Below are 144,179 nucleotides of genomic sequence, written 5' to 3'. Positions count from 1 at the left end.
TCTGTTGAAGGTAATGAGACTCGGCATATCAATAAGCCTGAAATTGCTTTTGATAGGTTATTTCAGCAGTTATTTCAACAGTAATGTAACGTATGTATTCTTTAGTAACGTTTCATATAATTATAAAAGTGGATTCTCTTGCAAGTTGAAAACAGTCACCAAGGGTATGGGAAATTGTATCACACATGTGGGATTACTCTTATCTCCCTCAGTAATGATTGTCTGTAGATAAGTCAAGTTTAGACCAAATAATAAACTATGTATTTCCTACTAAGGTTATGTATCAGTATAGCAAGTGTTGAGAATCACAACTTCTGCTACCTTATAATTCAAGATTTTTGTCCTTGAACCTGATGTTCTTCTTGATATAAGCTTCACTTTGTTGTGCCAAATACACTACTGGCCCTTAAGTCCAGAAGGTAACATTTTGTTTTAATCTGATCACAAAATATTTTTTACTTCAGATTAATTAAGATGCTGTAAATTTATGGCTGAAAAGTGAAGCTGTGATTAAGAAGAGATATTTGCCACTACCAGTGGGAATATGAAATCATGCAGGTGTCGTTGTTCTTTCAGTTATTGAAACAGCTCTTAATGTTAAAGCCAAGCTGTGTATTCTCAAATTAAGGTAAATTATGTTTTTGCCCATTAAAGTTCCCTGCTTGCCTCTCGGCACCAATTGCTTTAGATATTAATGACTGCATGAACTCAAATCCTAAGAGATACCTTCCCACACATTTCTTAATATATGTCACATCAAGTGAAAAAGTGTAATTAGGGCAAGTCATTCTTCTAAAATCAGGTTAATAAAATATGTTGAAAATATAGGAATGCATTGAGGACATGGAAGAAAAAAAACATTTTGAGATTACATTATAAATTACTGATATGTTCAGATTAAATTATTAGATAAAAGGATTAGGCTATTTAATAACTAATTAATTGGTTGCAATTCCAAAACTACTACACCTTTTTAAAATTAATGAATTGTGTTGAAGCTGTAATAAACCTTGTGTAGTCCATGCCTGACAAATTGAAGTTGTTCTGAGGGTAAAATGGGGGTGCAACTCAATATTAGGAAGGTGTTCCTAATGTTTTGTACATTCAGTGTGTGTGTGTGTATATATATATATATTTTTTTTATTTTAATTTTTTTACTCTTCTTTTGATTTCATATTTATATAATATGATCAATGCATACTACCAGTGGTCACGTATGGATGTGAAATCTGGTTACATAATGCAAAAATGAAAATGTTACAGAAACTGCGGATGACACAAAAAAGTATGGAAAGATATGCTTTGAATAATAATAAGTGAAAAAATTGCAATCCAGATCAAAGATGGACAAAGCAAGCTATTGAATGGATACCAAAAGATTAAAAGAATAGGGAGATTAAATCATACACTTTGCAGGCATGTCATGGAAAGGTGAAACTGTAATTCGGATCAAGTGGAAACATTGGTGAGGCCTTCATCCAACTGTGGATTGATATAAGCTGAGTGCAAAGGTTTTATTTATATATATATATATATATATATATATATATATATATATATATATATATATATATATAATTATAAATCCTTTAATATCCTTTTCAGAAAAAGGATTAGAAAATGACCAGTTTCTTCTCAAGCTTGGCCATTAGTCTGTAGCTGTACAGGGAATGGGAATAAGCCTTTTTGTCAAGTTGGCATGACAACCTCTGCAATCATACCACTTAGTTCAGCCCAGCCTGTTTTATTGCTGGCATACTCCAGAGTTTCTCAACAGTAGTGCTTTCTTTGCATACAGCTGCGGTGTGAGGTTTCTGTTTGACAATACGCTGTTGCCGTGTGCTTGCAGTATCACAGTCTCATTGGATCTGCAACCTTTTGTATGTTTTAATCTCTTAAGCAGACACAAGGACGCTCCCACTACTCCATTGGCCACAGCAGCTGAGTGAATCTGCAGCCTAGTTTCTCTTTCTAAAAAATAATACATTGTGGATAAAACATAATTTCATAATGTAAAAAAGAAAGCCCCCTTTTTCACTATAAATGTTTTATCAAGTTAGCATTCAAGTTGGTATGCATGGTAACCTTTAAAAGCCAGAAAAGTGATAATTTTAAAACAAAATTCCAGTGCTGTTGTTATTGGCCACAGACCATCAGGTAAAAAGCTTGGACTGTAAATAAATAGCTGTGAATCAAGAAGCACGAATCCTTCTGAACTTGCTGCATTCTGCTGGCACCTGCCACAGTGTCTTCATTTCACATCATTACATCTATAAAAGGATTGGCACATGCTCCGTCAATCGTTTTTATCATTTTTAAGCTTTTGAGTAGGTTTTGGGAACGGTAATTGATGATTCTTCCTCCGAATTTCAAACTGTGCTTCTCGATCCAGTTGACACAGATCCAAATCTTAGCAAATTGTCATGATTTTGAGTGGAGTTTTTTTTTTTTCTCTTATTATAGTTCATCCCTCCTAAATACTCATCAATCCTAAATACTTCAGATTTGCTGTACTACTTTTACTGCTTATGCTAATGTTTGTCACTAGGAACTGTGTGATAAGTGGTAGGATCTAAACCTACATAAAGGATTGTGATGGAAGAAAGTTTTGGAGTCCGGAGTTCTAGTCAGAATTTATTATGTGCATGGGAGGAACAGCGCAACACAGAACTCAAAGGATTTTAGGCCAGCATGACACTGTTCCCCAAAAGTTTTAAGATAGAAGAAAGCTTTTATACCCCCTCTGGGACATACGCCCAAGGGGCCTTAACATATTATAATCAGTGTCTGAATGGTCATTTCTAATAACTATAGCAGTGATTTCATTGGCATTCTAAACTATGCCTTCCCATCTTTATCAATATTATAATCATTACTCTTGAATAAAAATCATTAACCTCTACATTGCCAGTTGCAAGAATGGAATGTGAGCTGCTGATATCCAAGTTAGGAGTAACAGCACACCAAGGACAAAGGCAGGATAGGATGTTAATATTTTACCCCCACAGGATCAATTAATTTTATTTTTAAATTAACACATTTCCTTTATTATTATTATTATTATTTTTAAAGGGTTGACAAGTTGTGCCTTTTGAGGGACTGATGCAACCAATTAACCAGCTATGGTGAATTGCCAGTATGATTTTACATGCTGTATAGTTTCCCAGATCCAATATAAACTGAAATGCACTCTTCTTCTGAATCCAGTCTCTACAGTACATGCCATACTCCTGGACTTACTTAATGTAATCTATGCACATAGTCACAGTATACTTCATAAACAGACCTACTGAGTTCAAATGGAAAAATGTGGGCAAAACAGATCTAAATGAACGTAATAGTCTTTTATGATAGAAATGTCTGCTGGGACATTGAGATTATTAAAAATTGAAGATTTTTGACTATTGGAGTCTGGTGTAGGCAAGTATATACTTTCATGTAAGTGCACATTGAACCCACAACCAAGGATTTATTTTCATCAGATTCACGACAGCACACCCTTGGTTATTACTCAATGGAATCAATAAGGAATAATACATGGATGAGCAAACCTTGTCTGTTCCACTCAGCTCCTCAACGATTACTGCGATATTAATGGCCAGATTGAAGTATAAATGACATCAAAGGCTGTTTGCATCCTCCAATCATCAGACATTTTTCTATCTGACTGTGATCTCTGGCCAGTCTGCACTGATAAATAATGGTGGAGAGTTTTCTCCTGCATTTGGGGTCATGAGAGTTTTGCTTTCCTGCTTAAATATTATGAAACCTGCTGATAATGACTCTTCACCCTTTGTTTTCATGCACTTTTGTAAAGAGCACCATTGTGTCATTTGTGCATGTCATGAGTGTTTGCTCATACCACAATTTAAGCTTGAATGTAAATACCACCATAGTTTCTAGTTTAACTCACCTTTCAGAGGCTGTGCATGCCTTTTGAATGTCTTATTGTCTTATTGTTTCCTAGCATTGGTAAAGAGTAATATCTATATTATATCTGCTTTGGAAGTGTCTCTTGGTGAAATTAATAATTAGGACATTTCTAAACCAACTGCTTTATTGATTTTAGGTCCACCACAAGATATACAAGGAGTGAAGGAAAATACAAAGCAGATTATCCACAAGGCCCTATCATTTGTATTGAGAAATACAAACGCGATCAACTGACTCCCTCTCAAGGAGGGAATGAATGGAAAAAATTCAGCTTTCTTGCTTCATTACTGTGGCGTGAGTAATGAATCAATGAATTCCTGAGAGGCAATGTGACAATGGAAGAAATATAAGAATTTCTCAAGAGTCGCACAAGAACACTGGCATGTTTTATTTCTAAAAAAATAATTATAAATATGAAACTTCTACTAGGTCATTTATTAGCCTACTCTGGGTTATACTTTCTTTATATTCATGTAGGACACATCTGTCAAGTTTTGTCCATAACAAATATTAATAATCCTTAGAAAATATGAGAGGAAAAGATGACAAGGCCTGAAGACTTTACATTTAAAAAAAACATAAAGTAAGTATGCTGCTGAGTAGATTCAGATCTAGTTGAATATAGGGGATAGATATAGATGCAATAGAACTTTACATACTGCGAAGTATAAGCTCTTTGTAATGAGGTAAGATGCTAAATCATGGAAAGGACTACATTTCCAAGTATGCATTTATATACCAAGGGGGCTATTGTGATTGCTTTTACAACTATTAAATTGCCAGTACAGAGCCATGGTCCTACATTTAGATCAAGGAACTTTGTGGAAGAGATAGGTATCTGAATCATCATACTTCATATTATATAATGACGGTCTGTTAAAGTAACCTACGGTAATTTTACCATCTACAAATGATATATCCGTCTTCTGACATAAGAATTGATTGAAGATTACTTGGAACAAGTTTTGGTTTATTGGTTTGTTATTTGAATGGCTAATATTTTCTGACAGGTACATTACTGACTAGATTTGATATCCCATATTTGAATTTCAAAACAGTATTGAATTGTTTTGTATTGAAGACATTTTATCATTTTATTTTTCCAATATTCCTTCAATTATTTAGGCCTTTATATTTTGTTTGACTGTGCCCTTTTTAGACTTAAGTGTTTTTTCTGTATTCCCAATGACTTGTTCTGTAATGTTATTTAATGTCATAAATCTGAAATTGGCAATCCTAGCTCCCTGTATATGTATACTTATACGTATTAAAGAAATACTGCTAGTTTACTCTCATTCCATTCTTGCAGTTTTCCAGGAATACTGCAAATCTAGTAATGTTATGTACACAGTTGAATTGCAAAATGCAGGGAGCGTTTTCAATGGGGAAATTGTATGTCAGCTCAACTTACCTAGATCCAACAGAGGCTTCAAGGAGGAGGTGTGATATGCATTTTAATTTAATTGCTGTGCAGAAAACTTTCATATATTCACAGAGTGTGTGTGTGAATTAAAAAAGCTTAATTTGTACAGGATTTGTCTAATAATTGTGAAGTAGTATGCTTTAAATGAATTTTGTCACCTTGTATTTATAACTGCAGTGAGGGATGGGGAATACTAGTACTATGCACATCTGAGAAGGTTTCTGGTTTGCATCAATTATACAGAGGAAATGTACAAATCATAACGTTTTACTTCTTACAAGTAAACAAATCTTAATACAATACAAGAGCATGTTGAAACCCTTGGGGCATGTTCATAAAGGTTTAACATGTTAAGTTTACCTCACCTTTTTTCAAAGATTAAAAACATGGTACCCCATGGTACTATACTATTATTACATTTATTGAACTGTATATATTTTGAGAAGACTAAGTTGCCCAGTCTCAGGACATCAGTACATAAATATTACTGTACATAACTGCAGGACATTCTACCCCAAGATAGTGAACTTTCAGAATTGTGTAATCAGTCATCTTAGAACAGGTGAAAATAGGAGGAATGTATTGGCTGTGTAGCTTTCGCTTCTTGTTTACAAGAATAAACATTTATTTTATTTCAGCTATAGCCCTTCTGACATGGTATCTGCAACTGGTCTTTGCAGTTTCTTTATTTCAAAATTGTATACTTTTACAACAGACTAGGTATTTAATTAGGTTGCTCATTGCTCCTGGTATTCAGCTGACAGTTTGCTTGCATCAACAAAACTACAAATATACTCTTAAACAAGAAATGGATGACTTTCACTTTCCTAGAAGGACACAATCTTGCAAACAACACGTGTCACTAGAAACATTTATAATAGAATCTTTCCAAATTGTGACAAAAAAGACATTTCCACACAGAATACTGAATACAAGTATACATAGCCTACATATTTAGTGGAATGCATCTCTTTGCTGTGGTTATTATTAACAGCACTGCCAGTAAATTTACTTTGATGGATGTTTAGTAGTTGCAGCCAGGTGTTGAAATATGCTGTGTGCCTTTGTATCTCTGATGGATCTGTTTTTACTTAAGATTTTCTATCTAATGGTTTTCTTTGAAGTTATTTTCTTGGAATCTTCCTGAAATCCTTTTAAGTCTGTTCTAAGTGTATCAGTCATTGAAGATTCACAGAGGGCAATGGCGTGTCGTAGGGGACACAGTCGTGTCATTGGGCACATTGTGTGGTTGTGGTGTAGTTGTGACTGGAGACCCAGGCAAAATATAAAAGTTGCAATAGACAACCAAAATGATGGTATTAAAGTGCAGTTTACAATGAAGACACTAAACTTTATAAAGACTTTGTTTATACACATCAAGTCCTCAATTGTTTCACTCAAATAACCATGTACCTCAGTGACATTACTTTTCATGGGACTTGATCTAGACTTTTATTAAACTTTTGAATGCGGTTATGTATTAAAGTAATTTATCTTGCATTACTTGAGGCTTATCAATAGCTAATGATTGTATTCGGTTTGTTACTTCATATCAAAATTAAGACAATATAGTGGTTGGAGATGGAAGTATCTGTATTTTGTTAAAATCTCAGAAGACATGCCAAAGAAATAACTGTGTCACTGTAAATTCATACTCATCAAAAATAAGTCCTTCACAAGTCCTTCTAAGTCCTAGATCCTGCAGTCTTGCTTGGGGGCTCACGTGAAAGTGCTCTTATCCTAGTTTGTAGTGTTAATTGGTGTTGGTATGGAAATTGGCTAATATTGTTAGTTAGCGAAGAAGAGATTTAGTTCTAGGACTCTAATGCACACCTGGCTACATTAGAAAAGAGACCATGCCTCTTTACACTGAGAGTTGTGAGGGTCTCTAACAGACTTCCCAGCTGAATCTCTGGATTAACATATTAGAAAGTGAGTTTGGAAATTTGATTTAGTTCTTAAAAAAAAAAAAATCAATGCAAAGAGATCTAGCAATTACAATCAATGAGATAAGGATCTCATGAAGACCCCTATTACTTGTACCTGAACTAATCTATATTAAGTGAGCAACAGAAAATGTATATTAAACCTTGGTCTGTTTCACAATCATGGCATAGCTGTACTCTGAAATTCTGGATTTGGATTCAAACCTCAATTAGGCGATCATCAGAGATGTAGGGAAACATGCCTTAAATCACTACCCTTTGTCATTGGAGAGTTCTTGAGTTCAGAAGTGTTGCTATTACTTGCTACAGTATTTTCTTCAAACACAAATACTATAGTTACTGTATCATTTGTGTATCTTTTTGAGTTTAAATGATCTGACATGCTAGAACTTGGTGAAACAGTGACATTTCCCTTGAAAAAGCACTTGCCAGAAAAACTGACCCTTTGTGTTTTTCACGGACACACTAGCTATCTATCTCTCAGACAGTGATTACATTAGTTATTAAGAGCGAAGGTCTAATATCAGATTTCCCTGATATAAATGTCTGATGAACTCAATACACACACATTTTCCTTTCTCTTCAAAAAGGTTTTCCCCAAAATGATTGCATTTAGGTTTGTTTCAACAACACTGATAAAAAATGTTTTCAGGATTTCCAACCCATTGACTTTAATAGAAGATGTACAATAAAAAGGCCTTAGAGGGTAGCTACCAGAGCTATAGTGAAGAAGCATTCAACCTCATTCGGAATTGGCTCCAGTTGTGTATGTCCCAGAAAAAAAAAACAAAGGTGAGAAATAACAATAAAATATTTCAACTAATAATACTGCTAATATTACCATTACTAATTTAGATTGAATGATTCTACTGTGAAGTTTTTAGTTGTTTTTTTGTTGAACTAATTAATGAATTAACTGCTTGAAGTTCCACTCTTCTAAAAAATAAATAATATTTATTTGCCTTAAAAATCTTGTCTGCCTGCTAACTGGAAATCGGATCTAACCTTTGCAAGCTCTGAAAGTATAGATAATATTTGTGTGACAATCTTTAATAACATTCTCTGTCACACTGTTAGCAAGGATGTGTTTCCAAAGCTACACCCTCCTCCTACTCCCTGACTCCTTATTTTCTTATCCAGAGCTTTAATATCTCCTCCCTGAAGTACTTTTTAGGAAACTTACAGTATGGAAAATGTTTGCTCATACTTGTAAAAGTAGGACATTTTTTTCCTTGGATTTTGTTTGGGACAAAGAGAGATTGTGTATTTCAGGAAACTCTTTTCTTATGATCTATTATTAATGCAAAAAGTTTGTGATATTTATTGAAAGCAAATGTGTAAGTTAGTGTTTTAATAGCTCTTGTGCATTTGGCAAGCAGAGATTGTGTTGTCTAACAAGTGAATGAGGATCTCTCGTGTTTTTAAACAGTCCAGGATAATTAGTACATCATAATGAATTACATCTTCCAACCGTCTATCACTGTTGCCATAGTGATAAGGCGTCTGTTTTCTTGATCCTCATCTGTTTCCAATTGACTGCATTCACCACCTCCTTTGCCCCTCCTTTGTCATTGTGAAGGAACAGTCACTAGGAACATGTGCACATTGGAGTCAGGCAGATGGTAGTAGACCAAGCACATAATGCCCTTTCTCCATATTGCAAACAAACACTGGGCTACTTGTGAATAGCCATTAAGGAAATGCAATTATGGAACTTTATTGTAATTCTTCATCATTCTCTTTTAATTGGTTCTAAAAATCAGTATAAGTTATTACTTGGTGTAATTCTAGTGATAAGATATGGAATGAGAATGCAATGTGATTTAAATGACCTGTTTTCATATTCAATTCTTGTTGAGCTGCCGGTTTATACCGTTTTTTTTTCTGCTTCCTACTCCCCTAATTAACAAAAATCCTTCCAAAACAATCAAGATCAAATGCACTGATCAGTAGTGACTTCTATATATATATGTAGAAACTGAAAGAATAATTCTACAGTAATTTGGAGCAAGTTGTGCTATGTAATGGATGTATTTTTGTTTCTCTCAAGCAGCCATTTCCAAAAAGTCTGGCTGGTCAAGACAATGACACATTAGTGAAAACAGTTATATTTTTAACAAAGGAAAGAAATTTGAAGTTTTAAACATTGCTCCCCTAGCTAATGAAATGCCAGATTGAAGTTGACGTCAGCCTCAATTAAATGAACTTCCAGCCTGCTAGAGAATTGCTGCCCACAATTTTCTACCACTGTACAGTTAGAAAGGCTGGCAGCTGCTTTGAAAAACCTTGCTGACTCAGACACAAAGAGAATATTTAATATGCAGATTCCAGGAAATTCCAGTGACGGAGAACCACAGAGCACTTCAGCTCTGCACATCAAAATGACCGACGCAACTGAAGTATTTCCATAAAAGTCAGAATTCAATGTACAAACTCTGAAAAGGGAATTTTTAGTTATTATATTTAAGGTGATGAAGCAAGTTAAGGACTTATTTATTTCATCGGTGATCAGATCTCTCAAAATGGCAGTGCTGTTGATTCAAAATGATACAGTGAGAGATTGAAATTCTGGAAGGCAACCTGAACTTAGTCTCCAGCAGTATACACTGATCAGCCATAACATTATGACCACCTGCCTAATATTGTGTAGGTCCCAAAACAGCCCTGACCCATCATGGTATGGACTCCACTAGACCTCTGAAGGTGTGCTGTGGTCTGGCACCAAGACGTTAGCAGCAGATCCTTTAAGCCCTGTAAGTTGTGAGGTGGGGCCTCCATGGATCGGACTTGTTTGTCCAGCACATCCCACAGATGCTCGATTGGATTGAGATCCAGGGAATTTGGAGGCCAAGTCAACACCTTGAACTTGTGATTCATCAGACCAGGCCACCTTCTTCCATTGCTCCGTGGTCCAGTTCTGATGCTCACGTGCCCATTGTAGGCACTTTCGGCAGTGGACAGGGGTCAGCATGGGCACCCTGACTGGTCTGCGGCTACGCAGCCCCATACGCAACAAATTGCGATGCACTGTGTGTTCTGACACCTTTCTATCAGAACCAGCATTCACTTTTTCAGCAGTTTGAGCTACAGTAGCTCATCTGTTGGATTGGACCAACACGGGCCAGCCTTCGCTCCCCACATGCATCAATGAGCCTTGGCCGCCCATGTCACCGGTTCACAGCTTTTCCTTCCTTGGACCACTTTTGACTGACCACTGCAGACTGGGAACACCCCACAAGAGCTGCAGTTTTGGAGATGCTCTGACCCAGTCGTCTAGCCATCACAATTTGGCCCTTGACAAAGTCGCTCAGATCCTTACGCTGCCCATTTTTCCTGCCTCTAACGCATCAACTTTGAGGACAAAATGTTCACTTGCTGCCTAATATATCCCACCCACTGACAGGTGCCATGATAACGAGATTATCAGTGTTATTCACTTCACCAGTCAGTGGTCATAATGTTATGGCTGATCTGTGTATAGTGCGTATGTATAGTACAATGAGCCGACCTGTGTTTGAGGAAAACTCATTGGCATTGATGAGGCTGAGTAGGTTATGCGACAAAATTGAGACCTTGAGAACTAAAGAAACAGGGATATTTTTGTCACTTATGACTGTATTAACATAATGTTTAAATTCTGTATAGGGCCTATTTACAATACAGTTACATTGTGTGCATTATGTAAAAAAGATTGATTTTATTTTTTACTCTTTGTTTGCATAAGGTAACGTATTCCTTTGTTTCTTAGGGAAACGTAGATTCTAACCATAGTATGTAGTAGTAAGTATTGTCAAATCATAAATAGCTTGGCTTGTTGTTTGATACACACCTTCATGGCTGCTAACTTCAAGCCAAGGAACCCTTAGTGTATTCTCAGACAGCGGGGTGTAACTGACTCATCCTGCAGTCAGCTCATCCCGGTCACAGATACTGAAGGCTGTCATGATAAATAAACACAGCCACTTAATCACAATATTGAAACTACAGCTACTGTAATCATGATGATTCATTTTTGATGAGTGTTTTCCAAGCCCTTCTCTCTGGGTTATGCCATCTTTTTTTTCTGTGCAAACAGAAAGATAAGAACACATTTTCTTTTCATGGACCCATTTCCTTGTCTTGCCAGGGGCTCCTTGGAGACTGTGATGTCATCCAACTGTGTAACACATACTGAAGAATTTTTTTTGGATGAAAATGGTCAAATTCAGTTCTCAACCATTTTTATTTTGTTTTCTCCATGAGGCCTGGGAATTGCTTTACTAGTCATTACTGTACATTGTTTTCTGCAAATATAGATAATACACTTAGTGGAATTAAAGATTGTGTCAGGAAGGTTGTCCTGTTTCATTGCTCCCATGACATTAATATGACAGGTTATGTAAGCTTCAGGCTAAGTTAGACCCTTGGGACCATAGAATAGTGAAATAGCTCTGTTATGCGCTGTGCAGTGCTGGTCACGCTTTATCTGCAGTAAACCAAAACAACTTAAATTACATTTACATTTGGGTTATGCCATCTTTTTTTTCTGTGCAAACAGAAAGACAAGAACACATTTTCTTTTCATGGACCCATTTCCTTTTATTTCCTAACCCATTTCCTAAATATCTGGACAGTGACACAATTGTCATTATTTTGGCTCTGTATGCCACCACAATGGATTTGAAATGAAACAATCAAGTGTAGACTTTCATCTTTAATTTGAAGGTTGTTACATCCAAATTGGGTCCTTTACAAATAATGATTGAAAGTATGTGCTTGATTAAATGTGCAGCATCTTCAAAAAAACAGATGAGGCCCAGAGAGTATTGTAAAAGCTTAGAAATTAATGTTGTCAATGGACCATTAAAGGATTTGATTTTGAATCCTTGTGGAGTATTTTATTACATGCACACAGACTTCTTCAATGAGTCGAAAAGGTAACCTTCCTGTTCTGAGTCTCGCTGCAAATGCAAGTTTGTGATTAAGTGTTAGGTATGCTATGGTGATGATGGTATACCTTGCTGAAAGTTTTGAACCTGTATTGGTAATGTTTAGTTAAACAAATTGTGAACTCTGTCTCTCATTATTGATCGAAGCATAACATTCACAAACATTTATTTAGCAGTCCGTGAATATGCCTCAGTCAGATATACTGTTTCCAAGCAGTCAGTCAGCAAATCAATGGAGCTTAAACTCCACCCTACAGTCCTCAGGATGTTTTTTCCCCTCATGAATTACAGGATGGCCTGAATTGGCTGGATTTTCAACTCCCATGTTGTTGTCCATGTTATTATTTGACTATTGAATGATTTCCCCCCCCCTTTTTTGTCAATTAATACAAAACTGCATGTGTTTCTGTGGGGTCCAAGTCCGATACCAGAGTGTTTCTCACCTCTGATTCAGTCTTTGACTAGAAAAAGAAGCACATGAAGTCCATTGCAAAGATCCATGGATGCTTAAATAATTTCAAGTCAACGTTACAGATCAAAAATCAATGGGACTGATTTCTCACTGGCCTGCTCTGCGGTCAGTGTCTCCTTGCATTTACTTTTAATTTGTTTATTAATTTACTGCACTGCACACTGTTCCTAAGTTTATCAAACTCATGCAGGTAAACCTCCAGGATGTATATTATTTTGCTTGACACATTGCAGAACCAGGGCCCCTAAAGGAGAAGGCTCGGCCATTAACAGGGAGCAGGGATGGACAAAAACTCCAGTGCACCACAGAAACACCACATACACATTCTGTACATTCACAAGAACTGCAATAATTGGCACAGGATGCATAGACACGCAATACCCATACACTAGAGCAAATTATTACAGCAACACCTATTACAAGAGAAGCATAATTCCCCAGTCCCCAGCTCCTTTGTTGTATGATCGCTGAAAGAGAGGCTGAATTAGATGTGCCGTTTTCTTGGTAATCCAGGACAGCTGCTGGCAGTGAATATGACCCAGGCAGACTCCCTACATTATTGTGTATTACTACCCTCTCAACTGCAGCTGGCAAATATTGTAGGACATTTTATAAAGTGCTCCCAGGAGGTTGTTGGTACAATGCTGCAATTCAAAAAACTCTGTTGTAACATTATTATATGTAATATATTTAAGAGTGGACAATTTGAATGGATAATAGTCTAATCGATAAATATATTATATTCTTTTATTCTGGGATAATATTTATTGGAAATGGGATTTCTCATGTTAATTAATGCAGTGAGGTCTGAAATTGTAATCTACTGGATCTCAGTTGCAATATTATATAGTATAAACAGGTGATATGTGCCCACAAATGTGTATATTCTCTGGGGAAGTGGACAAAGCAGGGCACACTATTAAGGTGTAGTTAGCACAGCCAAGGAAACCAAACAACCGCAGTAAACACCGAAACATAGGCTGCCTAAAAATGGCATTCAGACAGAAAACCTCCATTGAGCTTCCACAGGCCTGACTGGGATACAAACCTTCACTCATTAAGCACACAGAAAACCTCTTCCTACATATTTTTCAATTTATTGTTACAAGTGAATAAAAATACATCAAAGAAACATTTATTTTATTCTAAAATAAAACCCAACAACCTGGTTTTCCTACCAGTACACTGACTTTTATTTCTCCACTCACAAATCTTATGTTGAAGCTTTTATACTGAGTCCAGCGAGGCACAGATGAAGCCGGGTCAATCCAATCACTCCAGTAACACCTCTCTGAACACACTGCAATCCAAATAAGACCAGAGGCATTACCCCCCAGCCAATTGTTTAGATGATTGTCATCAGGAGGCAGTCTCCCTTTCAGGAGTGTGTGTTTGTATGTATTATATATATACACTTGTATACAAAGTTTTGGGTCACTTAGAAATGTCCTTGTTTTCGAAAGAAAAGCAATTTTTTTATCCATTGAAATAACATAAAATTGATCAGAAATACAGTGTAGATCTGCTAATGTTGTAAATGACTATTGTAGCTGGAAACGGCTGATTTGTAATGGAATATCTACATAGGTGTACAGAGACAAGAGCAAGAGGACAAATACATTAGTGTCTAGTTTGAGAAACAGACGCCTCACAGGTCATTAAAAATACCGGCTAAACACCAGTATCAACATCAACAGTGAAGAGGCGACTCTGGGATGCTGTCCTTCTAGGCAGAGTTGCAAAGAAAAAGCCATCTCTCAGACTGGCCAATAAAAAGAAAATATTAAGCTGGGCAGAAGAACAGACACTGGACAGAGTAAGATTGGAAAAAGTGGTATGGAGAGACGAATCTAAGTTTGAGGTGTTTGGATCACAAAGAAGAACATTCATGAGACGCAGACCTAATGAAAAGATGCAGGAGGAGTGCTTGACACCATCTGTCAAGCATGGTGGAGGCAATATGATGGTCTGGGGGTGCTGTGGTGGTGGTGAAGTGGGAGATTTGTACAGGGTAAATGAAGAAGGAAGGCTATCAATCAATTTTTGCAACGTCATGCTCCCCGGACCGCACCTCTGCGGCTACCACCCCCCCCGCCCCTGGAACGCACTTCAGCTGGCTAACACCCCCCCCCACCCCCGGACCACACTTAACACAGGGTGAACACAGGGTGCCCTTTTTTTGGCTTAAGACCATGCCCCCCACAATGTTTGTGCACGCCACTGCCCAAAGCACAGCTCAAACTATGCAAGAACTATTTAGGGATGAAGCAGTCAGCTGGTATTCTGTCTATAATGGAGTGGCCAGCACAGTCACTGGATCTCAACCCTATCGAGCTGTTGTGGGAGCAGCTTGACAGTATGGTACGTAAGAAGTGCCCATCAAGCCAATCCAACTTGTGGGAGGTGCTTCAGGAAGCATGGGGTGAAATCTCTTCAGATTACCTCAACAAATGCCAGAGGTCTGCAAGGCTGTAATTGCTGCAAATGGAGTCTGAAGGACACAATTATTATTTCAATTAAAAAACATTATTTCTAACCTTGTCAATGACTGCATTTCCTATTCATTTTGCTATATTTCCTATTCAAACTCATTTCATGTATGTTTTCATGGAAAACAAGGAAATTTGTAAGTGACCCCAAACATTTGAATGGTAGTGTGTGTCTGTGTATATACACTCACCTAAAGGATTATTAGGAACACCTGTTCAATTTCTCATTAATGCAATTATCTAACCAACCAATCACATGGCAGTTGCTTCAATGCATTTAGGGGTGTGGTCCTGGTCAAGACAATCTCCTGAACTCCAAACTGAATGTCTGAATGGGAAAGAAAGGTGATTTAAGCAATTTTGAGCGTGGCATGGTTGTTGGTGCCAGACGGGCCGGTCTGAGTATTTCACAATCTGCTCAGTTACTGGGATTTTCACGCACAACCATTTCTAGGGTTTACAAAGAATGGTGTGAAAAGGGAAAAACATCCAGTATGCGGCAGTCCTGTGGGCGAAAATGCCTTGTTGATGCTAGAGGTCAGAGGAGAATGGGCCGACTGACTCAAGCTGATAGAAGAGCAACTTTGACTGAAATAACCACTCGTTACAACCGAGGTATGCAGCAAAGCATTTGTGAAGCCACAACACGTACAACCTTGAGGCGGATGGGCTACAACAGCAGAAGACCCCACCGGGTACCACTCATCTCCACTACAAATAGGAAAAAGAGGCTACAATTTGCACAAGCTCACCAAAATTGGACAGTTGAAGACTGGAAAAATGTTGCCTGGTCTGATGAGTCTCGATTTCTGTTGAGACATTCAGATGGTAGAGTCAGAATTTGGCGTAAACAGAATGAGAACATGGATCCATCATGCCTTGTTACCACTGTGCAGGCTGGTGGTGGTGGTGTAATGGTGTGGGGGATGTTTTCTTGGCACACTTTAGGCCCCTTAGTGCCAATTGGGCATCGTTTAAATGCCACGGCCTACCTGAGCATTGTTTCTGACCATGTCCATCCCTTTATGACCACCATGTACCCATCCTCTGATGGCTACTTCCAGCAGGATAATGCACCATGTCACAAAGGTCCAATCATTTCAAATTGGTTTCTTGAACATGACAATGAGTTCACTGTACTAAACTGGCCCCCACAGTCACCAGATCTCAACCCAATAGAGCATCTTTGGGATGTGCTGGAACGGGAGCTTCGTGCCCTGGATGTGCATCCCACAAATCTCCATCAACTGCAAGATGCTATCCTATCAATATGGGCCAACATTTCTAAAGAATGCTTTCAGCACCTTGTTGAATCAATGCCACGTAGAATTAAGGCAGTTCTGAAGGCGAACGGGGGTCAAACACAGTATTAGTATGGTGTTCCTAATAATCCTTTAGCTGAGTGTATATATATATATATATATATATATATATATATATATATATATATATATATATATATATATATATATATATATGTGTGTGTATATAGTGTGTATATTTACACAACACACGCATTACACCTTAAATACAATTGCCAACTGTGTCTGTATCACTGATACTAAACACTGACATACACATATCCACAACTTTATTGGCATTAAGATGTACTCTCTCTTGACTAATTTTCTCTGCTTTACCAATCATGTCCCGCAAATTGTGTTTCTGCTGGGTTTAACGGTAATAACAATGTTTAATTAGGCTTATCTGAAACTTGGCCAACCTTAAAGTGAAAAGAAAAAAACAAAATGAAAATGAGGACAGATGCCTTTCAGACTCCTTAACATTTCTGCATCACCGCACAATTTCTAATTGCAGCTGTGTTTCTTGTCAATGACAGTCAATCAGTAATGGCTGGGAGGAGGTCTGCTGTGACACATTTAATACAGACAGGACCCACTGCCCTGCTCAGTGAATGGGAATGTATCAGTGGATTTGTCAGTTACCAAATTAAACTCTGGAGATAAAAAAATAGCTATTTGTGAAGTCTGTCTTTAAACACTACCTAATGATCCTGAAAAATACATATGGGATGCTTTAAACAGTACTGTACACTGATATTTGTGTTATCAGTAGGAGGCAAGTAAAAATAAGATGTTCATGTTTAAACATTAAAATATAAACACAAATTGAATCAAGTATTTTTTAAATGTCATGAATGTTACTATTTTATTTAATTTTTTATATTTTTAAAGCAAGTCATTAAAGTATAATTTGGTATATAATTAACATTTTCATTTTTGTTTTGACATAGCTCAACAAACACATGTTTTCATGTAGGAAATGTGGCTACATATATACTCCGGGGTATTCAGTTACTATATTAGTATAGTATTAAATCTAATAAATACAATGTGGAACAAAGTATTTAATCATCATCATCATCAGACTTTTATTAAACTTTTTTCAGTCACTGCTTGTCCCATCCTACTAATATTAAGCTGTATGACAATTTGGCTTGCCATAGAGCCTCGCCTCTGTGCTGAGCCAGGGAGTCGGGGACTCTGCTGTGAATCTGGGGAAGAAGGCGTCTTTGACCTGTGTGTATCTGGAGCAGGTCAGGGTGAAGTGCGCCTCTACCTCCCCAGACCCACACGGGTCCATGACAATTCGTCCCTGTCAATTCACCCTCATCATTATATGTTCTCCACTTGAGCATTTGTAACCATGAGTGCATTCATTATTGTAGAGTCATAGAAAAACACATATGGGTATACACTCACCTAAAGGATTATTAGGAACACCATACTAATACTGTGTTTGACCCCCTTTCGCCTTCAGAACTGCCTTCATTCTACGTGGCATTGATTCAACAAGGTGCTGAAAGCATTCTTTAGAAATGTTGGCCCATATAGGATAGGATAGCATCTTGCAGTTGATGGAGATTTGTGGGATGCACATCCAGGGCACAAAGCTCCCGTTCCACCACATCCCAAAGATGCTCTATTGGGTTGAGATCTGGTGTCTGTGGGGGCCAGTTTAGTACAGTGAACTCATTGTCATGTTCAAGAAACCAATTTGAAATGATTCGACCTTTGTGACATGGTGCATTATCCTGCTGGAAGTAGCCATCAGAGGATGGGTACATGGTGGTCATAAAGGGATGGACATGGTCAGAAACAATGCTCAGGTAGGCCGTGGCATTTAAACGATGCCCAATTGGCACTAAGGGGCCTAAAGTGTGCCAAGAAAACATCCCCCACACCATTACACCACCACCACCAGCCTGCACAGTGGTAACAAGCCATGATGGATCCATGTTCTCATTCTGTTTACACCAAATTCTGACTCTACTATCTGAATGTCTCAACAGAAATCGAGACTCATCAGACCAGGCAACATTTTTCCAGTCTTCAACTGTCCAATTTTGGTGAGCTTGTGCAAATTGTAGCCTCTTTTTCCTATTTGTAGTGGAGATGAGTGGTACCCGGTGGGGTCTTCTGCTGTTGTAGCCCATCCGCCTCAAGGTTGTACGTGTTGTGGCTTCACAAATGCTTTGCTGCATACCTCGGTTGTAACGAGTGGTTATTTCAGTCAAAGTTGCTCTTCTATCAGCTTGAATCAGTCGGCCCATTCTCCTCTGACCTCTAGCATCAACAAGGCATTTTCGCCCACAGGACTGCTGCATACTGGATGTTTTTCCCTTTTCACACCATTCTTTGTAAACCCTAGAAATGGTTGTGCGTGAAAATCCCAGTAACTGAGCAGATTGTGAAATACTCAGACCGGCCCGTCTGGCACCAACAACCATGCCACGCTCAAAATTGCTTAAATCACCTTTCTTTCCCATTCAGACATTCAGTTTGGAGTTCAGGAGATTGTCTTGACCAGGACCACACCCCTAAATGCATTGAAGCAACTGCCATGTGATTGGTTGGTTAGATAATTGCATTAATGAGAAATTGAACAGGTGTTCCTACTAATCCTTTAGGTGAGTGTATATAGTAGGCAGGCTATATAAATATATACACTGCTCAAAAAAATTAAGGGAACATGTAATCATCATAGTATAACACCAAGTCAATTAAACTTCATGGATATCAATCTGTCCAGTTAGGAAGCCTAAGCGATTGTGAATCAATGTCACCTGTTTTGGTGCAATTGAATGTGACAACAGGTGCATTGGAGAGGCAAAAGCAAGACAAACACCAATAAGGGAATGGTTTTGCAGGTGGTGGCCACAGACAATTGCTCTCTCTATATCCTTCCTGACTGATTCTTCTCTAGTTTTACATTTTGCTAGTGTCCTTGTCACTACTGAGGCGGTACCTGCAGCCCATTCAGATTGCACAGGTAGTCCAGCTCCTCCAGGATGGCACATCCATATGTGCCGTTGCAAGAAGGTTTGCTGTGTCTCCCAGTACAGTCTCAAGAGCATGGAGGAGATACCAAGAGACGGGCCGTTACACGAGGAGAGCTGGACAGGGCCATAGAAGGGCATCAACCCAGCAGCAGGACCGGTCTCTGCTCCTTTGTGCGAGGAGGAACAGGAGGAGCACTGCCAGAGCCCTACAAAATGACCTCCAGCGGCTACTGGTGTGCATGTTTCTGACCAAACTGTCAAAAACAGACTCCATGAGGGTGGCATGAGGGCCCGACGTCCTCTAGTGGGACCTGTGCTCACAGCCCAGCACCATGCAGCTCGATTGGCATTCACCAGAGAACACCAGAATTGGCAGGTCCGCCATTGGTGCCCCGTTCTCTTCACAGATGGGAGCAGGTTCACACTGAGCACATGTGACAGACATGAAAGAGTCTGGAGACGCCGTGGTGAACATTATGCTGCCTGCAACATCATCCGGCATGACCAGTTTGGCGGTGGGTCAGTGATGGTCTGGAGAGGCATATCCTTGGAGGGTCGCACAGACCTCCACGTGCTAGCCAACGGTACCCTGACTGCTGTTAGGTACTGGGTGAAATCCTCAGACCCATCGTCAGACCTTACGCTGGTGCAGTGGGCCCTGGGTTCTTCCTGGTGCCAGACAATGCCCGGCCTCATGTGGCCAGAGTGTGTAGGCAGTTCCTGGATGACGAAGGCATTGACTGGCCCTCACGTTCCCCAGACCTGAATCCAATTGAGAACCTTTGGGACGTTATGTATCGGTGCATCCGACGTCGCCATGTAATGCCACAGACTGTCCAGGAGCTCACTGATTCCAGCATTGAATCCTCATTGAATCCAGCCCTCAATCGGTTGGTGATTTTGGTTTCCATTGACCGTTATTACATCATTTTGTTCTCAACTAATTACACAATGTACAGTAAAGATTTTGATCTTTAATATATTTCGTTCATCGAGATCCGATGTGTGATTTAAGTGTTCCCTTAATTTTTTTGAGCAGTATATATACACTCACCTAAAGGATTATTAGGAACACCTGTTCAATTTCTCATTAATGCAATTATCTAACCAACCAATCACATGGCAGTTGCTTCAATGCATTTAGGGGTGTGGTCCTGGTCAAGACAATCTCCTGAACTCCAAACTGAATGTCTGAATGGGAAAGAAAGGTGATTTAAGCAATTTTGAGCGTGGCATGGTTGTTGGTGCCAGACGGGCCGGTCTGAGTATTTCACAATCTGCTCAGTTACTGGGATTTTCACGCACAACCATTTCTAGGGTTTACAAAGAATGGTGTGAAAAGGGAAACACATCCAGTATGCGGCAGTCCTGAGGGCGAAAATGCCTTGTTGATGCTAGAGGTCAGAGGAGAATGGGCCGACTGATTCAAGCTGATAGAAGAGCAACTTTGACTGAAATAACCACTCGTTACAACCGAGGTATGCAGCAAAGCATTTGTGAAGCCACAACACGTACAACCTTGAGGCGGATGGGCTACAACAGCAGAAGACCCCACCAGGTACCACTCATCTCCACTACAAATAGGAAAAAGAGGCTACAATTTGCACAAGCTCACCAAAATTGGACAGTTGAAGACTGGAAAAATGTTGCCTGGTCTGATGAGTCTCGATTTCTGTTGAGACATTCAGATGGTAGAGTCAGAATTTGGCGTAAACAGAATGAGAACATGGATCCATCATGCCTTGTTACCACTGTGCAGGCTGGTGGTGGTGGTGTAATGGTGTGGGGGATGTTTTCTTGGCACACTTTAGGCTCCTTAGTGCCAATTGGGCATCGTTTAAATGCCACGGCCTACCTGAGCATTGTTTCTGACCATGTCCATCCCTTTATGACAACCATGTACCCATCGTCTGATGGCTACTTCCAGCAGGATAATGCACCATGTCACAATGGTCGAATCATTTCAATTTGGTTTCTTGAACATGACAATGAGTTCACTGTACTAAACTGGCCCCCACAGTCACCAGATCTCAACCCAATAGAGCATCTTTGGGATGTGGTGGAACGGGAGCTCCATGCCCTGGATGTGCATCCCACAAATCTCCATCAACTGCAAGATGCTATCCTATCAATATGGGCCAACATTTCTAAAGAATGCTTTCAGCACCTTGTTGAATCAATGCCACGTAGAATTAAGGCAGTTCTGAAGGCGAAAGGGGGTCAAACACAGTATTAGTATGGTGTTCCTAATAATCCTTTAGGTGAGTGTATATATATATATACAGTGAGGGAAAAAAGTATTTGATCCCCTGCTGATTTTATACATTTGCCCACTGACAAAGAAATGATCAGTCTATAATTTTAATGGTAGGTGTATTTTAACAGTGAGAGACAGAATAACAACCAAAAAATCCAGAAAAACGCATTTCAAAAAAGTTATAAATTGATTTGCATGTTAATGAGGGAAATAAGTATTTGATCCTCTATCAATCAGCAAGATTTCTGGCTCCCAGGTGTCTTTTATACAGGTAACGAGCTGAGATTAGGTGCTCCTAATCTCAGCTCGTTACCTGTATAAAAGACACCTGTCCACAGAAGCAATCAATCAATCAGATTCCAAACTCTCCACCATGGCCAAGACCAAAGAGCTGTCCAAGGATGTCAGGGACAAGATTGTAGACCTACACAAGACTGGAATGGGCTACAAGACCATCGCCAAGCAGCTTGGTGAGAAGGTGGCAACAGTTGGTGCGATTATTCGCAAATGGAAGAAACACAAAATAACTGTCAGTCTCCCTCGGTCTGGGGCTCCATGCAAGATCTCACCTCGTGGAGTTTCAATGATCATGAGAACGGTGTGTAATCAGCCCAGAACTACACGGGAGGATCTTGTTAATGATCTCAAGAAAACAATTGGTAACACACTACGCCGTGAAGGACTGAAATCCTGCAGCCTTGCCTTTTTAACTTTTTTGAAATGTGTTTTTCTGGATTTTTTTGTTGTTATTCTGTCTCTCACTGTTAAAATACAGCTACCATTAAAATTATAGACTGATCATTTCTTTGTCAGTGGGCAAACGTACAAAATCAGCAGGGGGTTCAAATGCTTTTTTCCCTCACTGTATATATATATATATATATATATATATATATAAATACACACACACACACACACACAACTAATTTCTATTATTTATTATAATGTATGTTTTTGACCGATACATTCATTTGAGACTATAACCCCAATAATTCAGTTTCATACAATTAGTCATGACAGCTGGCAGCGACAGCTGCAGGCTACTTAAAATAGGTTTGGTGTTGAAGTTGGATATGAGTTGTTGTAGTGGTTAGGGAACAGTGCTATGAACCTGGTAATCTGGGTTTGATTCCTGATCAGTACTTGTTATGTGTACATTATTATTAATATTATTTTAAATATGTAATTTCCTGTAGTTAAACGGTATCAGAGTAGAAATAACAATTAGAAGGCGATTAATAAGGATTTTAAATTCTACTAATTAGAACTGTGTTTCATTAATATGGTTCAGGGAACATGAACTAATAGCAAATCAGACTGCAAGGCAAATTCACTCATTAATATCCAGTTAGAGTGGATCAGTATTCGAATTCAGCCAAACTTAATGTAAGAAATCAGTAATAATAATAATAATAATAATAATAATAAGGCATCCACATATGCACTGAATTTAACACTTAATTGATAAAACAACAAATGAATAAATTACATTTGTCAGAAGGACTGACCCTCCATATAAGTACTGTATTTTCAAAAGCTTTTTAATTCTAATTGAGCTGATCCTCTTCCTGATGGTGTAATACGCCCTGCGTGCTTTGTCAGTGAGGGTGTTGACAGCGAGGGTAAACTTGCCTGAGGAGTTTATTAGCAGGCCCAGGTAGGTGTAGCTGGCTGTGTGCTCTAATGTGGTGCTGTTGAGGGTGAAATTGTATGTCCTGCTTTGGATCCTTGCTTTTTTCTGGAAGATCATGACTTTAGTTTTGTCCATGTTGACCTCCAGGGCCCAGGCCCACTCTCACACACACTTAATTTTTTTGAGCAGTATATATATATATATATATATATACAGTGAGGGAAAAAAGTATTTGATCCCCTGCTGATTTTATACATTTGCCCACTGACAAAGAAATGATCAGTCTATAATTTTAATGGTAGGTGTATTTTAACAGTGAGAGACAGAATAACAACAAAAAAATCCAGAAAAACGCATTTCAAAAACACACTCTCTATCTCACACACACACACTCTCTCTCTCATGCACACACACTCTCACACACAAACACACACACACACACACACAGCACACATCGGTTATTTTATACCCAGATTACAATTCCCAACAACGCTGGGAATATTTTCTCCACTGAGTTTGAACTGTATTGATGCATGTGGATTTAAAAATAAACTGGTAGAAAAGACTTACGTTATATAAATAGGAAAGGAGTTCTCCCTGATGCTAGGTGCAGATCAATACAGTATACAATAATTCACAAGTCATATTACACCCCAGCAATAATACCAGGATAATGGTAAATGCTGGAGATGCAATTCTGAATCTGGCTCATTTGAATATATGATGTGAAACTGGCACAAAATAATCCAAATAGAACATGCCCTTCCCTATTTGTAAAATAGCAGTTTTTTTTCCTTCTCATTCCCGAAAGTGGAATTGGTTTTGCAGGGGAAACAAACGAAGCAGATTGGATACAACCTCAAAAAGATACAGATTGCCTTATGGAATAATTGTGTATTTGACATAAAATTCCATGGAACATATTTTGAGGGAAATAAATAAAAGTATGTTCTTATTGAGTTTAAAATAAAATATATGTGTCTAAACAGTAGACAGGGATGTCTTTCTCTGTGATTATTAATACAAATATTCAGAGATAGTAATATCAATAATTGAAATTGTAAAACAACGTCAGATTTATTATTTTATGTTTTTTTTTTCTTTTTCTTTTTCTATAGCAATACTGATACAGTGGGCAAAACATCTCCATTGTTCCTGTAGAAGTATATTTTGAAATGGCAGGCCTTCACACAGTTGTGTAGTCATTTTCATATTTGACCACAGACGCCTCTCCTCGCCCTTTCTCAAAGCCAGCTCTAGCTTGGAGGATAATATCTTCACACCTGTCTTCCATGCTGAGTAGTATCGATTTATTTATTTATTCGTGTAACTTCTGACTCAGATGTATAGGGTCATTTAACAACTGGTGCATTTGATACCTGGGCAATGTTGTCAAATTCTGTTTCATTTAAACACACCTAGAAGGCAATGTGACTTTGAGATAAGAAACCCAAGGTTGTGTGAAGGGAGAATTCATCTGACAGTCATCTCCCAGCTCATAAATTACCTAGTATATGCACATAGATATATTAAACCCGTTATGGCCGTGTCAAAAAGAAATACTGGAGGCTACAATGCATAATAGTGACTTTTCTCTTGTGTGTCCACAGTGTCCGACGTGATTTCCTGCTCGCAGAGTCCAGGCAAATTGATCAATCATGTGTGTGAATTGGGCTCCTATGAAGGCACTTGTGAAGCCCACAGCACAGTGATTTATCTGTGGAGGCATCACGTCAAACAGTCTTTTAATACATTTTCTTTTTTTCACATTTTCCCCCGGCATGCATTATGCAAATATGCATGTAGGGATTGTGTGGATATTTGCAGGGTGAATTGCAGCCGTCTTTCTTCTGTGATTGTGGTGCCACAGCCCTCTTGTACAATGAAAATGTACTCGACTAGGCTGGGAGGACAGTTTAGACTGATATTGCCATGCAAGTGGATTTCATTGTCATTTGTTTATTACGGCGTCTATATGTAATTTAAAACTGTCACTCACATAAGAGTGCTAGAGCCTGTGAACCACGCATGCGTCTCCTTTACACAAAGCAGCGAATTCATATTAAAATTAGGTCGACGTTCAGCTGTCGTGCTGTTTTTGCAGGGAAACCCCGGAAGGCTGCGGAGCATGCGCGCCCATTTGGAATGAATTGGTTGTTCTGCGATGTGTCTGTGTTTGGACTGTGAAATAAAATGTGTCAGTTATACCTGGGGTCTGTGTATCTATCTATCTATCTATCTATATCTGCACTGGGGTCTCTAATGGACCTGCCTCGGGAGGGCCAGTCGAGTGGGTGACATTACTGGCAGGTGGGGGGTTTCCCGCGTCACTCGGGACTTCTGTCAGACCCCACGTCACTGATGGAGCAGCGAGCCGTGAATGTAATCTAATGCGTTTAATAAAGTTAGGATCACAACACAATGTGCCGCACTGAACCGTGCACTCCGGCCCCCAACAATATAGAGAGGACAGTGATAATAATAATAATAATAATAAAAAGATGTCTAGTCGTAAACATGACTCTAAACATAATTTGAATCTCATTATACTTTGGGCAGGAGACTCAAATGTTATAAAAACAAACAAACAATGGAAACACAAGCGCATGCGCTCAGTTCCCCGGTTTGGGACGCTACGGCTCAGCAAGTCTTCGGGTAAATCAGTTGTGACGTAGACAATCATTGTCATCGTATCCTGTATTACATGTGACGTCACGTCGTTCTACCAAGCTAACACCGCTAACAATATACAAGAGGACACACTTCATTAGCAGTGCTGAGTTGAAGACAACAACTGCTCTTGAGTCGGTAAGATTGTATTTTATTTGTGTTGTGTTTGTATATTCATATCCTATATCACTAGATTGTCACATTGTGTCAGCCATGTGCAGTTAAGACTATTCTTTCAATAATGCAACTCAGAGTTCATTGGTGATACTATTGACAAGTTTACTCTGGAGCCTAACATTTGAAATGCAGTTTACAAAGCCAACTGGAGTTGGGAAATAAATATATAGAATGGAGTGCAAAGCATTTTCTAAAACCAGATAGGAATATAGGTTTAATAGTGTAATTTGTACTAGTTAGGGCCTGATGCAACCCTGTTGTTACTATTAGCAGGAGGCATTTAAAATGTGTTTTTACATACTTTATGAAATTCCAAATATAAAATCAATTTGAATAAAGAAAACATGTACATATTTATTTACATTTCATTTAACATATTTATAATTTGTTAATCATTGTGTTAATGAGTATATCACTTCGTTTTGCACGGGTTCATAACGACTTAACCGAATAGTCGGCTGGTTCAATTAGTAACATAACCTGTTTGTGTTTGCTTTGCTTACCTGTCTTTTTATATTGTATTCTGCGGAAGAATTGTAAAGAATTAGACGATGAGAGGAATGAACCCTACCGGACAAGGTACTGTGGGTCCGATATTCAAAGTATTTGCGCGCCACACAGAAGGGTCTACAGCACGTTGCATATGGCTATCAATGCATTAATGCCATTATTTTCCATATGTAAAACCCTGCCATTCACCCATTAATTTTATGCAAGGTGCAATATGGGGGCAATGGCTGAAATGATGCCTGATCCTGCAGTGAGACGGCCTACATACATACAGACAATCATGGGTATTGGGTAATATTTATTACTACATCCATATATATATGTCTATAATCATACTGGTTGCATAGCGTGAGCAGTGTCTGTGTCCTGCAATGGTCTTTGTGGGTGGCTGAATGTCTTCTGACGGTCTGATGTGCATCTCTCTTCCAGTCGGCACTCCTACCACTAACCACGGCCAAGCAGACCAGGCATCGGACCCCCGTGATGCACGTGTGCTGGCCGACCTGGAGGACTGTCTCCGAAAGATTCTTCCGTTCTTTCGGGACATAAGCGAGAACCCTGAGGTGAAATCTTTAATCACAATGTACACAGTCTGAAAGAACCTTTTTGATTTATTTATATTTGTTTTTTAAATGAGTATACACATGCAGATATCATTTCATTTGTCTGTTTTAAAGTATAGGGATCAAATGAAGTCATCTACAGTTTCCACCCACTGAACACCAGCACAGGAGGTATCAGTTCGTTCTTGTCCTGCTCTTCACACAGGTGCCTTCTGAGCATTGGCGTGTCATACGCAAAGCAGTGGAGACCGTGGCCAGGAAACAACCGATGTCTTGCCCGCTGAAAGTGATGGCCTCGATCGTCACTGTGGGGATCTTTGAGAGCGGCCGCGGTGTGCGGAAGCTGAGTGTCCGCTGCGCCAATCAGGTACGTCATCCACAACCTGGTCACACTGTGCACACCTGCCCACAGGACACAGATTGTGTTTGTTTGCTGGTACACAACACGGCTGCCACTATCGAAGACCAAACGGATCTGAGTCCTGAGGGATGGAGCCCGTGGGTCAGGCCTTTCCCCTAAAGAGCGAAGGATGCGCACATACAAAACACGGCCACCATCTTGGATAACCTGACCTGTTTTCTCCTGCAGACCGAGCTCTACAGGAGAGTGATTCTCTTCTATGGGTTCGTAACCCAGCGGATCCCCGAAGAACAACGGCGGGTATACCTGAGGTGCCACATCCTGCCCAAACTGCGCCCCTTCTTCACCTCCAGGGTAGGCAAGATATGTTTTAAATAAGAAAGAGTGTGATTGTCCACACCTGCCTGTTCATTGCCAGTGACGGCCGTCAGAGACTGAGATGCTGTATCTTCTCTTCCAGGACCTCACCATCAGGGCCAGTGTCTGTTTCAGTGTGAGCATCATGGCCCAGGCAATCAGGAGCGCTGAGGTGTTCTTCCCTCGCAAGGCGGAAGTGCTCAATGTGTTGATGGTCAGTGAGGTTTCCTTGAGTACTCAATTTGTATAGATGCTTTTCTGTACAAGTATGTTGTGTCTTCAGTGTCAGAAACCCGTTTTCTTCCCCCGCCCACAGAATTACATCAGGGAATGTCCCACGGTGGCTGCCAGTCCATTCTACTGCCAGCAGGTCCTGCACGCCTGCATCCGTCTGAGGTAACTCTCCCTTAGAGACGCACCCATCACTGCAGCCGTCCGGCTGTCAGCGCCACACATGGCTGAGATGTGTTTTGACTCTTGATGAGTCATTGTGGGTCAGGGTCTGATTCAGCTGAACCCACTGGAAACACCTCTGACTGTAAAAACACTCGATATGTGCTGTTGACAAATCAGCCCCACAGTAGCTGTGCATAGAGAGACCTGACCTGAATCACAGCGGCTCTTCCGTGATGAGTGTCTGATAGGTGGCATCAGCTCAGTGTTGTGGCTGAAGTGATCAATTTAAAGCAATGTGGATTTGATGTTTGTGCTCTTGTTTCCCCAGCCAAGAGGGACCCTTCTTCAGTGAGAAGCAGTCCCGTCTTGTGCGGCTGTGTGTCAGGGCAGTCCTGAGTCGCCCCAGCGAGGCCGACAGTGAGGCTTACTTCGAGGTAGGATCTGTGGAGCCTGTGGCCCACTGTCTTGACACGATGATTGGGGACCTGCTGGACAGTCCTCATGCACACTTCATCCTGTTCCACTCATTATATTAATCATTTAATACTGAAACATTTGCCACAGAAACAACAGAGCTGACAATGACTTTTGTGAATCGTCAATAATAAGTGTAATGTTGGTGAATGAACAGTACTATTCAATCATCTGTCCTGTATCTCCTGTGAGAAACATGGAGCAGAAATGGGAGTCCAGGGAAGAGAGATCAGCCACAGAGTTGTAACAAACGTTGAGATCAATATAGTGTTCAATTTAAAGACCTTCCTTAAACGTGTGTCACACAAATACTGTGCTGTCGTTGTATCTAACAGCTTGTATCTGTCTTGTGTAGGAGGTGTACTCAGGCGACACATCCGGCCTCTTTGCCCTGCTCACAGCCACGCTGGCTCAGGAAGTCTGCCTCGTAACACTGGAGGAGCTGCTGGAGGTCAGCCATTTCACCTCCCCTCACAGCAGAGTGACCGCCACGCTATCGGCTGTCCGAGAGACTGGACTCTTGTGTTCTGTGCACATTAAAATAGGACAACAATTGATACTGAACGAGCCCCTGTGTCTAGAGATGCCATTGCTTAGTGAGGGGCAGTGATGTTTAAAGACTGATATGGATGCTGTAGAAATTGTGACTCCTTCAGTGGCACTGCTGTGTTCCTACTTTCCAGTCATCGTTTGTGTCTCTCTGTCGCATAAACAGCCCTGACATTACAAGAACGTGAGACGAATCTGGTGAGATTTAAAAGGTGTGTTTATTCAGTTCTGCTTGTGTTCACTCCCTCTCTCTGGCATCACTCCCTCCTCAGCCCCTGCAGTCCGCCTGTTCCTCTCCGTGCGATGTGACAAAACTGACGGCCATGACACTGGTGAGCGCCGTCCTGGGCATCCACAGGATTGAGAGAGTCTACCGGGTGAGTCAGATTGAGCTTTTGTCAGTAAGTGGCACAGTGTGCTCGTGTTCACATGTTGATGCTGGGACACCAAACTGGTCTTGTAATTGATCTCCGGGTGGCTGTTCTTTCCAGCAGGGGTCAGGGATCATCCCGGTTGCCAGCCTGCTAGCCTCGCTCATCCCGAGATGCTGGGACCCCGAGCCCATGGTCGCTCAATAGGCTGTGAACAGCATCAAGATGACTCTGGACATGTGGCTCTATTATGAAGGTATCGGTTGCTATGAAGTGAGCAGCTCAGTGTGTGTGTGTCTGTGGGTTGGTTTATGTGGTTTACAAGGACATTTTTTTAGTTTACAAACTGGTAATTACAAGGTTATTATGCAAAAACGGTGGTTTATGAGGACATTGCCAATGTCCCCATAATTCAAAATGCTTAAAAAACATACAAAATGCAGAATGTTTTTTATGGGGGTTATGTTTAGGGTTAGGGTTAGGGTTAGGGGATAGAATCTATAGTTTGTACAGTATAAAAGTAATTATGTCTATGGAGAGTCCTCATAATGATAGCGGCACCAACATGTGTGTGTGTATGTGTGTGTGTGCGCGCCTGAGAGCATACAAAGCCTTGTCTGTTGGCTGAACCTTTTTTTCTTCTTTAAAGGTGGTCACATTGACAAGGAGAAGAAGCACTGCATAATCAGGTGGATTAAGGACGAGTCCTCAGGCTCGGACTCCTGTGTTGCTCTCGTCCAGGTGAGGTCTACGTCCAGCACTGCCATCTCCACAGCGGGACCACGGTCTTCCTCCCACAGAGCCCGGAGTCATGTGCTGAGGGGCGTCTGTGTCATACTTGTATTGTTGCCCAACACCAGGTGATATTGAGTCCTTTAGTCTTGCTTTCCCTCTCTCACACCTGGCCCACGGAGAGGGAGAGCAGAGGAGCCATGTCACCTCACAGGTTTAGGAGTGTCTACCGTGTCGATGCCCTAGGGCTGATTGTATGTCTGTGTTTCAGATCGTCAGCGACTGTCTCTGTCCCCGTCAGAAGCAGACTCTGGTTCAGGGTCTGCTTATTGGACTGCAGGACCCCCAGCCCAGCTCTGCCCAGGCCTGCTGTGCGTTTCTGTGCCAGCTCTTGAGCTCTCACCCCGATGAGCTCACCGGACTGGTGAGTTAGAGCGTCTGTTAACGTCTCTATAGCAAGTGTCTGGGCTTCTGGACAGGAAGCTCAGCTCCGGCCACCCTGTTAGGGAAGAAGAGATCTGTACGATTCATAATGTAAACCAATCGATGCTCAGTGTTAGAGGTCAGTCTGTTACCCAGAGAGAAGCGTGTGTGAAGTATAAAGTGTCCTGTGTTCGTGTCTCCAGGTCCCTCAGGTGCTCCAGGCATTTCTGGGCCTGTCCGGTGCGGAGGAAAGCGTGCGGCAGTGCGCGAAGGAGGGTGTCCTCCAGCTGGTGTTCCAGGACAGAGCCGTGGCCATCGAGTCCCTCATCAGCCACCTGCCCCCCGCTGACCAGTGAGCATTTAAAACATCTTCCTAACCATCCTGTGAAGAGCAGGGATACGATTCTCTAAAGGAGCAGACATGTTTGGAGTCCCACAGCTTGTCAAATGTTTTTAAATGCTTGTGTCCGATCTCCTCACGTGTGTCCACACAATGTCCACGTGCTGTTTGGATCATGAGCTCAATTCTGTCGAGTGTCTGCCTCTCTGCACTATTGAGAGTGAGAGGCGGTTGCTCACGGTGCAGATTGGCACACACTGAGTGTCTGCTTGTGTTTTCCAGCACCATTCGGTACCAACAGTGGTGCCAGGAGCTTTGGGGGGCCATCGGGGCCAGCAGCCTGGGCCCCTGGACGTTCAGGGCACTGGTGGAGAAGCTCCAGTTGGCGACAAGAAGTCAGGCCTTGGTGGTAAGTGTCCAGAAAGCCCCTCATGACAAGGACACGCACAGAGCTCTCCCTCTTGACTCTGACTCAATCTGTTGTCTTTGCCGTTGTCAGGCCTTTGCTGTACAGGACGTGGTGGCCGAGATCAGCCTGGAGGCGGTGACATTTGTCGAGATCTTCGCTGCCCTGCTGCCTCTCCTGGGTGCCGAAGATTCAGATGGAGGCTTCGCTGTCCAGGGGTAAGAGCGTGTGTGAGGAGCCAGGGGTCACCCTGAGCGTCGCACCAGAACAGAACCACACCCCGTGTCACGTGTCTCCCTTTATCTCTGCTGATGCTGTTCCTCCCTCTCTCCAGCTTCATCGTGGAGGCGCTGAAGGTCCTGCTGTCCAGAGCACAGCTGGGCGAGGTGGCTCTACAACAGGACTGGGGCCTGATCCGGGAACCAGGCCGGCAGCCTGAGGGGATCTTCCAGCTGACCAGGTAAGACGAGCCGGGCCCGAGCATTAGGCCCAGAGCAGATCCAAAAACTTTCCTCACAGGCGTTCCTTAATATGAGATTAATACGGCTGATAACTGGGCATACACACCCTCATAATCAACCCCCAGCAGGGAGACATTGATCTCTTGAGAAAAAAACTTGCAGAATCAGTGACTTGGCAGCAAAGCAGGTGTGTAAAGAATGGACTCTGATCCTTGTGCTGTTGATCCACAGGGGTCTGAAGATGCATGCCGCCCCCGTCCTGCCGGAGGTGGTGCGGCTTCTCTGGCAGAGATACGGCAGTGCAGACCGAGGCCAGAAGATCTGCATCGCTGACTTCTTCGCCGCAGTGAGTGTCACCGCCCGGGACCGTCATGTGATCCTGTCATGCGTGTGTCCAGTGAATGTCCCGCCGTCTCCAGAGTGTCTCCAGACTCACCCGTCTCTCTTCTCACCCTTTCACAGCTTCTGCGGCTGCCGTACCTGACCGACCACTGTGTGTTGACCGTGGTCAGGAACCTGACGCTGCAGATGTGCGAGGAGCCCCTGGAGGATGTCTGCCTTCTGGCCATGCAGGGCCTGAAGGCCGAGCCCACAGAGGTAAAGAGAAACGGCCCAGTGATGGCTCCTCTCTCTGGGGATCATATCTGTGTGCAAGAGTCTTTCATCCACCCATTGTGCTTCTAGGCTCATTCTTGTCATGTTGGTGTCCATGTGGCTTTGACTGGGTGTGTGGCGATCCCGCCTCAGTGCTGTGTTGACATCAATGCTATTAACGCACTCTTTCACTGTGCTCTTACATTGTCTCTGCTCAGATGCACAGATACGCCACGGAGCAGCTGAAGCTGCTGAGCGGCGCTCTGTCCCAGTGGGTCGTGGAAGGGAAGCCGGTCATCCTGAGGGCCGTCTCCAGTCTGGGCACCATCCTGCACTTCTGTGAGGATGACACGGCCGAGAGGATCATCCCCAAGCTATACCACATGGCCAAGGAGTGCCTGGAGCATGTAAGTGTTTGGAGTGATTCTCTGTCCTTTGTTTCCTCGGTTCCATTAGTGCAGAAGATGGTCTTTGTTCTTGGAGGAGATGGTTTATTTCTGACTGTCTGTTCACTGCTCTGTCTCCGAAACATCGTGGCTGTAATCTGCCTTGTGCTGGTTCAGCAGTTTAGCAGGCATGTGTGTCAGCTGCTTTCTTGAGGAGCAGAATGGGAATAAATAATTTTACTGTGTTTTAATCCAGGATAATAGTTTGTATATATGTGTACAATATAATTTTATCTTTGAGGATATATATGTTTTATTGTGTTTTCGAAAAAAAAAACTGTTTCACTGTTTATCTAACACATATATTTGACAGAAGCTCAAGCTTTGTAAAACAGAATGGAATATTTCCAGGATTGAACACTGCAGTCCTGGCACATACGGAAGAAGTGCCTATTTATAATATACACTCATGCGGCATCCTCAATTAAAGAAGAGGATGTATTACAGCATTTCCATCACTGGAGCGTATCGAATCCCGATCTTTCTGACGTTGAGATTGACAGGTCTGTGCTTGTGTTGCAGCCGGACTCGGAGATCCGCAGGGCCACTGTGCTGCTGCTGGGGCAGCTGGTGAAGGCGGCTTCTGTGAAAAGATCTCTCCAGAAGCAGTGCCACGGATCGCTGGCCGTGCTGCTGTTCCACCTGCTGGACCCGCGCCCGGCCGTCTCCCAGGTAAGTACACCGGGCCGTGGAAACCCAACGGCGGCTCAAAGTGGTCTTCCTCAAAGTGGTCTTCCTCAAAGTGTTAACCCTTTCCCTGCGGTCTGGCCTGTGCCTGAATGAACGGTGTGTTCTTGTGCTGTCCCCCCCAGGCTTGCCAGCAGACCCTACGGCAGTGCGCTCCGGTGCTGGGTTGCCCGCCTCTCACTGAGCTGATCGACGGGCACCTGAGCCTGGAGACCTTGGATTTCCCGTCATTCGTGAGGGACGTGGCCGCTGCACTGGTGAGTCACTGTGGGTTCCTGGTGGGGTTTTGCTCCTTGTGTGTGCTGAAGCATTCCCAGCCTCGCTGTCTGTACACTGCCTCTGGTATCTCCTGTTGAATCCGGTTATTGTCCCCGCAGCGAGCGTTGCTCCCCAGCGCGACGGCCGTGTATCGACGTTGTGCCCTGCGCCTCTCCGAGAGCAGCTTCCCTCAGCTTCGTGCCAGCGCCGCTATGTTCATCGGTAAGCCATACAGCTCGGTCCACAATGCTGTTGTTTCTATTGGTGAAATTAAGCATGTCCTGTGCCGCTGTCCCGCTGCGTCTCGCACGGCTTCACATGTGTTGTTTTTCCGTGTCAGGGGCCCTTCTCGAGAACATGGACAAGACCATCTGCGGCTTCTGCGCCTCGAGGAAGCTCAAAACAGGTACCAGAACGCCCGTGGCTTCGAGGGCCAAGTTCTCGCTTGCTGTGATGCCAGAAGTTTCCACACTTACATAACATGAGAGGATGACAATGAGGAACTTCATTTACAACAGAAACAATAATGATCTGTGTCTCCTGCTATCGGCCCAGTTGTGTGATGAAACAAAAGCTTCGATGGGCCAGTAAAATTAGTAGCCCTGGTGACCCTGCTGTGAGAAACTTCTGATTTGAGACCCTCTCATTTATCCGTGTTTCTCTCCTTCCAGCTCTCTCTGCCCTCCTGAAGGACTCTGATCCACGGGTCCAGAGGAAGGCAGCTGAAGTCCAGGCCGGCTTCCCCCAGCGCTGAGGCCTGGCGCTGGGGACACGGGGGCGCCTCCTGACCATCGAGGAGATGACTGTGCTTTAGACTGAGCTCCTTTGAAAGAGCGGCTCCATTTGCTGAAGAAGATTGTCTGATATAGCAGGGACTTTCTTCACCCCAGATTTTTGTCTGAATGATCGGCCTAGACTAAGGTGATGTGTTATCTGCTGTTAAAGTAACTGATTACATGTAACATATTGTTCAAGCACATTGTAGAGCAGGTGGTATAAAACGATACGTGGTCTGTAAACTGCGGTGGTTTGTCTCTGTCTTGCAGGCATCCTACTCTGCTCCCGTTGGTGGCAGAACTATTCAGCCCACTTCACCGGTGTGGAAGAGGAGTCACACGAGTTGATCTGTCCAGCTCTGTCTAGGCAGAGCTTCCTCTCTCAGATGACCGGGGCTGCGTCCATAACCTGTCGTTATGTTTCCAGTGGGAAGCGCTGCCCTGTGGAGGGGTTACTGTGGGACCAGAGCATCGCACCGGAGGGGGCAGTGAGCTGCTGAGGGAGTCTGCCCTGAGGTGTACCCGCTAGGGGGGCCTCGCTGAACCAGCTCTGGATAGAGGCCACAAGGGCCCCTTGTGGACGCATCTGGGCTGCCCAGGATCGAAGACCGCAGTCACGCTCTACTGGGAACAGTGATTCAACAACAGCACAGCGAGGGCCTGGGCAACAGGTCTGCTGGTACAGAAACAAACAGTGGGGCAGCAGGGAAACTGGTGTGTCACTCAGTTGCTGCGGCCTCCTGCCCCTTTAGCACGCTAAGAGCAGGGCCACAGACCCACTGTACAGGAGTCTACCCAGTGGGGTAACAGGGCAGCGCAAAGGCACTTTGCCGTTTCGCTGTTGGACTCGTGTTGCACAGTCTGTGTTTTCGTCTGGCTGCTCAAAGCAAGAGTGTCTCCCCCCCGAGTCGCTCCAGTTCATTGGTAACTCTGTGAGTATCTGTTGTTACTGTACTTCACTGGGCCGTGCTGTGCTGTCTGCGCCCCGGTGCTCCGGCTGTGTCTCGGCTGTGTCTCGGCTCAGGTTTAAAAGTGCCGCTGTGAACCTTATTGCTGGAGTCCTGCAGCCCAGGTTAACTGTTTCACCTCTGAGAATGAAGAGCGCTCGACATTTCATACTTTAACTTCGTTTTAATTGTAAAACAGCACACAGTATTGTGTTCTCATCATTGCTCTCAGTTCAAATCATCCCAGCGAGTCCCAGACGGGTTTCTGGCCGGCCTTGACAGTCGATTTGTTTCTCAGTCTCATGGCGCCGACCCTTTAACAGCCGAGATTGAGATCGCTGTCCCGTGTGAAATGCTCAAGTCGGGGACCAACAGTTTCTAAAAACTTTGATGTGTTTTCCAGCAACAGCGAGTTTCTGATATCTGTCAAACATCGATCACTGCGATGAGTGGCCATTCACTCTCTGCAGTGGATATCATCAGCGTCTTTAACACTCCAGGTAAAAGGGAAAATGTTACACAGAGATATTCACAAATGTATATACTGTGCTTTTACACAGCAACGTTGTATGTTTAACAGAATCAAAACACTTCCCAGCAATTGGAAGCAGGAGATGTCATCACAGAATGGTTTCGGCTTCCGCGGACAGAACAGGAGGAGAAAGATCAAGATCAAGATCAGTTATTATTATTATTATTTTATTATTATTATTATTATTATTATTATTATTATTATTATTATTATTTATAATTATTTATATTGTTATCGGGAGTCAATACTTTATTAATAATTAATAATAAAACAAATATCAGTCAAATGTTGCATTCTGTTTTCATTGATGGTGTTTTGTAATATTAAACAATTAGTTACAAAAATGATAAGGTTCTCCCAAAAACAGTAGATCCCTCTATCCATGGGGTACAACAGAAAGCAATAAGGGGTGGAAGTGTATAAAAACAAGGGCATCCACAAAAATGCATACATGACCTTTAGCCCGTGTGCTGAAGACAGATCTGGAGTCCAATCAGAGTGGATTCCGTGCGCACGGGAAACACAGTGAAACACAACAAGGAAGTGTTAAGCATGTTTCTCTCTGTTTTTCCAACTTGTCAAGGAAATACAAGGTTTATATTTCCCTTCTGGGACACACCCTCAAGGGCCTGTCATTTTACTAACAGTGTCTGATTGGTCATCCTAGTACCTACAGCAGCAATTTCATTGGCATTCTATAATAAGCCTTTCCATCTCATCAATATTATCAAGCATCATTACTCATGAATAATAATCATTAACCTGTAAATTGCCAGCTGCATTGGATGGTCATTTGCCGATATCAAAGATAGAATGTAAGTCATTCAAGTTGAATAAGTTGCAAGAGAGGAATGTAGGCTGCTGACTGTAGTGACTACGAGTCCTTTTGTATTCCCGTTGCAACTGCAGCTGTAGATCATGTGAAAGCATATGATATGATATACTTAGATTTTCAAAAAGCTTTTGATAAGGTTCCACACCAAAGACTGAACCTCAAATTGGAAGCTGTAGGCATTCAGGGTAATATAAGTAGATGGATTATGAACTGCTTGATGTATAGGAAACAGAGGGTGTTGATTAGAGGAGTTGCTTCTAACTGGAGTGAGGTTGTTAGTGGAGTTCCACAGGGACCAGTACTAGGGCCTTTGCTTTTTCTAATCTATATTAATGGGACACCAAATGAAGTCCGATCCATGGAGGCCCCACCTCGCAACTTACAGGACTTAAAGGATCTGCTGCTAACGTCTTGGTGCCAGATACCACAGCACACCTTCAGAGGTCTAGTGGAGTCCATGCCTCGACGGGTCAGGGCTGTTTTGGCTACAAAATGGGGACCTACACAATATTAGGCAGGTGGTCATAATAATAATAATAATAATAATAATAATAATAATAATAATAATTATTATTATTATTATTATTATTATTATTATTATTATTATTATTAATTTTATTTCTTGGCAGACGCCCTTATCCAGGGTGACTTACAACATAAGTGCAAAACAAAGTGCAAAAATACAGTTAAGTACAAGGCATCAATCATTACAAATTCAATTTAACTAAAACATAGTAATTCAAAATACAATTTACAGTTTACACAATTACACTAAGTGAGGTCCTACATGCTGGACGGTGAAAGCTAAGTGCTGTCAAGATGTAGGGTCACAGTCAAGGGCTACGTACGGGAAAGGGAGCAAGGAGGAAAGCAATCAAGAGCGCAAGAAGCATAATAAAACTGTGAAGTGCTATCTAGCAGGGATAAAATGACTAATATTACAAGTACTGTCGTAAAAGATGCATCTTGAGTAAGCGCCAGAATGAGGTCAAGGACTCTGCTGTTTTGACTTCAGTGGGCAGGTCGTTCCACCACTTAGGGGCCAGGGATGAGAAGGAGCGGCTCTGGAGGAAGGAGAGTGGAGAGGAGTTAGAGTTAGTCTTCTGGCACTGGAGGAGCGCAGTGGTCTGGAGGGGATGTATGGAGAGACGAGTGTCTGAAGGTAGCTTGGTGCAGTGTGGTTGAGACAGCGGTAGGTGAGGGTCAATGTCTTGAACTGAATGCGTGCCGGTATCAGGAGCCAGTGGAGGGAGCGGAGCAGTGGAGTAGCTTGTGTGAATCATGGCAGATTGGTGTATATTTGACATGATTAATGCACTGTGTTGGTGAGGAGACATGGTTGCAGTGCTCTGGCTGTGTGTCAGGCTGTGCTGTCATTTAAAGAATTCTCAAAATACAATTCAAGATATCTGAAATAGGACAGGAAGTCAATTTGAGATATCGTGAATTGACTTCTTGTGAAAATGCTGTATGTTTTGTATGAACTTCCTGTCTATTTTAAGATATCTGTAATAGAACAGGAAGTCAATTTGAGATATCTTGAAATGGAGTTAGTTTGAGATATCTGCAATTCAATTCAGGATATCTTGAATTGTATTTTGAGATATCTCTGAATTGTACATATGGCACTCTTCTGATGCTCTGAAATTGTCTTTTCTTAAATTTAACATTGAAGGAATTACTATTATCACTGATAATAGAATGCTGGATGCTTGTTCTAAGATCTTTAATCTAGTCAAAGTAAACAAAGGTAATTAATTTCATTTTGTTTTAGGAAACAAACACTAAGGATATTGTAATATGATTTTCTAGCCTTCTTTGACTGGATATGTGTTATAGTAAAATTAAATCTCAAATGATGAAATCTTGTCAGGGCTAGAGTGATTATAATCTTTAAATAATTACGTCATAATAATAAAATGCATGCAATACATGTATACGATTGTACAATCAGGAAAAACAGTTACCAAACTTTGTAAAGTGTGATCATCTATTGTTAAGCAGTCAACAAAATGTCTGAGTGTTTAATGGACGAAACAGCACATTGGGGATAGATTACTCTTGCCTGGAATCAAGCCAGGATGCAGGTGTGAAATTCTTAGCTTTTTGTAAAGGCAATGTAAAATTCCCTCTTATATTGCTGATGTGGGAAATGGGACACTGAACCAAAACAATACCCTCGGCTGTAACTATAGCAGTAGACGAAGTAACACGATAAGAGTCTCGTCAAGTAACACTTTGCCCTGCAGGAGCATGAAGGACTTCAAAGTCAATGTTGGGCCACCTCTATATGCCGTGATGCTTGTGATTTTGCAGCAGTCCTGTTTGTGCACATGTAGGTTTTACATGTAAGCTGTATTGAAATGAGCAACTATGGGGAACCACTTTACAATAATAATAAAAGGGTGAAGCTACCCATAAAATCTACAGTTACGGGCTATGGTTCTGCTGCTCTGTGGTGTTAGTCTCATCCAGGATGCAGGCCTTCAGCTAATGTGTTTGCCACTTCAGTACTATTCTTCCTTTGCTGACTCCCTTTAATGCATAAAGAAGACATTAGCAAAAACATTCATCAAGGAGGCTTGAAGAGGGGGGGGGACACAGATGCCTTCCTGTAGGAGACGTGTTTATGTGAGATCACTGGTGCTATTTAAGACCTGAATGAGTTGGATAAATCTCAACTATCGATCCACTGGAATCTCAAATGGCTCCAGCATTGGACCACGGCCAGGTCTGACGTGCATGATGGATTTTTTTCCTTTCACAGATAAAACACGGCTGTCTAAACTTTCTCCTCTACTTTAAATTCTTATTAGCACTATTGTAAGATTGTGTAGTGTGGCAGGGTCAGCAGTGTGGAGTACTGGGGGGCACTATTGTACCCTTGAGCAAGGTACTTTACCTAGATTGCTCCAGTAAAAACACAGCTGTATAAATGGGTTATTGTATGTAAAAATTAATGTGATATCAAGATGCCCTGGATAAGGGTGTCTGCTAAGAAATACCATCACAATAATAATATTGTAGTGAAGTGCCAGATTTGTAAAAGGAATTCCATTATACAGTTGGAGTCTTCTGTGAAAAGTCGTTTTCTCTTCCGTATGACCTTATGAGATTAAGTTCCCAGATCAAGGCAAAGCTTTAACCCACCTGCTAATCAGAAATGACAGACCGAAAGCAATACCTTCTGTAATGGAGTTGGAATTTGGAATTGCTGATGTTTGGTTTAAGCTATGATTACTGCTACAAGAAGGCCCCCCCACAATGTGCTGGCAGTGTGAAATGGATACACGACTACACCTGCTTATACATAATGAAAATAAGGCCTAAACCAAATCCAAACTTTGACCTGCCTGTGAATTGCAAATTATGTTTTGTTTCAAAAGTCATAGAAAGTGGATCAAATCTGCAGATGGAACTTCATAACTACGTTTTCTTTAGAAATACCGACGGCTGTAGTAAAGAATGGTGATGTCAATGCACGGCGTGGGAAGATAAAAGGACAATAGGGCTTTCCAGTGAGATAGTGATACACCAGTATGCCTCATTAAACTGACAGATTCTACATCATGCAAAGCAGGCTTAGGAAATGCATGCTTACACACAGAGGAAATTTGGGTCACATTCAGATTACTATTTATGGCTTGGCAGATGAATCCATGCCTTTGGAAAACATTCATGCATACGTTTTCGGGTTCTTGCAAGACTTGCCAGAAATGTGAGTTAAATATGTGACAGAAGTACAGAATATAATGATCCAGTGCAATCTTTATACACCTTAGACTCTGCACACCTTACATTTGGGAATGACTTACAGATGTGTAATTGACTCCTCTTGGTTGTGGTCTTGGCATACACACTTTCAAAATTTTGAAATTCAGTGAGTTCATTTCGTAAACTTGTCTTATCCTCTGTGGTTCCATGTACTGTTGTTATTTTCCTCAAGAATGATACTACTTTAATGAAACCCAAACAAACCCAGAAGCTAGATTATGATATATTTGTTGTGATGTTAGTATTGCTATAGTCCTCAAAACCTTTTCAGCTGTAGGTTAGGTCAGTAATCTTCATGGTTCAATATCATTTAAAGCCACTTGGTAGAAAAAGCTGGGTGAACTGTGTGTGAACTATTTTATCCTCCTTAAAGCTATCTGCAGAGAAGAATAGGATAAGACACACTGGTTTCTGATTACAAATTCTAGGACAAGTAGTATCAGAAATATTTTTAGTGAACAGTGTTAATGCTGCAATAATACTTTTTTATTTTAATTTTGTTTTCTTGAATATTGTCGGTCCACACTTTGTATTTTCCTGGAATGCTAATTACGTATGTGTACAGGAGCACAAGCTTATAGTCCTGCCATGGTGGAATTGTGTTCTTTACTCTACATTTAGTCTGACCCAAATTCAAATGTCAATAAATTAACTTTGTGGCTGAAGGTAAGTTGTATATGAGTTGTTTTTTTTTAACTAAATTTTGTGTCTCAGTTTGCCCAGTGGCATCAACAAAAGTCTTCCAGATGTCAGCAGGCTTTGTTACCCTGCAGCTTTTGGATTGTAACAGATTTGACACTGCAAAACAACAATGACATTGATTGAAAGAAAATCAATGAGTGCTTTGGCTTCGAAGTATGAAATTGCATTAGTTAACTGGTCAAAAATCCAAATATTTTACTGCAGAAACATGGCTGCTACACCTGCAAAGAGCACTGAGTATGAATTGGAGGGCATTTGGGAATATATGCACATACAGTGAGGGAAAAAAGTATTTGATCCCCTGCTGATTTTGTACGTTTGCCCACTGACAAAGAAATGATCAGTCTATAATTTTAATGGTAGGTGTATTTTAACAGTGAGAGACAGAATAATAACACAAAAAATCCAGAAAAATGCATTTCAAAAAAGTTATAAATTTATTTGCATGTTAATGAGGGAAATAAGTATTTGATCCCCTATCAATCAGCAAGATTTCTGGCTCCCAGGTGTCTTTTATACAGGTAACGAGCTGAGATTAGGAGCACTCTCTTAAAGGGAGTGCTCCTAATCTCAGCTCGTTACCTGTATAAAAGACACCTGTCCACAGAAGCAATCAATCAATCAGATTCCAAACTCTCCACCATGGCCAAGACCAAAGAGCTGTCCAAGGATGTCAGGGACAAGATTGTAGACCTACACAAGGCTGGAATGGGCTACAAGACCATCGCCAAGCAGCTTGGTGAGAAGGTGACAACAGTTGGTGCGATTATTCGCAAATGGAAGAAACACAAAATAACTGTCAGTCTCCCTCGGTCTGGGGCTCCATGCAAGATCTCGCCTCGTGGAGTTTCAATGATCATGAGAATGGTGAGGAATCAGCCCAGAACTACACGGGAGGATCTTGTTAATGATGAAGGCAGCTGGGACCATAGTCACCAAGAAAACAATTGGTAACACACTACGCCGTGAAGGACTGAAATCCTGCAGTGCCCGCAAGGCCCCCCTGCTCAAGAAAGCACATGTACAGGCCCGTCTGAAGTTTGCCAATGAACATCTGAATGATTCAGAGGAGAACTGGGTGAAAGTGTTGTGGTCAGATGAGACCAAAATCGAGCTCTTTGGCATCAATTCAACTCGCCGTGTTTGGAGGAGGAGGAATGCTGCCTATGACCCCAAGAATACCATCCCCACCATGTACCGTCAAATCTTGGGTGAGAACCTCCTTCCCTCAGCCAGGGCATTGAAAATGGGTCGTGGATGGGTATTCCAGCATGACAATGACCCAAAACACACAGCCATGGCAACAAAGGAGTGGCTCAAGAAGAAGCACATTAAGGTCCTGGAGTGGCCTAGCCAGTCTCCAGACCTTAATCCCATAGAAAATCTGTGGAGGGAGCTGAAGGTTCGAGTTGCCAAACGTCAACCTCGAAACCTTAATGACTTGGAGAGGATCTGCAAAGAGGAGTGGGACAAAATCCCTCCTGAGATGTGTGCAAACCTGGTGGCCAACTACAAGAAACGTCTGACCTCTGTGATTGCCAACAAGGGTTTTGCCACCAAGTACTAAGTCAAAGGGGTCAAATACTTATTTCACTCATTAACATGCAAATCAATTTATAACTTTTTTGAAATGCGTTTTTCTGGATTTTGTTGTTGTTATTCTGTCTCTCACTGTTAAAATACACCTACCATTAAAATTATAGACTGATCATTTCTTTGTCAGTGGGCAAACGTACAAAATCAGCAGGGGATCAAATACTTTTTTCCCTCACTGTATAGGGTTTACTCACTTCATTTGCGCGGTGTGATAGCTGAACATCGCACATCGCATTTTTAAAAAAATAAAATCTGTGTTTATAAGCTTATTCATGTCTGTACCACAGGAAGACAGTGCAGTTTTTATGCTTGTCAAAATCATTTTTCTGTCAAGCAGTGTGTGCGCCCAGAGCCATTATTGGTCCACTTGTATCTAATAGAATACAGATTCAGTTTGATCCACTCTTCATGTGATATATAGAAACCTGAACATCAAGGCTGTCAAAACAAACTGATGAGTTAATTTAAATCAAATTTGTCACTTGTTACATGAATTACCTTGGACACTAAAACAAAGTGGTTCCATCAACAGTGTACGCTAGCCACAGAAAGACCTGACCATGTAATAACCTCCCCACAAGTGTGTCATACGGGAAAATGTGACATATGGGACAAAAGTGTTGTGCGTGACGAGAGTGTTTTAAGGAACAAAACTGTTGTAAAGGACAGATGTGTCCTACAAGACAAAGGTGGCATACAAGATGAGAGTGTTGCTAAAGTTTCAAATTATAAATTGTTTTTTGTATGGGACAAAAGTATTGTATGAAACAAAGCTAAGTGTGCAGGCTTGTCTTTGACCCACAATATTCCCACTTATTATTTTACACCAACAGCATTGTTTGAAAGGAACAAATATATACAATTTTAAAATCAACTATTATTTATTAAAATAAAATAAACCCTTGGAATTCCATGGAGTTCAAATGCAAAGTCTATAATTATAAAGTCCGTATCAGCAATATGACATTCTGACCCCACCCTTTTTACCATTCATATATAAGGGTGTGTTTTTAAAGATGCTCAGTACACATAAATAATCAACATAATCATCATCATTAATCATAATAACAATAATACAAAAAATAGTACTTAATTACAAGTAGTAGTAGCTGTAATTTCCCATTACCCTGTTATTGATCTTATAACAAGTGGAGCAAACACAGCTCACAGTGTAGCTACAGGCTGTGACACAACATGGTACCCCCATACAAAGCCATCATTAGCAGCCACTGGTGCAGCTGGCACTGAGCGATCTCACACATGTTCACTGCTATAGACAGCTGCTCACTCAGGATGTTAACCCTGTTGCCATGCAAGATTAAGATTTAGGAAATTGCCATGTTAACAATGAACCCATAGTAGATATTCAAAATCTTCACTGGAACCCACTTCTTACCGAATCAGATAAAACAGGTGAACTAACTTGAATTTGATATTTATATATATATATAAATATATTATATTCACTTTTACAAATGTTATATATATATATATATATATAACATTTGTAAAAGTGAATATAATGAGGTGAGTGTCTGAAACTGTCCAGTTCAAAGATTCTCCATTTTTGGTTTAGTATTAAAAATAATACTTTATTACAGATAAGAACATAAGAAAATAAGAAAGTTTACAAACTCGTTTGGTGCCCATTAATAACTGAGTGATCCAAGGATCCTATCCAGTCTATTTTTAAATGTTCCCAAATTTTCAGCTTCAGCCACATCGCTGGGGAGTTTGTTCAGATTGTGACGACTCTCTGTGTGAAGAAGTGTCTCCTGTGTTCTGTCTTGAATGCCTTGAAGCCCAATTTCCATTTGTGTCCCGGGTCCGTGTGTCCCTGCTGATCTGGAAAAGCTCCTCTGGTTTGATGTGGTTGATGCCTTTCATGATTTGAAGACTTGAATCAAGTCCCCACGTAGTCTCCTCTGTTCCAGGGTGAAAAGGTTCAGTTCCCTCAATGTGGATGTGAAACCCCAAATCCACAATCTGAATACAGGTTTTGTAGTATGTATTATATGTAGATCCTTGACAAGCTCTTAAGTCTATGAATCACACTGATCTCATATGCAATCTCTGTAACATCTGATTAACTGAACAAGCATATTACTTTCTAAATCCTTTTGTTGCAAGGATAAACATCAACACACACAATACTGCAAGAAATGCCCTAAATCTTACAAATAGATCAACAATGAAGCCAAATGTCCTTGTGTCAATCTGTCTGGTAGAGCCTACTGACCAGACAGGGAATCCTCACCGGCAATCTGTATTAAATGTGTAGGTATCCTCTTTAACCTATTACTCTTTAGTGCTCTTAAAACTAAGCAACATGTGTGGTACAGTATATGATACTCAAAATAAAGTAGAATCCTGTCCTTCAGTTGGACATTCCGTGGACTGAATTACAAATTCTTCATGAACTTGTTGCCTACAATGTTGAATCTGTTTCACATTGCACTGAAACAATATGGATTTCCATTCAATTGAGCTTCAGATATTATCGACAATTTACACCAAACTGAGTAGTGATTCACATGGTCTTCGAAAGGCTGGTGTCACAAAATATTATTTAAGAATATATATTTCTTACATCTTATTCTACTATGTGCCTTGCAAAAGCATTCAGACACACGTTGCTGCTTTGAAGCTTGCAGTCATGACACTTTCAAGTAGGAATGAATGTGTTACATACACAACCTACTGCACACTTAAAGCAAAACCAATAAGAAAGAAGTAAATAGATAATTAATATGATATTAAAATGGAAAAGTCATGATTGCATAAGTATTCAAACCCTTTGGTGTAGCAAAACTAAATTAATTCAGGTGCACAAAATAACCCTAACAATATGTGGCTTTGTTAGGGTTATTTTGTGCTCCTGAATCAATTTAGGTTTTTGTCTCCATCTGTGTGCAATAATAGTTGTTCTCATGATTTCAGAATAAAGGCACCTGTCTCTGTGAGGTTCCTCGGTCAGGTTATGAATTTCAATCAAAGACAACCATGAAGACCAAGGAGCTTTCAGAGCAAGTCAGTGATAAAATCATTGAAAAGCACAGGTCAGGAGAAGGGTACACAAAATATCAAAGTCTCTGAATATCCCTGTGAGTGCAGTAAACTCAATCATCAATAAATGGAAAGTGCATTTTACCACCCAGACACTGCCTAGATCAGCCCGGCCCTCTAAACCACTCAGCCGGGCAAGGAGGAAACTGGTGAGGGCTGCCACTGTGAGGCCAACGACAACTTTGAAAGAGCTATAGAGTTCAGTGGCTGAAATGTGAGAAAATGTGCATCACTCAACAATATCCAGAATACCTCACAAAACTTGCCTGTACGGCATGGAGGCAAGAAGGAAGCCATTGCTAAAAATACATAATCTCAAAGCCTGCATGGAGATTGCAACAAAGCACCTGAGAGATCCTACAAAAATTACGAGACCAAATTGGAACTTTTTGGTTTAAATGCCAAGCATTATGTTTGGCATCATGCTATTTGGATGCTTCTCCTCAGTGGGGACCGGAAAGCATGTTAGGATTGAAGGAAAAATGGATGGAGCAAAATACAGACAAATACTAGAGAAAATACTGTTTCAGTCTGATACTTAAAAATGGAGCAAATATTTTCCTTTCCTAAAAATTCAACAATTCAGTCCTATGAAGAATCTGTGGAAGTACTTTACTGCTACTACCCAAGCAACTTGAGACAGCTTGGTAGAGACTTACCCAAAAAGACTTGCAGCTGTAATTGCTGCCAAAGGTGCTTCCTTCAAATCAATATTTGTTGGGTCTGAATACTTAAGCAATCAACATATTTCTGTTTTTTCTCTTCCGTTTTAGCTGCCTTTTTTGTATTTACTGATTTTTGATCACCACTCAACCCCACAAGAAAGCATATATGCACAGCACAACATCAGTGGGACACAGACAAATGTTAGAAAACAAAATGTGAAAAAATCTAAGAGAAATCCTGAGACGTGAGTTGTGATCGACTGATCCTCCGAATCAAATCTTCCATTCAGGCCGTAATTAATCAAACTGGGAATCACAAAGGGCTCTTTTATCATGTCAATACCATGTGGTTCTCATTCATAGTGGGAGAATGTGGTACTCTCTGCTGTGGACTTTCCTCTTCAGATTTTCGCAAAAACCTGAGGGGGTGCGGCAGTACCAGGGCGTGCTGTACAGTTGATCCCAGGAGCATGCAGAGTTTAATTGATTTTCCTGCTTCTCCTCTTGTCCCATGGAAGCACTTCCATCTAACTCACGGCTGCCATCTGCTCTATTTCTGTGTAACCTTCTTGGGACTCTGTAAAGCTAAAAATAGGATATCCCAGGAATGACACTGAAGGTTACCTGAATAGGTTTTTCTTCTATGGTTCTAATATTCAACAAGATCCTTTGCATTATCTTATGAAAATAAGATATTGCACATCTTATTGCACATTATTTATTTTTTTTAAACTCATTTGTTTCATGTGACTGGAAAACACATTTCAATTGTGAGTATTTATATATACAGCTCTGAATGATGACAAAGTTCATAGTGAAAAATTGCTGAATAAATTATACAGTGCTAATGCTTAGAAATTATTACATTTCCAGTCATTTTATAAAAGGAAGGCTATTTTGCATTTTATTACTGATATTTATTATTAGGCAATGCTACTCAAAGTTAAAGTTTAAGGCTGAATATGGGCATGAATATGATAAATATGTATTTTGTGAAAAATGTATGCACTTTGTAACAATGAAAAAAACCAAACAGAATACAGTTCTTTAAATGGCAACTTGGCAGATGCTCTCCTGACTTGCACATCTCCACCCTGTGACCTCAAGCCATGAAATTAACTGATGTAATGTCTCTGAATACCAAAAAACTGGCTTTTAAAAATAAATAATGTGGGAGCAAACCAGCTCCTGGAATATAAAAACTAAAACCACACCCGCCGTCTCGGGAAAAATAGAAAGAAGGAATATTTGTCTTTTTTGTTTGGTACTAATGTAAAAGGACATCAGTAAACATGATATATGTCATAACTTGCCCTTTCCTGTATGAAACAGACAAGAGAAAGTGCCATGGCAATGAATCTGTACCTGACCTTTCGAATATATTCCCAGAGCCATTGTGTTATGTCCTTCCAACAGGAGGGTAATGGACTGATTGATCGGCCATGAGGCTTCCAGTAATGTTCAATATGAGCCACAGCTCAACCAGTCCGTTCAAGTGCCATTTACATTTGTATTTCTGTCTGAGGAATTGAGATGCCCACATTGATTTTTTTAGTTTGTTTTTAAGACCGCAAAGACATTTATTGTAAATATAAATCACTGGATCCCTCCTGCTTCACTTACAAATTATAGCAAAACCAACAACAAAATGTACCCCCACCTCTATAGTGTATAGCAGATTATGAAATACATTGATTGGTGATGCACCTACAGAAGATAATCTGAAAATGTACAAGTTTAATTTATAATGTCCATATATTCTTGAAGGAAGTGTAAAATATTGTGCAAGAAATAACACCACCCTTAATCATATGATAGAAATTTCACTAATCTAAATAGTTTTAATCTGGAAAGCATTACCATTATCCCTAGTAAAATAAAATGTACCACACACCTGTATGAGTGAGTTAGTGTCATAAACAGTATGCTATAATTAGATTTTAGAAATTTCCCTGTGTTCTAATTAGCAATAAATGCCAAAGTGGACCCCTTTCCTTTAATGAAAATATGATATAGTCTAATTTTATAATCTGCAAATAACTTCATTAGTTTTGAGAGTAATCTTTTTAATGGTAACTTTAAAAAAAGTGCTGATCTGCACACCCTACAGAGGCCACACAAAGTCATTAACGAATTGCTTTCCTATCAGATTAATTTAATAGGATTTAATATATCCCTTTGATAAATTAATCTGAATAGGAAATCTGTTTAATACTTTTCTAATGGTTTTAAATTAAACTAAGATTTTTAAATGCTCCACAGGAGAACTATAAAATTAAAGTAAATATGCAAATCTGACCTTACTTATTCTTAATTTATCAATTGGGTTTTACGGTTTGCATTTTGATAAGTCTTTACAAGAACAAATAAGACATGCAAAATATTTACAATAATGGGCTTTGTGCTTCTTTTAACAAGTTATTCTGTAAATGAGAATGTATAATGTGTAGAGTACATATATAGTATGTGCTATCAGACCCCTCTTGGATTCGAATCATTTGGTACATCTCTGAGCATTTAATTTGCATAGTCTCAACAGAATGACAAACCTGCTACATTAAATGACCCGTTCCCCTGATGGCGGGGGTTTGAAAGCCCTACCTAGTCTCGATGGAAAGATGTCATCACAACAGTCTAATTTCACAAACTGTGAGCCCTGTTGCATATGCATTAGTCTCATTAAAAAATAAATTTTGCATAATATGTAAATATAGAGAAGGCACATGCAGATCCATTAACAAATACCAATTGCCAATTTTGTTTAAAAAATAATGGGAAGAGTGCATTAACCCCCAAAAAACTGGTAGTTTTACATTAAAAAATAATAATAATAAAACAAAAATGTATTATTAAATATTTTAGAAAAATGCCATGTTTAATAAAATGCTCTCTCATAACCTTTGTGATATACAGGTTTCTTTTGGAGGGTGGGTCAATGTTTGATTTAGTCCTGCCCATGATTACTGCAAGGTAAAATCTAAAAGAAACATTATTGCAAGTGAAGTGGTAGGTCGGTACCTGAGGAGTTTATTAATTCAGATGCATCAGATCGTAGTGGGAGTTTGAATGAATCTGCTCTGTCTTGACAGCGTGACTTGTTAAATGGCGATGTCATCTAGGCTTTGATATGAGCAGACCTCTGATTACCATAGTTTGTGCTCTGTATGTTTATTAGTATGTAGTGTCTCCCTGTGTGCAGCTGCTGTTGTCAGCCTGCTGCTACCTACTAATACAGTCACTCTAAGTGTGTGCGAGGTTAAAGTCATGGATAAATCATAACCATACTGTCTTCTAAATGCTTTTCTAATGAAGCTTTTTACCCAAATACACACACACAACAAATGTAATTCAGTGTGTCCTCAATAATGTTTTGTAAACAGTTTAGATCTCATTACTCAAAATGAATGTGTGGATTACTATATATTTTGATATTGTGGTGACTTTGGATATTGTTTGTACTGTTGATGGGTGGACAGTTGTCTGTTCATATTAATGTATCTCTGGTCTAAATTAACAGGATGCTGTCATAATCAATAGAGAGTAAGTCATAGCTATGAATGAAAGACAACTTTACAACCAAATATTGGGCAATTGTATGTTGCCAACTGTAGTGTCCCTTTCCCTGCCACTCAGTATCTTTGCCTTGAACCACTTGAAACCTTTGTAAGCCATGCACCAGAAATGATAACTATCTTTGTGTTGTTGAATTACATTGACAGCACTTTGCCATTGTTGAGTGAGATAACTGACATATTCTATATTACATATTATAGAACATACATGTATTTATTAACTCTATAGATGTATTTGTCTTAAACACATTCTGATATATATTATCTTGTTAGTCTTCAAACCTGCAGAGAAATATTTAGTATTAGAGAAACTGCACATTGTCCCATTTTGAGTAAACGGAATAGTTTGACCTTCTCTCTACCAGTCCCTGCCATCTGGAAATATAAGGGCTTTGTTAGTTTTCCCCACATATTAGTTATCGGTCTATCTAACAATTTCTCTCCAGTTTCTGTGGGGGAACTAATTAGGCTGGTCTTTTGTTGGATTCCCGCCAAATGAAGAATAAAGAAGACTTCTATCATCCCAGATAAGAGCTGGAGTGCAGGAATGGAAACCTACTCATTAATTCATGAAACATGTACATTAGTGTAGCTGTAATAATCTAATTAATAAATCGTGAAGCACAGCTATATTGTTAACGAGCTGTCAAGATCTTTTGAGCCTATTTGAATCAGCTCTTGACCATTTCTTCTATTTCCATAGCCATCTCTCCCTCTCCTGGTTGTCCAATACATACTCTGGTTAGACCAATACTGCCTTGATGTAACAGGCTTTCATCACAAAATAGTTCAAGCCTCTTAGTCACATTCAGTGTTTCTGCATATTCCCAGTGATAGTGCCCTAATTCCTCCTTGCGATCATCCACACAATCCCTCCAAAGCAATAGGTTACTGTAGCAAAGAATGATGAAAAGTCAATTCCTCAGAAGGGTGATACTCAACTTATGCAAATGTCTCATGTCTGAGGAAGAATGCCTTTTAAAAACAGATATTCTTTTGACATGGAAGAAAAAAGCTCTCATTTGTGAGATGTCTGAAGATAAGCATTAACACACACCTATATTTTGTATCTATATCTATATCTCCATCTCTATATCTATTAGGATTATTAAGACAAGTGTAATGCAATATAATAATGTAATTATTTAAGAATAGATTTATTTAATTCATATTTTGAATTAAAAGCTACAAGAACAAACAGAATTGCTCATATTTTAGGAAAAATAAAGCTGCTGTAACATGAGATACGCATTATGTTGCAGAAGTCATTATATTAAAAAATATAAGGGATACAGTATTAGCTATCAGCTTGAACTGTTTACATCCTGTACATCATGCAGAGCTTTCCAGATGTTAAGCACTCTTAAGTTCTTGAGAGCTGCAGTGTGTTTTCAAGGTAAGTGACAAGATATGGGCCTTGGTTTATAAAATTGTTAAGAACGTAAGAACATAAGAAAGTTTACAATCGAGAGGCCATTCGACCCATCATGCTCGTTTGGTGTCCATTATTAACTAAGTGATCCAAGGATCCTATCCAGTCTATTTTTAAATGTTCCCAAATTTTCAGCTTCTGCCACATCACTGGGGAGTTTGTTCTAGATTGTGACGACTCTCTGTGTGAAGAAGCGTCTCCTGTTTTCTGTCTTGAATGCCTTTCCATTTGTGTCCCCGGGTGCGTGTGTCCCTGCTGATCTGGAAAAGCTCCTCTGGTTTGATGTGGTCCATGCCTTTCATGATTTTGAAGACTTGGATCAAGTCCCCACGTAGTCTCCTCTGTTCCAGGGTGAGAAGGTTCAGTTCCTCAGTCTCTCAGTAGGACATTCCCTTCAGACCTGGAATAAGTCTGGTTGCTCTCCTCTGAACTGCCTCTAGAGCAGCGATATCTTTCTTGAAGTGTGGAGCCCAGAACTGCACACAGTATCCAGATGAGCTCTAACTAGTGCATTGTACAGTCTGAACATCACTGCCCTTGTTCTCAATTCTACACTTTTAACAATATACCCTAGCATTCTGTTTGGCTTTTTTATTGCTTCCCCACATTGTTTGGATGGAGAAAGTGAGGAGTCCACGTAGACTCCTAGGTCTTTCTCATGCGTTACTTCATGTTTTGTATCAGGGGAATAGGAGTTAAGGCTAAAACATCATATTAAAACCTAGATGGCTTTATAATGGTTTTTCCATCATTCTTTTTTATTTTTAATCACTAAAAAAAAATAGCCCTGCAGACCCGTAAATGTGATCCCAATCCAAAGCACAGTTGTATACGGTTATATAAAACGGGACTTTGGCTGGTGAAATTGTTGTATTTTGTTTCAGACCATGCTAGACAGCAGAGACATCCATCAGTAAAGACCATTCCCTTGTTGGAGACATTGAACTGATGTGAAGGCAATGGAAATAGAACACACTTAATGGCACTTTAAAACATTTCCATGCACGTATAGACATTCATAAGTAAGCTAGACCACACACCATGCTATTTCCGTAACATTTGAAATCATGAAGAGACCTCTGATAAACCCATTCTGCACTAAACAGTGGCTGCTTTCAATATTTATAAGATCTCAAGGCTGGTATTATTGAATTTTAACAATACAGCTGATGTAGCTGAACGGTTTGTGAATATTGTATTTAATCTGAGAAAAGGAGGAAATCTGAAAATGAGGAGGATTAAAAAATCATTAGCCTTTGTTTTTCAGAAAGAATAAGGACTCGACACAAGGGAAACTGCAAACTGAAAATAATACTTCAAGCTCAATAATATTTTACAATATTATACCACAGTTGGGAAGAAAACAGTTCCTAAAAGACATGTTTTAATGTGCATCTAAAATTCTTCTTTCTGACACATTGATGAATTGTTTATTGTAGCCTCAGGTCAGCTGCCATAATGTATACTTTTCTATTCAGGTCCCATTTTAATATTACCTTCAAATTCATGTTTTTATTATCTGTGAAAAGACCCTTTATATCTTGGCATTAAGTTTGTTGACTCACCCATATTGCATACAAAGTTTGAGGGTAAATCAATACCCCAAGAACCGCAGAGCATCTAAGACTGTTTTTTTAGCATACATAAAATCATGTCACAAGCGATGACTGACATTTTATCTTCACCCACTGATAAGAAGGAAGGAGTGGAAAATTGAGGCAAAATCTGCACCCTACTACCCATTCCCTATCTAATGAAAAATACATCACAACTGCAAAATGATCTGGAATGACAGATCGCCTTAGAGTTGCCATTTCATGTGCTGGTACCCTGCTGTGAAGTTTTGGAATATTTCTCCCTATAAAGTCTGTTTCAAGCTCAGCTCTGTTCGATTCAGTCTATGCATCTATTATAAAGCGAACAAAAATCTGCATTGCTCCAATTTGATTGACTAAACAAACATTTTGAGCACTCCTGTCTACATAACTCTGCAAAGGGGGAGCCCACTAAGACACAGAGGCACAAAAATGGTAGGAATTTGTCATGGGGAATAAATGAAAATGAATACATCTAAGCATATTTCTTCCCATTTGAACATAAGCAAGATAAGCAGGTGTGTTGTAAATACATTTTTGATTTATTACCAGATGACCATAGTCTTACATAGGCTTTTCTAAAACAACATCCATTACATTTTTACTATCCCCATATGACTGTTTAAAAAAAAAAAAAAAAAAAAAAAAAAAAAGTAAAAACAAGAAAAAGAAAAAAAACTTATTCATAACAACTGTACAAAGACAGTCAATTTGTTACAATCATTTATTTTAAAAAAATTTTTTTTCCTTTTGAATTGATGCAAATTAAGTAACAATAGAATTACCATACAGAATGAACCTCACAACATTTTTACAGTGGTAATTATTCAGTGACTCACATTACGAGTGATAGTGGAGTACAGTAGCCTTATATACATGCACTAAAGTGCTAGGATCCAAAAGGCATGCAAATCAAGTATTACACAATTGTGCACAGTTGTCTTCCAAATACGAATCAAATTCATCACAGTTGTCATTTTTTATTAAATGATTTTAATGCATCCCTTTTAAGAACAGAACACACAATAAAGCAAATATATCATCTTGCTTTGACATCATATTTATCTGCTTCAGCTGATATGAAGCAGTGGTTTTGTTTTTTCATTATGATTCCTATTGTTATTACTTTTTTGTTCAAGCTTTCTGAAGATAGGAATAAAAGTGAATGGCAAATGTATGCAAGACAATCATAAAAAAATATATTTACATGGAAAAGTATAAGAGTGCAAATGTAAGGTACCCCAAAACAAAAAAAACAAAACAAAAAGAATATTAAAAAATAAATAAATCAAAAAGGCAGTCCAGATAGAGAGACATTTGACTTTCATTGTAATTCTGCAAGTTTTCCTTTGACATCTGAAAAACAGACCTGATAAACCCATAAAAAAATATGATGGAGACTAAAATATATATATGTACTGTATATATACTGTATATATATTTTGTTTTTACAATCAAGAACCTAGATTTTTACAGGCACGTTTTATTGTTGTTGTTTTTAATCACATCCCATGTCTGTTGCTCCGTGTGGTTTCCCCCCATGACATTCATCGGGTTGCTGTTCTACACAGGTCCGTATACTACTGGAGTGTGTCAGTAGCACTTGCACAGGTAGCTGCTTTTGACGAGTGACGCTACGGCACAGAGTCAGAGTGACGAGGCTTCATGCAGGATTGTGCTCCTGACTGGGTTCTGCAGCTTCTAGCGGCTGCTGCGGCTCCTCGTGAGGAAAGCAGAACTTTCCTGGAGGTTGGGACCACTGAGGAGAGGAGGATGGGGAATGAGAAGCCCACCGGGAAGGCAGGCGCCGATTGGCTGGCCTGGCCGGTCTCAAGAAGCAGGATTCCAGAGGTGGAGCTACTGGAGAACGAGGCAGTTCCTTCACAAGACAAGAAACAATATTAGAACGAGGGTCCCCTTCAATATTTGGCTTCTAAAGAGATATTATATGAAAATCAATATTTTGTGGTTATTTGTTAGTTTACACTATATGAAATGTAACAAAAAAGATATTTCTTAATTATTATTTTAATTCCTTTCGATATGCAGGTAAAACACACAATTAGAATAAGGTTCTGTAAGTATAGAGAATATTAGTACCAACAAAGATCCCTGCAACGGATACGACTTTCTAACTTTCTTTGCACTGAGAACGTGAGTTTTGGACTTGGTCCCGAAGCAGTATTTAACAATATTGCGTCAGTCTTGTTACTCAAAACTAGAGTTGCTGTCAAGTACTTTGGCAAACTGTGATATTATAAGGGCTTCGATGAAAAGCCGGGGTTCAATGCGTTGAGTGCATGCCTGGCTTCCTTTCACTATCCCAGCTCCTGCTTTACAACACTGCTAAATAGGTCAGAGAAAATCTACTTTGAACTCTGTAATAAATTGGTTCTCAGACTAAAGTTTGCAATTAATGAACAATTAAAAGCGAAATGAAGGAGGAATTAGTAAGCGCTAATGAGCATTGTATTGTGTAATCAGTTGATATGCAGTCGATTCTGGATAGACGTTTCTCCAGGACTTCTCGCACTGCTCTGCTGAGGTAATCTGTGTTAATGAGTTCACAATGTTTACATACAAAAATAAACAATTGTGTTATTTCTATGTACTGTAAGGTTTTTGTATGTGTGTGCGCTAAAGGCCGTTTGCTTTAAGCAGGCCACTGTAGTGAATTTAGTACAAGTAACATTAAAAGAAGCCCTACAGACACAATATACTAGTTATTTTCAGCAAAGGCTTCTGATTTTTATATAATAAATCCAAACCAAGAAAAGTGATTTGGAATCCTATAATTTTGTCTAATGAAACTGTATGCTGTTCAGGTATTCCTTATCCAGTATGATGTTTTAAGGACCAAGAACAAGGCTTATAATCAGGGAGTTGTGCTGATGTGGGTTAATGCTCAGTGCCGTCTGGAGCTGGAGGTTATAATTAGTAAATTTATGCAGTCTCGGGTTGCATCTTAAATAAGGGAGAAATCTAATACTTCAACTATAATCTATGTCTTCTAAAGCTATACTTTAGGTATTCAGATGCCATGAAGTACAGGAACAAAGACATTTAGAAAGCATGGGAAAATGAAAGAAAAGAAGGAGGTTATAGTAGGTTAAACACACGAAGTCTGTGAATGTTAAAAAAACACAACACAACGACAACAACAACAACAACAACAACAACAACAACAAAATACTCCCAATGTCAGGCCTGTAAGTCTCACTCACAATGGTACTGACATACCAGAACATTTCTAAAATAGGGTCATATTTGATTCTATGTGATGACAAATACAGCAATTTTCTTTTACCTTGAAAAACAAAATATTAGCTTCAATAGTTTTCCCATTGTATGCACGGCTGAACTAACAAAAAGCTGCACAGAGATCTCTGTGCTACATCAAGTCATAACAATTGATTAAATCAGTGAATCCTGAAACTTAGTAAAACCCAATCATCCTTCTATACAGCTTAAACTAAAAATATAACTATTAGAACACTTAATTATTATAATAATAGTTGTGTTATAATACACATGCATGTATATTTGAGTGTAATGCAATAGCTGGGTGTATAACTGCACCAAAACAAAGGAAAAAAATATCAATGCCCTCATATAGAAATGTTCATACTGGAAATAAAAAATAAAGCAAAAAAAAAACTTTATTAACAGGCATCTAACGTGAATAACAATCAATTAGCATGAGGATTTTAGGGTTTCTGTTGTACAAAATTAGTTTTTCTGTTACAAAAGCAAACATTTTACATCAGACAAAATGGCAGCATGCAGCATGGTAACTGATTCTTTGCCTTAAAAGTCTGTTAATGTGTGCACACAGGGGCTTAGACACGAACAGAACATCAACCACATAATAATAAAAAAAAAAGAAAATCAGGAGAAGCAAGAAATATTTCTGTCTTCCTTCACAAAGAAATGACTAAATAAAGCGGAAAAGTGTTGTTAATGGGTCAAGGGTGTTAAAGGACATGGATGCAAAAATACAATGAAGAAAAAAAAGGTCACACTACAGTGTCAAACATAAGGCACAAAAGAGAACAATGAAACAGCAATCTGATAACCAATAAAGGTAAAGAGGCATCCTATAACTCAACCCTACCTAATGAAGGAAAGCCCAGAAGTCACACCCAACTATTGGTCTAGGCCAAAGCAGGAAATGAGATGTGATATCTGTGCTGGGATTTGCTCCCACTGATTTCTACATCTGAATTAAAGTGGGGCACAATGCATAAGCATGTAGCCTCGCTTCTGAAGCAACTGCTTACGTCTGAAGTGGTTGGCATAATAGGACTGTAACCAGACAAGTGGTTGCTATTTGTGGGATAAATCACACTCAAAATAGTTCTTAGTGTTCTAAATAACACACAATATAGGAAACGATTGCCTACGGACTGGGATATAATAATTGTTGCTCCATATTTAAATCTTTATTCAAGCCCAGTCTTGAATAGTTACCTAGGTTCACTTGTCTTGAACGCTCTGTATTATTCCGTTATTTGTTCTTAATTAAATGTGACATTGAAATGTAGCATGTATTCTTTCACATGTCATGTCCTTAGTAAATAGTTATGGCTTAGCTTCAAAGAGAGTAATCTTTTGGTATTATTATGAATCTACAGTATTTGAGCATTGTAATCCAACAGACTGTGCCTCTATTAATCAAAGGAGTATGCTTTATTGAAAATAAAGCATGGTCATATTGCATCGCTCCAAACTGTGAACATTTCACACATTTGTAATGGACTATTGGGACGAGCTCAAGGCAGATTCTATGGAAACGTTGGCAGCAAGTCTTGTTTTTTTTCCACATGATAAAGGTGCAAGTGTAATATTTGCATTGGAACACACATTCTGCCTCTCCAATGAACCCATCCTGCTTCTTGAATAGCTCAGTTAATTTTAGTACTTAATCTTATAACACTACGTGACAAAAAAAAAAAAAAAAAAAAAAATCGAATTGCTGTTGAAGGACCAGAGAAAGCATTCGTAATATTCCCTGCTTTACTTGAAAGGGCTTTATTTCCCAGACTTTGTATTTCTCTCTGCTCTACTCACAAGTTAAATTGACTTAATTATAAATTAAATTTAAATGTAAAATCTCTACTAGAGAAAGAATAAAAGAGTTAGTATAATTACCAAAGGCAAATTTGCACAGAAGAAAGCTGGTTCCATTTTAATCGGAGTGCAAAGTTTATAGCAAAGCCTGATCAAATGCTGGAAATATTTATTTTGACTGCAATTCAGTAAAATATATATTTGGTTTTAAAGTACTTGGGAGATGAATCATGGTCTGATGTTATCATTTCCAGAGGAAGATTGTTTTCAAAATGAAGCTTTTATTACAGATCTTGTCAAATCTCCATTTAAGGGCTTGACTGATCTAGCGCCAATATGAGGAGATTAGATACACTGTGCTCTATACATACAGTCTGAATACAATCTTCACATGCAGTGGGAGTGTGAGTGTGTACAACGAAAACACAAAAATGTATTAGTAGCCAAAGGATCACGATGGTCCGAAGGGCCTTCATGTATTCATACACATTTTGCTTTATTATTAGCATTAGTGTTGTTGGCTCTCACTGTCAGCTTCTTCTTATAAAGACCTGCGCTGCATGGCTTTTGTTTTCTCCCTGTACACATTCACTTGTCCCTCTGTATGTGCAATAGGGGAATCTTAGTAGGACGTCAGCGACATGGCACAGTGTACATTTTCATGAATGTTTGGGCACACAGAATCCATAGTGAGTTCAGAGAAGAGGAATAAAGGAACTTACAGCATTGAGACAAGCAGGGTTAGAGTCCCCAGGGAGCGGTTAGTAAGACAGTGTGATTCTGCATAGAACATACAGAAAAAAAAGGCCAGGTAGGTTGGAAAGGAACAAGAGAAGGTTATAGCGGGAACAAAATACATTACAGAGGGAGAAAAAAAGAGACTGAAGCCCTAGAAGGTAGAAAAAGGTTCTATATATGTGGAGCATATATGATGAGTACTAAAACTACAGGCATACTGAAATAAACAAGTTCATTAAAGACTCGGAGGCATCTTCATAGTGAAACCTGGAAGAAGAGAGGTCTGTGCCAAACGCAATCAAGTCTGTCTGTTGAGAGGCAAAAGTGTGATTAGCTATGCCACTAAAGCCCCTTTCACATTGGCAGGCTCAACCTGGGTCAAATCCTACCGAGGGTCATAACGCTGGGCCAAGCAGGTCTGATGGTTTCATCCCTGCCCAAGCATCACCATTCATCACTTGAACAAGCGGGTTAGACCCATGGTCAGAGAAGCAAGTAAACAATGCGCCTACGCAGGAACGAGCAACATTTATATGACCAGGCTTGCAAACTTCTTTAGTTCATAGGCTTTATCAATTTTTCCTCCAGCCTCCTTAAACAACAGGCCAGCACATCTGACTTTACAAATGAAGCACCAAGAAAGGCTGCAGTTTCAGGGGCAGGATCATTTAAGAGTTTTCCAATCTGATGCTGTGAACCATGGCATCACGGTAATCAGCACTTTGACAATATTTATACCACTTCGTTCCTTCGAAACAATAATGACTGCCCCATGCAGTCATTATGCAACTTGAGCTGTTATTTTTACACCAGGGCTTTCATTATGTAGCAACCGACTGTGAAGTTAATTGTTATTGTTTCAGTTTGGTAAAATTGAATTAATTACACCCTCTGATTACGAAGTGTAACACAACAGACTTTTAAGGTTTGTAAGTTATTTCTTATCCCTAATACCATAACTCTATGAAAGTATACTTTTACATAAGCAGTTTCTAATCCTTATTTGCAAAATAAACACACTTTATATTTGAATGTTATTAAACACATTTATAATACCATGATATGAACCTGGGAAAAATTCTATCATAAAAGCGTGGATCATCTCAAGAGGTTTTTACTGTGCTGATATTTATTTATTTATTTATCTATCTTTCTGATCCTTTTTCCCAATGCTACTGCTATCCCCTTTCACTGAACTAAACAGATTATATTTATTTTGAATTAACTGGCACTTAATTTTTGTAGAAGACTGTACCTTAAGGCCTAGCTCTGTGCAGGATCTTACTGCTGACTTGACCAGAATGAATAACAAGGGAATCAAACACATAACTTTACTTCAGTTCTTCAGATTCTAAAACAACTACCACTGGAATATTCATGCTATAGATATATTTCACAACATAACTGGTAAATCCTTGGCTAACTGATAAGTCAACATTTTCTGCAGGCTATGAAGAATATATACGGTATTGCAGCAATGGATGCTGAATATCAGAACAGAAGAGTATATAGACATTTACCTCAATGGATCCCTGCTGAGCCTTATCACCTTCGGTGGGTCTTCCCTCCTTGCTCGGGTTTGGTGGACTAGATGGCAGTCTTTTTTCCTCCTTGAAGGCCTGCTCAAGTAGTCTTTTGTTTAAGATCCTGGCAGCGTTTTCAGCAAGGGTGTACCCTGGAGGAGCAGACAAGTCCTGTCTAATGCTAAGGACCTCAGGGGTTTTCTCTCCCTGAGCCTCTACAATCAGTCTGACAGGACTGGGAGACCTGCCCCGGACATTCTTCAGGAACTCCTGAACCACTCCAAATCCAGGAGACTTGGGCTCGACAGGCCTGGGCTCTGCAGAGCTTGGACGGCTGGGCGACTTGGTGAACTTCTGCAAAGTGTCGAAGACCACTGGTGTGTGATCGATGATGTTGAAGAGGCTGGAGAGCCCATCGTTGATGGTGGTGTGGACTGGGCTATCCCTGGTGGTGGTTGACCGAGCCCAGGCTGACTCACTGAAGCATTTTTGAGGTGTGGTTGGAGCAGCTGCCCTGTTATTGGCCTGATCCACTTTGGCTGGGATTTTACGTTGGAGCTTCGGGGAACCATATTTTGGAGAGCAGCATGGGCGTTCAAACTTGCTCTGGATGACAGGGGAGAACTGCATCTTCCTCAAGCTACGGGATGGGGATGAGACTGGTGTTGAACCTCCCTTTGGCGTTAAGCACTTGTGAGGACTGCTGGTGAGGTTTCTCAGAGCTTCTGTCTGAAGGCCAACACTGATAGTTTGGGTGGTTTGTGTTCCCCTAGTGGTGAAGCCATTGGTCTGGCAGGCAGTGTCCTTAAACTGGCGCTCTGCAGAGTTGGACCGGATGGCATTTCTCACTGAAAAAGCCACCTCCTTCATATCGTCACTCAAATTCCTGGACAGCTCAAGCTCATGCAATGAAGAAGCAAAGCCCACAGTAGAGCAGATGGGGTGCTCTATAGGGTGGAGCCCACCCTCTAGGAGCTCCTTGTGGTGTTTCGGCAGTTCACAAGTCCATCTCCCAAACACCTCATCTGACCCTCCCATGCTTTCACTAGCTTTCGCTTTGGTCACTGAGAACATGAAGTCTGGGTCAACTGCTGTCTTCTCTTCACTACTGGAAAGGACTGTGCTGTCAAATTTGCGGCTAAGGGGTGGGCTATGGAAGACTCGGACACCGTATTTCTCAGGGCTCCTCAGCGGTGGCTTTGGGCAGTGCTCAGGGCTAGTCAGAGTGTTGGTTGTCATTGTAACGCTTGTGGTCAGGAACCATGAGGATGCTTGGAATGGATGTGAAGTCTGATCCAGCTTCCTGCCCTCTGTCCTTTCTGCCCAAGCCTCTGCTGGATTCTCGGCAGCTCCACCGAGCGCGGTGTTGGGGTAGCCCCAGCCCTTGTTATGGAACTCCTCGATGTACTTTAGGTCATCTGGTGACAAGGGAGGAGTGACCTCATCTTTCCCACTGTCCCCATGCAGGTTCTTCTCAGGCAGGAAAGGAGAGCTGTCCATCAAACGCTGGAACTCAGACATGGAGCAAACTGACTTTGCTCTGTAACCAAGGCATTGAAATACATACGGAAATTAAAAAGAGTTATTACATTGCTCAGTCCTGCAGGCAAGCTAGACTGTCAAGCATAAATTGAAAGTGGCCTTTAAAAGTGCTTACACAGGACATTACTCTATGTTCAGAACTTACTCTACTCAATATATGAAATTAGTGTTTTATAACTATTATACTGTTTATACATAGAATTCCTTCGTTCCTGAAACTTCAAAAATAGAAACAATAATTTGTATGCAATGTAAAAACGAATATATTAAAATGAGTAACCCCTGTAAATGATGAAGCTAGTTTTAGTCTTCAAAAATACACCCCTCTGCTTCTCCTGGACACAGAAAACAAATGGATTTTAATCAACTAAGTTAATTTTAATTGTATAAGAGGCCACTTTAAACTGATTACATCATTAAACAGGCGGGGATTACAATTATCCTGTTTCATTCCAAGTGAACAGTTTGCAGAATTCACAGTGGCAGTTCAAAACCCAAAATTGAATTCATTTGTGTTACTGCTAGAACAACGTATCACATAACTCACATATAAATACATATAATATATAATTTTATAATTTATCTAGCAATGTTTGTTGCGATAGTGCAGGGTTATTTATTTTTCGATTTGTGTAAAAAACAAAAAGGACATGGATATCAAAATTAATCAACATTAATTTAGTTTTCTTTGCTAACCACTGTAGAGTGATCATCACTATGATCCAATGAGAGAAGATGCACTGGCAGCAGCTACTCATTCAGCCTACATTTGACAAGCCATTTATGAATCGATAATTTATTAATTTTTCTTTACCTTAGCAGACTTCCAGTTCGTAGTTCTTCTTCATGATACGAGGACAGATCCTTTTCCTCAGAAATTTCATTCAGAGCCTGAAATGCAGAACATAGTCAATTACTGTATATATTATCTATACATAGCATTAGTTTCTGTAACTGATTTACATAAACATCCAAATATCTAAATGTCAATCTGAACAGCTTACCTCATTCAAGCATGGGAACTTCTTCTCACTCTCCAGTCGAGAGGGGGGCGGTACCTCGCTCTCACTCAGAGAGTCCAGAGACAGGGCGTCCAGGAACAGGTTCTCAGAGGCGCGGAAACGATCACTTTCCTTCAGCTTCATGGCCCCCGCGTGTTCGTCGAAATGTTCGTCAGAGTCGGAGTAGGACCGGGAGGCCCCCGTGCGATGGGCATGAGGGCTGCCCTGCGTGGAGAAGGCACTGTGCCCCCTGTCCTTCAGCTCCCCTTGCGAATCGTCACCCCGCCGGGCACTCAGCTCCTTCTGCAGCTGGGGGAGGAGCAATGAAGTCTTCATTTACTCTAATGATTTTATTCCAACGAGATGTGAATGATTGTATCAAATGTTCTCTTCACAGTTTACTTGGTTTTACTATTTATTTTGTTCAATTACTGAATAAAGACTGGATACATAATTCTAAAAAATCTAAAACTAGTTTTACAGGTCTAACATCTAGCACGTTGATCTAAGGGTTTTTTCTTACTACCACCTGCAGGGGTCAATGACAACTTTAGATAATTTCTGCTTTAACTACTAATCTTTTGAGACACAGGAGGCTTAACTTTCTTTCTTTGTTTTAAAATTGGCTAAGCCTCACTTTCTGGAGCATTTCTGAGCTACATACAGTGCAACCCCTTGGTGATCGAGGTTTGTTAGCTCATGCGTATAGCTGAAGCAACAAGAAGCGAACCTTTTCCATCTTCTTCTGCAGCTCTCTCATCTGCCACTCCCATTCCTGCCTCTCGCGCTCAAACCTGTCCTGCAGCTCCAACTTCTCTCTGCTCCAGTTTTTTTCATTGTACTGCAGCTTCCAGTTCAAGTCCATAGAGGTGCTGTGACTTTCTGCCAAGAGGCGCCGGTGCTCTTCCCTCTCCCTCTTGAATGCCCCCTTCAGGTCAGCCGTCTCGTTGTCACCAGGGGATTTCTCACTTTCACCTTCCAGCTGCCACGTGGAATGAGGACAAAGGACATCATTCAACAAAGACAGCTATTCAAGTGTGTGGCCAGGCAGGCGCTCTGGGGTTCTGAATGAGAGTATATTGTTTAAGTCCATAAGGTTATTCTAAAATGTTGTATACTTGTCAATGACATAAATGCATACAATAAGACTATAACATTTTATCCAGTATTACATACGGTCAGTGTAGGCCGCTGATGGTTTAGGATATATGCTCCAAATCTAGAGTGTTTTCTAGGATTATACAACATTATTTGAGATCTCATGACACTCAAATAACCTGAAACAGTCAACCCAAAAAATTAATAAACCAACCCATGTGAATACTTTCATATCATGCTGTTATCAAACAGATTTAAGAAAGTAAATTGACCTCATTAAGGGAGATAAAACCAGAGCACAGACACAATATCAAAAAATAAATAGCTTGCAACTATGCAATATTGGTAGAATACCAAATCTAGAATTATGTATTTCCTTCCTTACAATTTAAAATAAGGAAAATCCATCACTTTTGAATTTACTGGTAAAATATTGTGACAAATGGATGATTTATTTGAGATTGCTTAATAGACAAGAAAACGATGCCTTCTGAATAGTCTGATGTTAACATTCATTCAACACCCATATTACCAAGGATGAATCTTTCAGTAATATCATCCTCCACAGTGCTTTGGAGAGTACTGTAGGTTTAATGAATTCAGACACACAATGTAAGAATAAGAGCTCTATACACAAATACACCAATAGGAATTACATTGGAAAAAATAATACATTCAAATAAACATCATTACTCACTATCTCCTTTACTAATTACTCAGAGATGTGGAAATATTTTTGGCTGGTGAATGAGAACATTCAGTATTGCTAAATCACAGAAAGTTTATCACAGCAAACTAAGGTTTGTACATGACAACAATTTCATTATATTTATCAACCTATTTGGGGTAATTTATTTCAAAATAATTTGGCTGCATTTTGTGTTGGTGGCTTATGGAAAATATATCAGAAATGATTAATCAATAAGCCTCAGGCCATTCACAAATCTACCTATTTAAAACTGTTTCATGGTACAATCGACTGAAATAAATAAATGAATGGGATGTAGAAACTTTAACATTGGACATTATTATATAGTTAGTGCAATACAGACCTATCAGTGAGAACTCAACATCCATGAATTTGGATCCTAGTGTCTCATATGCATTTGCAACTAGTTGTGCCAAATTGTTTGTTTACATGTATTTATTTAGTTTCCTTGGGTAAATAATTAATTAATTTGAAGACTTGCAAACTGTTTTATCAAGCTTAAAACTCTTATAAACTCATCAGATGTAAAGATTTTTAAAATTTGATTCCTCTTAATGGAAATCTAACATTACAAAACCTGCATACATTTATTTATTTGCAGACAGCATTCTCTCTATCATATGCTTTACATTTAGTTACACAAAGATGTCAGTTTATAAATGAAGAGAGTTTTTTTAAATAAGAACTAATCACTTTATTAAGAGGCTTTTACTGCATTTCAGATGACTAGCAGACTTTTGGTTATCTATCAGTTATGCAACAAAACAGATACAAATCTAACTCTTTTGATGTAGCTTGGGACATTCTGAATGCTTTTCAGTTATTATGTAACTGTAAACATCTGTTAAACTTAAATTATTTATTTTTCTGTTACAGCACAGATTTAAATGAAAATTGTAATTCTGTAGTGCATAAATGAAATCTACTATTACTTAAGGGTACAGCAGGTGTTCACTCCTAAGAATTTTAATTTTAGACCAGATGAAATACGTGGCTATGATATAAGAACTTTTTAGAGACTTTTGATGTGAAAGATTTTTTGGTTTATTTGTCGCCGTGTAACACTGTGGGTCCTCTCAAATGACAGTGTCACCTCTGTGCAGGACAACCTCTAAAAGAGATAGTGATCTCAAGAGGTTGTATGCGGCTCCATCAATGCTACAATTTTGGTTTGCCTGGCATTGAAACCTCATTAATTCTTATCAGTCATCTTACTGAAAGTTGAGAAAATACACACAAATATAATGCTCTTGCTGTAAAACTGTTTACTCCTCTGGGAAATCTTAGACAATGTTCTAATCAGACCCGACTAATCAAACACAGCTCTCGTCTGTTCCAGTATTCTCACAACTGTACCTACTGGCCACACTCCCCACAGTCAAATAAAGTGAATGTTTTTTAAAACAGTCTGGCATTCTTTGACAGTGAGCTCAAGCAATACCAGTAAATCCAGCTCTTGTGTTCTGGGAGAATTAAACTGCTGATTTTCAAATGAGATGTGGAGGCATTCAACCCCCTGCAATAAATAAACCTGGGCTGAGCTAGCCTCTTTTAATAGCCTGTGACTTGAGATCTAATCCCTGCCAAAAACTGGTGATCATTTATAGAAAACAACAGCCAAATAAAGAGATTAGACACTAGCCCTGATAAATATTGTAAAAGCTGCTACAGTAAACCCTTCTTATTGAATATATTAGCATCAAAATATGCAAATAAAGAATACCCTGAAAGAACAGTGTGAACAGTGATTATAGGATATATGTGTCCATGGTTTCAGAGCCCCCTTTTCCAGGACAGCCAGTTGCAAGGTGCCTGTCTTAACATGATGCTGAATGTGGAAGAAATTGATCATTTTGAACATCTCAGTGCATGCACATTGTCAGTGTTCAGCACTGCATAGCGCAAGAATGATGAATGAACATGGCTACACTGCTGGGTTAGGCCAATAATGTGAGAAAGCAGTCAGTGAGCAGCAAAGAAACTGTTTAATCTACATAAAGGCCATCAGAGCAGCTCATTATGCACGGAAAATCAAGAGAAACTCTCCGGCTTTTGCTACTGATCTACAAAAAAATGATTTAGCATGGACATTTTTTTATGTGATTACTTAAAATATTACAAATTCTAAATATTGTTAATTTAAGTGGTTCTTCAGTGTACTCAATAATAAATTACGTGGGAATATATATTAAGAGACTTACTGCGTTGTGCACTATGTAGGACTATCGAGGGATACTGAGGCAGCCTTTAACATCAATATGAAATCTTCAGGCTGAATGAGATACATTTGTATGTGTGAATTCTCATAAAAATGTTTCATCATGTTTAATTTAGTTGATTATGATGTGTAATGAAATTATGGGTATTAAACAAGCACTTCAAAATGATCTTGACTTATCTGCACAAGTCTCAGTTTTCCTTCTGGTCATATCTTTTATCCTTGCAAACGTTGCTTCAAAGAAAACCATGTCTCTCAGTAATGTAAAACTCCATCAATGCTTGAAGGATGGTATACATACTTTATTTCCACACTTCCCTGTTTACTTCAAGACCACGGTACAATGAACTGGCTGAGACTTGTAGCAGATGCATGGAAAAATGTACCTTTTAAATATATACATTTACTTAAAAACTATATAAAAATACACATCCCATCAAAAAAACACTTGGTATAATCATGGTTGTGATTTTAGATGAACGAATATTTTAAACATCCTATGGGTCTGTTTTGGTAAGGGGTTTACTAATGAGTAAGGAAGGTACATATGTTTAGTATAGTTACTGTAACACAGATACAGCTTATCTTCTCACGCAAAAAGCCCCAATAAATGCAAAAAATGGCAGATACTGTATATAAACTGTTGGTCTTACTCACGAGTAAATCTTAAATCAAATTAGGAAAAATCAGGCATTGTTTCCTTTAAGTGGCAGTAATAACTTGTAGCATACATATGCTATGTAAATTGTATATGTAACAATAAATAGTATCCATAGGAATCCGATTCTTGTCTACTGAAAGTCCATCTGTTTAGTACCTTTTAATCTCGTGCCAAAAAAAGCTGGATTTACGGGCGAGTAAGCAGAAGTTACAGTTAGTTTAAAAACAAACTCGCGAGCTGCTGGACTTCAGTACCTGCTCAATGTGGCATTTCATTTCGGCCCACTCCACCTCCCAAGTGGCCTTCTCGTTGGCGTAGGTCTGCTGCAGCTCACAGCGTCTCAGCCCCTCGTCCCTCAGCTCGGAGCGAAACTCCTCCATCAGTGACCTCAAAGCCTGCAGTGCCTTCTTGTTCTCGCCAACCTGGGGAGAGACAACACCCGGCTCAGCATTCACCCCCCAGGGACCGGACCACATCACGCCACGAGCACGTCTGCCCTAGGGAGTCCACTTCAATGTATTTTAATAATAATGCATATGAAAACCACGTTGTTTGTGTTCTATATTTACATCGTGGGTTTGATGGCAATATTGTGATAGTGTTCTGGCTCACTGTTAAATAAAAAGGCAGGCGGTAGCCAGAAAACATATTGGCAGAGAGTTTCTGAAAGCAGCATTAGAGTAGAGGGTTATAACAATTAGGCCGACTTACAGCTTCATAAATCTTTACACGTTCTCCTGTGGCTGTGCAGCTGTGAATGCTTTTTGATCTTGCTGGAATACATTAGCTACAGCAAGTGATATGAAGGACAGGTTTCTTAAGTCTGATAGCAAATCAGCAGATTTTGTAAATGTTGACATATGTAAATAACCAAATCAGTCAATCATAATATATATAAATGATTGGGATGCTGAACAGTTTGTCTCTAACGGAACAATATTATATACCCATAATATTATCAACAGCATGCAACTTTGACAAATTATATACATATTCACTCACAACAATTTGTATTATTGAAAATTATTACAATAAATATTTCCCAGATTAAAGCAATTTTGTATCAGAAATGGTTTCACACTACTACAACAAAATTGTTAAGATTACACTATAAACTATAAGATTTATAATCCATCTAGTTCTTTATTTCCCCTATATGCAACTTAATAAATGTCTGTGAGTTATTCTCTGAGGTGCACGGTTTACAACATATTTTGGTTAAATCTTCATTTCCACACACTGGAACCAGTCATTTTCACACCCATTTCCTTTATCTGCTGTCACTTCTTATTTTTTCACTTTCTAATTTACTACTTTATAAAAATATTTAATCTAACTAATGATGAGACATTTGTTGAAGTTTATTATGACAGATGCTCTTTGCATTGTATATATTTACATTGTTTGCTTGTAAAAACAAAGTTTTGAGTCTACTTCCTATTTTTTCAAATGCTATCTCTTGCTTTCAGTGTCAATCAAGCCTAATTGAGTCAAATAAGTAACTATGCAAAGACAGACAGAGTGTTTGTGCCAATGACAAATTCATATTGCAAAAAACAAGACAAAAACTCATGCCTGAGGCATCTCTCTGAATTGTCATTCTGCTTGCAAAGACTTTTACAGAGCGGGGTGGAGAGGCATTTACCGTGGAGTGAAAGCTTTCAAAATCATACTGTGGTGTATGTGCACGCAAATTCAGTATGGCATAAAAGACATTACAACATTAAATCTGAATTTGCCTACTAATGCAAGATAAGCTCAAATTGCATGCTTCCAACGCAAATCCGAACAAGGGCTCTTAAAAAAAAAAAATTGGACACTCAATCTCATCTGTATTGATATCCTATACCCGAAAGTGCTCTCTGTGGCAGGAGTCAGAAGGGTTACATACAGAGTGTTTCGTGAGAAGTGCTTTCCCAGTATTTATCACCCCGGTAGCATGGCAGGAAGTTTGTCCTCTTGATGCAAGTACAGTATCAATATCAAATGCTCTGCGGTCTAGACATTTAAAAAACAAGGAACCCAGGCCTTCTCCTTTCCTAAGTATGTGTCAAGCTAAGTAAGTAAGTGCTAAATCAGCAAAACAGCTTTGCAGCCTCCCCCCTAAAGTACAAAACGTCTTCAGAAATCATGAGATGAAAAGTAATGCAATGGAAATTGATTTCCCTATAGCCGAGTAGAAGTGTCTGGTTCATAGCTATGAAGAGGAAGTAAGTGGTGTGCTAGATTTGTCATGAACACAGAATGTATATGTTTCTTTTCCAATGTTTTTCAGTTCAGATGGGGGTCATTTCAGAAAGGGGATGTTATGACGTAGTTGATGGAATCCAGGGGATTTTGCAAATATGTTTTCATCGATTCAAGCGATTAAATATGTTGAACATATTTTCTTTACAGATAATGTAGCATTACACCATTCAAGGAATTAATTGAATGTGTGGTTCACAATTGGGTGTGGATAAAGGAGATTTCTTATTTTGCTTGAAATGAGCATCCCTTGAATTAATAAAGTAACCCTACTAAAAGGAGACATCTAATATTGCAAATATGTTCATACAGGTACTTAACAAACAAATGTTTTTCAGTGTATTATGTAACTTCCAAACAAGGTGAAGACAATATTCACAACAAATAGTCCCCTTAATGTTATTGTATGTATTTATATATTTGTTTTGTAATTGGTTTCACACTGACTTCATTAAAAATACATTTAAACAATCAACTTAACCCATTAGTTTGACATAAATAGTCAGAATCCTGCACTTCACAGAAGACCATAAATAATTATTTAGGATTGGTAAATGTGGTGCATAGACCATATTTTTAAGATGAACCTGAAAGAAAATACTTGGTCCATAACTTGTGAAGAATTTTGAGCTTGCAGAGAGAGACCCGGTACCTGTTTCTGTTGCTGAAGCAGTTCTGGAGTCTGCAGGGGGGGACTCTGAGCCCTGCCCTCCTCCGAACTGTGCGGGAAATACTCCCCCTCCGGTCCCTCGGCCTCACATTCTGCCTCGTCCAACAGGAGGTTCAGCTCCGGCATGCTGTCGATCTTCTCATACTGGAAGATCAACAACACCCCCCACATTCAGAACCAAGTCGTACAGATAGAAACAGGAAAATGCACAGTATTGTGAATGCAGGTTGAGCCACTCATCTCCCTCCTCTCGACCCAGAGTTCCAATCTCCACCCTGGAGATGTCAAGGCCACTCACTTCCATGAGATCCTCCTCCTCGTCCTCGTCTATCTTCTTGGCCTGTCTCCAGTGCTTCAGCAACCACTTGAGCTTGATGTAGAACATGAAGGTGTTCTGGCGGAAGAGCTTCACTTCCTCCAGCAGAAGGCCCTTCTCTTGAGCCCATGATTTCTCCTGCAGTTTGCCCTGAAGGCTGAGGCTCTGGACCTCCATGTCCTTCCGCAGCAGAGCTTTCCGATGCTCCTCTTCCAGCTGAGAAGGAAGTAGTTTGTTATGAATCACTGTTTATTGGTCTGCATGAATCTAGACTGGTCTGTTTCTGAGCCTGAGCAGCAGGCAGTACATACCTCACCAATGTGACAATATTATTCTCTTGTCAGCACAAGAATCATCTAAAATAATCACTTCACTCTAGGAAAAACCTATGACACACAGGGATACACTTTATAAAACAGTTCAACAGAAAAATAAAATATCTAATTACAGCTGAAAAGAAGGACTTATTGAACAGACTGAGTATATTTAATGGGGTGTTCTGTTCACTGCTGCTTTTTCAAAATAAAGTTGGGTAATAATTGATTAATGATTTCACAATTTGAAAGCAGCATCAGATCGCAGCTGATAACAACCAGGCAGGCCCTACCAGGACACACACTTGCTGTACCTGCATGATCCGGCTGGCATAGCTGTCCTGCTCCTCCTGCCGCAGTCTCCTCTCGTGCTCCAGGCGGACCTGTAACTCCCTCACTGGAGTGCTAGCCTCTGGTAAAACAGGGGCGTCCCTGAGCTACCCGCCAAGGGAAGGACACAAGGTTAACGTCACTCGCCGTGTTCATCAATCTAAAAGCTGCCTGCCAACTCTTTCCTGAGCTCAACACTTTACTACAACTTTGAGGCCTACACTTATCCAGGCCTTACGTTAAACTTTCATGCTGACTCAAAGTAAGAGTCTTGTATTTAGTGGCCACTTTGAAAAGTAACATTAATGTTTGCATGTGCACTCGATCTACATAACAGACAATTTCTGCTGATTTGGAAGTATTTGAAAGTATTTTGGAACTATAATTGCCGATTGCATACACTTGATAATATGTATATAAATGTTGATTTAGGAATGAAAGTGCAGATGTACATTCAGTTTTTTATTGTTACCTTGGATTGAGGTCTGGAAATTGTGATGGATGAAGAATGCTGACTCTGTGCTCTACTTTAACAATGATCATAGACTTGAATACCTTTTTAGATTCATTTGTGTACTTGAGTTTGAGCTCCCTGACTGAGAGTCTAAAAATATCCATTCATCTCTTAACTGTAATGTGATCATGTGGACAAGAGGATGCAAAACAGCCACAAAGCAAACCAGATCCACCTCCATGATCTACACAGCAGATGACATTTCAAATTGTCACTTTAGCAGAGCTTCTTCCATAACACAAATACCAAATAAACACAGATGACATTAGAGGGGTGTCCTTGAGACCATCTGATTGCATAATTTCTATAATACCCCACAACTCTAATATTTGTTGATATAACTGATAAAGAATGTCACAGATTTGCACATTTTGATCTACATTTTGGCCACTTTATTAGGTATAGTAACCTAATATTGAGTTGCTCCCCCTTTTGCCCTCAGAACAGCCCAAATTATTTGGGGCATGGACTCTACAAGGTGTCTAAAGTGTGTCACAGGGATGCTGGCCCATGATGACTCCATGGCTTCCCATGTTGCCAATTGGCTGGTAGTAGATCTCTACTCTGAATAGCTCGTCCCATCCCACGCCACAGATGCTCAACTAGATTGAGATCTGGTGACTGAGCAGGTCACTGCAGTAAGCTGAATTCACGATCATGTTCCTGGAACCATTCCTAGACAATCCTGGTCTTGTGGCATTGGGCATTATCCTGCTGAAAGAACCCATTTGCAGATGGATACAATGCTGCCATGAAGGGATGCACCTGATCAGCAACAATGTTACTCCACTCATATCAAGGGACATAATGTGTGCCACGAAAACACACCTAACACCACCACCACTTATGCATATTTTGGCATATCTGATATCCCAGTCCTCCCATCAATGTGAAACAGCAGGAACCAGGATTTATCAGAGTGTGGCGGAAAAATATAGAAATCCTATCCTGCCTTTGTCCTTGGTGTGCTGTTACTCTTAACTTTGTTATCAGCAGCTCACATTCCTTTCTTGCAACGTATTAACTGCAAAGTACATTCTAATGCAACTGGCAATGTAGAGGTTAATGATTTTTAATCATGAGTAATGATTATAATATTGATAAAGATGGGAAGGCATAGTTTAGAATGCCAACGAAATCATTGCTATAGTTATTAGAAATGACCATTCAGACACTGATTATAATATGTTAAGGCCCCTTGGGCGTATGTCCCAGAGGGGGTATAAAAGCTTTGTTCTGTCTTAAAACTTTTGGGGAACAGTGTCATGCTGGCCTAAAATCCTTTGAGTTCTGTGTTGCGCTGTTCCTCCCGTGCACATAATAAATTCTGACTAGAACTCCGGACTCCAAAACCTTCTTCCATCACAATAGCAAGCAATGTTTTTCCAATCCTCCAATGTCCAGTGTTTGGGTTGCTTAGCCTGACTCAAATGCAGTTTCTTGTATTTTGTATTTCAGAGTGGAACTTGGTTAGGTAGTCAGATGCCATACCCTAGCCGTGACAAGGTACGATGAGTTGTGCATTCTGATTCGCCTCTTTCAGCACCACTGTTGTACTCACTTGTTGTTATAGTTGTTATTTGACTGACTGTAGCCCGCCTGTTATTCTGCACAAGTCGTGTCAGCCTCCATAAGCCCCTTTCATCATCTGGATATTTTTTGAGTGGTGGACCATTCTCAATACACCTGTGACACTGTCATGTGTGAAAACAACAGCAGGGTTGCCGTTTCTGACACTCTCATACCGGCACGTTTGGCTTACCCATTCTCCCTCTGAATTGCACACACACAATCCCTAGGAACCTGCCTAAATGTTTTAAAAAGCATAGTTTGAACATGTGATGCTGTGAAGTCTATTTCATGGAGGTGGACCTAATAAAGTGGCCACTCAGTGTACACCTGCATTTTCTTTTCTAAACCAACTTTTATGTATACATTTGGAGGCATATGCATGTCACTTTTGAAGTGAGAATAGCAGACTGTTTGCATTTCCTGGTAACAATGCCTTTCCCTATCGCCGCAGTGGATGTGAAGAAGAAAGGAGGAGAATTCAATGCCAGGAGTTACATTCTATCTTCATTAAAATAACTGCTCTCCAGTGAATAACACTTAACCCACCAGCTACTTCAGGGAAAAGTCATCTAGTCTTTAATATTACATCAGAAAAAAAAACTAGCTTAACATAACTGAACTCTATATGTGTACTTTTGTAAAGCTACAATCTGCTTTTAATATTTATGTGTGTAAGTTAAATAAAGACTGCAGAAAATCTGCCACCTCAAAAGAAAATACTACAGAAGATGTGTTGTTGAATTGTACTGTAAACATGTGCATTCAACATAACTCCCCTCATTAGCAATCTCTTCTGCACATACTCTAAGCATTTTATCATAAAAGGTTGGCAGTTTATAGCAGTCTATGTTTGCCCATTCATAGCATATCTATGCTGGTTGTATTTTTGTTTTCACTTTCAGTAGGGAAATAGAAGGCGCCAGTACATTGATTTCACTACCTGTGTCTTTGACTGTGTGTTTGGGGTCATTATTAAAGTGCAATAATTTACTCAATGTAACCCTGTTTGTTATGTTCACCAGTGTTTATTCCCAGACAACTGACTGGGTGGTTTCAGATTTTCATATTTTGTCTCAATTTGTAGTTATGAAATGGGTCTTAAACTTTCTGACTGAGAGGGGATTACACTCCCTTGCATGGGGTAATTGCCAGGAAAACATCCCCTATTTTATTTTGAAATAATAACATGTGGCATAAGCCATCTTTCTTTGCCTAAATTACATTTCAATAAGACTGAGGTGACCGTAAGTCACATTTGTCCTGTCCTGTAAATTAAGATTTACATATATGTACATTAACAAGATCCTTCTAAGCTTCTACTAGCATGTACTGTATAATTCATAGGAAATACTTTTAAATGTTTGATTATTCAGGGCAGAATGCTGATTTAAATCCAACCTAATCTGAGATGGCACAGAAAAGCCTGAGGGGCAGATTCTTCACAGCAAACTAACTGAAAGTGGCAGTGTGTTCTGAAAGTAATGGTCATATCACAATATAATGACAGGTATTAGTTATGCCTTGAAGACCAGTGCCACAAAGATATGTAAAATGTGTTACTGCCCCAATAGCATTTAAAGTGTCATATACATTCAATGTACACATAGAAAGGCAAAATGCTGCCAAACCAATGAAACTGATTACTTTTAGTGTTCGATCACTTAGATATTAATGGAAGTGCATTAGCAACAGTACAAGTAGCTGAAATTTAGTTGGGTCACAATCCTATTTTAAAATATCTTCCAAACCTATAAACTCTCCAGTCTTTGTGCTCTGTATAATATTAAGTAATTAAAGTCTGTAAATAATAAGGTTAATCTTTTACAAACATATTGCTTTTTGTGCCAGTACAAAATATCCCAATGACACAAAAAAGGCCTGTGTATCAAAATTAATTGAGAGAACAGTGTACATTTTGGAAGTTAGACCCAATTATGAAAATATTTCTCTCTTTTCCTCTTAAAGTTTCTACCTTTAAGGGAAGTGTCACTAAAAGACCACAAGAAGTGCAGTAGCAAATGACAATAAGAACAATAAACAAATGAACAAACAAATAAACAAATACATCAATAAAATCATACAGTTTGCAATAAGAAGCAGTGGCTGATAAAGTGAGGGATTTTGTGAGGGAAAAACTTAAATAAAAATAGAGGAATGATGCGGAGTTGATTTCCTACCTTCCCTTATGATTCTTACTTGACAGGCGCTTAGGTTTGTGGAGCCAAGACTTGAGGACATGACTTTTATGTGCGTGCTTTACTATATGTTACTTTGCAATATGTTTTACTTTACAATGTGTCACAAAGAAAATCATAATGCAACACTATTTTTTAAAGACATATCAATTAATACATGTAATCTTATTGCAATGGAAGCCACAGTTATTTGGGAGAAATTAACATTAGCATTTTGATGCTTCCTTTGTAAGAGCTTAATTGAAAACCCACTAACAGTTTTGTGCTGTTGTTGGAAAACAAGAATCAAAATGATTACATGTATTTATAGAATCCAAGACTCTCACCTCAACTGGGTAAAGACCACTAAACCAAACTCACTTAATGTTCAGCGTGGAAAAGGGCTCAGTTCTGTGCCACGTTGACTCCACTTTGCCACCAACCCAACCTTATACAATATGGGTTTTCCCCAACCATCATTAATATTATGAATTGAGGATGTTGTGTCATTTAATTTTTTTTTAAAACCTTAAACTGTTAAAGGAAGAGTGATGAGGCACTGACCTCTATATTTAAACACTCTGGCCTGTAGTACTTATTGTCTCCATCGGTTCTCCTGCTTTGGTCTGCACCCAGATGACCGCTGTGGGTCTCTGGCTCCACTTCAAGCTCCTGTGCTAGATGCCACTCCGTCTGATCCCTCAGTTTGGACTGTGGGGGGGGGGGTTAGGGGGGCAGGGTAAGAGGGGGAGGGGTGCATGGACGGTCGGTAAACGAAAACGAAGAACAGGGGGGGAATAAAGAAAACAAAAATGGGTAAAGGAGACGACTGAAAAAACTACAAGACAAAGAAAAGCGTGAAGAGAAAGAACAACTTAAAGACAGTGGCGTAAGAGAGTGATGAGAACAGAACTAAAATGAGGATGAGCAAAATCATGGGCTGAAACATCTGGAAAGAAAAAAAGAGAAAAAAGAGAGGAAAAAAGAATGCAAACACTGGTTATGAGAGGCGCATGCAATGAGGGATGCATGAGTCAGAAGCAACAGCTGGCACACAATCATGACAGAGTTAGGCGTCATGCAGTGAGCCCTGGTGGCGTGCCATGCAGTGCAGCACAGTGAAGGGGCTTCTGCTCAAAGTCTTAATAAATTAATATAATAATTTCCTGTGAACATGCAACATTTTATTATTGTTAAAAAATCACTTGTATTAATAATCATAATGCAAAACAGGCTTGGTGTGTTCCCCTCCAAAAATGTATATTGGCAAAGTTTCCTCCTCGTACCTGATAACTAATGTGGTATTTAGTAAGTCTTTTGAGCCGAAACGTATCATTTTAACGGAATACCATTTAAAGTGCAGCAATAATGCTTTTTATTAAAACATATATATTAAATCAGAGCAGAAACTATACAGTTTGGTTTATTTATTATGTCCGTCAAGTATGGCTGTTGGTTGTTAATTTAAATGCAGTCTCCTATGTCAACATTGTATCCAGGTCTGTAGTCTTCAAGAATCACTTTGTAGATTTGTTTCTGTGATTTAATGATTCTGCTCTACCCATGTATGTTACATTTTGTTGTATATATTCTGAACTCCAGGATGGCTGCGTGGCTCGACTTGCAATTAATATCAGTATAAATTCATACTTGTTTGAGGGAGGCACTGTGCTGAAACAGAGAAAGAATTTAATAATACAAGACCTGTAGCCCTCTGTGTCTCTAAGAAACTGTACTTTTTAATGTAATAAAGCTTAGAGAAGATTAATAAACCAAAACCTACTATGCAAAGCTCACCACTAGCTAGACAAAAAAGAACCAAAATCTACAGAAGTGATTCTTCAAGTCGACTTGAATGTGAAAATGTAAATATTTGCACCATGCTTGACGTCATGTTCCAGCTTAGCATGCTGAGCAGGATTTTGTTTCTGAAGAAATTCAGTCTCCTTTACTACTTAAGGAAGTATTATACCTAAGATTTTCCAGTGCTTTGCACAGAAATATTGGTATCACGGGCCTATATCTACACCAGAGTGCCGTAAAAGTACATTTCCGTCCTGCACTGGGAAATCTCATAGCTATTAAAGCAGTGAAAGAAGAGGAACCATACCAAGCGATTTGGTCATTAAACAGCAACATAAAATAAAACAGCAAAAGCAGCAGCAGCAGTGAAAACAATATCGCAGAAAAGCTCAGTCTGGAGGCAGGGGGTCTGCAGTGTGGCCACTTCTCTTAAAGGCTTAAGCAGGCCTTATCATTTATACATGAGCAGTCAGGAAACACGGTGATCATATGCACAGCCCTCAAAGTGAACTTAATTGGTCCACCTTCTCAGAAACTAAGCAAAGCTGATGCAATCGTTCTGAGATTGATCCCCTAAGAATTAGGAACAACATTTTATTTAGGATAAATGAAAAATGACAAAACAGACACTGGGGACAGAGTTATAATATGAAGATAACTTGGCATTCTTATGTCCAAAAGACAATTCTGTAATTCATAAGGTACAGAAATAATACACTGTACACTATATAAAAATTAGATGTTTAAGAATACTTTCTTGTTGACAAGAAAAGCTTACTTCAAGCAATCAAAGAGATGCATGTGTCTATTGTTATTAAATTGCTATGCAAGACAGCTTTGCTATTTACCTTTCCCAAAGACTAGAAGGAAGAAATTTTGAGCATTTTTACAGTAGTATGAGAAATCTTTTCATGTTGCAATGGCAGCCAAAGGTCATGCCAGTGTTAAATAGACACATGTATTATTGTAGAATCTCTTTTAATGAATGACCCTTTCAAATGAACTCAAACCTGTCAGGAGATATTATACAGTTAATATAACAATTTTATACAGTTTAAATAATAAAACAATGATTTTTAGATGCATTTTATATATCGATTGATCAGATAAATATTATTAAAAAAAAAAAAATTGTATACTAATACTCCCATGCTCATTAATTAGAAGTATTGTATTGCCATTGTAGTTCTAACTGGAATCCAGATATCAAGTGCATTGAATCTATACAGACCACGAGGAAGGCATACTGTATTGTAAAAGGATTTTAATCTTAAGTGGCTCTTGGACCGAACTTTTTTTCATATTTTATACATTCATAGTTTTTAAGTTGCTAGATACTCATCACACCAAGAGCGGTGGTAAACAATGCCACAAGGTTGAGTATCTGTCCTTAAACTTGCCCTTGTTGAAAATAAGTCATGCCAATTTCCCAATGAATACATTTACTGTTTCTTTAATGAGCAGCTGCCATCTGCAGGCATTTTTTTTTCCATCACCAATACATAAAAAGCAGCAGCAATTTCTTATGTTGTAATGTTCTGGTGGCAGCATGAGGTCTTTACGTAAAAGAGTGAAAAAGCAGATGCTTACCTGGAAGTCTGTGATGAGGTCCTTCCCTAGGGTCCCAATGGGCGAGTCCCGTGACATGGAGGTGACTCCAGACAGAAAACTCGTTGACTCGGTGAGGTTTGGCATAGGGGAGAGGTCATCCACCTGATCCCTGAGGCCTTCGCCAAGGTGGTCCACTTTCTCCATGAAGGTATGCAGCTCTGTCCTGAAGGCCTTCATGCGGGTGTTGATGGCATCCAGGAGCTGAGGCTCTGCCTTGCCCTCTGCCACATCACCATCTCCTTTGAATTCCTCCTGAAGAGCTGACCCACCTGTCACCAGAAGCTTAGCATCGTAGATCAAGCTGTCGGTGTCCGTGATGAGGCAGTCCACCGTCTTCCCTAGCCGCTCTGCCTCACGCTTCACATTGGCTACAGTCTCAGTGTCTGCCTTTTTCCGCTGGGCCAGTCCCACTGGGGTGAGATCACTCACCTCCGAGGGTTTCCCACTGCCAAACCCAGAGGTCTTCTCAAAGAGATCCTCAGAATCACTCTCCCCACCAACTGGGCCTTCTCTTTTCGGCTGCAAAGGCAACATCCTGCCGGCGTCCTCATCTTCACATTCTTTCTTGCCTGCGTCACTCTCAGCGTCGCTGTCCCGTGGGCTAGCTGTGCGCAAGCCAAGATGGGACGCCAAATCATAACGCTGCACGTTCGAGATTAGGACACGGTTCTCGTACTGAAGTTTCATCACCTTTCCGCTCAGCTCATTAATTTGCATCCGTGCCGCTTTCAGCTCCTCCTGCAGTAATCCTCCCCCACTGGGAGGAAACCCACTGTTGCCACTACCAGGCTTGGACACCCCATCTTCCTCAACCCAACAAGCTTCCTGGCTTGGTCCAAACTTGAACCGGTTCAGCTCACTGGTTAGCTGCTTATTGTGATCCTCTATCTCAGAGATAGATCGCCGCAGCAACTCTGCCTCTTCCTCCACAAACTGCAGGTGGCGTCGTAGCTCTGCAGCCGACTCCAGGGAATCCCCGTAAGGAGACGTGGGCACACTGGAGATATGCTCCCTCCCCAAGCAGTCCTTCTCGTACTGACAACGGATGTCCTCATTCTCAGCTCTCAGCCCCCTGTTCTCCACTTCCAGCTCCACGATTTTCCTGCCTAGGATGTTAGCTTCCTCCTCCACCAGTTTGAGACGCAACTTGAGCTCGGCCTCCCTAGTGCTTGGCGGTCCACCACACTCTCCAGTGGGTAAGGGGCTGTCCACATCCCCATAGACGGACTTGTACTTCTGTAGCTCCTGCTCCAGCTCATCTTTCTCCCGACCAAGCTTGGCCATCTTCTTACGCATGAGGGCCGACTCCTCTTTGGAAAACTGGAGCTGACATCTGAGGTCCGCACTATCCTCCTGCACAGAATGAAGGTTAGTAGAGATGGCGTTAAGAGAGGAAAATATAATAAAAAATACATGAGTGCTCTGTATTTGTTACTTTAAGCAGCATGTTTAATGTGACACATACAATTAGGAACTTACAGATATCTGAACACTTTGATGTGCAATTGACACAGAAATGGTGGGAAAAACAACCATTAGACCTGATATTACTAAAGAGAGTAATTTAACTTTTTTTTTTTTTTTATCTCCTACATTACAAATATGAAACCAACCTGAGCCATAGACTTCTTTTCCTTGTGCATTTCTCGACTCCCTCTTCTCTTCAAAGAACTCTGTAGAAATAAAATAGAAACAGTAAATTAATACTCAAAACAAATACATTGTTAAATAAATATTTTGAGGTAGGTAGTCCCCATGCTTTTCCATGTGGGAATGTTTTCATGGAAAAATAAAACTCTTGTAAATGACATAGTGAAGAGTTTTTACTGACAAATGAATCTGGAATACAGCATTATGTAAAACGCAGTGCACAGGATTTAACCTACATTTAAATGGGTAGTATTGCATAGGATACATTATGTACCCTGAAGCATTTTATGGATTTATTTATTCTACATAAAAAAAAAAAACTATTCATCTTGAATGTTTCACTGTATATTTCTTTAGAATGAATATGTTGATTCACTGGGATTTCCCTAAAACAGAAGTTTTTCAATGCATAAGCTGCATATACATTATGAATTATTGCCAATAATTTATATTTTAAAATTGAAAACGAACATTAAATCATAACATCTATGACAGTAGAATTAAGGTGAACCAGTGGTGGACGAGAAACATATTGATCAGCTTGTATATCAGAAATGGTCAAATAATGTACTATTCTCACTACCCTTTAAATCATTGCCAGTATGCTTTACTCTCTATTAGCTGTGTATTTTAAAACATGTCAAACAGTCTGTAACCTATAAAATGGGTTCATGTGCTTTCACTACTAATTGTTGGGAGCTAATGGGCAATTATTTCTTCTTTCATTTAATAAATAAGACTAAGGAGTGTTCGCCAATGGCTGATTATATCAGTGCAGTGAAATCACCCATTTCCCATTTAACAAGTCATTATAGGTTTTAATTCTTCACTGAAGTTAAATTAAGGTGAACATTTACACATTTTATTCTTCAGTCACGGCTATAAATTTGAAGAGTCTGATCAACAACTGTCCATATTGTTTCATATAAAGAGGCAAAGCAGTGATGGAGAGCTCTTATAAGCCAGTGCTTGTTTGAAATATGGATGTTTTCAAAAAAGATTGTAACCATCTGTATTGTTTTTTGTGTTTTTTACAAAATTGTATGTATTCGCTCGTGCAGCCGTCATTTGTGCATCATCATACTATTCCTGCATTGATCATCACCACTACAAAAAGCAAATGGAAAAATACTTCAAGTTGAGACACTCCACAAGGTTTTCAAAGGCGTTCTTGAATATACGTCTATTTCTTTCAGGTTATGTAGGGACTGTTTTTTATTCATTACATATATTTACTTAATTACATATATGCTATTGATACAGATAAATTGGTCAGATGGCACATTTTCAAAGGTTTCATAAGAACACAATAAAACCGCATTAACCGTGTGGGCACTGCAAAGGGGATAACAAATACAAACGTTGTTGACTGGTAACACATTTATATATTAAAAACAACACTTACTGGCTAGTGTTAGACATTCATTACAGATTATAAAATCATCTCCAAAGCATGTATTGACAACCTGCTTTGCTAAGAAGCTTGAAAAGACGACTTAATCTCATTTGATCTTTTAAATGCCTCAGTGGCTTCTCATTGTCGAGCAAAAGGCAGGCAAGTTTGTGTATTTCATATGCCAGCTACCTGGATAAAGCTGCTGATTCTGCCTTTGAAATGTATATTCTATGAAGGAGCAACATACTACAGTATCAGCCCATATCTGAACACCAAAAGGAAAACCTTTGCTTTAAGAATCGGTACTACAAGAAAGCTTTTGCCAATTAAGCAATCAAGTGTAAAACAAAACTAAATACAAATATGTGTGTCCACGAAGAAGATACATGATCTGTTCTCCGTCTGCTGAAGGGAATGCCGCGAAGAACCATATTGAAAGCACAAAGCTAACAAAGCTAAAATTCTCTGCTGATCTGAGAGATTTGTGGAAAACAGTGTCGTCTGGGGCTAGTTAGAGAGAATATGGCTACTAGCTTAAGGCTGACAGCGAAAAAAGATACAGGGATGAAAACTCAGAGAAAGAGAGAGACTGCAGCACAGATTTACTGTTACAGCCTACTGAGCAACGAAATAGGAAGAGCATCCTCATCCATCACTGTCACAGCAATATAAAACTCACAGGGCACAGGTATGGGCTTTCCCATTAAATCAACTCTCTGCATAATCAGAGGAAAATCAGGGAATGACAGCGTTTTGGGGCTATTCTCTTGTTTTCTATCACCATGAGATTGCTGTTAATAGCAAACCCTTATTTAAGTCTGATTTTAATGTTTAATAGATCCCTTTTAAAATCGGAAAAATACAATACATACACCGGCCACATTTCTGTTCGCTATACAAACCAGTTATAGGGAAAGTATTACATACATTTTAGGTGGCCTTAATATAATACTCTGTTTAAGATTGAATTAATTATTATTACACTTTAATACATACTATCTGAGTTTGTTTTACCATCTTGCTGTTCACACGTAAGACATAAGACAACATTTCTTGTGCGTCACCAGTTGTCAGCAGTGAGAGCCAGCTTGGCACCTGCTATCCTTGAGTGTGTGCCCGCAGACACCCCTTCTTAGAGCTGTGATCCCCGTTTAATACTTCTCATTCTTGCCCTGGCAACAGTGGTAAGCTCACAATCAAGGGAGACAGGATTAAGGATTGCCTGCAAGGCTACGCTTTAGAGAAAACTCCACCCTGTAATACCTCTCTGAACTGTACATGACCATCATAATAATAGAACTAACAAATGGGATGTTGTGTGTTATGGATGCTACAAGTTTGTGTGCGTCTCACAAGGGAAATACAATTATATAGGAAATGAATAATAAATTAACACATTCAAAGCAAGCTGTGCAAAGATAACAATGGCAATCTCATATCAACACAGTGATTGCTGTAGCAACAGACACACAAACTGATCGATTGTATAAATATAATAGGATTCCACTTCAGTCATCAAGTTCCCAGAATTCTAAGGCAGATGGAGTGACAATTTGTTTTAGTTTCTGTTCCTGTATCCTGCATTTAGTCAACACCTAATATAGGAAACACATTTAGAAAGCTTTACAGAAAGGTTTAAATACTAAGCTGTGTTTAGTTTGAATCGTTTTGGACAAATTTGCCAATGTGTTTGCATGCTACCAGTAGTCTTTGGTACTGTGTTTTTAGAACAGGTTGAATACAGAATCAGACCCAAGTACAGCAGACCCATAATAAGGTACAGTATATTTCTATTAAATTGATCTATCTCTGGTGTTGCATATATATTTGACTTCATTCTGACACCTCACTGGGACCAGCTCCAGTTAAGGGCACACACAGTACACCTTTACATAGCCTAGAGCTCACATATTACATCCAGTAATCGCTCTCAGCTAGGTTAACAACCTGAGCCGTCACTGCTCCCATTAACACCACCATTCGGCAGTCAGAATTCATTAAGTCCTGGCAATGTGAGCTCAAAGAGAGGTAAAGCTGTGCATCAATTATACAGCTGCGTTTTCTGGGGTTTGAAGATTTTAATTATTGTTTTTAATCATCCCTGACATCCAAGTGTATTGATGAATGCATTTCAAATATAAGTACAGGAAAAACCTTCTGAACTACAAAAACCTTATTTACAAAAGGCATCTCAGCATGAACACAGGAGCAAGCTGAAGTTGCAAACAATCAGTATTGTACAAAGCAGGGGGAGCGGCAAAGGAGAAGTCACAGTAAAACAATAGAAGTGCTAACAATACATAAATACAAGGGAGCATAAGGAAGCATAGTTAAATAAAGTGCATAATCGCAAGAGTGGTGAGCAGAGATTAGGCTGCTCCATTACAGGTATAGTCAAAACAGGTGTGTCTTGAGTAATCGTGGGAAGGTGGTCAGGGACTCAGCTGTCCTGATCTCAGCAGAAAGGTCATTCCACCACGTAGAGGCAAGTGTGGAAAAGAAGCAGGCAGAGATAGTAAGATTAGAATTGAAATGGAGAGATCAGTAGAAGGTAAGGAGGAGGTGAGAAAGAAGAGAAGATCTGATTTGGAAAGTCTGAGCTTAAGATGACAGCAAATACAGCAAAAAGACAGGATGAGATGCGAGAGGGGATGAGGGGGTCAGAAGAGGGAAAGAAAGGAAGATTTGGGCATCATCTACATTGAAGTGCTAGGAAAACCCATGGGTTTGGCTCAGAGAGTGAGCGAACAGGAGTGGGCCCAGGACAGAGCCGTGTAGTTGTGGTGTGGACAATGATCCATCCCATGTCACCTGGTGGCCACTGAAGCAGGAGGAGAACCAGTCAAGAGCAGTGCCACAGATTCCAAGATGGTCGAGGGAAAATTGACACTGTGAAAGGCTGCAGAGAGATCAAGGGGGATCAGGACAGAGGAGAGGGAGGCCGCCCAAGCAGAGTTAAGCTAGTCAATGACAGCTAGGAGAGCAGTGTCAGTGGAGTGAGCCGTGTCAAAGCCAGATTGCAGAGGGACAAGGAGCAAGTGGCGAGATAGAATAGATAGATAGCTGAGCAGAGGACTGAAGTGATCCAGGATTAAAGGCAGGAGGTGGGGAGCAGGAGGAGGCTTGAGAGGGCAGAGAGAATCAAGGGAGGAGGTGAGGGATGAGAAAAAGGTCAAAGTCGACAGATAAGAGGGGAAAAGCAGTCAATAGGAGGTAAGAGAGTGAGAGCAGTGGAGACGAGGGGGGAGGGGGAGAGAGAGCAGTAGTGATGGCAGTGGGTGGGGTGGAGAGAAGCGAGGGAAAGGGAGAACAAGCTGAAGTGGTGATCCAAGATGTTGAGAGGAGTCTTCGAGAGGCCAGAAGAGGAGCAGAAGTCATCTTTGAGCAGTTTGCAAGACTACAAGGCTAAATTGTGTCTGCTTCAGGTTTATTAAGGGCAGATAAGGCTTTAAACTTCCTGTATTCTGATGCAGAGAAAATGTGGAAAATGTACTATTAGGTTAAATCTGGTCTCTAAAAAATCTTTTAGGTATATATACAGTTATAAATGAAAAAATGGCATTACCACAGATCTCAAGAAATACAATTAAAATATTATTTTTCGCTTAAATGTTAGGGAACCTTTTGACCTTATTAATTTTGCTGGGAGAGGATAATCATGAGATTTTAACAAACCCAGAAATCTTTTTTAAACCAAAGTATGTTTGATGATTAAAGATCTCTGTGACATCATCCTTTATTAAATTAAATATTTAATTGATTAATTCTTAACATAGATCCACAGTTTCATTATGAACTCAGTTTCAGTTCATTTAGATATGTGTACAGCATGTGCAAAAGTGTGACACCAATGCCACTCTGTTTAGGCATTATAAGAAGCTTGCACTGATGCAATCCACTTCTATTTGTAATGATAGTAGACATAAAATTAATAAAAATGAACCTTTAGGAAAGAGAACACAAGACAGTTTGTTTGTTAGTCAAGGGATGTTTTCTATTTGAATTGACAGTTGTAGCTTTAAAGGCTAGTCGTAAAGATCTACCCGAGGTCTAGTAGGACAAATTGCACTGCTTTCTCTAATCTTATTCATTCTCAATTGAGTAAATCAAATAACGTTAAATTAAAAAAAGTATTTAGAACAATGATTAATTATTATTCAAACCGCTGCATATGTAAAATATCAAACAGTAAATTATTCATATTTTCATACAGAATGCATTAATAATTGTTTGGACTGGGGTATATGATTTTTAATTCGCTATTTTACTTGTTTTCTTATTTCAAACGAGGAAAGCAAATCCCACATGGATTCAGGAAAGTCATTTGCAGGATGAATTAATTAAGCCAAAGATATGAAAGTAGACGTCCCCAATTAATATTTGAAAACAGCTGCCTTATATGTTATATAATCATGTTAATTAAAGCAAATATTGTAAACACCAAAAACAATTTGGAAACACTTCAACTAATAAACAAAGAAAAATTAGAATCAGCTTTAATCTAGGGAAAGCACAAACAAACAGTAGGGGCTTAAACCAAATAAAAACGTTTACCTACCTATCGGCAAATTGCAAATGACAGACTTGTACCCTATTGTGTTTTGATTAATAAGCAGTAGAAACTGAGTTCTGAAAATAAATTAAATGGAAAAAAGGACCACAGGGCTTTCACTCACAGTGACACAAATACAGCAGAGAGGAAGTGGATGAAGGGTATTTTTTGTTAGTGCTAATCTAACCACACCAATCCATTAAAATAAAATAGTACATTATCTATTCACCTTGCCCTCATAGAGATCAATCAAGGAAACTCTCAATGGGTATTGACTCGGAGAATGGAGAGATTTCACGCACTATTACTGTTGTGTGTGTCACAGTAGGTAGAATGGTTATCTTTATAAAGGTAGGGCAGAGCACAGTAAATCATATGACATAATTGAATGTAACATTTACTAAACTGAGTAAGATTAGGGGGAACAGAAAACAGTTGAAATTCATTTCAGGGTTACTTGCCCTCTTCATTGTCATATAAAATAGTTTACAATATAAATATTCAACTTTAAAGCTGCAATGATCAGGGCACAGAGCAGGTGCACTGACTATGCAAGATCTGTTCATTACAAAAAGCCATGCACTTATTGACTGGGTAGGAAGTACCTGTACAAGTCTCTGCCGTTGTTATGGTTGCAAAGCGAATGTCACTATCTGTTCAGTGATTGGATACTAACAGAGAGTAAAGATGAGTGTAAAGCAAGAGAAAAACGCATTAAAAAACAAAGCGGGAGAATCATGCAAATTGGGGGCTATGGAAAAAAAGATATCCCAAACTAATATTTAGAGTGAAGTCTCACACATATTCCTTGAGTAAATTGACAAATTCCACTGTAATCTGTAGCACTGCTCACAGCACAGCTTTTCTCAATTTTACCAAAAAAGATCTGCAATAATATAATTCCTTTTTTAATGTCTGAAAAATTACCTTTCAAATAGAATTGCTTCCACCATTTATTTTTCATTTCATTTCTTCTGCATTTCACATTGCCTATAAATATTGTATTTATATTTCGATAAGGCTTACTCCACAAGGACAGAAATAAATGACGAGGATCACATGCCTCCTGGTTGCTAATGCATTAGTATGTGCAGTGTAAAGCACTCATGTCCCATTTAATGTATTTTTAACTCCCGTGTCAGCACTGGCCATTAAAAGCATCCCAACTTTGGCCCTGTAACTCAGAGTGTTGGAAGATCCTTCCCTTGGTTTTCCTGTCAGTCCTTGAAAGACAATACAAATGAATTGACACCGTGGGACATTATCAAAGCTAAAGCTTCTTATTCGCCCAGTTAAGGAAGATAAATGCTCCCTCCAGATGCAATGTTCCCAGAGAATAACTTTACCCAGATTGCACACTGAAGGTCAGCTACCACCTGCTCTCACAATAATTGCAACTTTGACTGGTGAAGCAGCCAGAAATCAACAAAGAAATTATGGAGTTCAACATACAAACAAATCCTATATGATTTCTGGGCAAGGTACATTTAAGACTCATCAAATCAAATACTACTGCAATACAAAACAATTATACAGTCAAACACACATCCATTAATTCAATCCAAAGGTGGTTGAGCTCTCACTTTTTATTAAATCATTAACACATATTGGGCCAGACTATGCTTCTTACCCAGCAGATTGTCTTTAGCACTACAGAAAGAACAAAACATTTCAAAGCTGAAATTCAACTTGCAAAAACCAAGGCAATGAAGACTGCTTTAAAGTTCTGAGGAGTATTTTTTATTATTAAGGTAAAAATTAACAAACTAAGAATGGAAATAATAATTCTGTATGTATGGAATTATATAACTCGGGCAATTAAATCACTCAAGGGATATGAGTTATCCCTCTCCTCCACCATGATCATGTCTTGAGGTCTGCTGTTACATTCACTGAGCTGGAAAAACTGGTACACCTTTCAAGGGATTAAGTTGTAAAATCTGAGGACCAAATTGGATCCAAGGCTTTCACACTCCAAACCGATTCCACCAGCTTATCATCTGTATTCCTAAAAAGCAGAACCTGATGTGTCTACTGCAGAATTTACATGAACACCATATGCTTTATTCATTGGATATGCTTTCATGGGAAACCACCACTTTACACATTAAATGTATATAAATGAGGATGCTGATGAGGATTATTACTGTTGGATTATTTTGCACTTTTTTAATTATATTATGGTCAATAAACGATAAAGCCATGAACAGAATGATCTGTGGAAAATTAAACTCTTTTGTCTGTCTTCACAGAGCTTGATTAGGACTAGTCTAGGACTACTCTACCTAAAATAACATTGAGTAGCCCATGACTAGTGCTAATATGGGTCTGTGAAACCAGCCCTTTATGTGTTTGTATATTGCTATACATTAACATGCAGGAGTGTGATTCTCCTTTGAACAGTTTCTGCAGTATCCTCTCATGGCATTAATATTAATGTTTACATCACAAACTGCTGAATCCTTGTCCTTCCTCTTTTTTGCCCCTGTAATATAAAGTTACAAGGGTCAAAATGACTGAAACATATTTCTATATCTAAACGTATTTAACCACTTTAAATTAATCTATTCATTTTTTATTTGATGTAAGCATTTAAATGGTTGGAGGACAGAAATGGCATCCTGATAGGATTGATATGCTGCACTTGGTTTCACAGTCCATAAGCATGGAAATGAGGAGTTAATGGGAATAGCTGACTCTGCCGTGCCGTAACCTCCACTGCAGGGACGGATGGAGGTGAGCTATGCTGGAATGAGTTCAGCAGGGTTGCAGGTTACAGGCTCATATCTGACCACACTGATTGAGCACGATCTCAGGGAGAGGAGGCCGGCCTCGCTTGCCTTGACTGTGGAGCTCGCTACAGAAGAGGGACTTAAGTTCAGCAGTTCCAGTTTTGGATAATCAAAACTGAAAGGAATATATTAATAGGAATCCTAATTTTTACATACACTGACAGGTCCCCAGGAATGTAGGAACCCTATAGGAGTGTATTTTTCCTTCATTTATCTGCACCCGCTGCCTGAGTTTGTCATTCATTTCTGTATCTAAAAAGTCTGCTCCACAGGAAGTCATGTTTAGTTTGCTTTGCAGGGAAATATATATTTTTTTTTCCATGCCTTGCCATCACAGCAATGAAAGAGCAAGTCCACAAGGAGAGCTTTAAAACATGCCCCAGTGCCACAGGGCTGCCTCCGAAGCCCAATTACAATGTTCCTTTTATTGAATCAGACAGAGAAGAATGATTATATCAGAAACAGAAATTTATCTAGAATGCCACATGGCTTTCACGGTGCCTCACAGAGACTCATTTGAAAGAAATATGTTCAGTAGGAAACGTAGTTATCTCAGGTTCATTTACAACTTTCATAAGATAAGACCAGTTGAGCCGAGTGCATGTTTCAAATGATTGAGACTACGCAACAATGACACTTGTTATCCTGAAATAGTCGATATCTCTTCTTTATTGTTGAACATTTAGAGAATAACTGCACCCTATTTTAGTTTGTGTGCAAACTGTTTTAAAAGCCTGGGATAGCGTAAACCCTTGCTGAGTTTTCTGTCAGTACTTGAGATGCAACTCGTTTGAAGCAAGTGACAACCATCATACAAAACTGACAACACTTAATTGGCAATAATTGATCATCTTAAAAACAAAACAACAGATACATTATTTAGCTAACTTTTGTAGATTCTGCAAATACGTTGCGATGCTCAGACTTGGAAATGTGCCAAGCTCTATGAGAAGTAAAAAAAACAAAACACATGTGATAGATCTAAATAGTATGCAGGCTGACATTGACTGCATATTTTAGGGCCATACTACATTTATTAATAACTTATCAAGAAAATGGATTCATTGTTTAGATTTAAACATCACTCAGTGAGAAGACTTGAAGATCTGTCTGCTTTATGTTATGAAAAATTTAATAAATAAAGACCATCTACATTTGCAGAGATCTCTAAGGAAGGTTTTAGGTAATCCAATAGTTCAAAGCAGCTTTAGATTTTTACAAACACCAGGAAAACACATTGAAAACACTACTTACTCCACAGAATTAGTCATTCTTTCAACAGTTGCCAGAAAAAAGAACTTCAAAGATGCCTTTAACTTGTTAAAAATGCCTAATTATTTTTCAAAGAAAGGAATGCTCTTTGCATTAGTGTTTACCTTGTATATGTCACTGAGTTGTTTTCTCCTTTCCAAAATCATAGAGAGTTCCTATAGGAAGTATTCACCCCCTTGAACGTTTTCACACATTGTTGTGTTACAACCTAAAATGTTGATGCATTTAAATAGGCTTTTTCCCTTTGATTTACAACCTACTGGACACTTTCAATGTGCAATATGGGACAACATGGGGGATGACCGAATTTGTATATTGAATCAAATGCTTTCTTGTAGTCATCAAAGCCCAGAGCAAGCTCATATTCTCTGCATCTTTCCAATACTTCCAGTACAACTTGTATGTGATCCATCATGTTATATCGAATTCTGAATCCTGCTTGTTCTCTTGGTTGGGAGAAGTCCAGGGAGTCTTGAAGGAGATGTGTTAGTATCTTTTGTATAAGTTGAGAAGTAGACTAATGGGCCTATAGTTCTTCAGAGCTTGAAGCAGAATCATGGTTGTGTTGTTCTACTTTTAAGGAATTTGTTTACGTTTGAAACACATTGTGAAAAGCTGATGTTGTGATTTCCCATATCGTATTTTTCAAAGATTTGTTTTATAGATGTAACCAACTAAATTTATGATGTTTGGACTCTGAGGATAATTTGTATTTAAGCAAGGAGAGACGGGGATAAGGGATAATAGGGAATAAGCTTTGGTTAGTTAAAAAAGGTTGTGCTCTATTTAAACAAATAATCTAATTCTTTATCTCAGCCCAGTGTAATCCCTCTATCCGTTTAGACCTGATCCTACGTCGAATTTGAAAAGTGAAGAATGTGTGTCAATAATAATATGTAAGAGAATACTCCTTTTGGCTGGTGTATGCTACATCACTTCCAGTGAATTGTGAAGGTAAGGATGTTAACCAACATGCATCTCAGAGAAAGAGCTGGGCAAGACGTGTGATACACATACATCTGTATCATAACTGTCATAACGGCATTAAGTTTAAATGGAATTATGCACAGTGTGTACAATTCCTATTCTTTGAAATCAGACACTACAGTGAAATTGAAAAAGTCACATTTGTGAATTGCCACTGCTGGGAATTAATCAAATCACCTTTCAGAATCCTCAGGATAAATGAGCACTTTAAATGACTCATATAAATTCCTTTTAACTATACAGTAGTCTACCTAAACTGACCAAGGCATTTACCATACAGAGGAGAATGAAGGGAATACTCACAGAACACTATGAGTTTTTGAGAAATTAGAATATTTATCTAGAACAACAGCAGTGGCTGTAAATGAAGATAATATTTCTTATTTTCCTGGTGGAAATTAAAAACAATACCCTTCTCCACAAATCACGATAGTATCAAGTGTTATTCTGGCTTAAGTCCAGCACTTAATTAGATTTCTGCATCCCCAAAGTAGTTTTCTGAGAAGACATACTAATTTAGATACAGGCGTACTATGCAGTCCCCAAAACAACTGGCTGCTAGAGTATTGTCCTTAATATTGCCTGCATTAACTTGCAAAACATGCAAAACCAGCTTACATAATATAGAAGTGCAACTGCCTACTTTGTACTTTTGGTATTATATTACGCAAGAGGCTACTGGGAAGCATTTCAAAACAACAATGAATTTCAATTAGGCTTACTGCACACAATGTAAAAAAACATCTAATCATAGTATTTGAGCAGAAAAAAATTAAAAAAATACAGCGCAACTATTTGGCATAAGCACAATGAATATTGGAGGCAGATTTATTGAGAGTTTTGGAATGATATGTATTTGCATTTTGTCCCCAGAAAGACTTACACAAACAACTTTCAAATTGAGGTTTTTCCAACCTCAAAGTAACTTCAGCTGCTTGCTGGAAAGATTATGCTATTAAAGGTGAGCTAAAGATTTACAGAAATAGGTGAGAAATGCATTCTAATGCAAAATACCTTAACAAATCTGTTCCTGTACAACCAACAATCCCTCCTCTCATTTATTACCACAGATCCATGTACTCTTAATATTGTAATGTTAAAAAGCTACAAGTTATATAAAATGAAGAAGGCCGTAGGAGAATAAAACATTTGTATTAAAAAGAGGATGTGTCATGAGAGATTAACGTTGTACTGTTTGATTATACTTTTGATACATCATTATCACTACTACTGATAACAACAACAACAACAACAATATTAATAATAATACAAATAAGTCATGTTAGATGTTTCTGCAGCTTTTTTGAAAATTAAAGCTACCTAATCACACTGGCACCTCTCCTCAGCGATGCCCTCCGGGATACAATAGGAAGCAATTTGCTATTTATCTCCACTCAATATTTGGCCTCCTTCCAATAAATATACTCAATGGAAATACTCAATGAAAATGTGGCCTCCCTGTAAGAGGGACTCAAGGCCTACACTGACCTGATGCTCCCAGGAAGTGCACCAGAGTATAAGAGTAGAGAGGAGCACTCTAATCTCAGCTCGTTACCTGTATAAAAGGCACCTGGGAGCCAGAAATCTTGCTGATTGATAGGGGATCAAATACTTATTTCCCTCATTAACATGCAAATCAATTTATAACTTTTTTGAAATGCGTTTTTCTGGATTTTTTTGTTGTTATTCTGTCTCTCACTGTTAAAATACACCTACCATTAAAATTATAGACTGATCATTTGTCAGTGGGCAAACGTACAAAATCAGCAGGGGATCAAATAATTTTTTCCTCACTGTATGTCACCTTCTATTCAATAATGGTAAATAAAACATGAATTTTCCCCAAGACATTTAGACAAAATGTAAAATATATGCATGCATCTTTGGCACACAGATATGGGAATATTTGATTTCGATTTATCTGATATTTACAATATGCAGGCCTATATCCCACTTGATTGTAAAAGGTATTTTTTTAAATAATTTATAAGATACTCTTAATAAAGTAGAAAATGTGTAAAAGAAACAGCAGCGGTGTGATTTATTATTGGTGTGCGTTCGAAAAACCCTGCAAATGCAGTACATCTTAAGCTGCAGACAGCTACAGCTTCTCCACAGTCCATTCACAAATCATTTCCATCCCATTACCTAGCTATAGACCTGCTTTAAGAAGGAGAGGAATGCAGTGTGGAGGATTTATTATAGAAATGGGAATGGATTACAGCAGGTTGAAAGTGGCAACCTTTTGTGAATCTCCTGGAAGCAAATTTCACACTGCTTTCTTTATTATTTGTAAAAATACACACAATACTTTCATTTACCTTTAATTCCCATCACTTAAACCCATTGTGGAAGGTAAAGACCCACATTGTCACTCAATATATTTTATAACTTGGTATTGTCTTGTCCCCTCCTAAATTTGATTAAGTAAGAATTAATAATTTAAGAGATATTACTGTCATATGACAATATATTATTTCCTGAAGAAACCTTTGTGATGTGATCTGAATGAAAAAAGCCATATCACATTTATATTATGTCCATTTTATTGTTAGCACTAATAATCATAGTAAACAGCACTGCCTAATTACTCTGTTTACTTTGGGAGATGTTTCCTTTAACATGCTCTTTTAATAATCTGTAAGCAATTCCTTCCACAGAAAGGACTTTTGCAATATGTTGCTGTCAAATGCATTTTGCCATACAACAGACCCCTTTTGGAATTTATACATAGTACTCTAACCCTAAGGCAACTAATAAGTACTGTCACAGCCTGGCAAAGAGACAAACTGCAGCAATCTGATAGATATTGTTGGAATAGTAACTACTGTAGGACAGGAGTCCCCAGGATATTATTAACCTCACATCAGCCAGCTATTCTGGATGCAACCTCAACACATTTAAATGTAGGCATACCAAAACACTTCACCATCCACAGTTCAACATTCATGACTACATGTACAGCATACAACTTTAGTTGGTCTAATACTACATGTGTACCTATAGAACTGTTATTTATATTATTTAACCCAAATGTAATTGTAGATCTTCCTTCACAACTTTTTTAGTTAAATATAGGGGTTGGATTTCAAAAGACACATCCAGCATTTGTATTATTCAGTATAAACTAAAATAAATATTTCCACTTAATACATATATTGCAGAAATGAAACTCCAGCACAAGTATTCACACAAACTAAAAATGAAGGATTATTAATCTGAACTAAATATAACAGTAATTTGTGTCTCTAAACACTGTTTTGAACATAACCTTGTGGCTGCTACAATGGCATTTGTTTTCTTAAAGTCCAATAAATATATAGAAATATCAAGGGTAGGACACTGGCTGTGTATAAAAATCAGCACAAAAGATACCCTTCATGTTTCTACTGATCAATTAGTAAGATTCACAGATAAAAGTATAAAGAACATTCAAATCTGAGCCATAAATGGCACAATAAGCAAAAGCACCATGAAAGAAAAAACTAATTTTCACCTTGGCAACCCGTGTGCAATTCTTGTTTGAGTCTGTACATTGTGTGTAACTGCCAAGCATTGACTGCTGTATAACCAAAGTAATCAGTAGAAAGTTAGTAGAAAAGCTCTGTGTGGGGCTACGGAGATTCACTTAGACACCAATTTGTGTTTTGCCTGCATACTGGAGAGGAGATAAAAAATAAAAATAAAAACACAATGCCGTACATTAATCTTTCTCTCCATGCCACTGAATTCCTTCTAAGATCTGTGCAACATTTTACGCCTCTCAACAGCCACATCAGTTATCTAATGCAAGGAAATTCAAACAGAGCAATTCAGAAGCACTCTTAACTCATTTACAAAACATCACATTTTTGAAGTACTGAAGCTGTTTCTTTCTCCCTTTATTTTTGGAAAAGGGAATGGAATGAACACAGCATTCTAATTACCAGTCCAGTCACCGGGATTAGATCTGCTACTGACCAATCGTAGGCCCCGAATCAATGCATGTTTGATGTCTTGGCACATGTAAAGAAGGGGGTTGTACTCGTCAGTGGGCACACATTGAAACACGTGAAAACAAAGCCGATCTTGGTTATGAAAGAATTTACTGCTGTGTCACCACACACAGTCTCACAGATATCTCAAAGGTGGAAATGATGTACCCCATTATCATAACTAGTCATGGTTCAGTACTTTGCAGGCTGTTTTTTTTAAGCACTAACGAGTGAGAAGAGACTGGAATGGTCCAGCAGAGAAAGGACCTCAGAACTGGCAAAAGTCAATGAAGAAGAAAGAAAATACTGTGAAATGTTTACTTTATGAACAATTACTTGGAATATACCAACACACAGCCTCCTAACAAAAGGTTGATTCACATTTGGTGAATAATAAGTTGTCCACAACCAAAATAAATATAGTGCTTCAAGTATTGTAAATGTATGCCCCATTGAGACCATGTTATTATAACAAAACAACCACTCAATTTTGAGATGAAAGACCGAGGAGTGAAGTTACCGCAGTACCAGTATACATTGGGATAACCTGTAAACATAGTTTAAGCCATTATTCCAGTATACAGATGTTAACCCATTTGCAAGTTCCAAATTACATAAAATATGTTTTCAAAATTATTTAACAGGAGGCCAGACCTGCCAATGGACAGATTTCTGAAACATTTCCAAAAGAAAAGCCAGTTCATTTTCTAGGTAGCTTATTGTAGTTGTACTTGCTTTACACCAGGCACTGAGTTGCCTTGCAATAAACTGTATAGCCCTAGGCTAAGATGACAGTTTAATCTCCTCAGTAAGCAAAGTTACTTATAATAATAACATAGTAAGAGCTTTCACATTCACCTGTGAATCCTTATTCAAATCACCTCATATGGTGTCATTTGCCACCCTATCCATAAAAGCAGCAGGATTTTTATAATCACTAACCCGCCAATTTATTCCACACACCTTTTTTGACCACCCTTTGGAGACTTGAAATACATTTTGTTGGTAGCTGCGTTTCTGAAACTGAAGTCTTTCGATTCCTTTTAAGCCACATCTGAAACATCCCTAAGGATTTACATTATAAAAGTTCAACCCTTTGTTGAACACTTACAGTGAGGGAAAAAAGTATTTGATCCCCTGCTGATTTTGTACGTTTGCCCACTGACAAAGAAATGATCAGTCTATAATTTTAATGGTAGGTGTATTTTAACAGTGAGAGACAGAATAACAACAAAAAAATCCAGAAAAACGCATTTCAAAAAAGTTATAAATTGATTTGCATGTTAATGAGGGAAATAAGTATTTGATCCCCTATCAATCAGCAAGATTTATGGCTCCCAGGTGTCTTTTATACAGGTAACGAGCTGAGATTAGGAGCACTCTCTTAAAGGGATCTCAGCTCGTTACCTGTATAAAAGACACCTGTCCACAGAAGCAATCAATCAATCAGATTCCAAACTCTCCACCATGGCCAAGACCAAAGAGCTGTCCAAGGATGTCAGGGACAAGATTGTAGACCTACACAAGGCTGGAATGGGCAACAAGACCATCACCAAGCAGCTTGGTGAGAAGGTGACAACAGTTGGTGCGATTATTCACAAATGGAAGAAACACAAAATAACTGTCACTCTCCCTCGGTCTGGGGCTCCATGCAAGTTCTCACCTCGTGGAGTTTCAATGATCATGAGAACGGTGAGGAATCAGCCCAGAACTACACGGGAGGATCTTGTTAATGATCTCAAGGCAGCTGGGACCATAGTCACCAAGAAAACAATTGGTAACACACTACGCCATGAAGGACTGAAATCCTGCAGCGCCCCCGCAAGGTCCCCCTGCTCAAGAAAGCACATGTACAGGCCCGTCTGAAGTTTGCCAATGAACATCTGAATGATTCAGAGGAGAACTGGGTGAAAGTGTTGTGGTCAGATGAGACCAAAATCAAGCTCTTTGGCATCAACTCAACTCGACGTGTTTGGAGGAGGAGGAATGACCCCGAGAACACCATCCCCACCGTCAAACATGGAGGCTTTGGGGGCGTTTATCTGCTAAGGGGACAGGACAACTGCACCGCATCAAAGGGACGATGGACAGGGCCATGTACCGTCAAATCTTGGGTGAGAACCTCCTTCCCTCAGCCAGGGAATTGAAAATGGGTCGTGGATGGGTATTCCAGCATGACAATGACCCAAAACACACAGCCAAGGCAACAAAGGAGTGGCTCAAGAAGAAGCACATTAAGGTCCTGGAGTGGCCTAGCCAGTCTCCAGACCTTAATCCCATAGAAAATCTGTGGAGGGGGCTGAAGGTTCGAGTTGCCAAACGTCAGCCTCGAAACCTTAATGACTTGGAGAGGATCTGCAAAGAGGAGTGGGACAAAATCCCTCCTGAGATGTGTGCAAACCTGGTGGCCAACTACAAGAAACGTCTGACCTCTGTGATTGCCAACAAGGGTTTTGCCACCAAGTACTAAGTCAAAGGGGTCAAATACTTATTTCACTCATTAACATGCAAATCAATTTATAACTTTTTTGAAATGCGTTTTTCTGGATTTGTTTGTTGTTATTCTGTCTCTCACTGTTAAAATACACCTACCATTAAAATTATAGACTGATCATTTCTTTGTCAGTGGGCAAACGTACAAAATCAGCAGGGGATCAAATACTTTTTTTCCCTCACTGTATCTTCCAATCATAATCTCCCGGCCTTTCTGCTGTTATTGCTTCCATTATTTAATCATGCAGAGTGTTTCGGTCCTCAGCTTTGGTGCATGTGCGTGTGCATGTCTGACGGGACTCCCTTCCACTCTTCTCTGGGACTTCTGAGTCATTACACTTTGAATCGCAGCATAATCTCTTCTGACAAAATGAAGTAACAGATGAAGCAGCTGATAGAGGTATAATGGATTAGACTTGATCAGCTTTCTCTCATGCTTCAACCCCCATCTGCCAGTGCAGTTCGAAAATTCCTATAGAGCATTTTCATCCGTGGGTTTAAAGTTTATTTTTCACAAGTTTAAATGTTTCACAATCATAAGGATATTTCCCTTTAAATTCATTAGCTTCCTCTTTTCGCTACAAGAAATTCCAAGTCCGAATGCCTGAAACATGTCAAGCCGTTGTCTGTGTAATTTCATAGAATGCTGAGAACAGAAGGCACAATAGTCTTTAAATGTGTCATCATATTCATATCTCCAAAGTCTACTGCTTCAAAGAGTTTTTCTTTTTTAGATTAATTCCCTGTAGCCGCCTGAGAAGAGTGTTCTGGTCTGTGCACATCTTTCTTTCAGTTTCTATAACAGTCTGTGTGTCATAGTCCTTTTGTAGTAAACAAATACTACTACACACTAAGATGGTTGTCTTAGTTTTATTCAACCATGCATTACATAAATATAATAATTAATGCTTAGATTTTGTTTACGCTATTCTTTGAAATCAGCTTAAACCCCTATACAAGCGACTTATCCATTAAAAAACTTAAAATTATGTTTTTTTTAATTTTATGTTTTTTACCTTGGATTAAAAGTGTATATTTTGAAAATGTTTGTCACACTTGTTTTTTAAGCATCTTAAAATATTAGGCTAAAATTTAAGGTCAGTTAAATTAATCACAAACATAGCTAATGTTCCCATGAAGCTGACCACAAATTTGGACAATAACCAGGGGCAATCCCCACATGAGTAAAACCTATTTAGAGGGTAATTGGCAATTACTTAAACCATTCTTAGTTTAACAACCAGCCAATGAAAATGTGAATAAAGCAGATGTCAAGGATTGATTTTGGGATCAAGACAAGTCATTATTTCTAAAGGGACATAACCTCAGTGAGTTTAAAGTGGAATAGATGTAGTGAATTTATGAAGAAAAGCAGACATAGACCATATTCTGACCATATTCATTTAGCTCTTAAATATGCCTAAATGTGACTGACTTTTCCAACATTTAATCAACACTTCTATACCAATGACTTTCAGCTCTTGGGACATCAGAGCACAAGATGAGATGAGAGATGAGAGAAGGTCATTCATTGTTCTTGTCTGGTTTTGAATTGATCCCAAACCTTCATACTGTCACCTCTCTCTGCACTGCAAAGAAGGATGCTTCTAATTTAACCCGTTTGCATTCAATCACCTTCATTTCTTTTTAAAACCAAAACGAATGTGGTCCATCCTAATCTTCTCACGTAGAACTGCATTGGAACAGACAAGCAACAAAAACTGATTATAAATCAAATGTATTCATTTTGTGTAGATACACTGCTTTTGTATTTAAAAATACATTTCAGCTGCCAGGTGGCATTTTGAATTGCTTCAATTCATTTTGGTAGTTAAAGGTTATATTCCTAATTCGAATCCACTAGGCCCATGGAAGATCTTCCTGATACAAATACAGGCTTTGCTAAAAATAAAAAATAAAAAATAAAAGTAATAATGATTACCATATAGGTCCTTCTGTTTGTTCTGTATTAACACGCTACACAGTAAGGAAGGTAGGGTGCGTTCCTAGACAGCAGGAGACGGTTGCTGCCTGCCACTGCGCCAGTGCAGGGCTGCACCACGCTGTCCTCTCCATGCATCTTCAGTGCGTCTACAGGGAGGATACTAACTAGGTCAATGAAATTCCGTCATCAGGCTCCTCTAAGCCAAAAGAGCTGAAAGCTGCTTTCTGTTCTTTCAACTTATTTGTAAGTCAGAAAGCAATAATGACCTGGCACTGAAGATACAAAACCCGTTCCCACTGCCCACACAGATACAACTTCTATATTTCCAGTCTTGCTGACTGCAGTCAAACCCAGAGGACCTCTCCCAGACAGGAAGCAGGTTACTGTCTCCACAGGAACAACAAACATCTCAGGAACATAAAGAAAATGAAACAGATTGGATTGGTGATCTAAGCAGGATGCCAGTTAGTGAATGTATAATATATTACGTTTGTGAGTTACAATCCATTAAATACATTTTCCACTTCCACAATCTGCAGTCTTGGATTTGTGGAAGTTAACAACCTATTACAAAAATTGACACATTGTTTCATTTTAATATTCAAATAAAAATGAAAACATTGCATAATAAAACCGGTAGTTTGAAAGCACTGATGCGGTACTCAGTTAAAATGATCTCCTTTCTATGAATTCCCTTCTTGAGGTGTATAAGTGATTGAGATATAATTTCTAAATTATTGCAGGTGCTTAGAACTCTGCAGTCTTCTATGTGGTTCATCAATCAAAGGATTGTCAATTAAATGTATATAGGCCTTGCTCATAAATTGTGAACTATCTTTCACTGGATATAAAAAAGGAATCTAGGATCCAAGAGAATGACTTTCTTTTGAGCAACATATCCGATATAGCTATTTCTTCTCCCAAAGTTTTAATTGTTTTAAAATAAAGAGCAATTGTATTTTTGTCATGTATAATATTGTGCAATGTTGAGCATACATTACACACTAAAGGACAAACTTGTGACAGAAAGGACTCAAGCAGATCAAAAGCAACAAGGATGAAACACCTTACTATAGAGTATTAAGATTCAAAATACATTTAAAATATTTTAATTGGTCCTAGAGATTCACATCTGTGATTCCAAGCATTCAGTTTATTTTCATGTTTAGTTACATGAAGCAACAAACTTATGATATTTCTTTCTATATTCACTGGACTGTGAAAGGGGAAACAGATGGTCATATATTAAAAAATAACAAACTGTGAACATAGGCAATGTCAAAATACAAGAATGATTGTTAGAAAAACAGTAACAAAACAAGTAGTACTCCACATCTGCCTCAAACTCAGAATAGGTCTTGGATGTCAGCAGAACATTTTAGTTGTTTGAAAAGGTTTTCCCAAAAGCACTTCAACTGCCTGTGAACATTTTCCTGAAACTAATGAGGGTCTGGAAGCTGAACTTAGAACACAAGTTCTCTTTTGAAGGTGAACACTGCTGCTGTGTGAAATAAGTTAAGAATGTTTTATATTCACCTAAAGCCGACACTGTTGATATACACGTATAGAATTACAGCAAACTAAATATCAGCCTGATTCTTTAACTGAGCCTTTTAAAAGAAAATAAATACAAAACAAGCTGAATACCTGTCAGATCTGTTCATGTAGGAAAGGAAAGTTTAATTAGATTATTTAACGTTCATCAGCTTCAAGACATTCATAAGAAGCAGGATATATGTTTTATTAGTTAGCCATGGATATAGTCTAGATATGGAAGAAGTCCAAATGTATTAGTAAAACACAGACTAAAAAGACAAAGCAGAATAATTAATATGGATCTGGATGCAGAATGATTGTTATCCCTTTCAGGAGTCTGACATCTAATTACATTTTCTGTACTTAAATTCAGACACTGAATTGCACTTGAGAGAACCATCTTGAATGTCTGACAGTAATTTCTACTTATGGGCTATTGCTTAAGTTTTAATGAAATCTTAAAAAAAATATATAGAGAGAAAATTATGCATGTAGGAAAATAACAAGTATCAACCATATCTAGCTTTCAGTTCAATATTGAAGGTCTCCATTTAATGCCTTTCAACACTAGTAATACAAGGCTATCAGCTGTTCTGATATAGCTTTCTGACAGGAAATATACCCCTTTTTTTCTTCCTCTTCCCCAGCAATCCCACAGGTCTGCCAAGTCATTTCATAACAGTTCTGGTGCAAAACTCCCAGCAGCTGTTGCCTGGTCCCTTAATCCTCACACAGCCTTGTGCTATTCACTCAGCCCAAGCTTTCTATGGGGCACTAGCCCTGCCTGTCTGTCTCTATGCACACTGTCTGGCCTCTATTTTTTGGCCCAGGGACCAGCTTTAACTGATGACCTGAGAAATAAACACATGCACACAGACACACACCAGCCTGCAGCTGCTCCAAAGCGTTTTCAACCTTAAGGTATTGCCCTGGGTATTTCAAAATAAATAAATAAATCTGCTTCTCCTACTATCCAGACTTAGCCTACGAGTTCCACAGAACAAAATTAGAAAAATCCCAGTAATCCTAGTACACAACATTCACTGCACTAATTTGACTCCAATGGTCTGTCTTCATTTGATTGTTTTATTGGTCTAAAGCAAAGCTGAGACATCCAACAGAGCATGAACAATGACAGACATGGGAATTAAATTACCATACTTCAGGGTGCCAGTCATACAGTATGCCTGTCATTTGTGTTTACTCAGAGAAAGTGAGTGATCTGGGAATAAAAGAAAGCCACAGATACGGGTGTCTCCAGTGTTATCACTTCTTCTAAACCACTCATTCACAAATGAAGACATACTGCTGGCCTGGCTGTAATTACTTAACCCAACAGTTTATACAATCCAGGCAGCTTCAACAATCAGGCAATATGAAATCCCCTTGATTGCTGAACCTATAAGGGCTTGATTAAATCTTGATTAATTCACCAATTACTGGTAATAGTCTGGTATTATTATTATTTTTTAATCTTGTTGTTAAAATACATATCTGTGTGGTTTCACTCCATTGCCCTGAAAAAAATCAAGACAGAAATCACATAACAGCGCTACGAATGCAAGGCCAGTCCGGTCTTGGGTGAACCTCCAGAGAGCTGAAGTAGTCTGAATCTAGCCTTTTTCCGACAATCCTCTTTTTTCTTTTGGCTCAGAAAAATCAATGGTACTCCCTGCATCTCTTGGTTCTGTATTTACATTGTAACATAGTTCACACAGATAATTAATCTTCTGGGCATAGCCTGCCTAATTTGCTAAAGGTGCAGACAGAACTTTAAATTTTTTATGTAGCCACTTGCCACTGTGGACTTCAGTTCTCAATCAAACGGGCTCTTAGGTACACAGCCGACTTCAAAAGGTCAACAGTCTCTATAATGCAAGAATAGGCAAAGAAACTTCTATACAGCATATACCTTACATCTTAATTAAAGTAAGTATAAATCTTGATCTTTGGCATTATTTTAAACTCTGTAAAAGTAAACGCAACATTGTTATTTCCCACTAAAGGTAGTGCGTTAAAATGCAGCTCTATTTTTATTTGTACAGTAATCCCTTGTTTTTGAGGAACCTAACCCCCGCGGTTGGCAAAACTAATAGCCTATGCAGAAAAATAGGGTTAGGTTCCACAGTCGTGATTAACACTAATTTGTTAGCATAACTATGCATCATGTACACTAAAAAACATGGGAAACATGTACATATGAACACAAATATTTTAATTTACCCTTAATATTGATAAAGAAGTCCAGATGATGACGATGAAGATGATGGTGATAGTGATAGGGGGGTGGTTGGTTATAGGCCATGATTTAAAGCATAAATAAATTAAATATATAATATAAGTTGGCCAAAAATCTCGTGGGCTCACAAAACTCTGGATACGGATAACTGTACACCGCGGTGGCCAAAACAGTCTTTAAAATATTTTATGTAAATTGTCGAAACTGCATTAGGGAAACCCATGGTCGGTGACGGATTACTCTACATTCTTTCCCTTCATTGATTTTTGTCTTCTTTCATTAGCTTAAGCTGACCCAAATAACCCAGAATAGCTTCTCTTCATCTTGTTAACATCATGGTAAGGGTACTTGAATAAACAGGTCTTAAACAGATTTAGTTCCTGCAAGGTACTTCAACAAACAAAACAAACCAACAAATCAAAATAAAAGCCATTCCATTTGGTATTACCACGCATCCCTTTAAGACACAGATCCCATACCTGATACAGAACCATTTGCAAAACAATGTGAAATGTACCCTCTGAACAAAATGTGATCCTTACCTCCTTCACCCTTTCAAGTTCATTGTGAAGAGCCTGTTTGGATATCTCCACCTCAATGATCTTTTGGCGAAGGAGCTCATTCTCATCCTCTGCCTTCGCCCTCTTGTCCTCCACGCTCTCCAGCTCATGGTGGAGACGTACAGAGACATCTTTGGCAACCTGTTAACACAAACATCAATTCCCATGTTAAACGCGTCAGGCAGGTTTGACTGTTCTAATCGAGTCTATAAAAGATAAATACATGAAAATATAGTGTGTAATTAAAGGTTTAGCAACTTTGGGTATCCAATGTAAAGTTGCTTGTTACTTTGACAATACATGGAAACTGATAAACCATGGCAGTCAACATCCATCCAAACGCCACGTCCTGACCATGTTCCCAAACCCTGACCTGTCTTTGCCCTTTATTTAAAAAAAAAAAAACATAAACCCCTTTATGGGAATAACATCACAATTGCATCATGATTTCTTCATGCAGGAAATCCTACAACAGCCTATAATAGCCTTTTAAAACATAAATTAAGATGCCTTATTCTCAAAAAACATGTAGTCCAATTACAATTATATTACACTACAATGAGAAAACCTTAGAAAAAATAGATAGTAATCCTGAGCAGTCTTACTTATGTCCATGTTATTAATTAAGGACAAATGGGATTCCACAGGATAGGAAACTATGCTAAACCTTGACAATTACAATGTAAATACGGTACATGACTGCAAAACTGTTTTTCTGAGACACCGGAGGAATTTCTTCTTAAATATTCACTCACAAAGTGTTAACTGTGAGTACTGTTAGCATGCTAAATCGAGAGGAACATAACCCCTAGAGCAGAGTCCATATGCTTACTCTTAGGCCATCATTTCGAGGGGCTGGGTTGGTTATGGTGTTTTCCAATTGCATTTACACTCTGAAGAATTCTCAAATGCAGTTCAAGTAGATTTTAAAATGTGCACTGTCCTCAGTCTAACCCTCTCTGTTTAAAAACCTCCCTGCAGTTGAATGCACTTCAGTGTCTTTTAGAGATGAGGGAGCCAAGATGTACTTAAATTTACCCTCACAGTGGTGGGCTGAGGCAAATTGTCAGGGCATTGCACGGAAACTTTTAATGTGAATGTTTTTGTAATGATATTGACAGAATACAATCCAGCACAGCATGTAATTGTCTCATAGTTTGAGGGTGGTTTCTCTTGCATATGCCAAATTCAATTTCAAGTTGAAAAATGATTGATATTAAAAGAGTTTGGTTTTATCAGTGAGAGGAATCAATAATCCTATATTAACAATTTAGAAAAATGGGCACATCAAATAATTTACTTTATCTTCTAAATGTAGTTTTATTTGTTTTAATGAATATCACCACTCAGAGATATAACTATATTACAGACTTTCGAAAGAGAAAAAATATTTGAAACTACAGACAGGAGCCCACATCAAGCTGAAGGACATGGTACCGACATCTCCTGCAGACTGTGAATAGGAAAACCAAGCACCCACCTTGAGATCCTGCTCCAAGCTCCTGACCAGCTCCCCATCCACTTGTCCAGTCTGCGCCACCTTCAGACTCTTCTGCTCGGCCTTCCTGAGACGGTACTGCAGGATGCGGCAGTTCTTGTTGGCCCGGTCCAGTTCCCGTCTCAGCTCCTGCAGCTGATAAACGTCCTCCTCCAGGTAGCTGTCCCTCATCTCCTCCATCTCGGCTCGCAACTCGTCCACTTCATCCTAGAGGGAAAGACAGAGAGTACTGGTCATTAACCTCCAGGAAGGGACAGCTTTTTCCATGCAATGAGACCAGGAACAGTCACTTTCTCACAGTGTCATATAGCTCCCTCACAGGATTAGAGCAATGTCCACTCCTGTCACTGTTTTGAGGAAATATCTGAAAAGAAATATGGCATTCATGTTCTCTGAGCAGACCCTTCTGATTCCAAGCATTCTTCTATAATCTTTCTCCTATATTAAAGCTTTCTACATTATACAGCTCTGGAAAAAATTAAGAGATCACTTCAAGTAAAATATTTATTCCACCTTACTGACTAATGTCCCTTTAAGATAGAGAGATTACATTTATTGAATACAGAGTAGCAACATATCACATATGTATCAAAATAACTTTTAGAGTTTTGGAACATCCTGTACCTTCCTGGATCATTTTGTTCTGGTACAGTTGAAACATTATTCAAATAAGAGTGTATTTCCTGTTCCTGACACATTTTGTGGAAGGTGCATTTTATCAACAATCAATGAAGTAAAGTTAATGCAATGTTTTTTTCTATTTATGAAACAGGAGCATTATACAGAAAGGATTTTTGACCATGCTACACAGAAGCTGTATTTATTGTATTTCCTAGGTTGTTGTTCATTTCCTGGGCTGATCCATTTAAAATATTTTCTTACATAAATGCAGCATAATCACTAATGCACAGCAGATAAACACAGATCTGAATGATTAAAAAGCCATGTGGACCTATATCACAGTTACTGTGCGTCTGCCATTCATTCATAAATGGAGTAAGTGCAGTCTAACTGTGAAGGGTAAACTGGCAGCCTATGGAGTTTGGCTTGGATATGTTTCTTCTAATGATACCCATTATTCAGCGTTGAAAGAAGGACTTTCAACCTGACATTTCACTGGCTAAAGACCTGAATGTAATCATTAGCAATCCTGCCACCAAATTTGAAAACAGGATTAGAACGTTCTTTATTTAATATTTTCATTGATGGAGGGCAGAAATGGGACTTTAAACATGAGGAATTACCAAGGATTACACGTTATATAATAGACCCTTGGCATTGCTTATCTTAATCTCTGGTAATTCTCTCTGTGGTGATCCCTGCTATATAAATGAATTTTAAGATCAATTGAAACATTTTAGAAACAAATTAAATACAATACCTAAATGTATAATCATTACATTGCAGCGTTTTCAATCATCCTTTTTTTCCTGTTGCTTTCATTTCACATTCTTCTATGTTAGTTAATAAAATTCTGATTTGGGTGACCATATATTCTTTGCTCTTTTAAAGTAAATTAAATGCAAATTATTTTTACACAATTCTCTGGTGATCTAAACATTTTCTATAGGAGTATTGTAATAATCATACTTTAAATACCCAGCGATTCTATTTTGTGTAATACGATATGTTTTCAGGTGGTTTCAGGATAACAATTATTAGTAATTTAATTTTAAAATCACAACAAATAATGTTTGTATTCTGGTTGCAGGATAAACCTGGCTAGTCAGATGACAGCATAAAAACAGTGTTCTGCTGTACTGCAACTGTCAAAAAACAAGTGTGAGGATCAAGGGATATTGATCGAATTAAGACTACATTATAATTGAGGGGAAATGTAAATAGCCTGCCTTAGAGAGTCAGCTGGTCATTGACCCTACAGACCACATCAAGAGGAAGCTATTGTGTATCACCTCACACAAATGCATGACTGTTCCCTTCTGGGCAATGTAAATACCCAGGACACAGCTGGCTATCAAGGGGGCTCAGAAGTGTTGCCATTACATGCTATAATACATCTGGACACAGTTTGACTGTTATCATGTCCTCAGGGACCTTGCCATTGTATCACCAACTGCCACTGTGTACACAGAGCTGGTGAAGCCAATTAAGTCACACGTCTTCATAACAAGTGAAAGAATACCAAATGTTGCTCTCAAAACTATTTTTTTTTTTACTAAGTAGAGAAATAAAGTTAAAAAAAAAACCAATTGAATAATTGACCATATCTTCTACACCACAATTCCTCATTATATCATAAGAGAACACTATACTTGCTGAAAAGGCCTCTTTTAATATTTCAGTATTGCCTGTACCTTATCCCATGAAAAAGCACTTCTATTTTGACACAACCCTATAGTAAAAACATATGAAACACATTGCAACTCGAGGCCTCCTTTCAAATGGCAAATATTATTTAGCATTGACAGGTCTTCAGTGTTGCACTATACTTGCCTTCAAAACAGGTTTAACGCCCCCTTTAATTGGCATGGTCTGAAATGCCATCTGTGGTTTGCTTTATACCTTCTGATGTGTGAAATTTCAATTAATGAAGACAGCCTTAAACAAATACAAAGTATCCGTGTAGTTACATATACAGTTTAAAGCAAGTGTTTTTCATTTTAAAAGCATGATTATTTAACATTGCATTCATTAATCACATCAGCAGCTTTCAAGTTGAAAATTTGTTGCAAGTTGGAAGGTGTTTTAATAGCTTGTACACTGCAGCAGTTCCAATTGTTCTTCTTTGTATGGGGAACTGAAGAGCATATTGCTTTTTTCTTGAATGCACACTACACTTGAGTGTGCAAACAGTTGTCAGTGTTTGGAATATATATACTCACGCTCATCTGTGGTCTTGACAAGAGTAGACACTAATTTATAATCTTAATTTAGTTTGTTCACCAATTTAGCTTTTATCTTTAATTCATCACATTAATACTAATTCTGCCTTAATCTTGTAAATTATGCTTTAAATTCTGGTGTCATCTTAATCATTTAACACTAACTCCACACATTTGTTTAAAATATAATAAAATCCTAGGTGTATTGTTACTGCAGTGTCTGTAAATACATTAAGTGAAAAACCTGTTTTGAATTAAAAAAAGAAAAGAAAATATATTCAGGGAAAGTAAAGGATAAACCTCCTTCCCTTCACTCACAGAAGGGAGTAACTATAATGTTGGCCCAACACTCAGTTTCATGCAAGTGAAATACTATCAACATGTGTGGTTGGCTTCCAGTCTAAACAAATAGCCCACCCGGTGAACCTGATACAGGGGCGCAATGAATGATAATTAGTCATGTTTAGGGCTGAATCCGGGGGGATTGTGGAGTAAAATAAAAGCAACAGGGATACAGCCTCGCAGTCTCCTTGGCCTCAGGTCGAGTCTTTTCAAAAGGAATGACTGCGCAAAGAAATGGTTGCGCTTCATGAAGGATGTCAGATCTTTCACCAGAATGAGTTAAACCGCAGAGATATTTTATTCCCTGCAGAAATCCGGTGATGCACAGCTTCATATTAAACCAATAATCAACTAGTTTCATACATGAGGATGGATTTAGCTTTACATGAATAAATGCTGGTTCCTGTGGAGTCTAAGGCAACCCAGAGGCAAATAATAATGAATGTTTATATATTGGACCTTTATGAGCATTGCCTAAACAGCTTTTACACTAAACGTGCAAACATAGTAAGTACAGTAAAATCAATGTACGATACACTTTTTTCATTACCTTGAGATAGTCATTTTCGGAACGAAGATCGTCGATTTCCCTTAGCAAATCCTCCTCTATTAACCCCTTCTTGCCCAGCAGCATGAGGTCTGCAGGGGTGCTCGGGGTGCCCAGTCTAAGATCCAGTTGACCAAAACCTTTCTGGGCATGTCCTGCCCCGCTACCTGGTCCTTGCATGGACAACACATGGGCCACCTTGTCCTTTGCTGTGGCCGGGGACGCCGAGCAAGCTGGGGGTTCAACAATACGAGGTATGTTATGAGATCCACCCGAGGTTTCTGCAGATGAAGCCCCGAAAGGCAGGTTATCTCCAGCACGGAGGTCCCGGTCGCTGGACCCGGAGCCGGAGCCGGTGCCGGACTCGGCATCGCTGCTGGCCGCCTGGGCGAGCCTCTGCTCATCGGATAGGGGCTCGGAGGGGCAATCGGACAAGTCAGAGCTGCTGTCCGTGTGGCTGATCCTGCCCAGCCCGGCTCCTGCTTGGGGGCCACCAGCCGGGCTCTGGCTGGGTGAGCCGTGGGGCGACTCCGCTACTGTGCATCTTTTACCCTTTTTCCCTTTAGTGTTTTGATGTGTGTCACCCTGTTTCCCGGCCACTTTCTGCTCGGCACTTCCATGTTGGATGACCTTAGTTGCCTTTTTGGTTGCTACCGACTTAGTGCTACTTTTGGCAGGAGAGGGCTTGTCCTTTGCACCGGGGATGCTGCGCCTGGACAGCCGGCTTTGAGTCGCCGGGAGCCCCGTTGATTGCTGCTGAGGCTGCTTACTCGACAGGTTGGGAGATTTGGGAGGAATAGCCGGGGGTTTGGCAGACGAGCGTGAGTGGATATCCTTCAGAAAGGGTCTGGCAGGGGAAGGCGCTCGGTTCAGCTTTTTCTTCTCAACTAACTGTTGGTTTTGCGGCTTGATTTCATGATTGCTGCCATTTAAACTCTCCATCATCCATACGTACGAGGAAGGAATGGGGAGGGAAGAAATGATCAATCCTCAGCCCACACAAATAATAACCCTGGCAGATCACATCAGCAACACAGTCCTGTCTTTCCGTTTTCCTTCTCATCACTTCGGATTGGTGCACACCTTGTCAAACACTCACATCCCAGCAGGAGATTATTTCCATGGATGGTCAAATAAATCTTCTTGCCCCCCCAACACCCCCCACCTACCTCCGGTCTCTCTCCTTGAACCAGTTCAGAAAATGCTGCAATCAATGGAATTTGCAATCGATGCGATGCAAGTCACACCTGCAGTGCTATGGGGGGGGGGGGGTTGTCTTCAGTTTCCGTTTATGTGCAATTTGGATTCAAGTCAAAAAAAAAAAAATCCCCTCCATATCTCCATTCCATCCCCCCTTTCCCCCCTCGGTCGGTGCCCGTCTTTCTTCCCTTCCTGCTCGATCTGACGTGAGAAATCTGCAAACGCTGCGGTCTCTGCTGCTCCTGCCGCCCGTGCGCATGCGCTCTCTGCTCACAAACACTCACACCCCACGTCTCTGAAGTCTGAGGAGGTTTTGCATGCCGGCTGTGAATGGGGATGTCTGGAGCCCCGTCTGTGTCCTCTTAAAGACCACTGGCCTATCCGACAGTAAAGTGGGAAGCTTTAAACAATTAGAGTGGTTGCCGATCTCAGCCCCCGATCGGATTTTTTATTTTCAATTACAAAAAAATGAAATGTATTTCACACTGCTATTTTTCATTGTAATCCAAGTTTGTTTCTGCAATACACTGATTTATACTAAAACAAGCTAGTGTACACGTGACTTAGCCTAATGCATAGTCTTAACTAAAATGTATTTTCAGCACAGTATGTCTGTATGGATGGGTAAGTCTTTTTTTCTCCAATAATACATGTTTGTTATACAGGTTTCATTGTATCCATGTATTATAAAGTCAGAAACAAAACATTGTGGGACCTAGTAACCCCACTCTTTGTTATAGTGGTAATTGCTTAATGATTACCCTATGGCATTTAAAAATGGATGTCCTATTATTGTCTACCCCCACTGATTTTTTAAGTATAGGCGGCAGTGATTTCATAGTATTATACATATGGCATCTCTCATACTTCTCTTTAGGGCCTAACACAAACCTGATGAAATCTTAATTTTTAAATACTAGATCATTTTACATTGTCCATAATGAAGCTGGTTAGAAAATGTAAATATAAGCTATAGATCTCCTTGTATAGCATTGCTTGGGAGTTTTTAAAGTGTTTTCACACACAAAATAAAGTTTGTACAGCTCCTAGCAGTGTACTCTCTCAGTCATTTAGACTTTGAAACCCAAAATTAACTGTTTGAATGATCAAGTATGCATTGGGTTTATCTGAAGGATATCACAATCCAAATCAAACCATTAATTTCAGCAAGAGATTTCATGCAATTCTCATTTCAAAGCAAGCTAGCAATTTCACGTGGAGGGTATACATTTTCAAATGATAAGAAATGAAACACTAGTTTCAGTCACATCCTGCAGTGATTATATATTCTGTGTACACGTGTTTCCAGAATTAAACAATGCTTAGAATGCAGACATGTTTTATTGTGATGCTTATTGTAAAGCATTTTGATTGCCTGCTAACGTAAATTAAATTGATTGCTCACACCTGATACATTTGAATAATATATCCATAAAAACCAACACCACAGACATGAACTCCTACCTTTTCCTTCAATTGCTGAAATAGGTCATACACCTCAATCATACTCCAGACATTGGCCTGCTTTTCTAACATTACAGGGGATCCCAGAGGATATGAAGTGTGATTCCAAAGGCATCAGAGGGCTGTTCTTCATGAAGACATTTATTGAAGGCCACGAAAAATTGCAAATTATATTTAATTCCTGACTTTGTGTGTTGTCAACCTGCATGGTTATATTATATTTATGCATGTAAGTATTCTTCAACAACAGGCTGGATTCATTATTCTAGAAGAGTAAAACAAAAACTTACATTCTTACACAGACATTGGGTTTACCTGTGAGGTTGTGGTGCTCCCGGTTATCTTAAGACCTTAATAGATCCTTCTCTGATCTTGTTCATGCTTTTACTAGAGAACAATAGTACGCCACCTTTCCCAGATCCCCCACTTAATAATCTGACACAGTAAGCTTCATAGTATACCAACCATCTATTTATAATAACTTCAGATGTAAAAGGTGGGCTTTATCAAGCTGTAAACACTGTATACTAAAAGTAGTATGGCCATCCACCAAAATAGAGAAGTTATTAATATATATCTTAGAGGGATATTCTAGGCTTGTAAGTGAATGTGGTATTTATAAGGACATGTGATCAATACAGTTAATAATCTGATTAATAACGGATTACTGTAATAAACTGGTACCTTCAAATCTTATATATATGCAATAAAGACTATATATGATTATGATCACTCATGTAGCCAATGCTGTAACTGATTTTATTATTACTGTATTACGGAAGGAGGGTGACATCTGGTGGCCAGTTTAAATTTAAATAGTTACATTTTAAATGTCATTATACATATGTTGTTTCCACTATTACATATACCACAAATTACACTGAATTTTCAGACCTTGAATGCTAGGTAATAAATATAAAATTTTATTTGCACTTCATTAGTTAAAGAATGCCACAAGTTATAAATACCACAAAAAAATAAGTCTTAGAACATGCCAACTTATTCAAATACATAAAACTTGCTGTACCAGAATTTAAATGTTAAGTATCTCAATGTACAGCTCGCAGCTTGCTATATTTATGAAAAGAATGGTTTTAAATGCAACAAAAGGTCATTTTAAAACGGGAAGGGATAACTAAAAGCTTACCTTTAAAATGTATGCATCACATGAAAATTGTACACATTGGCTTTTTCAAATTTAAACACAGGTTATACTAAAGCACTGTGCTGTGTGCTCTCCGTACTTATACACTGCAGAATTTATTTTATTTTCCACAATGGAGACTATTGCTTCACATACAGTACACATTTGGTATGTGCATGTGATTACATTAATATAACATCTATGCATGTCTATATATATATATATACACACACACACATATATGTATATATATGTGTATATAAATACACATGTACATATTTATGTATATATTATATATACACACACACACACACATATATATACACACACACACACACACTTTAATGTCTACACACATTGTAAATAATAATAAAAAAAAGTAACATAGAAGTTCCTTTAATATATTTTTTAAATTCTACAATGCAATAAAAATGCATTCAATACTACTTTTTTTTTTTCTCTTCACATTGTCCATGTAGGGTAAGAGTGGCTACATTTGACTGAATTTCAGTTTTAACATCTGTGTCCTGTAGACAGGCAGGAATATATTTGCCATGGAAAAAAAGTTGCTGCAAGCCCAGAAACAACTTGCTTTTATGTCTGGGAAGCCGGGCAAAACTAGGCATGTCCTGTATATGCAGTTTTCCAATTCTTTAAACAATACACATCTAAAGCAAAATAACTGAGATTCAATTTATTTTCAAGTCATAATTACAAGAAGTGTGCATCTGCTTTAGGCAATAATATCACACATCTGCCCCATTAGGAATCTGCCTTCAATTTTGATTCCTCTCCCCATGTAACAATCTACAGTCATTGCACTGAGAGCACCAGTGCATCACACCGACTTAATTTTATCTTTGCAGTGGGAATTCAACCAGAAGAAACAAAGAGAAAGTGCAGTCTTAAGCTGTAAATAATTTCAGGATTAAATAGTCATAAAGAGACCATAAAGTTAAAAAATCACCTTCTGCCATGTCCCTTTTTCAAGATAAAATAATAAATACCATCTTACGCTTACCTCACCGTCTAAAATGAGGGATTTCAAGGACTTAAAAAGCCTTCATCTGAAAATCGGTCAAGTACACAAAATAATATTTATACGGTTAGCAGTAATGCTCACCCATCTACCACTGTACTCAAATGTATATTACGATCCTGTTGAACTTTCAGGGGTCCAATACCATCGAATCATCCAGACCCAAAATACAATGCTTATTAGTGCTGAAATATGCACTGCACATGACTTGTTAGTATGTGTTTCTTACATTACACCCTTGCGCCTCGTTCCGAACTAGCTTCAACTGATTGTAGTGCAAAAAAGAAAAAGAAAAAAAATGAACCATTCGTGCCAGCTCTCTCAGCCAGTAACACTCTCTTGCGAGGCAAAATAAATACATTTAAAAAAGCTAGACTGAAGCAATTCCTGCCTATCCCTGTCAATATATACTTTTAAAATATAGAATAATGTGTAATATTTTAGAATAATTTAAAAAAAGATCATGGGTCCCTCTTCCCGAGACGCTCAAACACCAAAGGCCTGAACAGAATACTTCAGCTATGAACATTTGACTGACGTAGTACAGTATATATTAGAATTAATAGATTAACACGGACACGTTGGCTTACCTGCGAATAAATACCGCCACCTGGCTCAATGCTGTCTTAAAATTCAATGTTTTAAGGCTACTGGACTAAGGGTTGAGAGCTACTCTGGGTGACCACTCTTACAAGCCACCTGAACCAACGTTGTGCCAATGATTACAGATGGCAACAGCCGCCAACGGTTTCATAGAATTATTTAAAGACGATGAACTAGTCCTCTTAGAGCGACTCCATCTACTAATTAGATAGCGGTAATGACATGTCGTACCTTCCAAACGATTGGACACAACGTAATTGTCTAGACTGTACTGCAGTTTAAATAGGGTCTTAAGGGCATTAACAGGAAGGCATCCATGGGATCTAGCAGTCACTGATTTCCCGAGTGTGAGGTAGTCAGTGGTAGTAAGTATGTGCTTGTGTGCCTATCTTCATATTGCATATCTCTTACTGTACAAAGGTAAAAGCAAGATTTCGGAGAAGCCAGATTCTTATTAGGAAATTAAATCCCACCTCCTAACCAACACTCATCGCCCCCTGCCTGGCAGGAATGGTTCACAGCGACACTGCTGAACGGACACTTGGGTGGCGAGGGTCTCAGCAGCACCGGAGACTGGGCCGTGGCGGGGGCAGCTCTGGGGGCACTTCCGGTTCTGGCTGCAGGGAGAGGATGCTGTTCGACAGCCCTTTGCTGGGGATCTCTAAAGGCAACTGAAACAAAAGAAATACAGCTACACTTACTAAATAGATACAGTGCAAATAAAACCACACGTCAGCATTTCTTTTGTGGAAAGTCTGGACTGCAAATCGCCTTACTGCACTTGATTGGTTTATGCAGACGCTCTCCTAATTCACTCTTACATGTAAATATAAAGGATCGTGCTCGTCCGTTCAGTAACAAAGATAAGCAAGGCATAATCCCTGTGTATTATGGGGGTTTATGATTTTAACAGACAAAACTTTTCCCTTAAGAGACAGTCTAGTACAAGGACCAAAAACATGTATTGTAATTGAGTCATTAGAGTTATGAGACACAATTAACCAGCCAGTAACACTAATTGGACATGCACATTGTTTAAATGTTAAATAGTTCTAACTATACATCATGCTAATTAATACAAAGCGTATTGGCTTCGGGTTGTGATCCTTCGCTCTGAGTAACGCGCAGCTTGCATCTCATGGCCAATTTAGTTCTTCGTAAACAAGACTGAAATATCTTTCACCACAGAAGGCTTCATCACACATCAAAGGCAAGGTAGGAAAAGTACCTCCTATGGCTTGTCAGTTAGAAAGTGAATTCTTCACTCCAACAGGAGTAACAAGTGGAAGTATTCGAAACCAGAGCAGATTCGAAAAGCCCACAAGGTGAATGTGAGAGATGACAGCCCCCTTCTCTGTGCTAGTTTGGCAGTTAGATACTGTACTGAAATGTCTGTAGGAAGCTCTGTAAATGTCAAGCAGCTCCTTTATAGCCCACGTGAAATTCCACTTGGTTGAGGTGTCGAGGTACTCTGTAGCTGTGGAACTGAGACAGATGGGCGACCTAATGTGAAAATTAAACTGACACTGACAGAGAGAACTGAATTTGTTTTCTGTACAAACCTTGTTTAGAATGTCATCAACAAGCTTTAAAAATATCTCATCAACATTGTAATTATCCTTGGCACTTGCTTCACAAAACCGCATCCCAGAAATCTGCTGAGCAAACTGCGAAAAGAACAAAACGGGATGTCAATCTTTCATATTAAAAAGTGGTCACTTCTACACTTGCATATTAGATATATATATATATATATATATATATATATATACACACACACACACACACATACACATACATATATATATTATACATACATATATATACACACACACATACACATATACATATATACACTCACCTAAAGGATTATTAGGAACACCTGTTCAATTTCTCATTAATGCAATTATCTAACCAACCAATCACATGGCAGTTGCTTCAATGCATTTAGGGGTGTGGTCCTGGTCAAGACAATCTCCTGAACTCCAAACTGAATGTCTGAATGGGAAAGAAAGGTGATTTAAGCAATTTTGAGCGTGGCATGGTTGTTGGTGCCAGACGGGCCGGTCTGAGTTTTTCACAATCTGCTCAGTTACTGGGATTTTCACGCACAACCATTTCTAGGGTTTACAAAGAATGGTGTGAAAAGGGAAAAACATCCAGTATGCGGCAGTCCTGTGGGCGAAAATGCCTTGTTGATGCTAGAGGTCAGAGGAGAAAGGGCCGACTGATTCAAGCTGATAGAAGAGCAACTTTGACTGAAATAACCACTCGTTACAACCGAGGTATGCAGCAAAGCATTTGTGAAGCCACAACACGTACAACCTTGAGGCGGATGGGCTACAAATACAGAAGACCCCACCGGGTACCACTCATCTCCACTACAAATCGGAAAAAGAGGCTACAATTTGCACAAGCTCACCAAAATTGGACAGTTGAAGACTGAAAAAATGTTGCCTGGTCTGATGAGTCTCGATTTCTGTTGAGACATTCAGATGGTAGAGTCAGAATTTGGCGTAAACAGAATGAGAACATGGATCCATCATGCCTTGTTACCACTGTGCAGGCTGGTGGTGGTGGTGTAATGGTGTGGGGGATGTTTTCTTGGCACACTTTAGGCCCCTTAGTGCCAATTGGGCATCGTTTTAATGCCACGGCCTACCTGAGCATTGTTTCTGACCATGTCCATCCCTTTATGACCACCATGTACCCATCCTCTGATGGCTACTTCCAGCAGGATAATGCACCATGTCACAAAGGTCGAATCATTTCAAATTGGTTTCTTGAACATGACAATGAGTTCACTGTACTAAACTGGCCCCCACAGTCACCAGATCTCAACCCAATAGAGCATCTTTGGGATGTGGTGGAACGGGAGCTTCGTGCCCTGGATGTGCATCCCACAAATCTCCATCAACTGCAAGATGCTATCCTATCAATATGGGCCAACATTTCTAAAGAATGCTTTCAGCACCTTGTTGAATCAATGCCATGTAGAATTAAGGCAGTTCTGAAGGCGAAAGGGGGTCAAACACAGTATTAGTATGGTGTTCCTAATAATCCTTTAGGTGAGTGTATATTATACATACATATATATACACACACACATACACATATACATATATATATTATACATACATATATATATATATATATATATATATATATTATACATACATACATACATATATATATATATATATATATATATATATATATATATATATATATATATATATATATATATACACACACACACACATATACATATATATATACATATAGAAATACAATTATAAATAGAACATTACCCGCTGGTTTCACAGACCTAAATTAGTTCTAACTTGGATTACCCTACCTAAAATACCATTGGATAGTTTAAGACTATGGCTAATCTGGGTCTGTTAAAGCAGCCTTACATGTCTAGCCAGCAACTGGAACTACAACAAATCTCAGTAAGGAATTACATGTGAAATACTGGACTCCACTCAAGTAATTAACTTGGGTGGACATCTGTAATCTCGGCAGTTTGAGATATTTAACGGACTCTGGGCACCTACCTTTTCCCCTTGCTGTCGAGATATTATCCGGTCAGTCTCGCAGTCCAGTTTATTTCCAACTAGTAAAAGCTCAGCATCCTCTGAAGCATACTGGCAAAATGATAATAGGAAATAAAATAAATTGTATCTTTAACAGCTGTTTCTTTTCAGCAGCTCTGAAGCTGTGAGGTATTCAATTAATGGCTGTAAACTGAAGTAAGTGGTACTCCTTACAAGAAAATACAGAAATAAGAGTGTTTTCCAAATTTGTGTACCTTGTCAATCATTTTCATCCATTTAGGCAAGTCTTCAAAGGTTTCCTGCTTAGTAATGTCATATACTAAAACTATTCCCTTGGCACCTCTGTAGTAGGCAGACGTAATGCTGTTAAATCTCTCTTGTCCAGCTGTGTCCCTGTAAAGATGAAGATTAAGTTGAGGCACATTATATTATCAGCTCACTCAGTACACATCCTTCCTACAGAGGCAAATACAAAGTTTGTTAGTACATTTCAAGCCAAGAAATTATAAATACAATTCTGAACATGCTTTGAAATAACTAGTCAGCCTCATCAACTGTCCTCATGAAACTAAATCACTGAACGATTGAAAGCTCTTAGCGGAATAGTATTTAAAATAAAAATATAGATTTATTCAGACCCTGTGAAGTGAACTAAGAGGTGATTTAGCAATGAAAATGCAGGTTTACATGAATTATTGTTCAACATAAATAAAACTGAAAACATATCTATCAATATACATTAATATACATAATATACATTAATATGAATATGAATTATATTCCCTAAATACGTAAAATACAAATGTAGTACAGTGTTGGTTCAGGCAGCTAACTGAAACTCAAGGGCCATGATTAAGGACCTTCAAGAAACTATGGCACCATTGACAAAAAACAGCTTCTCAAACAAGACCATTTGACATCAGATATCAACTGGATAAATCTGCTTTCCATCACTGATTGCTGGGATATGATTATTATTTTGCATTTAAACTTATACGTGAGTTACTCATACACATCTATTACTGATATATATAATACTGACCGTTATTTAAAAAAGTATTCCCTTTTATTTGCTAAATCACCTTTTATTTACAGTTTGTAAAGAGTATAAACGTGTTTGGAGACATCTCAGAGTGGTCTCCAATTACAGAAGGTATTTAGAAACTGGTTTAATAATTTCTTAGCAGATGCCCTTATTCAGAGCGTAGGAAATAGCAAGGCCTCTAGTACTTTCATTATAAAGAAAGATTAAACACCCAAACAATCTGTAATTGTTTTAGTTTCCTTTTTTCAAACTATTGCAAGTCAAGGCCTTCTTTTCCATTGTAAGTTAGAAATTCACAACAGAGCGCTCAAAGAATGACAAACATTCAGAATGATATCACAATGATAATGAAACTCGTTCGCACTGGACTGTTGCCATTTGGGAATTACCTTAGTTGTAGTCACCTTGCAAGCGAACCCTGCGCTATGCGACTCATTCCCAGAGCCACAGTGCTGACGAATGGAGACTTCACATGGAAATCTACAGTTAGGCTACCGATGAAGCCGAGGATGATGAGGGTGTTAGGTTGGATGAGTGGGACACACACGGACATGTCGGACATTCAGAGCTGGAGTCCTGCCAGGGGGGAGTTAGTGAGCTACCGTAGAGTCTCTCTAGGTGTATTAATGTAAGCAAACACACAAAGACAGTTAAGCACAGGCATTCATGAAATACTGTTTTTGGAGCTCATCTACCATGCATTTCAAGCTCAACATGCTGGAACGGCTGGAACAAGTATGGAACAAAAAAATAAAAGTGTTCAAAGGTCAGTGAATGCTTTCTGTTCATGATATTGAAGGCACATCAGTTGCAGATGTAGACACAAAAGATACACATTATCTGTAGTTCTTCAGTCATGAGATCTAGTCAGAACATTTCAATTTGTGATGCAAAGGCAGAGGATTTAATTTAATTTTCTTCAGAAAAGAAGGAAGAGACTCAAACAATGCAGAATATGTGAAGCAAATGCAAGTTTAACTTTGCACATTCAGGACCATTAACCAGACATTTTAATTTAAAAAAACTGAATTAAGACAAACACAACTGTAACAGCAATTTTGAAGTGCCCCATATTTGTCCATATTTTCTAATAAATATGTCCATATACATTAGAATAGCTGGCTGCCAAAACTAAGGGTTTCCTTTTAAAATCAACCTTTACAAAAAATGTTTGAAATGTATTTGAAATTGGTTATTGGTTTACACGGGGAAAGATGTGAAAACTGAACTACAAGGAGGATTTACAAGTTGCCACAGGATAGCAAAGGTGAGAGGCAACTATCTTGTTGCGTTCCTAGTTTCATAAGAACATAAGAACAAAGTTTACAAATGAAAGAAGGCCAATCGACCCATCGTGCTCGTTTGGTGTTTATTAATAACTAAGTGATCCAAGGATCCTATCCAGTCTATTTTTAAATGTTTCGAAATTTTCAGCTTCAGCCACATCACTGGGGAGTTTGTTCAGATTGTGACGTCTCTCTGTGTGAAGAAGTGTCTCCTGTTTTCCGTCTTGAATGCCTTGAAGCCCAATTTCCATTTGTGTCCCCGGGTCCGTGTGTCCCTGCTGATCTGGAAAAGCTCCTCTGGTTTGATGTGGCTTTCATGATTTTGAAAACTTGAATCAAGTCCCCACATAGTCTCCTCTGTTCCAGGGTGAAAAGGTTCAGTTCCCTCAGTCTCTCAGTAGGACATTCCCTTCAGACCTGGAATAAGTCTGGTTGCTCTCCTCTGAACTGCCTCTAGAGCAGCGATATCTTTCTTAATGTGTACAGTTGTGCTCCACACTTCATTCCAGATGAGCTCTAACTAGTGCATTGTACAGTCTGAACATTACTGCCCTTGTTTTAAATTCTACACTTTTGACAATATACCCTAACATCCCGTTTGCCTTTTTTATTGCTTCCCCACATTGTTTGGATGGGGAGAGTGAGGAGTCCACATAGACTCCTAGGTCTTTCTCATGCGTTACTTAATCTAGTTCTATTCCTCCCATAGTGTAATTATAGTGGACATGTCTGTTACCTGTATGTAATACCTTGCACTTGTCCACATTGAATTTCATCAAACAGGTGTCGGCCCACACCTGAATATAATTCAGACAGTCTTAGCATTCCTGATGTTGTTTTAACTGCCTTAATTGAAGTTAATCTTGTCTGAAGTTATTAAACTTCTAAATAAAAGATCCGGAGGATTTCAATTTCCCAAACATAGACTGTGAAAGCCCAGTTGGGACTACAGAAGCAGAAATAGAAATTACTGCTTTCTAACTAAATTTGTCAGGGAACCAACCAGGGAAAGAGCATGCATTGATCTGATCTTTTCAAATGACCAAGAAAGAGTCAGAGGGACACTAGTTAGAGAACCAATGGCAAACTGTGATCACAATATGGCTAGTGCATACAACGAAACAAAATACAAAGAATATGTTGAGCTGCAAAGAGATCTTAAGAAAGGAATCAGGAAAGCAAAGAGGGAAATAGAAAGAATAATAATTAAAAAAAATTCAATACTACAACAGCAAGAGGTCAATAAAGGAAGTGAAACAGATAAAGGGAAAAACTGGAAGTATCTTGGAAAATGAACAAGATGTGGCAAATGTTCTAAATGAGTATTTCAAAGAGGTTTTTACAAAAGAAAAAACAGATAACATGCCACAGGTTAACAATCAGTCCAGTCAAACCCTAAGAGAGATCGGGATACATGAGGAGGAGGTACTAAAGGGACTTACAGAATTAAAAACCAACAAATCACCTGGGCCAGATGGTATATTTGCAACAGTACTTAAAGAAATTAGGGAAATTATTTATAGGCCACTAACTCAAATATTCAAAATGACATTTATGCCCCGTTTCCACTGGCTAAGCGTCCGGACGCGTCCGTGTTTTGTGGAGGTTAAATATCTGGTGCTGGACGTGTCCATAAGCGTCCGTCACCACTGAGGACATGATGCACTTTCAGGAGGGGATGTGCGCTGGACTGTAGACAGACAGGGAGGAGATCAGATACATTGTGTCGGAATAAATAATCTCAAATGCTGTGTGCGATCACGAAGAATTACAGTTTTATTAGCAGCATGGAGTGAAATCCACGTACAGAGAAATTGACTGCTTACAGTTAATATCCGAGTGCATTAAACACTGTGATTTCACAGGACCGGTGCAGTGCCGTGACTAGTTAAAATAAACTGAAGGATAATAAATCGGATCGTAGCAGCCGATGTTATTAATATTGTATGAATAACTGGCCGGTGTTCAGGCTGTGTTGTGTGAATGGTGTGCAGGACAATCCGCAGAGACAGTCAGTGTGAAGGCGGACACGATTCAGTTAACGTGTCCATTTACAAGATAAATGAATGAATAAATAAATACAGCAGATCTGGGTTTCCCTCTAAAACATTAAGGACTGGTTTAATAAATGCGTCCATAAATGCCATGACTGAGACGTGCACACCTGAGTTAAATTAAACCTGCTATATTGTATCTGGATGATTAATCGTGAAACATGTGTATTTTGTTTCAACTGTAACTTGCTTTGGTTAAGGACGTCTGATAAGTACATTATAAATAATACGGCAATAAGTATTTTTTGCAGTTACAAATCTGTAGTAAGAGTAATAAATTAAGGGATTCACGCTGTGCCATTTAAAATACATATATACTAGCACAAATGATGACGATAATAATAACAATACATATTTGCTATTTAGTATTATTGTTGTACATGGAAACGTAATCTTATGGGACGTGCTTGCCTGAATATAATGTTGTCTCTACACGTTTAGCTCTTTCTAATATCTCCTGACAGAAACGTGTATTTATTACGCTGTTTACAATCATGTAAAGCAGAAAGAATAAAATACACACAAAGTCCTCTCCACGTCAGGCTGTGTCACTCGTAGTGTTTCCTGTCTCTGTTTTTAAAACGAAACACAAACCAAACCCACAGTCACTGCTCCTCCATCAGAGGGACGGATTCACAGCGGCCTGGTTTACAGAAACAGCTCTGGGACTCCGGCACGGCACGACACGACGCTTAAGCCAGTGGAACCGAGGCATAAGAACAGGGGATGTGCCAACTGACTGGAAGACAGCAAATGTCATAATAATCCACAAGAAAGGGGACAAAACTGAGCCAGGAAATTACAGACCAATCAGTCTCACCTGCATCACTTGTAAAATGTTGGAAAAAATGATTAGACAGAAAATAGAGGAGCATCTTAATGAAAACCATATTCTCGGAGACAGTCAACATGGGTTTAGATGAAGCAGATCATTTCTTACTAATTCATTAGAGCAACTGCAGCTGTAGATCATGTGAAAGCATATGATGTGTAGTGGTCCCAAAGTCAGACAATTATGAATAATGATAGCAAGGCTTCAAAAAACAGGGACATTTATTGTCTTTCAGTCAAAAAGCTAAAACAAAACCACTGTAATCACTGCCAACACACTGACTAAATAGTTTCAGACAACAAATATACAAATCCTCAAAACAGGACCACAAACGGCGGGTGTTAACCACCACACAGCTCTCCCCTACTGAACTCCTTGACCCACCTTTTAAGCTTAGCCCCACTCCCTAGACTCAACCAGAAATAAGAAATACATAATAATAATAATAATCATAATAATAATAATAATAATAATAATAATAATAATAATAATGAACCCCCTACCTTGCCAGTGATAAGGCAACAGAGGTCTCTAAAGTCCCTTCCCAACATGGCCTCTGTAACCTTCCCCTTCTTTCCCCCAGATGGCCGCTCTACAACCCCACACCAGGTAAGCCTTTGTTTGTTTGGAAGGTTTTTTCAAACATCTTAAAAGAGGGATGGGCCTACTCCATCATAATATGATACACTTAGATTTTCAAAAAGACTGGTCCTCAAATTGGAAGCTGTAGGCATTCAGGGTAATGTAAGTAGATGGATAGTGAACTGGTTGATGCATAGGAAACAAGAGGGTGTCGATTAGAGGAGTCGCTTCTAACTGGAGTGAGGTTGTTAGTGGAGTTCCACAGGGGTCAGTACTAGGGCCTGTGCTTTTTCTAATCTATATTAATGATCTGGACTCGGGGATAGTTAGCAAACTTGTCAAATTTGCAGATAATACTTAAATAGGTGGCTCAGCAGATACAATCTTGGCAGCACAAGTTATTCGAAGGCACTTAGATAATATGAATATTATTAATGGACACCAAATGAGCACAATGGGTCGAATGGACTCCTCTCGTTTGTAAACTTTCTTATGTTCTTATAAAGGTAACTGAGAATTAACTATATATATTAGTTATATATACATATCAGTGTTGCACAGCAGAGGCATCACTAGACCCTATTTAGGGGGGCTTCAGCCCCCTGTATTATCTCTCAGCCCCCAAAAAGTAATGGCGCGGTCAAACAGTCCAACAAAACACCGTCAGCCGCCCTTGTATTTTCTCTCAGCCCCCCCAAAAATAATACAACAAAAGAATCCAAGAATAAAGAAGTAACGCGGCAAAACACTGTCAGCAACACCCCCACCCCCCCCGCTCTTACACCGAGAAAAAAACAAAAACACCGTCAGCTCCCCTCCTCCCCCCTGGACACCGTTTCGAAGCCCCCCTAAAACTTGAAGTCTAGAAATGCCTCTGTTGCATGGTATATCACAAATTCAGTAATTTTTCAATTCTAAAAACAAAAAACGCTTTGGTACTACAATTTTTGCATTGTTTGGTATGTCTGTCTAATGTGTATCAAGTTGTTATGACATGGTTGTTTAGTTCTGAAAAATCTGAAATTGAGTTTTCAAAACATCTGGCATAATCTGCAGTCCTAGACGCATGAGGCTGACAGAGGCACATGTGGACACTTGTTTTCCTGCCCATGAACTTAAATCAGGCAAAGGAACCGTCTAACAGATAGTCATCTCAAGGCATTGTAAACAGGACATTCCTACTTGAAACTTTTATTTTTGAAAGATTTGGATTATTTAATATGGCGTTACAGTTTTATTGTGAACAAGACATTCCAGGTTGAAAAAATAATGCTGCTTGTGAGAGAAATCTTATATACTGTTATTTGATGCAGTGTTGTAGTTTTATGAAAATGGTATTGGAATCGAATTCAAAACACTAATATATACATTATATATAATGTATGTGTGACTCTGGAAAAAACTGAGACCACTCCAAGTTCAGAAATCAATGTTAAGTGGTCTCTTGATCTTTCCAGAGCTGTGTATATTTTATATATAGAGATACAGACATGCTCAAATTTGTTGGTACCCTTACATCTCATTGAAATAAGGCTTCATTCCTCCTGAAAAGTGATTAAATTAAAAGCTATTGCATCATGTATACATGCATGCCTTTGGTATTTCATAGAATAATGCAAAGAAGCTGTGAACTGAGATTAATTATTACTCATTCTACGAAGATATTCTAAAATGGCCTGAACACATTTGTTGGTACCCCTTAGAAAAGATAATAATTGGATTATAGTGATATTCCAAACTAATTAGTTTCTTTAATTAGTATCACACGTCTCCAATCTTGTAACCAGTCATTCAGCCTATTTAAATGGAGGAAAGTAGTCACTGTGCCGTTTGGTATCATTGTGTGCGTCACACTAAAACATGGACCAGAGAAAGCAGAGGAGAGAGTTGTCTGAGGAGATCAGAGAAAATAATCGACAAGCATGGTAAAGGCTACAAGACCATCTCCAAGCAGCTTGATGTTCCTGTGTGTTCTACCCTCACTAAGTGTTCCCCTACAAAGTTAGACAGAGAGGTAAACTCCTTCCAGAAACCACACAAGCGAGAGGGTGAATGTCGATTCCAGGGGTTTATTTGCACACCACCACACTCTTGTGCAGCAATTGAAATGGAGTAAAACTGAAATTAACAAATACAAACATATGCTATAATACATTGTATGAAAGTGCTTAAAATAACACAGCATAAAGGCATGTAATACTAAATTACCCTGTAAATAGTTATCTTAAATGTAAACTATTTTGTATAAATGAATACTATGTAGACAAGCACAAACACTATTAACACGTGTTTCTCAAAACAATCGATTACGGAGTGATGGTAAACTCGATAGAAATGTAGTCTAATTAGCATGTACGTGAAAAAGCAGCTATAGTAGCCTACTAGAAAACTGTGATTCAGTACAAGTTGTAAACAGCAACAGAAACACTAAGATAGTGACATGATAACATGAATACTCACAGACAATGCCTTCTAACAGCAAATACAAAGGTTAAACGGGATTGTTTTAATCAGGAACGAGTGTACAGCTTTCCTTTACCACAGTGGAAATTAAAACAAACAAAATGGCTTCCACTAACAGAGGATAGTGCGAATGGCAGAAGAACAAGGATAACTGCCAAAGAGATACAAGCTGAACTCCAAGGTGAAGGTATGTCAGTTTCTGATCAAACCATTCATCACTTTTTGAGTGAAAGTGGCCTCCATGGAAGAAGACCCAGGAGGAGTTCACTTTTGAAAGAAAAACATAAAAAAGCCAGACTGGAATTTTCTAAAATGAATATTCACAAGCCACAGTCCTTCTGGGAGAGTGTCCTTTGGACAGGAGTCAAAACTGGAGCTTCTTGGCAAGTCACATCAGCTCTCTGTTCACAGACAAAAAATCAAGCTTTCAAAGAAAAGAACACCATACCTACAGTGAAACATGGAGGAGGCTCGGTTATGTTTTGGGGCTGCTTTGCTGCGCCTGGCACAGAGTGCCTTGAATCTGTGCAGGGCACAATGAAATCTCAAGACTATCAAGGCATTCTGGAGCGAAATGTACTGCCTAGTGTCAGAAAGCTCTGTCTCAGTCGCAGGTCATGGGTCCTGCAACAGGATGATGACCCAAAACACACAGCTAAAAGCACCCAAGAATGGATAAGAATAAAATATTGGACTGTTCTGAAGTGGCCTTCTATGAGTCCTGATCTGAATCCTATCGATCTATGGAAAGAGCTGAAACTTGCAGTCTGGAGAAGCACCCATCAAACCTGAGACCGCTGGAGCAGTTTGCTCAGGAAGAGTGGGCCAAACTACCTGTTAACAGGTGCAGAAGTGTCACTGAGAGACACAGAAGATGTTTGATTGCAGTGATTGCCTCTGAATCTTTTTGTCCATGCCATTTTCATTTGTTTTATTATTTACAATATTATGTTGAAAAACAAAATCAAAAACAAAGTCTGATTCCTATTAAATATGGAATAAAAAATGATGGATGCCAATTACGTTTGTCAGTTCCAAGTTATTTCAGAGGAAATTGTGCCTTTTTTTTGTGGAGGGGTACCAACAAATTTGAGCACACCTGTATATATAGATATATACCTAGTTCTCTCATACATCAGCTGTACATGTACATTATATAAACACTATTATCATAAGTTATTATATGTATTTATATATGAGTGGGCGAGAGAGAGAGAGATAACGAGATAGATATAGAGTTGCTATAATAAATAAATAAATGAGGTATGCAAGTAGTTTTAACAAGTAAATCAATCTTGATTCCACTCCAGGATCAATTCCTGACTGATGGGTACACAAATGCATGGGTACACAAAATCAAATGAAAGCTGAAATACTTCCTAAAGCACATTTCTAATGTTAGGGTTCAATGACAGAGTTAATACAGCCAGTATTAAGTTAGTAGCAGGATAAAAGCTCAATATAAATTCAAATGAAGGGGTAACTAACTGTATAGCTGGACAGCTCAATATTACTTACCAGATCTGTAATCTGATTTTCTTTCCTCTTAGCTCTACAGTTTTGATTTTAAAATCAACACCTGAAAATGAAAAACAAAGGGATGGAAGTCAGGAGAGAAATATTAAGAAAATATATACTGAAATCTAGTGCAAAATAAGATATAGTAAACATAACATATTGTGGCTAAATTACTTAATAAAAGAAAAAACATTACAAAATAAACTACAGTAAGTAAGTCATAAAACATTTCTCAATGGATAGTGATGTGCTCATGGAAAAAGACCATAAAGGATTGTATACATTTGTCTGCATAAGGGACATGCATCACAACAGAGATGAGGTTAAGTTGGTAAGTTTGGGGGAATCGAGTGGAACAGGCCCAAAACAAATATATTTAGCAGAAGGTGCAATTATACTTGAATCGACTAGACTTAAAAGCACAATGCTATAACAAAATACTGAGGCACGCACACAATTCACCCCCGAGACTCGAACCCGGGCATACCAAACACAGTCAGTCAATCAAGCATGTATAACAGCGGTCGTCTTATCTCCCTGCTTCAGTCAAAGTGGCTACACTCAGGATTTCTAAATATACCCCGGTGCTGAAAATCACAAATCCTTGACACATTAATGAGAGCCGGGCTGTGTTCTCCACACACACTGCCATTTCACTTTCAGCTGCTCAACTGCCCAGTCCGAGGGCAACAGCTGAAGCCCAATTCTAAACAATTCTAAACTTGTATGAAGAACTTATGAAGAGTTTTTCAAATTAGGCCCCACAAGGTCCTGCAAACAAGAGCATGTAGCCTGCATACCTCTCATATTGAACTATAATAGATGCCGAAATTACCCCTACAATCTTCAGCTGCAAACAAGTACATCCTGCCAAATACTGAGCACACAGAGACTGACACCACAGTGTAGTGGCCTGCAAACTGTGACTGTGCAAAACTCAAGATATTGAATGTAAAGGCTTAGCCTAAGCTGAATTTCCTATACGTTTTGAGAAAGATATTCTGGATTTTTCTGCATGTTCGATACAGTTATCCCCCAATAATATGATGTAGTCCCTGTATATACGTGTCCATTTCTGTTCTATCAGGATCTGAATCACACTTTCCTGCTGGACTGCTTTCATAGGGTGGCACCTGATTCTGAGCAACACGTTAGTGTTATTATATGCGCCATGACTATTACACTTCTTCCCAAATGAGGTTTTGCGGAGAGGAGTTGGGATGGTGCCAACAGCACAGAATCACACAGACCAGGTGCAACTGCAGTCACTAACAGCAGACATATCATCACACAACACAGATCACAACTAAGAGACTGATATCAAAAATGAGTTGTGTAACTTCAGTATGTCTTACTAAAATTATCATGCATAAAAAGTCATTTAAAATAATGGATAAGATCACACACATCGGAATACTGTTACAATTTGACAAACACAACGTTCTAACAACATTGTAGCAACGAAATATTGTTACAGTGTTGCTTTCCAAAGAGAATCGGTGCAGTACTAGTAATAAGTGTAATAATAATAGGAGATAGATCAATTCATCGTTAACTCATGGATCTGAAACACAATCCAAATGAGCACATGGCGCTAGTTAACGGTTTAATTATTATTATACTTATTATTATTATGATGATGATGATGATGATGATGATTATTATTGCACGGGTGATCTTACCCACGGTGGACTTGCACGCCTCACAGAAAGTATCGTCCGTGAATCTCTCCATCAGGCTGGTTTTGCCCACTCCACGGGAGCCAATAATGATGACCTGCAGTTTATAGTCGGCCGGCCGGGGCGGCATCTTCCTGCGCCGAGCCTGAGCCCCTGTCAGAGCCGGGGAGTCGCGCAGGGAGCCCCCGCCGTGCCCACCTCCGCCGCCCCTGCGCTGGATCTCGTATCGCGAATCCATTACCAATGACACATCGGGCAGCCCGGGAAGGCCAGAGAAGAGAATCGATTACAGTCACGTTTTGAAAGAAACTTTTGCTTTATGTGCGTCCTAAAGAGTTCCCAAAAGTTTTCTTCTTCCCAGTTGTTGTCCTGTGGTGGGAAAGGGAAGCAGAGCATTACATCATAGACAAGAGAGTCCGGCCTGGGAAAGGGCTATTTATAACAAGGGGAACGAGAAAGGATCTGAGGAAAGAAAATGCGACCCCTACAGGAAGGAAGACCTTGTTCACTTACGGCTGCACAACAAAATGTGACTTAGTTAACATTTGTTACACCAACAATATGAAAAGGTATGAAATAGCCTATGTCGTTGATTTTGTATACAAATATTTTTAAATATATATTTTTATAAATGTCTTGCCTACTTTTGTGCAATAAACAATCTATTATAATCGTGTATGATACCTAGTGCAAGAACATGTTTTAATTTCATTCTAGGTCTCCTCCCAAAGAGTCTGGTGGAGGCAGTGCAATTATTTCATATATCATCAACCTTAAAGGGATCAAATCATTCCTTTTCATACAACCCCCCTACTTGATATCCTTCCTTGTGAAGAGAAGCTACAGATGCACAATATATAAACAATATGTACAGTTATTAATATTATTTCTTAACAGAATTATACACTTATAGTATATTATTAGTATTATTATATACATACAATTATTGGAAAAAGATATTACTGCATGGTAATACTGTATTTTCTAATTCCATTCCCTCTTCCCCCCTGCCTGACCGTAACATCTGAGGGGTTGCGGCAAGAGACACTAGGTTGCAACCCTATCTAAAGAATCACCCGCCATGCCAAAAGGCCAGGACTGGATCCAGACACTGTAATGATCATATCATTATATAATTAGGCCCTGATGGTTTTTTATTGTTACTCATATAATTTTGGATTAGCCCTTGTATATTTAATTGTGGGGTCACACACTGCCTCACACACCACTCGTTTTTTTGTCCTTGATGGATCAGCGTGGGGGGAGTCCTATGATCTCGCTGGCTCTTCCTGCCACGCTGTCATTCCCTCAGCCAAGCACACAATGCCAAAACCTACATATAACCAATCACTCACACCAAGTCGTAATTGAGATTATGAACTACTGAACTCCAGTAGTAAGGACATCATAATCAAAAGCATCTCTATGTAGGCTGTTTCTATCCATTTGCTTTGACATGTCCTGACAAAGCTGAGGTGCCTTTATAGAGACATTTGTCAAGGTCAAAGTGATAAGATGTTGACCCTGTCAAAACGATATAAGTATCTGCTCTTTTATTTGGCTCACATCTGTCTTCGCATTGATTGTTACTACAGTTAACCCCGTACCTGTTCCTCACATTACTGTATCATCACAGTAATTTGATTATTGACTGACAGCTTCCTTCTCTGAACCATCTCAATTAATGGCACAGAGCAGAAACCAGTCAACCATTTGATATAGATCTCACTCAACATCAGCACAGCACAATCTATACTTGGTCCTTCAGCTCACAAAATGTGTCAGTCGATCAATGTTTTACTTTGCTTAAAAAACGGATACGAAAAACATGCTGGGTTCAAGAAATCACATATAAAGTCAATAACTGGGTAGCTAAATGGAATAAGACTTGTACCATTCATTGTTTTCAGGATATCATCACAGGAAATAATAGAATATCTTGCATAATGTGAGGTGGATATGATCAATGTATTCTTTATAATCACATTTTATGTTGAACTGCTGCGGTATACTGTATGCTCTATGTTGATATATATGTATTAGCCACATGACATGAACTGCAATGACTAAATCAGTTATGGTTTGTATATTTACAGTCACATATTTGTTATATTCATTATTTTAAAAATCAGATAAGAAGTTAAAGAATTTTATAGTGTAATATACAGTATTACCATGCAGTCCTATCTTTGCCCAAGAATTGTATCTACATTATCTCTGTATTACTCAAACTATCCCTATTTAGTTGTACCTTTTGATTATGGGGTGCCTTACAACCTAAAAAAAAAAACTATCAGCAGCATTGCACAACTTTACACAAAACACTTTAATAATAGATCAGATCCACACACTTTGTTCTGTCTCACGATGGCTGTGAAAGTGTGTTGTACTGTACTCTTTTTGTAGTGCGTTGATGTCTATAATGTATCTCAAGTGTTTTGTAGTAGGTTTGCTGTTTCTGGCAAAATACCCAATTTCTTCGAAGTGTATACGTGTATGTGTTTTGTTATATGTACTTTCTATTCTAATTTCAGCCAGCAGATGTCAGTATAATAAAAGTAAAATTGCAAAATAGCCATTTACGTTTACTAGGACAGATGTCAGGTTTAAAAAGTTTTTCATTCTAAAATTCTTAATAAAATATTAAAGGCCATATTTCCAAGGTATCAGTTGTATTTGACTTCTGATTTAATACAAACAACATAATTGTATATGTTTTGTGCAGAAATCATGATCATAACCATACTTAAAGGAAAATCCCCATTTAATGAATTGGATCTATCAATCAGTGTAGTATAAGTATTTTTTGTCAGTTGCAGATTTCAGCCATATACATTTGTTTGCACCTGGATAAACTACTGATGAATTAATTTTCTGCAGAGAATCTGACTCGAAAATGTGTGTTTTGTCACAGAATCTGTTTTGAGAAAACATAAACTGATGCTAAATCATTGATAACTGTAGCTCAAATGATTTATCATAAGCCAATAGCAGAGAAGGCCTGTTTATTGACTCCAGGAGATTTCTCTAGAAACAGGAAATGGGATTCCAACTGAGTTTATGGGAAACCACAGAAACAAAAGCCAAATAAAAAACATACTCTACAAATATAAATATACAGCAAATAATGTTTTCTTCAGTAGCATACTGTAAAAACAGCTTACAAATATCTATTTTAAATATTGCTGTCTGTCAATAATTTCTGTTACATGAACATTAAACACTTGAGGTACTGCTCATTAACATTGTGTAGCCATAGAAAAAACGTTGAAAGCCAGTGCTATTCCTTAAGAGCTTGTTAAAAGGACCTGGAGGTATTTTAATAGTATATTGTAAGTGCTGATAGAAATTTCATGAAAGAGATGTGAGAACCCCCCCCCTCCCATTATGTGAACAAAGAAATTGCAAACCAGCAGGGAGTGTCTAGCCTCTTTTCTTAAGCAATGTTTGGTATTTATTGAACACTTCATAATTTTTACACAACCATCACAAAACTGACATTTTATACTTAAAAAAAAGCTTTTTAAAGTTTTATTATGTTTGTATTTCCATTCATAATGTACCACAATGCAGTACAAAGAGAGAAAGAGGAAGTAGACGGTAACGGTCTGATGTTTATGAATTTCGGACTACAGCTTGGATTATGGCCTCTGATTGTTTGCGGAGGGTCTGGTGTTCAGTTAGTTACTTGTGTAGTTAGGAAGCAGTTCATGTGTTCAGTTAGGCTCTAGAGGAGGTGGTTTTGTTGTGGTTTTGGATGTCTGTTTATTTGATCACCTGCACACTGAGTAAATCCGTCTTTGCACCATATCCTTGTCTCTGTGTTTTCTGAGGCCGTGTACAACCCCACATAGTGCCACAATATATATCATTTCTATATTGAAGCACAAACTGTGGTTTCTTACTGCCTGTTACAAAAGCAACATAAAAACATGTACGTAGTGCTTTACACTCTTTATTTACAGTCTTCAGAAATTGGAAGGGATCTGGTGTAGAATGGCTTCTGAAACACTACAATGAAATTAATTATATTTTCCAAGGTTTTTTTTACCAGTGAAAGTATATTAAGATTAAGTTATTTTCACTTCATGAAAGGTACTGTTCTTGAAAGTTAAGTACATCTTAAACTGGACACATTAAATCAATGGAAGATAAAATAATCTTAAATTATTTTTAGTTGTATGACACATAGTGTGATATATAAATATATTTTGAATGTATTGTACTGTGTTCATTTTTAAATCATGAACATCATATAATATAAGACATACATCAAATATTGAAAACATGACCCAAATTAGTCAAAACTGTATATTGGATTGTATGTGTGTGTATATACAGGGTATGGCATGGCGTTGCAAAAATTGATTGATAGCCTTCCTTCTTCAAGATCCCTTTTACCCTGTACAAATCTCCCACTTTACCACCACCACAGCACCCCCAGACCATCACATTGCCTCCACCATGCTTGACAGATGGCGTTAAGCACTCCTCCAGCATCTTTTCATTTTGTCTGCGTCTCACAAATGTTCTTCTTTGTGATCCAAACACCTCAAACTTAGATTCGTCTGTCCATACCACTTTTTCCAATCTTACTCTGTCCAGTGTCTGTTCTTTTGCCCATCTTAATATTTTCTTTTTATTGGCCAGTCAGAGAGATGGCTTTTTCTTTGCAACTCTGCCTAGAAGGACAGCATCCCAGAGTCGCCTCTTCACTGTTGACTTTGAGACTGGTGTTTTGTGGGTACTATTTAATGAAGCTGCCAGTTGAGGACCTGTGAGGCGTCTGTTTCTCAAACTAGACACTCTAATGTATTTGTCCTCTTGCTCAGTTGTGCACCGGGGCCTCTCACTCCTCTTTCTATCCTGGCTAGAGCCAGTTTGCGCTGTTCTGTGAAGGGAGTAGTGCAAAGCGTTGAACGAGATCTTCAGTTTCCTGGCAATTTCTGGCATTGAATAGCCTTAATTTCTCAGAACAAGAATAGACTGATGAGTTTCAGAAGAAAGTTCTTTGTTTCTGGCCATTTTGATACTGTAATCAAACCCACAATTTCTGATGCTCCAGATATTCACCTAGTCTAAAGAAGGCCAGTTTTATTGCTTCTTTAATCAGCACAACAGTTTTCAGCTGTGCTAACATGATTGCAAAAGGGTTTTCTAATGATCAATTAGCCTTTTAAAATGATGAACTTGGATTAGCAAACACAACGTACCATTGGAACACAGGACTGATGGTGGCTGATAATGGGCCTCTGTACGCCTATGTAGATATTCCATTACAAATCAGCCGTTTCCAGCTACAAAAGTCATTTACAACATTAACAATGTCTACACTGTATTTCTGATCAATTTGATGTTATTTCAATGGATACAAAAATTGCTTTTCTTTCGAAAACAAGGACATTTCTAAGTGACCCCAAACGTATATATATATACGTTTGGGGTCACTTAGAAATGTCCTTGTTTTCGAAAGAAAAGCAATTTTATATATATATATATATATATATACACACTCACCTAAAGGATTATTAGGAACACCTGTTCAATTTCTCATTAATGCAATTATCTAACCAACCAATCACATGGCAGTTGCTTCAATGCATTTAGGGGTGTGGTCCTGGTCAAGACAATCTCCTGAACTCCAAACTGAATGTCTGAATGGGAAAGAAAGGTGATTTAAGCAATTTTGAGCGTGGCATGGTTGTTGGTGCCAGACGGGCCGGTCTGAGTATTTCACAATCTGCTCAGTTACTGGGATTTTCACGCACAACCATTTCTAGGGTTTACAAAGAATGGTGTGAAAAGGGAAAAACATCCAGTATGCGGCAGTCCTGTGGGCGAAAATGCCTTGTTGATGCTAGAGGTCAGAGGAGAATGGGCCGACTGATTCAAGCTGATAGAAGAGCAACTTTGACTGAAATAACCACTCGTTACAACCGAGGTATGCAGCAAAGCATTTGTGAAGCCACAACACGTACAACCTTGAGGCGGATGGGCTACAACAGCAGAAGACCCCACCGGGTACCACTCATCTCCACTACAAATAGGAAAAAGAGGCTACAATTTGCACAAGCTCACCAAAATTGGACAGTTGAAGACTGGAAAAATGTTGCCTGGTCTGATGAGTCTCGATTTCTGTTGAGACATTCAGATGGTAGTCAGAATTTGGCGTAAACAGAATGAGAACATGGATCCATCATGCCTTGTTACCACTGTGCAGGCTGGTGGTGGTGGTGTAATGGTGTGGGGGATGTTTTCTTGGCACACTTTAGGCCCCTTAGTGCCAATTGGGCATCGTTTAAATGCCACGGCCTACCTGAGCATTGTTTCTGACCATGTCCATCCCTTTATGACCACCATGTATCCATCCTCTGATGGCTACTTCCAGCAGGATAATGCACCATGTCACAAAGGTCGAATCATTTCAAATTGGTTTCTTGAACATGACAATGAGTTCACTGTAGTAAACTGGCCCCCACAGTCACCAGATCTCAACCCAATAGAGCATCTTTGGGATGTGGTGGAACGGGAGCTTCGTGCCCTGGATGTGCATCCCACAAATCTCCATCAACTGCAAGATGCTATCCTATCAATATGGGCCAACATTTCTAAAGAATGCTTTCAGCACCTTGTTGAATCAATGCCACGTAGAATTAAGGCAATTCTGATGGCGAAAGGGGGTCAAACACAGTATTAGTATGGTGTTCCTAATAATCCTTTAGGTGAGTGTATATATATATATATACAGTGAGGGAAAAAAGTATTTGATCCCCTGCTGATTTTGTACGTTTGCCCACTGACAAAGAAATGATCAGTCTATAATTTTAATGGTAGGTGTATTTTAACAGTGAGAGACAGAATAACAACAAAAAAATCCAGAAAAACGCATTTCAAAAAAGTTATACATTGATTTGCATGTTAATGAGGGAAATAAGTATTTGAGTATTTGAGTATTTAAGAGAGTGCTCCTAATCTCAGCTCATTACCTGTATAAAAGACACCTGGGAGCCAGAAATCTTGCTGATTGATAGGGGATCAAATATTGATTCAACAAGGTGCTGAAAGCATTCTTTAGAAATGTTGGCCCATATTGATAGGATAGCATCTTGCAGTTGATGGAGATTTGTGGGATGCACATCCAGGGCACGAAGCTCCTGTTCCACCACATCCCAAAGATGCTCTATTGGGTTGAGATCTGGTGACTGTGGGGGCCAGTTTACTACAGTGAACTCATTGTCATGTTCAAGAAACCAATTTGAAATGATTCGACCTTTGTGACATGGTGCATTATCCTGCTGGAAGTAGCCATCAGAGGATGGGTACATGGTGGTCATAAAGGGATGGACATGGTCAGAAACAATGCTCATGTAGGCCGTGGCATTTAAACGATGCCCAATTGGCACTAAGGGGCCTAAAGTGTGCCAAGAAAACATCCCCCACACCATTACACCACCACCACCACCAGCCTGCACAGTGGTAACAAGGCATGGGATCCATGTTCTCATTCTGTTTACGCCAAATTCTGACTCTACCATCTCAATGTCTCAACAGAAATCGAGACTCATCAGACCAGGCAACATTTTTCCAGTCTTCAACTGTCCAATTTTGGTGAGCTTGTGCAAATTGTAGCCTCTTTTTCCTATTTGTAGTGGAGATGAGTGGTACCTGGTGGGGTCTTCTGCTGTTGTAGCCCATCCGCCTCAAGGTTGTACGTGTTGTGGCTTCACAAATGCTTTGCTGCATACCTCGGTTGTAACGAGTGGTTATTTCAGTCAAAGTTGCTCTTCTATCAGCTTGAATCAGTCGGCCCATTCTCCTCTGACCTCTAGCATCAACAAGGCATTTTCGCCCACAGGACTGCCGCATACTGGATGTTTTTCCCTTTTCACACCATTCTTTGTAAACCCTAGAAATGGTTGTGCGTGAAAATCCCAGTAACTGAGCAGATTGTGAAATACTCAGACCGGCCCGTCTGGCACCAACAACCATGCCACGCTCAAAATTGCTTAAATCACCTTTCTTTCCCATTCAGACATTCAGTTTGGAGTTCAGGAGATTGTCTTGACCAGGACCACACCCCTAAATGCATTGAAGCAACTGCCATGTGATTGGTTGGTTAGATAATTGCATTCATGAGAAATTGAACAGGTGTTCCTAATAATCCTTTAGGTGAGTGTGTATATATATATATGTGTGTGTGTGTGTGTATGTACATGGCCTATGGAACATTTATCCAAAAACAGGACAAAATAATACATTAATACTACTAATTTACCACAGATACTATTTATTTAAGTAGTCAGTTAATAAAGGAAATAGAAAGTTAGCCATATTATAGATTGTAGCTTCGTGCTGTGATGTATTTAAGTGCAATCAAGAATTCAAGTGCATCAATAAGATTTGGAAAGAGATTAACTAAAATGTTGGAATAACAGAGTTTGAAAGCATAATAATAGAGAATAATAAGAAAATATACAGTATATTATACAGTATACAGTATATTGAATATATATATATATATATATATATATATATTGAATATATTGTATATTGAATTTGTTGAAAGCATCTCTGATATATCAGAGATACTTTTTCAAATATTTTTTCAATAGCTTTTTTGTTAAATTAGTAAAGATGTATTGTATCTACCTGCTTGTGATGCGTTTCCACTTTTTGCTTGGGTTCAATCTGTGCTGTATACAGAGTTGCAGTGTTTAGAATCCTTGGTGGGATTTCTTGAGGAGCCTATTAGGAGAATACTAACATTATTTTTATTTTATTATTTATTTTATTTTATATAAGTCTTGATTCATTTGCAGTTCCTAAGGACACAAATCATGGGTGATCCATAAAGATGATTGAATATTGATGCAAAAAGGAACATATACTGAACAAAAATATAAACGCAACATTTAAATTGTTGGTCCCATGTTTCATGAGCTGAAATGAAAGACCCCAGACATTTTCCATACACACAAAATGCTTATTTCTCTCACATATCATTAACAAATTTGTTTACATCCCTGTTAGTAATAATTTTTCCTTTACGAAGATAATCCATCCACCTGACAGGTGTGGCAGATAAAGAAGCTGATTAAACAGCAGATCATTACACAGGTGCACCTTGTGCTGGGGAGAATAAAAGCCACTTTAAAATGTGCAGTTTTTTTTAGAAAATTTGGCAGTATGTCCAACCAGCCTCAGAACCGCAGACCACGTGTAACCACTCCAGCCCAGGATCTCCCCATCCAGCTTTATCTGCGGGATCGTGTGAGACCAGCCACCAGGACAGGTTTGCACGAACAAAGACTTTCTGCACAACATTAAGAAAGCGTCTCAGGGAAGCTCATCTGTGGCTTCCTCACCAGGGTCTTGACTTGAAATCCACAGATTATGGCCTTATTTTAATTGCATGCACTGTAACTCAGTAAAATCTTTGAAATTGATACATGTTGTGTTTATATTCTTGATCTCAGTGTATACATTCAAAAAGTTACAAAATATATCTAAATGTTTGGGGTAACAATTTGCATTTTTTTAACACCATGAATACAGGTCACAAAATAAAGGGTATATAAAGACCCTTGGAATGACTTACAAGATCTGTGTTTTGTAATGGCGATGATCTAGGTGGAATAGATTAGGTTGGCAATGCTCCGGGTTTGCTGGGTCCGGCTCCGATCCGGCTCCACACTGCTGCTCCAGCTCTGGCTGCTTTTAACCAGCTCCAGCTCCGGAGCCACAAAAAACTTGGCAAACTAGGATGGGATCATTATTTATAAAGTTTTTTTGTGTTGCTTTGCTATACATTTTCCAAGATGATAAAAGATATAAGAATTTAGAAATCTGGTTTTAAAGCTTCATTATTTTATTTACTCTTTTTTACTTATGTGTAAATAACTGTTTAACAAAAACTAAACATTGATAACAAACATCTGTTTAACCATTTAAACATGAAAAAGTAAAAACTGAACAATAAAGATGTCTGTGGCAATTAGGGTTGCCATCCGGTCAGTATTTTACTGGACTGTCCGTTATTTTTATGTACTTTGGCCACCTGTCCGGTATTTTTGGAAAATGTCCGGTTATGTTAAACACTGTAATTTATTGAATATATCGTTGAAAATGTTATCAGTGTATGATTTGACCTCAACCCCACCCCCCTGTCGTCGTCACATCACCAGCACAACCCCTTGGTTGACGTTTCGCCAGAACCCCGCCCCCACCCCCAGGTGTCTGTTTTTTTTCCGTATCTCAAAAGTGGCTACCCTAGTGGCAATCCAGGTGCAGGGGGCTCATGACTTCCAACCAACTTTTGGACAATCTAAAGTCAGGACATTTGAGATAACTGAGATGGTTGTAATATGAGGTGAATTTAGGCAGATGAAGAATTTGGTTGAAATTAAATCATTTGGAGATACTTGTAGAGTTAAAATGGACTTTCCTTATTTTGCAAGTGGTTTATGAGAGATGTGCCCTGAGATTATAGAATCACTTCTTGAACTGAGAAAGTGAAGGTATCATAGAATATCTTATTTTATAACCCCCAACACACAACAATACGTATGAAGTTACATATTTCGTTAATTCAAGAAAACTGTACTTAATATCCTGGAGAGTTTAATAGAGGGGTGAGAGTGGAGCAGCTCCATGACCTCAGCTCCAGCATTGCCAGCTCCAGCTCCGCTCTGGCTCCGGAGCACAACTAACAATGACTGTCCAGCTCTGCTGTGGCTCTGGGGCTCCGGAGACCAGCCCTAGACCATGCCAACCCTAGTATAGATGGTAATGGTTTGGAATCTTGCTTTTTCACTTGAATGCATCTTGGTAAAGGGGCAGGCTTGGAGAAAAAATATTTTTCCTGCAAAGCGGCATATTGATCTCCATGTAAAGTCTCCACATTGTTAGAATGACAAAAAACATATGTCTGGACACTTTCCTTTTTGTTGTACCAATGAACGGTTACTTCTATCGAGACTTTGACCCTGTCTATTGGAAGTGCCAAAATAACAGGAGAGGGGTCTCTGCGTAAAGCTATGAGACAGGGGTCCGATATTTCCATCTCCAGTCTTAGTTCCTTTAGGCCAGGCAATGGGTCAGATTCCACAGAAGGGTCTGCCTTGACCACCATGATGTTGCAGGGCACAGAATGCGGTTGTGAGAGGAGTTCTGCTAAAGTACAGACTTGGCTCTCTCCTAGGATTTCTAAAAACTGCCCCTCAGCATACAAGGGAATGTTGATGGTTTGGTTTGTATTTACATTGACACACTCAACAACCTCCAACTCTTGAGGTCTTGCATTTTGTTCCAACACAACTGTTCTAGATGTCAAGACCTGTAGCTCATCGCCAACCTCCAAAGAAGATAAAAGCGGTACTTCAGCCTTGTACGCTTTCCTCACAAGTACTCTGATCCCCTGTTCTTTGGTTCTGCTGCAGAACAGGTCAAAAGCAAAGGGGAAGCTTCTGGGAGTTTTCACTATGGTTCCTTGGTATGTTGATGGCACAAGGAAATGTTGTTTGGCAGACTCTGTCACTATGCATTTTTTAATTTCTTTCTTTTTCAGTATGGTCAAGCATTGGCCAACTTCTAAGTTTCGGAATCCACTGGTGGTGTTTATTTCTGAAGAAACTTTTGAGACTGTGACTTCGATAGGAAATTCATTTACTGGAATTCTGTAGATCATGTTTAAAGTCATCGTAAAATTAAGAATCCAGTCTTTTCCAGATACCTCAATTACTTCAATGTCCAAGTCTGAAGCAACAATGGTCTCTGTTCCACCTTAAGAAAATAAATAGCTTAATTCCAACAAAGTACACTATTAAAACAAATATAACCAAATCAAATGATATTGTAAAATTGTCCATAGATTACTTTTCAATACTATTGAAAGTATTATGCTGTAACAAAACAACTCTGTTATATACATACTTATGTGTACATTTTAAGGATTAAAAGTTACATGATCAAGTATAAAATGAATTCCTCAGTAAAAACAAGTTAATTCTTAAAGTACAATCATGGCACAAGTCCTATATTTTATTACTTATATTATATGTTTTTTCCTTTGCTTCTTTGTTATTTAAACAGGGATTACTTTCCTATCATTAACTAACAATAATCTGAATTTCTGTGCAATACACCTTAGGTATACATTGTTTATCAGCTATTATGGTCATATATATTTAATTTTTAAGTATATCCCTACCTGAACAAACAACTTTAAAGGAGTATGTTGGTGAGAGGTGAGCCACACCCCTGAAGTGCTGTAAACATGGCAGACTGTGTCCTTTTGTTATTTTCACAAAGCGTTTTCGCCCAAACAGCATTTTCCACTGTAGAATCATATCCAAAGTATAGAATTGGTCATCATGACATTCCTGCAGCTCCACATTGCAGGTCAGCGGCAAAAGAACAAAAGGAGAAGTATCTTCTTTAAGCAGACTGAATTTTAGAAATGTGCTGTCTTTTTCTTCCAAACCAACTAATTCTAAAATCTCTCCTTTATCGATGACAGTTTTATCCTCCAGATAAATAGATTTTTTGTTCTCAAATCGAGTTCCTTCCCCTCCCAGTGCTCCTATTTGAACAGAGTAATAAAGTTCTGCAACTGACAGGTATGGATGCTCATCTGGAAATATTTGAAATTCTCCTAAATAAATGAAATTGGAAAAAAGAAGAAAGATCAGGGGTGTTAGGCAACAGGACATGTTTGCTGGTTGGAACTATTTATATCCCAAAATGTAAATACATTTAACTAAATGTGCAGGTGATGTAATCAGCATCCCTTGTATCCATCTGCTTTGTCTTTATATTATATTAATTGAACTGAAATAAGAAATACATAATTTGTATACAGAGGCAATCACATTTCACACATTTTATGAAAAAAAACTCCACATAAAGTAAACAGCAAACAACAATTGTAAAAATAATAATTAAACCACCCTTATTAAATACATTTGTAGTATGAATGAAGAATAATATTTCCTTTTAATTTATTATTTATGTTTTACATCTATGCCTCCAGAATTGTTTTAATTAAAATACTAAAATATATGATGAATTTGATCTTTTCTTATACAATGTGATTGAAATGATCATTTTTAGGTGTTCTATACCTTTATAGTTCAAGGGAATGTTCACTGTTTGTATTGCTTCCTCATTCTCATAAAGGATAGCTTGCACTTTAGTGGGAAACATATCAGTAACTGTGAAAACATCTCCGGTTGCAAATGACAAATCATATAGTGAAGCTGAAAAAACAAAAACATTGCAAAATGTAAGAATACAGGAAATAAATGAATCTAAAATGAATCTAA

At 39.0% G+C, this 144,179-nt stretch overlaps 3 protein-coding genes across 5 annotated transcripts in view; all 3 read right to left on the bottom strand.

The window, feature by feature from the left end:
• Positions 1-54,172: 54,172 nt before the first annotated feature.
• mtcl1 (microtubule crosslinking factor 1) lies at positions 54,173-111,882 on the bottom strand. 2 transcript variants are annotated; one of them, XM_066718880.1, is made up of 16 exons: positions 110,392-111,882; positions 106,639-106,863; positions 105,141-105,299; positions 81,376-81,435; positions 79,742-81,115; positions 76,913-77,059; positions 72,073-72,195; positions 71,427-71,660; positions 71,111-71,272; positions 68,466-68,633; positions 64,256-64,507; positions 63,529-63,834; positions 63,339-63,415; positions 60,980-62,522; positions 59,444-59,501; positions 55,441-55,530 (listed from the first exon to the last, which is right to left on the bottom strand). In XM_066718880.1, exons 1-15 carry the CDS (start codon positions 111,331-111,333, stop codon positions 59,463-59,465), a joined length of 5,811 nt encoding a protein of 1,936 aa, XP_066574977.1. In that variant the 5' UTR covers positions 111,334-111,882; the 3' UTR covers positions 55,441-55,530; positions 59,444-59,462. The 2 variants fall into 2 exon arrangements, with proteins under 2 accessions (XP_066574968.1, XP_066574977.1); XM_066718871.1 differs by lacking the exon at positions 59,444-59,501 and having other exon boundaries at positions 54,173-55,530.
• Positions 111,883-113,952: 2,070 nt separating this feature from the next.
• Positions 113,953-131,261, bottom strand: rab12 (RAB12, member RAS oncogene family). The gene is made up of 6 exons (XM_066718858.1): positions 130,861-131,261; positions 129,179-129,239; positions 119,653-119,791; positions 119,399-119,488; positions 117,401-117,505; positions 113,953-116,509 (listed from the first exon to the last, which is right to left on the bottom strand). The coding sequence occupies exons 1-6, from the start codon at positions 131,093-131,095 to the stop codon at positions 116,396-116,398; spliced, it is 744 nt and encodes a 247-aa protein (XP_066574955.1). The 5' UTR covers positions 131,096-131,261; the 3' UTR covers positions 113,953-116,395.
• An 8,217-nt stretch (positions 131,262-139,478) lies between these two features.
• The window catches only part of LOC136764627 (protein THEMIS3), a 5,078-nt gene continuing 377 nt past the window's right edge, over positions 139,479-144,179 (bottom strand). The window contains exons 2-5 of one of the 2 annotated variants that reach the window (XR_010821221.1): positions 143,979-144,113; positions 143,066-143,509; positions 140,456-142,638; positions 139,480-139,602 (exon numbers count right to left, since the gene is read on the bottom strand). Coding sequence is in view for 1 of the 2 variants with exons in the window: in XM_066718843.1 (XP_066574940.1) it covers positions 141,563-142,638; positions 143,066-143,509; positions 143,979-144,113 (1,655 nt within the window). In the remaining variant the exon portion in view is untranslated. Of the gene's footprint in view, positions 142,639-143,065; positions 143,510-143,978; positions 144,114-144,179 lie in introns of both variants that reach the window. The other variant, XM_066718843.1, reaches the window with a different exon arrangement.

Source organism: Amia ocellicauda, chromosome 2 (assembly GCF_036373705.1).
Source record: "Amia ocellicauda isolate fAmiCal2 chromosome 2, fAmiCal2.hap1, whole genome shotgun sequence".
Classification (NCBI taxonomy): Eukaryota; Metazoa; Chordata; class Actinopteri; order Amiiformes; family Amiidae; genus Amia; species Amia ocellicauda.
The sequence above is the reverse complement of the archived record's forward strand: the minus strand, read 5'-3'. Positions and strand labels throughout refer to the sequence as shown.

What these genes read in the sequence shown, in the direction of transcription:
- mtcl1 (XM_066718871.1), bottom strand. Translation starts at nt 111,333, where the DNA reads ATGATGGAGAGTTTAAATGGCAGCAATCATGAAATCAAGCCGCAAAAC. An exon ending in CCGAAAATGACTATCTCAAG is followed by an intron (nt 106,864 to 110,391) that starts GTAATGAAAAAA and finishes CTTTCCCTCTAG; the next exon opens with GATGAAGTGGACGAGTTGCG. An exon ending in AGGAGGAGGATCTCATGGAA is followed by an intron (nt 71,273 to 71,426) that starts GTGAGTGGCCTT and finishes TTGATCTTCCAG; the next exon opens with TATGAGAAGATCGACAGCAT.
- rab12 (XM_066718858.1), bottom strand. Translation starts at nt 131,095, where the DNA reads ATGGATTCGCGATACGAGATCCAGCGCAGGGGCGGCGGAGGTGGGCAC. An exon ending in GGCGTGCAAGTCCACCGTGG is followed by an intron (nt 129,240 to 130,860) that starts GTAAGATCACCC and finishes TTTCATTTTCAG; the next exon opens with GTGTTGATTTTAAAATCAAA. An exon ending in CTCGACAGCAAGGGGAAAAG is followed by an intron (nt 117,506 to 119,398) that starts GTAGGTGCCCAG and finishes TTCTTTTCGCAG; the next exon opens with TTTGCTCAGCAGATTTCTGG.